General features: G+C 37.5%; 6 protein-coding genes across 22 annotated transcripts; 2 read left to right on the forward strand and 4 right to left on the reverse strand.

The window, feature by feature from the left end:
• Positions 1–14,866: 14,866 nt before the first annotated feature.
• Positions 14,867–26,796, forward strand: LOC129765165 (far upstream element-binding protein 3). 10 transcript variants are annotated; one of them, XM_055765067.1, is made up of 7 exons: positions 14,867–15,381; positions 16,193–17,236; positions 17,301–17,698; positions 18,015–18,163; positions 18,379–18,557; positions 18,654–19,049; positions 24,516–26,796. In XM_055765067.1, the coding sequence occupies exons 1-6, from the start codon at positions 15,301–15,303 to the stop codon at positions 18,951–18,953; spliced, it is 2,151 nt and encodes a 716-aa protein (XP_055621042.1). In that variant the 5' UTR covers positions 14,867–15,300; the 3' UTR covers positions 18,954–19,049; positions 24,516–26,796. The 10 variants fall into 10 exon arrangements, with proteins under 10 accessions (XP_055621042.1, XP_055621045.1, XP_055621046.1 ...); XM_055765070.1 differs by having other exon boundaries at positions 18,388–18,557; XM_055765071.1 differs by having other exon boundaries at positions 18,406–18,557.
• Positions 26,797–29,269: 2,473 nt separating this feature from the next.
• LOC129770245 (transmembrane protein 14 homolog) lies at positions 29,270–56,471 on the forward strand. 6 transcript variants are annotated; one of them, XR_008742076.1, is made up of 3 exons: positions 29,270–29,515; positions 54,205–54,453; positions 54,517–56,471. XR_008742076.1 is itself a non-coding variant. In XM_055772952.1 (3 exons), coding segments are annotated over exons 1-3 (417 nt in total). In that variant the 5' UTR covers positions 29,370–29,513; the 3' UTR covers positions 39,724–39,980. The 6 variants fall into 6 exon arrangements, 2 of the variants coding, with proteins under 2 accessions (XP_055628927.1, XP_055628926.1); XM_055772952.1 differs by lacking the exons at positions 54,205–54,453; positions 54,517–56,471 and adding exons at positions 39,248–39,354; positions 39,416–39,980 and having other exon boundaries at positions 29,370–29,515; XM_055772951.1 differs by lacking the exons at positions 29,270–29,515; positions 54,205–54,453; positions 54,517–56,471 and adding exons at positions 38,948–39,134; positions 39,248–39,354; positions 39,416–39,980.
• Positions 56,472–56,813: 342 nt separating this feature from the next.
• LOC129768702 (proteasome subunit beta type-4) lies at positions 56,814–58,086 on the reverse strand. 2 transcript variants are annotated; one of them, XM_055770505.1, is made up of 4 exons: positions 57,977–58,086; positions 57,744–57,917; positions 57,416–57,622; positions 56,814–57,352 (listed from the first exon to the last, which is right to left on the reverse strand). In XM_055770505.1, the coding sequence occupies exons 2-4, from the start codon at positions 57,902–57,904 to the stop codon at positions 56,899–56,901; spliced, it is 822 nt and encodes a 273-aa protein (XP_055626480.1). In that variant the 5' UTR covers positions 57,905–57,917; positions 57,977–58,086; the 3' UTR covers positions 56,814–56,898. The 2 variants fall into 2 exon arrangements, with proteins under 2 accessions (XP_055626480.1, XP_055626479.1); XM_055770504.1 differs by having other exon boundaries at positions 57,744–58,056.
• A 5,857-nt stretch (positions 58,087–63,943) lies between these two features.
• LOC129771677 (nuclear pore complex protein Nup98-Nup96-like) lies at positions 63,944–65,103 on the reverse strand. The gene is made up of 3 exons (XM_055775575.1): positions 64,601–65,103; positions 64,451–64,543; positions 63,944–64,380 (listed from the first exon to the last, which is right to left on the reverse strand). Exons 1-3 carry the CDS (start codon positions 64,685–64,687, stop codon positions 64,246–64,248), a joined length of 315 nt encoding a protein of 104 aa, XP_055631550.1. The 5' UTR covers positions 64,688–65,103; the 3' UTR covers positions 63,944–64,245.
• A 3,851-nt stretch (positions 65,104–68,954) lies between these two features.
• Positions 68,955–93,663, reverse strand: LOC129768448 (protein DEK). 2 transcript variants are annotated; one of them, XM_055770113.1, is made up of 9 exons: positions 93,535–93,663; positions 92,747–92,906; positions 77,549–78,376; positions 77,298–77,377; positions 77,069–77,221; positions 76,733–76,997; positions 70,430–70,623; positions 70,202–70,354; positions 68,955–70,133 (listed from the first exon to the last, which is right to left on the reverse strand). In XM_055770113.1, exons 1-9 carry the CDS (start codon positions 93,574–93,576, stop codon positions 70,119–70,121), a joined length of 1,890 nt encoding a protein of 629 aa, XP_055626088.1. In that variant the 5' UTR covers positions 93,577–93,663; the 3' UTR covers positions 68,955–70,118. The 2 variants fall into 2 exon arrangements, with proteins under 2 accessions (XP_055626088.1, XP_055626086.1); XM_055770111.1 differs by having other exon boundaries at positions 77,298–77,395.
• A 20,312-nt stretch (positions 93,664–113,975) lies between these two features.
• LOC129766015 (uncharacterized protein K02A2.6-like) lies at positions 113,976–116,613 on the reverse strand. The gene is made up of 2 exons (XM_055766476.1): positions 116,217–116,613; positions 113,976–116,152 (listed from the first exon to the last, which is right to left on the reverse strand). The coding sequence occupies exons 1-2, from the start codon at positions 116,611–116,613 to the stop codon at positions 113,976–113,978; spliced, it is 2,574 nt and encodes an 857-aa protein (XP_055622451.1).
• Between the last annotated feature and the right edge of the window lie 27,566 nt (positions 116,614–144,179).

The following is a 144,179-nucleotide window of genomic DNA, read 5'->3' on the forward strand; positions in this document are numbered from 1 at the left end:
TGAAGAAAATAATATATGTCATGAAACTAACTATCAAACAATTGAAAAATCTGAACCCCTATCGTAACGGAAATATCCACTTCTGATTGGTCGAAATCGACGAAACATGCGGCGGGTCCCTAACAGAGACATCAAAACCAAGCTGCCTGGGGGAAATCGGCATTGCAAATACATAAAAGTAGGAGGAGCTTTTGTTCCTACCGAAATGTGTTCCCTAACAGAGAAATCAAAACCAAGCTGCTTGGGGGAAATCATCATTGCAAATACATAAAAGTAGGGTAACTTTTGTTCCTACCGAAATGTATTCCCTAACAAAAACATGAAAACCAAGCTGCTTGGGGGAAATCGGCATTGCAAATATATGCAAATCGGGGGCATTTTTGTATTTCAAGTAAGGTACGTGATACGATCAATTCTAGCAAATAAAATTTAAATTTGGAACTTCAATTTTGGTTGCTTCGTGAAATTTCATATCAATGACCGATCGTGTATTGTGAAAAATTTAGCACAAGTGTAAGTGTAAAATTGTATATGGTAGCAGTTGTGTTAAAAATGACTTGATATATGAAACGATTTATTTCAATTTTAATAAATAAGAACCAAGATGTGTTCCCGCTCGAGAATGGGACGTTTGGTTTAAGCTGTCTGTTCTGTTGTGTTCATTTTCACCCAAGGAAAGTTTATACGGTGAGAATAAATGGAAAAGTGAAGAAATAGTGATTTTCCATATGCTCTACATATAGTATTAGGTGTTGTTAGTCCAATTAAAATTCGCATTGGGTTGAATAAACACTCAGAATGTAAAAAATATAAAAGAAAATTACCTTTTCCATTTCAAATATGTTTCCTCTATATGTTGTATTATGTTTTTACTGATGAGAAAAATTGGTAATTGTGCTTGGTATTGGTATTTATCTTATATTACATTGGTGAGTTTTTTTTTTTCTTCATTTCATCCATGCATATCACAGGAGGCATCTCGTCTAGGATCACAGAGGGCGGTTTTCATCATATTTCGTACCACTCAGGTGTCTTTTATCTGATACGCACCATTTAACGACTGTTTACCATCCTTCTGTCATCATCACTTGGTAAACACTGGTGGAGTGAACAAACAACACCCAACAACCAAATAAAACGGCCCTTTTCAGGGCCACCAAATCATTATCAATGAGTTTAACGATGTAATTCTTCAAACATATCCAAAATCAACAGATAGCCTATCGGAATCCTACGCCAAATATGCGGTCGTGCCTCGGACACAACCCTCCTGTGACTTTTTTTTAATTCTTCTCTTTACTGCATTTTTACAAGTCCATACAATGTGCGTTAGAGGTGTGTAACAATTAGACGGATTATGGCCCTTCATCTTCAATCCTCAAGATTGCTAGAACCCTCGCCATCATGGACTGGACCACCTTTTTTGATACATCTAATGATACGGGATTTGAATTGTGGAGCTGTGGTAGCTTCCGTATTGGATTGTATTCTTTACGTTCGAATGGTATGTTATGGGTGGTCAACCAGTCCAGAGTAGCCAGAACACAATATCTTTATCCTTATAGTACTTTTTTACAAAACAACCATTTTTAGCAATCAGTTCTTCGTGTAGACTACCGTATTGACTCTACTCGTCCGACCGTAAAAGTGAGACATGCCAGCGGTCGAAATAACTCCCCACACCTAATCTTGGGCTCAAACTTAGCTTTTCTGGCACATCTAACCATATCGGGTGTAGTGTCCAACTCGTCGGTATAAAACCCAGTGATCGAACTGTTCGAGACTGTACAGTACTCTCGGCAAAGCATTCGGCACTTCCCCGGGATTTCCTGCAGCTGCTCCTCCGTGTATTTCGTGCAACGTTTCACGCCCTCCGCTCTCAGGATTCTGACCACCGTGCTCTTAAAATAATGAATGAATATGTACTTTTTTAATTCGAATATGTATTCTGTTTCTTAGATCAATACTTTTTTTTGCAAGTTGTATGTGAATTTTGAATGAAAATTGTGCCTGATAAAGATTCTATATTAGAGATTATCAAGAAAACTATCTCAAAAAGAAAGCGTGCCCGCCAGCATGCAAAGCAAAATAACAACGATTTCGTTTAGAAACTATGAGGGTTTTACTGCACTGCAGTAACTGACTAGACCGACTCGTATGCATACTCGCACCGTCTGAACCCAGCTTAACTTTAGGTTTAGATTAGGTTATGGTAGGTTAAGTTAGGTTAAGTTTGGTAGGTTAAGTTAGGTTAAGTTTTCTCGTCTCTTATTAACTTACTTCGTTAATGCAAACGAAAATTGTTAACTTAGAGAACAAGAAAGGCTGAATTGTGAATAGTAAAAATGGAATAAAAATAAGGAAAAAAATCAACGAGAAAAGACTCTCCAGACAATCTTAGATGAGTTGTTAAAGATATGATTATTATATTACTAGCTGACACGGAAAACGTTGTTCTGCCATGAAATTTATTTCTAGTGAATATGTTGGTTGTATGTATTGTAGGTGTGTTTAAACGATCTACACTTACGTGAAACGTTCGTGACTCTTGTGTTCATATTTGTGTTTGACATACAGAGGAATAGAGCGCCAAGTCGATGGCCACCGACAAAATTTAAAAAAAAAACACAAACCATTCCTTGTATTCCATTTACGAATCTGACATGTTTGTTCACTTGAACGTTAAATGTAAAGTGGAAAAAGGAATATATTTTTGTCGTAAAGTAGACAAATTAAATAAAGAAACAAATTTCGTTGTTGCAAAAATGTTGTTTTTCATCGAACTACAGAAATTAACATTAATATGAGCATTGAATGTTAAGTTGTTGAAAACAAAGTTAAGTTGTTGAAATTTGAATGAAAATTTTTATATATCATTTAAATTTTCATTTCACGTGTTCGTGTTCATTTCACTCGAAAATTCATAACAATTTACGCTTCACAAAAATGAAATACGAAGCTCAATGACGTCTATATCGCATTGAGTTTCAAGGTCGGATGCCATTTGTACAACCCGTCGAAATCGAACGGATGACAGAATGCGATATTGCAATCGATTCGGGTTATTTTGACTCGATCGGATTTCAAAATACGGGTTTGTAGTTGATCAATAGACGCATCTGAAATTTTTGAAGAAATTACACTTTCGATTACCTCAGAGCGTATTTTGTGGACTATCCAAATCAAAAATGTGCATTTGAGGTTATTCTCACTTTTGCCATCCAGCCGAATACATCCAGCAAGGCGTGGAACCGAATACATGTAACGTTGCAATGAAGCTCATTCTACATTTCGTTCTTTTTGGAGTAGAACTACGTCTTTCAGGAAGGGTGCCAAATCAGAAAACAAGTCACGTTTTTTGAAATAAAGATAACGTTAATAACTATCTTCACTGTGAACGAATTCTCATGATTTGCATACCAATCGAATCGGAATTTTCTAAGATTTGTTTGATATGCTCTACATTACAATTCGCTAATCTCTAAACGGTTTAAACTAATGAAAACTGAACTTCCTTTTTTCACATACATACATTTGTTCTGTCGATTTGTGTGCTAACCCTACCCGCATTTCGAATGCTTATAACTCGAACATTTCTGAACAGATCGGAAAGATGTTTGAATCAATTGATAGAAAATATTTCCACGCGTCTATCATAATTGATAAAATATTATTTTTCATGAGATGAACAATTGAATAACTGTGAAATGTCAAGCGTTATTTAAACGCCCTAACTGTGAAGTTTTGATTAGCCCGATTCACGGTTTCCCCAACACGGACTTCAAAATCGATGTACCTGTGGAAATCCGCTCTGCAAATATACATGCAAATCGGGAGTATTTTTGTTCCCACCGAGCTGTGTTTCCCTAACACGGACTTCAAAATTAATGTGCCTGGAGGAATCTGCTTTGCAAATACATGCAAGTCGGGGGTATTTGTTGGTGTTAAGTACTTTTGTACTCGCCTGTCGTTGTGCAGGCCGGAATACGTTTTCCTAAAACGTACTTTTAAACTGAGAAGCATGGGAAAATTGTCATTTCAGATACTAGAGGCGAATGAACTTTCGCGGTTCGAGAACTACGTAAACATGAGATGTGCAATATTTTCAGAGGGAAATGTAAAATACAATGATCGTTTGACAATTCTTCCGTTCACATATTTTGGTAGTCCTAGGCATCATATCAAACGTAAAAGGACATTCATCAAATTTATTTGTAACGAAGAACATAATCTATTACAAAAATTTCGATAAATTCTAAAATAATATTCGAAGTGGTAAACAAATGGATTGCATAGTATAATTGCGTAGTTCTACGTCGAAAATATGCGGTCGTGTCATAGATACAACCCCTTACAATTTTTTTGTTTGAACACACGTGTTGTAATATCATGACAATGCATGCATTTAGGCCTGACAATAACAAAGGCTGTGTCAGCATTGTTCATAATAGCGTCTTGCTAGTGATTGTATTTTTCCTCACGCCGCTTCTGATAATCTAAAATCGCAGTCGTTCACTCTCTAGTTCTCTATCGTTCGCAACTCATTCTTCGTTGAGATGGTGAACGTTAGGAACATTAGTACCATTGAAGAAGATGGAGAGCGTCGTTTGAACGGTGGGTGTCAACGATGAACTCCAGATTAGTGTTTCTTCTTCGAATCACAATTTCTCGCGTCGCTGTGCAGTCGCCTATCATGACTCCAGCAATGTCTTCAACAACATACGCATTGAATGTATACGCGTGATCTCCAGTCAGTGTTTTATTAGGATTGATGACAATAATGTGTCACCTTGCAAACCGAGCTCATTTTTTCAATAATTATGTTTAATCAAAAGCTTCCAGCTCGTCGGCAAAACACATGGTTTTAGCCGAGTTGAGATTATTGGCGTATGTGTGGATGAAAGTTCGATGAAGCGAACTTAGCGCCATCTATCATTTAACAACGTTAATAAATTCGTTCCTTTTGATAAACGAACGACGAGTCGATTATTCAGATTTCATTTATACCAAAATACTAAAATCGCGATTAAAAATAGGAGATGGGGGGGTGAACCTTTGAGATTATATGTACTTTTATGTCAGATTTAAAAAAAAATCGAAATAAAAATGGCTTAAATTTTTTTTTTGCATAGGGCCACCCTAATAGGTATTAAACATGCGGTAATCGGTACCCTAGCGGTATCAGATATAGTTTACGTCCTATTATCATGTCTACCAAGTTTTGTTTGCATAATTTCATGAAAATCGGTAGAGCCGTTTCGAAGAAGTTCGACCACGAACATCGTGACACGACATTTTTATAGAGATATGGATATTTAAGACTTTTTTTTTTCCTTTTATAACATATTTTTGAGATTGTCTAATTGAAAATATGCAATCATCATTAAATTCGCACCAACCAAATGTTACGATTCATAAAAACAGAAATTTAAAAAATCCGAAATTTGACAATTTTGGCATCTTCATATCATGGCTTCGTTTTTGGACAACGAAGAAGAGTAAGAAGCCAGTTGTCTGATCTTATCTTAGTATGCGACAAGCAAACCAAACAACTCGAAAAATTCTGAAAGTTGCATCGATAGCGCTCACTCGCTCGATGCTATCGAATTGCTCGGTATCTATAATAGTAAAATAGGGCTAACAAGCAAAATTCTTATCGCCTCGATTTCTATATTAGGGCCCTATAATAGTAAAACAAAGACAACGAGCAAAATTCTTATCGACTTAATTTGTAAAATGGGTTGAATGGTACTGTTCACTGAAGAAAATATCACGTCAATCAATCATTGCTAGTATAATTTATTGCCACGGTGTACCTTAACCGAGAATAGCATATAGATTTTTTCAAATAAATACGACACGACAGCGACAGTTTTAGAAAACAGTTATTCTTTATTGAAACAATCATATCCATATTAAACATATTAATATTTTATTACCCCACTACTCAAATAAAAATGCGACATAAAAATAAGGCTCTCCGCAGTAATTCCTACAGATCTCACGAAAAAATTTAGATGAATTACTCTTTTAGGTGCGTTGATGAATCCAAACATTGTAGAACCATTTATGAACATTACCAAAATTTACTTAATTCAATTTTAAAAAAGGTGTAGTTGTTTTATCTAATAGGATTATCAGTTATTTCTAATAGCTTATCAGCATATTGTTGTGCGTTGCAAAACTGTCTTGCATATGTAAATCCAGTAATGTTAAACATTGTAATAAGTAATCGGTAAGTGAATTCCAAATAATGCACCGGTAAAACTAACCAGACACGATTTTCTTCAGCTGTGCTCCTATGAGATCCAACGAAGCTTTGTCAATTTCTTGAAGGCCAAGTGTTATCACAATTTCATCATTTCTGTCTATAAAGTTCATGAGATATCGAATGGCTGCTTCCGTCTCATCCGAAGCCACTCCAAAAGTGTGCTTTATTGAATAGATTCGGTTCTCGCTAACACTTGAATTAGCCGAGTCTGCACCGTTCACCTCATTGTATACCTGGTTGCGCACTGTGTATACATTGGTCACTTTTTGCCGCTGTGTGATCAATAAGAACGACTTGTTTGCAAACCGGTGGTAGACGATGTCAGTTGGATATTCACCAATTTGAATTGTTTCAATATAATCAAACGCCTTGTCATTGGAAGACATATTCGCCGTCGTACGAAATTTCTACGGAACTTTTTAAAAATTAACCGAAACCATTAAGGAAATGATACTGTCGGCGGTAAATTTGTTTATTATTGTCGCTGTCAAAGCACAGTTGCGCCCACTGAAAAGAGTAGAACAGAAGTGAAAATCTAGACACTAGAGATGTGCCATCCGCTCATGAGCTGCTCATCCGAATCGCTTCTTCATGGTGAGCGAATTCGGATCGGCTTGCACTCAAAAAAACAGCTCTTCAGCTCACATCGGAGCTGTTGAGCTGGTGAGCTGATGGGCTGTGGAGGCTGCAGAGAGGGTGAGTCACAACATGCGAAAGAATTATCTCTCTCCCTCTATTCGTGATATGACGCCATTTTGTCCTCTCCGTTCTAGAGCTGTAGCAGAGAGGCCGGATGGAAAAAGGTATTTAATTGAAAGATATCAAATCGTTCGTTTATTATTTATATTTTCCATACAACGGATTACAAAATAAAAATCATTATATCAATAACTGTTTGCAAATGAAATTAATATATTATATTTAATTTAAACATAACTGTTGAACATATAAATTTATTTCCGCCTGCTGTTATGTAATGTGGACTAGAGATGTGCCATCCACTCATGAGCTGTTCATTCGAATCGCTTCATCATAGTGAGCGGATTCGGATCGGCTCGCAATCAACAAAACGCAGCTCATCAGCTCATTACGGAGCTGGAGCTGATGAGCTGTTGAGCTGATGAGCTGCTGAGCTGATGAGCTGTTGAGCTGTTGAGCTGATGAGCTATTGAGCTGTTGAGCTGATGAGCTGCTGAGCTGATGAGCTGTTGAGCTAAAGAGCTGTTGAGCTGTTGAGCTGTTGAGCTGCATAGCTGTATAGCGCAAAAGCTGCAGAGAGTGTGAATTGCGAGACGCGAAAGGATTTTTCGTCTCCCACGCTTCATGGCATGACGTCAGTTTGTTTTCGTGTATCCCTCTTCGTACTTTAGCTTTAGCAGAGATGCCAGATAGGAAAAAAGGTTTTTGTTTTGAAGATATTCAATCGTTCGTTACTTCATTAAATTTTTCTTATATGGCCAAACAAAATAATACACATTATTATATGCTTGTAAATAAATTTAATATATTACATTGTTATTTAAACATTACTGTCGAAACACATACATTTATTTCCGCGTGCTGAATCAAAACAATTCAGAAAATCACTCGGCATAAATGTTGATGATTGATACTGGTCCTTTTGTTACCTTTGTGATCGCGAATAATTATTTCTCGTTGCACCTATTAGTAGATTTATTTTGATATCCTCGGATGCAAAAAAAAATCTCGATGGTTTTTTTTCAAAAAACGTTGTCTCGGCCAATATTCCTGGAGGCATTCTATTTGGCTACTGCTGGTTTTTCTGTTGTTTAAGTTCAGCATATCCTAAGCATCTTCTATGTTTCAGTTTTAGTTTTTGTACAATTACGAATTAAATTCGTTTATTTTTTGCTTTCCGTCTATTAAAAAATGCACACTATGCAATGTCCCATGGTGATTACGTTTCATTTGCAATTGTGTGGACAACTGCAAAATTCAACTGAGCTGATGAGCTGTTCCAAATGAGCAGCTCACTTGTATGAGCTGAACGGCTCTGAGCCGCTCACCATGATGAGCTGATTTGCCCATCTCTAATGTGGACGCCCCACCGGGTGCACGCAGCCGATGTCCCATCGGATGCACGAACACACGAAGCACAATGTCGTCAACGCTAATTTACTTCGTTTGGTTTTGGTTCGACTTTCTCGAACCGGACCCACTTGTTTCGAGTTGAGTTCGGTTTGATTCGAGTCGGTTTTCGGCACGACTAGTCCGGGCGGTACATCCACATTTAGTTGACTTTACCGGGCAGCCAAGGCCGATTGGCGTAATGTGGACGCGTCTTTAGTTTGTATATAATTACAAATACAATTGGTTCATTCTTTTTTCCTTTCTGTTTTCTATGAACATATACGCTTGCACCAGGGTAGTTACGTCCCATGTCCCATGGTAGTTACATTTCAGAAACAATTGTGTGAACAGCCGCAAATTCAACTGATCTGAAGAGCTGTTCCAAATGATCAGCTCACTTGTATGAGCTGAACGGCTCTGAGCCGCTCACCATAATGAGCTGAGTTGCCCATCTCTACCAGGACGGGTCTATGGTACTAGGTGAGGCCGTTTCGTCACTAAGTTGGTAAGGGGAGCGGTATATGAAAACAGTACGGAAGAAAGCAGAAGGGGAATTATTTGCTTGTAGCGTGAAAGAGACAGACTGATCACGAGCGAGCTTCGCCACTAGCGTATTGTGTATTGTTTACAAACAAAACACAGTAGACTTCCAAGATGGCTGAAGAGTCGTTTTAGCAAGTTGGCCCACCTTAGGATATACTTCTAGGCGCCTTGATCTCTACTAGACACTATAACACTCAAAGAAATTTTTAGTACAACCAACTCTGTGATTAATCCCAGCAAACATTAAATCGTATAATTTTGCACGTGCCAAGTCTTAGGCGGCGGTGACACTGGATGCAGAAAAGTGGTCGTACGAATTGTATGCAATAGTGAAGCTAAACAACCACATTGAGTTGTATTGGTGTGGTTACATTGCTTCCCCCTTGCTTCGTTCGTATTAGTCAACTTCTATCGAACAAAATTGTTTGTTTCTATTCGTACAATCAAATTTTCGTGCGTACTCCTATCTAAAGTAACCTTAGCCTTACAAGAAATCCGAATAAATCATAATCGCATATAATATCAATCAAAGTATGTATCGTGTATATTTGAAATCGCATAAAATGTAAAAACTCGATTTTATATACCATTATCAAAATAAGTCGCAATTTGGTATAATAAACATCAATTTTATGATATACATTGTCGTAAAATATATTTAATCCGCATCATATGCGTATATTACGCTGATGCAGTTTGTGTGTCGTATAAGCGTATAATTTAAAACGATTTAGTACTGTAGTAAATCGTGTTGCATGCTGAAGAAAATCATGAAACAGTAAATCATATTAGATCCTAATAAAGAACATATTACATCATATTGAAATGTCAATGAAATTCTGATGCACTCGGAAGTTTCAACCGCTGTTGAATTAAATTTCAGATAGCCGCGCGAGATAGCTGGTGGATGATAATCCAGACGACCGGAGTTCGAACCCACATTGGAACAGTTTTCACCAAACATCAATCTGTGCCATTTTAAACATTCATATTCCACTCCCAACACAAGTCAATCAAACAATTATTATTCCTACAAACATAAATACTCATGTATAAAAATGGCGATTCGTGAGGCTATAATAAACATTTCACGAAAATATTTTGCGCCATTTGTTTTTTTTCTATGTCTGTAATAAATCATATATGAGTATGGCAAAAGTCGTATTTGGTGCTTTGACAATTCATGAATATATTCATATTAGATCAAAGTTGCATATTCATCCATACAAATTCGGTAGGCATATGCCATGTATGTATATGGCCTCCACTTTTGCATGCATATGCCAGTTAGGCGCATTATATGCCAACCAAATTTTAGGGCATATGATGTTATATATACGCTTGTTATGCGATTTAATGTTTGCTGGGATATTACTAATTCTTTAACCCTTTAGGGTTTGTGTCGGCATATAACCGCCCAAACCTTTCTACCGTTGCGGATGCGTTTCGACAATTCTCACGCGTCTTCTGATGTTCATCTGTCATCCTAAACAATAAAATACGTATGGGAATATTAGCCTAAGAAGTTAAATTGCTTCTCATCAAAATTGGAGACTGCCTTTGTTGGATTTTAAGGAAAACACTATGGAAAAACATTCTTCAATTTATAGATTCATTTAAGAGTTTGGTCGGATCGGCCTACTGGTGCAAAAACCGACCCAACTGAATCGGTGTAATGTGCGCCTATGCATACCTCTCCGTACTAATTAACACTCCTATACTCGCGGATTGGTCTGTCAGACCGAGAAATCAATAATTCGTTCATTTCTCAGAAAATATCAACACTACGACTTTGCGTTTCTCTCTAGCTTCGTTATTCGTCGTTTGTCATCGTTTAGCGTATCGCATGTGTTGGTACAAAGGGGACGTGTGTCACTTTTTTAACACTTTCGGTCTGACACACCTATACTAGTAACTTTTTTGGACAAGTGCCTTTTTCCATATTCTAGAATATTGTTGAATGAAATGTATAAATTAATGTTAGTGGCGTGGAATATTTATTGAATATAATGCATAAGATCATTACCAGACTATTCTTTTTGGATTTCAGTCCCTTTTGTAACTGGATTGAACGGATCCATATATTAACTATTCGTCGATATATTCGTCGTTAGACTCATACGTTCAAAAGCAAAATATAAGTGTTTGACTTTCGTATAGTTATTCGCTAAATATAATGGTCATACATATACACACTTGTGAAAGAATTTCAGTTGTGGATGAATTGTAAACAGTAAACTATAAACTAATCTTTGGCTTATGTTAATTTTTAACAGTTACAGTTTCGGGGATATTTTTTTTATAATGAACAATATCAACAAGAAAACAAGAGAAAGAAAAGGAAGTTCCTAGAAATCCTTTTATATCATCTTTTTATACCCTATCTATAAAAAGGCATTAATTCTTAGTTTACAAAGAATACAGAGACAAAGAATATTAGAAATATGCAAACTTTCTATTCCAGAACCTTTATCATCTGGTGATTATCTGAAAGGTCGGTATACATTCTTCTCTTTGATAAAAGACCCGAAAAACACACAACAACTGCATGAAATGTAAAAAATATGCTTGTTTTGAGCATGCAGTTATGCTATGTTCTGATTCTTACTCCAATGAAACCACAATCAATTAATACGTTTTTATGTTATTTTATAGCCCTTTATACTTCCATGAATTATATTCAGTTGCTTACTTTTAATTAATAACAGTGAAAAATTCGAATTTCGTTATTTGTGTTGGAGTATCAAAAATTACTCTGTTTTGAGGAGGCTGAATTAGATGGCTATTAAAACATAATAACGACGAAGAAAACGTATTTTTTGGAGTTTTTTTCATTTAATCATACCCTCTTCTTAAAATAAATGCCAATAAAGCCTGAAAAATACACAATGGAAACATTACAGAGAAGTTCAATTTTCGGTCTGTGACACCGTGCGCGAGTATACCAGTTATGATTTTGCGCGCGAGTACAGAAGGGTTAAGAAGCCGACCGAAGTATCGGTCGACAAGGCAGTCTGCAGTCTGCGGGGGCTCTAATTCTTTTCCAGTGTTTGTATAATGGACGGTAGTCTTAATTTTCAACATTTTTTGTAGTACTAGATTATTTAATTTATAAACCTATCGGACACAAAATCCACATCTGCCTCAAGGCGCCTAGAAGTATATCGTAAGGTGAGGCCGTTTCGTCACTAAGATGGTTAGGGGAGCGGTATATGAAAACAGTACGGAAGAAAACAGAAGAGGAATTATTTGCTTAAAGCTTGAAAGAGACAGACTGATCACGAGCGAGCTTGGGCACGAGCGAGCTTGGGCACAAGCGTATTGTGTTTTGTTTACAAACAAAACACAGTTGACTTCCAAAATGGCTGAAGAGTGGTTTTAGCCAGTTGGCCCACCTTAGGATCTGCACCTTGATCTGCACAAGGCGCCTAGAAGTATATCCTAAGGTGGGCAAACTTGCTAAAATTACTCTTCAGCAAAAAGAAAATAAATGCCGCGATGTGCGCTTACTATAATTCATTTTACATGCACATACGGATAAGCAATTAAAAATAAAACAATAAACAAAAAACAGATTTCGTCACGAGAAGTTCCATGCATTTGAGCTTTTTTTTCCTTGTCGTTTGACGAGGATGTCCGTTTACCATGGCCCCAGGCCACAGGTGGGGAATCCGCGCCACTCGAAGATGCCGACTGTTCTTGTTCCCCTTATCGTGAAGAGAAAGGAACAAGGATCTTCGATTTGATCACAAGTTTTTTGTTTAAATTTTAAAAACAGATCGGCATCTTTAAAAAAACAGAGCAGTGCAGTAGTTCGTGAAGGGTCGTCGCCAAGCACATCACGAATGCTCCCGCTGATCCCGCGTAAGTTCCGGAGGTTCTCGTACTTTGGGCAAATACAGACGATGTGTTCGACTGAATTGCGAACCTCGCACAAATCGCAAAGGGGATGAAAGCGTCCTCTGTTGAAGTTATGAGACATGTTGCAGTAGTCCGTTCTTAACCTGGATAAGATTCGTTGCTCTCTCATCGTTTTGACGTCTTCGAATCTGGTGATGGATCCTTTGATTCTCCGGAGGAAAAGCGTCGCTTCAACGGACTAATTTTCCGCCCAAAAACTTTTGAAAGGTGTTGGCGATCCATAGTCTGATGTCGTCTTGCGGTACTTTGCGCGTTAAAAGTTGTCCAAGGTGACCGATTGCGGCAAAACGGTCGGCCGCTTCATTGCCGTCTATGCCACTATGTCCGGGGACCCACATGAGGACTGTATCCGGCAGTAGATATCTCCTGATAGCTTGTATCCATGGGTGCCTAGTGATAGCCGCGCCAACAGCATCGATGACGCTAGCCGAGTCGGTAACTATCAGGATCGCTTTGCTTGATGGCATAGTGGCAGCTTCAAAGATTCCGGCAGCTTCGGCCGAGAACACCTGGCAAATGTCGACGAGCTTCTTGCTGGAAATAAGAGAGTTATTATGACCGCTTACCCCAAAACCAATTCCTTGCATCCCTTTGGAACCGTCCGTGTAGCGATTTTCATAATTGTGGTATTTTCTTGAGACAAGTTCGACAAAGGTTTGCTTCAAACCCACAGAGCTCGCCCCAGCTCGGAAGTTGTTCCTGATTGTATCATCCACTCGGACCACTGGCAACCTCCAGTCGTTAGTCCCAAACCAAAACTGTTTAGCTATCGATGGAAGGTTTGAGTGTGTCACCTGCTGCAAGATTTCGTTCGTTAAAACGGTTAGGTGTGTCTCCTTACCTCCGCTGGTTACTGTTTTCATATACCGCTCCCTTAACCACTTTAGTGGCGAAACGGCCTCACCTTAGGATATACTTCTAGGCGCCTTGAGGCAGATGGCCTATATTATTGTAATGTATAGCATATCAAACAAAAAAAACTTAGAAAATTTCCATATTGATTGGTATGCAAATCGCCTCCACGTTTGCATGTATGGGCTGGCAGGCGCATCATATACATGCAATTTATGTTAATCACACTTGTATGTTTGTGAATATAATCCTCAAAATAAAATCATTACACTAAACCTTCGTTTCAAACAACTTATACAGTAACCAAATCACGCAATAAACATCAAGAATTGCTGGGAATCTCTTATCAATATTTGTTTAAATTTAAAAAGGTGCTTAACTCCAGTTTTGTTGACATCTTTTATGCATTCAATTAAATCGTACCATAAATCATATATAAAAATGAACATTCCCACCTTTCATCCTTCATTAAACACCTCGTAGTAGAAATCAAGGCGCTTATATCAATGTATAACAGGTGAAGCAACATCATCACTTCAATAAGGAGGGGATTACGGTTTGTGGAGCGGGGGTTGTTTGTTTTGTTATTGCTAGGATACGCTATTTTTGCCTTTTTACATGCGAGAGTGTGGAAATGAGAATGAAATACTACAAAATCATCCCTTCTATTTCACATAAATTCGCAAAAGCCGAACATAGTAGGCATCGTTCGAATAAGCGTCGTAGCGATTTGTAGAGAGCCGCCGGCAGCGTTCTGATGCCGTTTGTAAACAATACCGACAGCAATTCCAATATGGCTGAAAGTGCATTTCATATGATTGTTTCACCTGGTACATATAGAGGCGCCTTGGTAGAAATCTGTCAGTATGCATACACTCTCCTACGAAACATAGTGGAAAAAATATATTCGTCGATGTAAACAAGCGGTGAAAAAGGAGACACTTTTCGACGAGTGATTTGTATGAAGTTCCACTGCCGTGCTATTAGGTCACTCGCGGTGCAGAATAGGCATATTATATTTTACATCAAGCATCCTTGTTTGACAGTGTACTTTTTGACGTACCTGTCATCCGAGCTGCGCGGTGGATCAAAATTTCGCTCGATGTACTAAAAAAATGTCAAACTGCTGTCAAAACCCGACGATGTAGAAGCGAAACGGCTACTCGGTATCAAAAAGCGCACCGACGCATTCTAGTACGCGGCGAACCATTCGCCGTGTCATTCATCAGTTTTCTCTTGCCGTGAATGGATTGTTCTTCTTGTGTGATGTACGGAAAAATTGTATCTATTATACCCGTGCCTAGCAGCAGTAGCAGCATATTCTCTAATCAGCAGTGCTACATTTTTTCTTTAGTTTTTTGTTAAGTTCCGACCGACCAGTTTTCTTCTGTTTTTCGTTTGGACTGCTCCCGGTAGTCTTTCCGATGAGAGAAAAGTGCAAAAGTGATACCAATCCGGAATTGAGACAAAAGATTAAGGGGAAATAGGCTCGGCCGAAGAACGGACATTTTGCTGCGAGCGACGAGCGCGTTGTGTGTGTGTGTGGGAAGGCTAAAATAGTTCTGGGTGTGCAATTTCCGTACGAGGAAAATTTTTACTTTATTGGTTTATTTATTTTAATAATGAGTGATTATTCAAACCAGAACTCGCAAAATTTTAGTCAATCGTCAGCATTTGCAGCCGCTTTACAGAGAGCAAAACAAGTGAGTAATGATAAGTTAGTCTTTTTTTTCACACCACAATCAGGAGCGCCGAGGGTAGCGCATAGCACTGCAGAGCGTCATGATCGAGTCCGGAAAATGGCGGCTAATGTATGAAGGGAAGAGTAATGAAATCAACGCTGGCGAAAAATCGATACCTGCTTTCCAACATGGAGGTCGTCAATGGAAACGTGGACTTTTTTTTTTGCTTGGAAAAAAGTTGATTTCAAACGAATGGCTCGATTATTTGACGTTTTATTGAAATAAATATTTCGTAAAAATTTTGTAGCTTTTCTGCCGGTGAATTTATTACAATAATTAAAAAATGGCAATTACCTGATATTTAAATGGTGGGAGATCCACTTCCTTAGTAACGCAAACAATTACTCACCCTTTTTATTTGTCGATTTTTGTAGATATTTGGAAGTATTCATTTCAGCCACTCTAAACGTCTCTTTAAAATAATCATCGTATCGAGTACACGAAACAAAACTAGCTTCAATAAAGAATAATAGAGACGTTTCAAAATCGATCAATCGGTTTCATTTATTTCTAATTTATTTGAGTACATTTCAACTTGATGGTTGATCACGCCTTTTCCGTTTACATAATTGCGACGCAGTACTCTGAATCAGAAAAAATAAGTCTTGAAATCTCAAAATTTTCTCTATAATTATATACGATCGAAGCATTTTGAACTTACATTACCAGTTCGCTGTAATGGCTACTCATTACACATTTTTTCGTCGGAAACGATCAAGACATACTAAGTGCAGACTAATCAATCACGTGATATTAAAAATTGCTACTCTAGATTGCAGCTAAAATACACCCTGGTGGTGGCCAACCGGTGAAGAGAACGCTAGAGGACGACTCGGGACCAGAATCGAAAAAGTTTGGGGGACAGTCTGACTATAATAATGCAAACTCGCCGACTGGCATGAGCCCAGCTGCTATGCAAGCCGCTGCTCAAGCTGCAGCCGTAGCCGCACGTTTATCGCAAATCAACAACAATTCTAACTCGAACTCGTCCGCGGGAGCACAAGATCCGGTCCAGAGAGCACGCGATCTGATTAGCAAGATGGTAAATCAGCAGGGAGGCCACAACGGTCCAATGGACAATGGTAACAACCACGGTGGAGGTGGAGGTGGCGGCGGAGGCCGTGGAGGCTTCGGCTCATCCAATTTCAACAACCAACCCTTCCAGGAAATTATGATTCCAGGATCAAAAGTTGGTTTGATCATCGGTAAAGGAGGCGAAACAATCAAACAGTTGCAGGAGAAATCCGGCGCCAAGATGGTGATTATCCAGGATGGGCCTGGACAAGAAATGGAGAAACCGTTGCGAATTTCCGGAGACCCGCATAAGGTAGAAATGGCAAAGCAGCTGGTTTACGACCTTATACAAGAGAAAGACAATTATACCCAACGACAAACTATGAACGGAACTGAGCAGGCAGAAGTATTCGTCCCTAAGTCAGCCGTTGGTGTCGTTATTGGAAAAGGTGGAGACATGATCAAAAAGATTCAGGGTGAATCTGGTTGCAAGTTACAATTCATCCAGGGACGAGGTGATGGACCTGGTGATCGACGATGCATCGTGCAGGGTTCCAGAGCACAAGTTGAAGAAGGCAAGAGAATGATCGAAGAGCTGATCGAGAGCGTTCAGCGACGTGAACAGCAGGGTGGTGGACGAGGCAGAGGCGAACGCGATGATCGTGGCGACCGAGGTGACAGACCTCACCGTGGACGTGACAGTCACGACAACGGTAACGGTGGACAGTATGGAAACGAGTACAGCGGTCCCCAGGTTACTCGAGAAGAGTACACATTCACAGTACCTGTGAATAAGTGTGGCGTAAGTATCATTTCCGAACTGGCTTTATCACAGTTATCACATGTTTTTTTTCTTTGTATTTCAGATCATAATTGGCCGCGGTGGGGACACCATCAAGCAGATCAATCAACAATCGGGAGCTCACACTGAAATGGACCGTAAAGTGTCCGCCAATCAGACAACAGAGAAAACATTTACATGCAAGGGTGAACCACATCAAGTGGAGGAAGCCAAGAGATTGATCCAGGAAAAGATAAATATGGAAATCAATCTGGTATACGTCGGTACCTCGACGGCTCCTGCTCAGCAATATCAAAACAATGGTCAGAACGCGTATGGCCAGGGATGGGGCGGCTACCAGCAGCAGTCGTGGGATCAGACTCAGCAAGTACAAGCAAGCGCTGCCACGGCCGTAGCTGCTCAGCAACAGCAGCAAGCTGGTGGACAAGCCGATTATTCCCAGCAATGGATTGAGTACTATCGGTAAGTAGAGTATGTCCAAAGTATCCATGAAGGAATAGAAAGTTCACGTTTTTGTTACGGACCCAAGGTTACACTTTTTTTTGTTTCTAATTTACATACAAACTGATACAGACGTGTCACAATTTGAGTACAAGTTGGGAGATATAATGATTTGACGAAACTTTTTTCTAACGGGTATGTCTCATTTCATTTGACATGGTGACAAATTCTTAAATGAGGTGACAAATTCTTATATAGCTTACCGCAAATTGCATCATTTTTCTCACACATTTCCGTTTTGGGAACTTTCGTGTCCGCTACTCTCTTCTGCTTCTAGAGGAGGACCCACTAATCGGTCTCATCCATCCTCTTCCAGACAAATGGGCATGCACCGCGAAGCCGAAATGATCGAACAGCAAGTGAAAGCCCGGCAGGTAGCAGCTCAGCAAGGAGCAACGGCCCCTCCGGCGGTCCAGACAACACAAGGTAATTCGAACTGTCGCCAATCGCAGAATCACGTCATTGCAAAATTAAAACTAGAAACTCAAATTGTTTTTCTTTTGAAATTGTCTCTTTCCATTTTTTCTCTTCCAAACTAATTTTTTGTTTGGAATTTTTTTTTTCATTGTTTTTTATTATAATTTTGCGTATGATTCGCGGTCGGATTCGATTTGTTTTATTTTTTCGTATTTCGATTTGAGCACCGATAGCTAATCCAACTGTCCAAGGTCAATCAGTGGTGGCAACAAGCAATGCTGGAGCACAACAGTCTACTGGTGGTGGTCAAGCGGATTACAGTGCCGAGTGGGCTGAGTACTACCGAAGGCTCGGTAGAATAGATGAGGCCGAAGCAATCGAGAAACAGATCGCTACTAACAAGGTATAAATAGCCGTCAGAGCGCCGACTCACAATTCACTTGTTGATGTTGCGATACCACGGTGGCGTTCTTTTCCTATTCGCATTTGATTCATTCAGGCTCCACAGGTACAGACTACTACGGGAGGACAACCGGGCAATGCTGCTGGACAGCCGTTCAATGCTGCAAGTGGAGGCCCTGGCGCAGCCGGAGGGAATCCCCAGCAAATGGCAGCACAGCAAGCAGCTGCTGCTGGTGGTTACGGAGCGCAGCAGTACCAGCAGTACTATGCAGGCGCCGCTGCTGCCGGTGGACAACCAGGAGGATACCAAGGATATCCCTACGGAGGTGGATACCCTGGCCAGCAGGGAGGTCAACCAGGCCAGCAACCAGGTGGCCAAGGACAGGACAAGAACTAGGACGGTGATACATTTTGGCGCCGAATGCGCAATATTTGCGTGTCTGTCAAGTGTCAAGTCCTCCGATAAGCCCCTTCCACCCCGTAATGTGCTAAGGTAAGTAATATCTGGAGAATGCTGCTTGCTTTGAGTTTTTGTTGTTGCTTTTTTTATATATTGACATTTTTGTTGAAGTATTCATAATTTTATATTTATTTATTACATCACCAAATCTATACTTTCACGATAAACATTCAGTTCTTTCATTCACAACCTTAACTTTTATGTATATTGCTGTACCTGTGTAACTGTATCGTTTCATGAGAAAACATGACTGTTCAAATTTCAGTATTTTATGTTAGAATAACCTTTTTTTCTTGATTCCATGTTCATACAAAATATACTCCAACGAACAAATTTATTGAAACCAGGCAACACCTTGCTATGGTTGCTGCTCAGAACAAAAACTCCAGGAAAAGCTTCGGTTCAGTTACTGTAGAAAAAACAGCAATGTTCAAACATGTTTTAATTGCATTTTCGTGTTTTAATTTCAGTGCGTGCGACTGCTGTCAATTACCGATTGATTACATGATTTTGAATAAATCATATTTGCGCTAACCAATAAATTATAAAAAAAATATCAGTTAATCTGATAAGTGTGGCAAAATTAGTGGTTTTGGAAATGATGGAAATAAAAGAATGAATAAATAATAATTTATTATAGTTGAGAAGCAAATAATGCATATACTCAAAACTTACATAACAACAACACTGACGTTTTTGTATTATTTTATAAATCGAGATTTTATTTTGATCAATTTGGCCCTAACTACCAATGTCGATAATATTCGCGTTCACGACGTTCAAACATGGTGAATTTTAGTCTACCTTGTATTGATAACCTATTGCTCAAGTGAGAGTCGATAAATGTCATGTTATTTTACATTGCATCTTCATTTTCGTCATGTTATTCGAAACGTTGAAATTGAAGATCATTGCGTGTTAGTGAAAATCAAAGTAAGAGTGAATTCAATTAATGGAAGGGGACGGCCATTCATCACATAAAATTTTTGTTTTTCAATGCGTATTTCTATGCGATTTCAGTATTGAAATGTATAGTACAGGAAAACCTGTTTTTGTACGGTCCCTTTTTGCGTGATTCCTCATTTATGCAACTCTTTGTGCGATTTTATTATAACATCGGGTCTTGAATCACACAAATTATTCGCACAAATAATGAAATCGCACCTAAACAGTCACAAATGAGAAATCGCACAAAAACAGGTTTGCTTGTATAACTCTCTAACTATTCTTTGAATCTACTGGCTCCAATCGATCTGCATTGATAGAAAACCCCTACGAGTGGGGACTGTCGTCGATGAAGTCGAATATCGTATGTTATTTTCTTTTTCATTTATCTTTTTTTTCTGAAGGTAGGAATAAAACACGTTTCCAATAAAAATTCACTACAAGCGATGAAGATCAGCTTGACTTTCGTGATAATCACTTCAAATTATTGACAGTAACGAAGGTGCCTGAATGTAGGTTTTTTTGAAATTCATTCGTGCTGTTTGCATTAAATATACTGAACAAAATTGAAAATGGTTTGTAAATGATTATTTTAGTTCGAAAGTATTCTAGCATCAAAGATATGTGTATTTAAAATATGTAAAAGTTTAAAAAACGAGAGTGTTAAGGCGGCATTCCATCTATTCAACATGTTACATGCTACAAGTCAACAATAATGGATAATTGCACAATTTTTTATTTTGTTTCCACCTCAACCACTACAAAGTAGTATGCGAACGCTCACCGCTCCAACATATCTGTTCTGATGTTATTATTTTTATGATCAAATATTCTGTTGTTCCATTGTTGTGGTGAGTTATGATAATCGTAAATAAATGACGTAGTTGCTCTAACATTGTCTTACATGTCGTGCTACACACGCCTCACCGATCCGCTGGCCATTGGATAAGGCCAACATTGCTCGATGAGACCTATTATGTCGTAAAAAGAGACACTCTAATAATCAAGAACCATTGACTTGTAGCACCCGTGGCCGAGTGGTTAGCGTCTCACATTATCATGCCGGGTGTTCGGGTTCGATTCCTGTTCTCGCCGTGGGAATTTGTCGTCAGAGAAATTTCCTCCGACTTGCACTGTGGTCAGGCGTATTATAGAGCTTGCCCCTCGGTATATATTCAAGGCGTGTTATTTGGCTTAAGAAATCTCAACTAAGTATTAATAAATGACGCTAGTTAATGCATACGTTGAGATGGCAAAAGTTCCACAGGGAACGTTAACGCCATTCATAAAGACTTGTAGCATGTAGCATGTTGAAGAGATGGAATGCCGCCTTTACGATGAATGTGCAAGGTTCTGAGCGTTAATTTTTCTGCCGGCTAAACGAAGAGGTATAATAATCACTTCATTGGAAAGATACAGTTTCTATGGGTTATATGCTTGTGATTGATTGGTCCTTGTTTTGATAGCTTAAAAATTGCTTTGAAAACGAGTTATTGAATTCAGACAAATCTGAATGGAGCTACTAGCGGAAAACGAAGTATCGATGATAATTCGAGATGGGTTACGTAAAAATGGTACCATTGGTTATGGATTCGATTGCGGAGAATACAACTTTATGATTATGAAAGAAATCGCCTTGTTTGATGAAAGCAACAGTGCCAATATTGAACGTTCATGTTAGATTTGAGTAGATTGGGGCGGAAGCTCATATAGGTTTCGTGTATCGTACCATTCGGTGCAGAGAGTCGTATTCAATTTGGTCATGGGTGTCGTACTGGTCTGATTTTTTTTTCCTATAAAAAAGAGTTTGTCGCTTGAGACGCCTTTGCGATTATTCGAATAACATTAGGCATTTATGCAAACAGTAGTTCTGATACTTATGAACAATCACTGAAGTGTTATAATGGCTAAACTTTGCTGTTATGATTTTTGTCTCACATTCCATGCATTCAACGAAGAAGAAAATTTACTACTGGACATAAATCATGTGTATTTTCCTAACGAGAACAAGACATAACCCTTTGCGATCGTTTATCTGCTCTCAGCCCCCACAGATAGGAATTATACTGAAAACTTTATCGAAGCATATAACAGTTTACATTTTTTTCTAAACAAATGTTCATGTCTAGTGATCCTGTTCACGAACTAATACGTCGATTCTATATATAACGGATAATGGTACTCGGTATATATTTTTTTCTCTCTATTATAGTGACTTTCAACACATTTCGGCTGGTTCGTCACTTTTACCATTTTTGGAAGAATGTCGGTAGTGAGAATTGAACTCGTGATCTTTGCGTGAGAGGCCAATGCATGGATGTTACCACTATGCTAGATCGCCTCTACTACTCGTTATAAACAAAAGATTATTAGCTTGGAAAGATAAGACGATCTCTTTCAATGGAAATTTATTCCGACCTCAAAGGGTTAATCATGATTCAACCATCTTCTGGTCCTTCTACAAAACCACCCATCGATCCTTTTCAGAGTCGAATTTGATGTATTTCCCTGCATCAATCATAATTCAATACTGATACTCATCAACTTACACACTTACAAGATAAACGTTCAGTAAATTGTCAAAACAACCATTCATTAATTGAGAATTGATTCAAATAAACTCCAAACAAATAATTATAATAAGCCAACGGTAGTCATACGCCCACCCTGGTATTATATCACATATATAACCCACCCTTTTCATTCCGAAGAAATTGCCGTAGGGGAAGACGGGTAAGACGGGCCACTTCTTGTTTTATAAGAAATCCTCAGTTTTTTTTGGCAAATATGTTACGCAAGAAGCATGATTAACCTAATTTTGTCTTTTCTAAATACTTGGCAACAGTTCAGCGCACCAAATATGAAAATTGTAAACAAAACAAAGTTTTCGTCCATTGCGGTTGCAAGCGATCTAATTTTCAAGGCAACCAAAATAAGGATTTTTACAGCAAAAACTGTGTATTCAGTTAATTGTCAGTGTTACAATCCTTCAGTAGATTGTTCCGGTTCTTTCTGCGTTAAAAGAAATGAAAAATGTAATATAAAATGCGTGAAAAGTGCAAAATAATGCAAAAGGTGCTCTGGGTGAAAGTCGGCCCGGAGGCGATCTGGCGTAGTGGTAACATCCATGCCTCTCACGCTAAAGGTCACGAGTTCAATTCTCACTCCCGACATTCTTCCAAAAATGGAAGTAAAAGTGACGAACCAGCCTAATGAATTGAAAATCACTATAATACAGATAAAAAAAAAAAAAAAAAGAAAGTCGGTCCACTTTCGACGGGTTAAAAGTGCCATACGTCGTGATATTAAATGATTTTCATATCGAATGCACGTAGAATGTGGATGGCTTTTTCAGAAGTTTGTGTGTAGTTTATTAACAGCCCTAAACATGTAGTACCTTAGACAACACTGTTCTTGTTATTTTTACTAGACTAAACTGTTTGAAAGTAGCATCGCTCCGTCTTACCCCGTCATGGTCCGTTTTACCCCGCGAGTGGTCCTTCTTACCCCGTCAGCGAAATAAAAAGCAATTTTTTATCATTTCAAACATTATTGAAAAAAGGAAAAAAAGTTATACAATCAATAGTTACACATTTTTTAATAGTAGATTATTAGATATGTAGTACAACAAATAGGGGAAAACCTGAGGGACGTTTAAATGAAAATTGGTTTTCTTAGGGGGACGGTCTTACTCCGTCTTCCTCTACCCGTATACTGAAAATGACACCAACAATACCGATGGTGACGTGTCTTCTTCTAACGGACGACTAAACGGATCGAATTATCTTGCCGTTTAGTGTTGCTTCAGTGGAACAAAAATAAAACGGATAAAGAAGTTGCTAAAGTACACTACATTCAGAAAGGGAAGCTTTTCAAGAACGCTAGTGAAGTGTCTCCATAGCCAGAAAGTGGCGTGCGTCGTCTTCTTACTAAGCGGTCGATCCTGATTTTCCAGAACCCAGAATCTAGCATTGGCCTTTTCTCTAACCTAGAGATGCATGGAACTTTAAGGGTTAAATTTTCAAATAATTTTTTTTTCTGATGCCACATGATTTGAAAAAAGGTCCTGCTTTTGAATAACTTTATAACTTTTATTTATTTAAGTTTATCAAAATCGTCGAAAAATAATGAGTTTTGAATTATAAGAATGTGCAGATTTTTTTTTAATAGTCAAGTTGACAGTTGGTTTATCACGTATCATTGCTCGAGTATGCAATGCTTTTCCTGGAGTTTTTTTTTTGTGTATTAATACCATTCATACATATATGCCTCACCAATATTGCAACGAATCAATTACATTTCATTTAGGTGGTTTGGAATATCACTATTTAGTAGAACTGTATTTTACCATTAAATTCGTCACTTACCAGTGCTATTCCATGTAATATATATATTTTTACAGTTTTCGCTATTTGAAATTCATAATTGCTATAAAACATTTTCTGTTTCTTCTAGTTAATAAGTGTCTTTTTTTCGTTCATTTCTCTTACCATATATTATATACAACATGAAAACCTGTTTTCTTTTTCTTTTCCTAATGATGTTTTGTTACAGATATTGATTGCTATATAACCATATGTACCAACTATTGAACACATTTAAGAACATTAGCGTTGATGCTATGTAGGACAAATTAAATACCTAGGATCGAACACAGCTTGTTAGCAAAAACAAAGAAAAAAACAATAGTTATAATCAAGAAACTCAAGAAGTAAGAACATTAACTTAACGTAAACATAAAAACCCAAGCAAATCAAAACATCTATCGATTGCATTCAATTTGACAGTGTGTATGTGTTTCCGTTTAAAACTCTAGGTTTTAGATGGGTTTCATTTCGGGTATGACGTTATATGCATAATAATTGTTCCTCGGCACTGCGAATCTATACAAAATGCTGGCGAAAAGGTACATGATATTTCCTGCAAATTATTGTTGGCGGATTCCAATTTTCTCTTCTGTGCCAATAGCCCTTCGATTTATGCTGGTTTTGCGCTTCCATACAACCTACGAAACAATTTCTATTACTCCGCAATTATATATGCCTTTACAAAGTGGTGTAGATGAATTTATTCCCCATGAACAAATGCATATTTATGAATTAAATACCGCTGACCTAAAATAACTAAATGAATTTAAAACAAAATTAATTGTTGTATCACTATATGTATCATTTCATTTATTTCATCATCAATATCTATAATATAAGAAAAATGGCCATTTTTCTTTTCCCTTTAAATACTTATTACATCTATATCAAATATTTCGTTTATTATTTTCATATGCTTTTTCTATTTTTCGGAAGAACCATTCAGAAGTTTAAACTGACAAGTTTAGGAAATGTTACCGAAGGATATTGGCGTGGGGATGTACGAATAAGTCTCCAAGCGTCAATTCGGCCAGCGAAGGTTGCACAGGGTTTTGTCCGGGAAGGTAATTTTTATCAATCTAAATAGATTTCAATTGATAAAAATATTACGTCAGCAGTATATATTTTCTATCACTGTCGTATATTATCGTATTTCTATATAGTTCGTAATGACGCATTTCTTCTCAACATAACAATTTACTTGCAATCAAATAACTTTTTTGCTTTTCTCATATATGAATTGATTTTGTGGCTACAAAGTGTTGTTTCATCGTCAAATTGTTTCTTTTTTGATAAAATGATCAATTTTAATATCCACTAAATGAACTTTCTGATACGATTATATATTTAACGAATTCTTCTGTATGACAATTTTATAATTGGTATTTCGTCGCAAATGTTAGAACCCAAAGTGATAGATTCGATTTCCTCCGGATATGCAAAGTTTACTACTGTGGTGTTGAACGGCACGGAACCCGTACAAATGTGAAACAGTGAAATTTCAGACACATACTAACTACGTCTTAGCAATGTAATCGAGCTTTTGTGTGATTTGAGAGCCCTATATAAACTGGAAAACAAAATGAACAATAGTAAGGCAAATTTATAAGACACTTTCATTCAAAGTGACAATAACGAAAAATCAAGAAGCCAAAACAAAAACAGTTATACAGAATGCTAAAACAGTGAAACTATCAGAAGGCAGAAAAGTGAGTTGAGAGCAGAACTTTTTACGAACCCGGTGCCCAGAACGATGGCCAACGTTTAACGGGGAGAAAAAGTTGCCGGCGTGTGAACATAAGGTGAGATTGGATCGGAAATAAACTAAATGTTGATGGTTTATACTTTTCTGCTACAATCTGAATGATTGCTAGACCTGAATGCGTATCACAGTTGTATATGCAATCATATAATAAACATACTAATAAAACAAAGTGTGTAGCTAAGGTACATCTATTCCGTAAATATATAGACATGAAAGCGTTTGAACACAACTTTGAAAACAAGCCTGTCTAATAATATATTTTAGCAGTAAGAAAACCCGATTTTTATCTACCGATATGCACATTACATAAAGCATACTGACTCAATGGTACTCACCACCGTTCTTAAACATAGATAAATGTACATTCTTTTTTTTGTGTCACACTGCAATCTATTCCAAAATAATCACCTGAATAAATTTCGAACACTGATTAGATTCACTTATTCTAGATAGGAATAAAGTAAAAAGTTTATGTACAGTGAAAATTCTTTCCCCTCCGGGTATGGAACGTCGAGGCAGAGAGGACAAGACACTGGAAGCTCACCTCACGCCGTTACCCCGCGGATAATCAATCGTCTAGCGATACCCAGCGTGGATCCGAAATCTTCATGTAATCTTTTTTTTTACTCAATTCTTCCATCTAATAGAAAAAAAAGAAAAAAGTGAATACATTAAAGTAAAATTGTTCATTGCCAACAACAAATGTTTCAGCCTCTGTAAAATTTATTTTGACCGGGACATATCACAATTCCTAACGATTAAAAAAGTCGCAGGAGGAAGATTGAGAAAAATTCTTTAAAAACAAACACCGCGATGTGCCCTAATTACGTTCACTTAAGACAATCCCCTGCATTCCACGCGGCGAATGTCGTGAGATAGAAAAGTTTTTCGCTCTATTGTGGAAGCCACCTTACTTTTCAGCTCCTACTTGATACCTGAGTCGATAACATATGAGGACATGAATTCAAATCTCACCTAGTGACAAACTGAAGTCACGTCATCCCCCTCTGGGAACATCGTGACTTGAGCCATCTCACGGCATTGGTTGCGCGGAATATATAACGTTTGAATACTTTAAAATTACTTCTTGTACGTATAAGATGGTCTTAAATGTGATACTTGCTTGAAATATGTTCCACTCCTCGTACGGATGACAGCATTGCCGCATTCATACCACCTAGGGTACTTAGGAAAAACAGTAATACTCTTTTTTTGGTTCAAAGGTATACATAAGTATGCGTTTTCTGGCCTTTTCTCTGTTTATGAAGATTTTCACTAATATTTTAATGATCAATCGACTCAATTGTATGAAAAGCCTGTTTTAAATGTCTCCTCCGTGTATCAGTTATGGTAATAGTGTTCCTGGAGTTCTGTTATAAATGTACTAATTATAGTAGTAAACTGTGTTACATGGAAAACGTATCAATAACGTTGTTTTAACAAGAAGTTGTTTTTGAATAAAACAATCACTTTCAATCTCAATCTTAATTGAATTAAAAAAGCATTTTATTGCAAAACAAAATATCTGTTCCTAAAAATGTACCGTGATGTACCCATATGCCGCTCAGCTAAGACAATATAAAACGTTTGTATAGAGTAATTCCAAATGAAATCGACCAATGACAAAACATGAGTATTTTTGATTCGAATGAAAGTGTGTATTCCGTTTGGGTTAGAGGAAATATGAGTTTTCCACAGCAATTGGGAATTTTTTGACTCAAGTGTAACTTTTGAAAAGGGCGAATCGATTTGTGTAAGAGGAATCTTTGATAATTTATATCTCAAAAACTATGAGTCGTACCGAAATAGTGTCTTAGAAAGAGTTATAGAATATTGATGGTTGAATATGAAAAAAATGACAAACTGAGAAAAAAATTAGTACTCTTTTTTCTTTACAAAATAAAAATTCAATTTGCAATATCCAAAATACACATTTTTAATTTTTTCATACAAAATAGAAGTAGATATAGAAAATTTAAAAAATGGGCCCAAGATTTTTCAAAAGGGATTATTTACTATAAAAAAAACAATAAATTAGAAATATTTTTTTTAATATTTCGAGAATGGCTACAATTAGAAGGAGATTGATAATAACCTTTTTTGTTTTAAATCACATCAGGATTCATAATTTGTGACTAAAAATGATTGCTAACATACAAAAATTCGAAGTTTAGAAAATTCCTAAAAATTCGATGTTCCACAAAGTTCGTCAAAAATAGTTGTACCATCTTGGGTCCATTTTTTTAAAATTTTCCGCATGATTTCTATTTTGTATGAAAAAATAAAAAAAATTCAAAAATATGTATTTTGGATATTGCAAATTGAATTTTTATTTTGTAAATGAAAAAAGAGTACTAATTTTTTTTTCTCAGTGTACATTTTTTTCATATTCAACCATCAATACTTAGAAAGAGTTATAGATCTTTCTAAGACACTATTTCGGTACGACTCATAGTTTTTGAGATATAAATTATCAAAGATTTCTCTTACTAAAATCGATACGCCCTTTCCAAAAGTTACGCTTGAGTCAAAAAATTCCCAATTACTGTGAAAAGCTCATATTTCCTCCAATCCAAACGGAACACACACTTTCATTGGAATCAAAAATACAAGTTTTTAAAATCTGCATTTTTAGGACGATTTCATTTGGAATTGCTGTATACTCTAAAAATTACTACTTGCTCCTATATAATGGGTTCGAATGTGCTACTTGATCAGAATTTGTTCCATTACTGATAAACATGCGGATGAGAATGTTGCTGCATTCATACTACATATAATGATAGAATACATTTTGCACCTTTTGGTCCTATTTCCAACCGGCAAAAACATTATTTCCCCCAATTCCAACCATTAAAATGTTATAACAATGAATCGTTTTAAATAGAAGATTTGACAATGTTTTATGTTGTAAACAAGCTAAATGAGTTAAAATCAATAATCGAATGAACTACAGTAATATTAGATCGTTTAATTCTTTATCTGTTCCTTTTATCCTATAACCTTCAGTTTTTTTTCTGTGTCTTCCATCTCTTTTTTTCTCCATATATTTTCCATACCACTGCACAATAGTCCAGGAGATGTATTTAAGTGGAAATCAGCATTTAGAGCTCGACAGATATTCTCTAGACAAAAACTGTCTTCGACAAAGTTGTTACATATGTGTTGAGGGGGCAAATCACGCCACTGTTCACTTCATATCACCCTGCGCATTTCAGTACCATCAGCATCGCTCCATGACAGTTCGTCTGATAACCGTCGAAATACAGCTGTCATAACAATCCCATACGTCTTCCTCATACACATCTTTGCTAACCACAAAAAGGTAGAGTTCCATCCGAGTGTTATTAGAAATTAATATTGAAATCAATTTAAGTCATCCTGTAGTAAGCTTCGCTGTATACAAAACAAGGAGACCAAATGTAAGTCGAGATGAATTATTGTAAATCATATCTGAATTCATTATGTGAATATATTATATTATAGCTTTGAGCTCGCTCACCAACAATTCCCGCGTGCTGCAAAGAGTCGTCCGAAAAAACCCCAACAATATGATAGAGCGCTCATTTTCATGTTGCCAAAAATAGGGTGACCAACATTTTCGATGAAATAAAAAAATCTAACTTTCTTATCTCTATAGATAGAGGTCAATATAGTTCGATAATGTTGTAGTCCCAGTTATTTGAGAAATCTTTGTAGAACAAAGTTTTTTTTCTATCTCTTGAAATAACCGATATAGCGCCTTTTTTCTAAGTTGCGTTAGGGTCACCATGAAAAAAAACTGTTTTTTTGCTGTAACTTTTATGTTTCAAATTCTACATACAAACTGTCTTCGAAAGACTTTTAGAATATACTGATACAAACATTTTGCGATTCAGAACTTGTCAATATCTCAACTTCACTCAAAGTTATTGATATTTCTTCCCAAAAATACGCTCTCTTCAATTGCTTGACATGATTTTCAAAGCTATGTTATTTTTCGTGTTTGAGTAAATTAAAATTGAAATAATGAGTTTTTGAGTATAAAATTTGTAAATAAATTTAAATAGAATTAGGATATTGACAAGTTCTGTACCGCGAAATGTTGGTCTTGATAAGCTCCAAAAGTCGTACGAAGACAGCTTTGATGTAGAATTCGAAATATAAAAGTTAGAGCAAAAAAAACGCTTTTTCATGGTCACCCTCATGCAGCTTAGGAAAAAAGTGCTAAATCGATTATATTAAAAGACAGATAGATAGATAGAAAGATAGAAAAGATTCTATAAAGTTGATTAAAATAATTGGGGCTACAATATTGTCGAACTATGTTTATCTCTATTTATAAAGAGAATAAAGTTGGATTTTTTATTTCATCGACAACTTTGGTCACCCTATTTTTGATAACATAAAAATGAGCGCTCTATCATATGTAACAACTTTGTCGGAGACAGTTTTTGTCTAAAGAATAAATATCTCCCACTAAGTTGTTTTTTAACTAAGTTGCATTAGGGTAACCATGAAAAAAACGGTTATTTTACTCTAACTTTTATATTTAAAATTCTACATCAAAATTGTCTTCGTACGACTTTTAGAGCTTATCAATACCAACATTTTTCGATGCAGAAATTGTCAATATCTTATTCCTGCTTAATGTTTTTGATGGGCTTTCACCCAAAAACTCATGATTTCAATTTTAATTTACTCAAATACAAAAAATCAAATTTCGTCAACAAACATTTTTTATGTTTGCTCAGCTCAAATTGCTCAGAAACGTTCGCACGTTGGTTTGACCATATACTTGGAATGTATTGACCCATTCACAACCAGGTATCCTGTTTTTGTACTGATTTGAATGAGCTGTTTCTCGCACATAATGTACTTTGCTTGACACTAATCTCTTTGTGTCCACGGGGAAATTCAGCTTTTGCTTTGGCTGACAGTATATCAACTATTCATCCTTCTTCAGTGGCATCAAGAACGGTAGCTTTTCCATGACCTGGTCTGAAATATTTTGCTAAGACCTTCTTGCGCAGTGTTGAATATGGACTTTCATGTAATTTGACCGCCTACACATACAGCGTCACCGTCACCGTCTCGTCAACTATTACTCGCGGTCGACTCGAGTTTAGAAGGGTGACATAATTTCTTCAGGAAAAGGAGGGGATATAAGAATATTGTAACAATGTTCACACTCACACTCATCACTCTCAATTCTTAAACCTATTCTTATATCTATTATTTATTAACATTTCACCTTATTCTATTGTTAGTAAGAAGGGATCCGATTTCTCGCGAAGCAATAGGAAAAGGAGAGTACAAGGATATAAGGACAATCACACACGAAGATCGACAACTTTAGAAAGACATATATTTGGGACATATAATCAAGGTCTAGCCGAGCCAACACATCTCACCGGCACATTAGGCTGTCACCTCTGGCCCGAAGATTGGTTTCTATTCGATCTGACGACACATACACATCGCACGATCAAACAACATGTTCGATGTCGTGATAACCTTGAGCACAAACGCAGAGATTGTTGCTGACGAGATTTATACGAAACAAGCCGACCCGGCAAATTTCGTCCCGCCCAAAATTTGTTTTTTGACGTGGGACTACGTCTAACCGGAGTATATGGGGGGTAAGATGAAAACCAAAACACAAAACATGCAGGAAAAAATAAAAGATTCCAAATGCTTATTACTCGAACATTTCTTACTGGATCGGAAAGATGTTTGCATCAATTGATACGGAATATTTCTACGCTTCTACGCAATTAATGAAATGTTATTTTTCATTAGATAAACAATTGAATAACTGTGAAATGTCAAGCGTTATCTAAACGCCCTAACTGCCTAGTTTTGATTGGCCCGATTTACGGTTTCCCGAACACAGACTTCTAAATCAATGTACCTGTGGGAATCCGCTTAGCAAATATACATGCAAGTAGGGGGTATTTTTGTTCCAACCGAGCTGTGTTTCCCTTACACGGACTTCAAAATCAATGTGCCTGGGGGAATCCACTTTGCAAATACATGAAATTCGGGGGTATTTTTGTTCCGACTGAAAAGTGTTTCCCTAACACAGACTTCAAATGCATGGAGCGTGCGGAAATTGGCATTGCAAATACATGCAAGTCGGGGACACTTCTATTCCGACTGAAATGTGTTTCCCTAACACAGACTTCGAATCCATGGAGCGTGGATAGATTGGTATTGCAAATACTTGCAAGTCGGGGGCGTTTTTGTTCCGACTGAAATGTGTTTCCCCAACACAAACTTCAGAACCAAGGTGTCTGGGGAAATTGGCATTGCAAATTCATGCAGGTCGAGTGTATTTTTCTTCCGACTGAAATTTGTTTTTCTGACACAGACTTCAAATCCAAGGAGCGTGGGAAATTTTCATTACAAGTACATGCAATTCGAGGGCATTTTTATTCCGGCTGATATTTGTTTACCTATTACAGACTTCTAAACGAAGGTGTCTGGGGAACTCGGAATTGCAAATACATGCAAATCGGGGGCATTTTTGTTCCGACTGAAATGTGTTTGTCTAACACAGACTTCAAAACCAAGATGTCATCATACCAAACGTAAATGGACTGTCATTAAATTGACTTGTAACGAAGAACATAATCTATCCACTTGCATGAATTGACCTCACATGGCATCATACAATCTTTTTACTCACAAAGCAAATATATTGAATTCAATTGAATTCTGAAATTGTTTCATTCAATCAAAAATTAAATACAAACAAATGATTGCTAAGCTAAGGTAGTCCCACGTCAACCTTGCGGTTATATCATAGATATAACCCACCCATTTTTTTTGATATCAATACCTTCAAACATTCACGTTTTCTTACTAAGCGCAAGTTCATGAGTCCAATCACAGAGCTTTTCATTGATTGATGTTCTAATCGACCCCGTTGAATTTATCTTTTACTAAAAAATTCCTAGTACTCCTACCAAAACTCATCATAATATCAGATTATTTTCAGACACAATTCTCGTTCAAGATTTTTCAACCACTTGCAAATAACATGTTTTTCCGTTACATGGAATAAATGTTTGAAACAGAAAATATGATAGAATGAAGACAGACCCTCTTCTCCCCTTAGTGAGAGGAGAGGAGTGTTTATTCACCATAGCAACGTTTCGTGCCCCCTAAAATCTTCACATGCCGAATTTGGCTCCATTTGCTTGATTAGTTTTCGAGTTATGCAGAAATTTGTTTTTCATTTGTATGACAGCCCACCCTAAGAGGGGGGGAGGAGTGTCGAACCACCAAAGAAACATTTATTGCATCCTAACACCTCCACATGCCAAATTTGGTTTCGTTTGGTTGATTAGTTCTCGAGTTATGCAGAAATTTGTGTTCCATTTGTATGGGTGACCCCCCTAACTGAGAGGGTAGGTGTATCTAACCATCATAGAATCATTTGTAGCACCCTAAAACCTCCACATGCCAAATTTGGTTTTGTTTGCTTGATTAGTTCTCGAGGAATGCAGAAAATTGGGTTTCATTTATATGGTACGGCGAGTGCTTTTTCGGCCTCATTGAACGAATAGCATCGACAGAGCTAATGGCGGGAGATCTATAGCTATAGATGGATTTATTCACGCGAAAATAGATGTAAACGGGTGAGAATATATGATACACTTCTTCGAGGTATATATAACCACTATGAATAGAATAAAATTGAATTTCTCAATGGTGATAAATTACTAAAATTGGATGCAATTCTACTTCAGTTGAATAAATTCACAGAAAATATGAATATATTCATTATATAAGTTCGCGCTAGTGTTAACGGTTGATGCGAATTCTATAAATCTCATCATATTTATTCACTTGAATATATCACTATATCAGTCTAAACCCACCTATAACACTATTACATTGTAAGACTATCCGTTACAATGTAATAGTGTTCAACAGGTCGTGAGGCGACGCTGTCCAGTTCACAATGTATCGCTGCCAATTCAACAGTATACACTGAACAATGAAACTGAAGACTGTGGTAGGTGCTAAAGATTTTGTTGAACAAAAACAACTCGAACGGAACACAGAATGGAATTTTATCAAATCGTTCGGAATATTTCGGATCAATCGAAATACAGAACAGGGGTGATTATCACAATTGATACGCCCATACTTTGCATCGAAGATCGTTGGAACGATTTCCGATCGATGATAATCTGGAATTCGAAATGTACAGAGGAATTGATGTAGTCAAGAAAACAAACATGGTTTGTAATACTCGAATTCATGATATGAACTCATGAATTCAGAGTGAAAATTCAACTCGATCAGCTATTCAAAATTTCTGAACACTAATGGGTTCATAACCTTACATCGGATGAGGGACCGAAGAGATAATCACCCTTATTCTATATTTTTGACGTGGGAATACGTCTAACCGCAGTATATGCTGGTGAAATGAAAACCTGAACACAGAACATGCAGGAAAAAATGAATGATTCCGAATGCTTATAACTCGAACATTTCTTAATAGATCGGAAAGACGTTTGCATCAATTGATATGGAATGTTTCTACGCGTCTACTACAATTAATAAAATGTTATTTTCCATGATATAAGCAATTGAATAATTGTTAAATGTCAAGCGTTATCTAAACGCCTTTACTGCCAAGTTTTGATTGGCCCGATGTACGATTTCCCCAATACAGACTTCCAAATCAATGTTCCTGTAAATCGTCATTTCAGATACTAGTGGTGAATTAACTTTCGGGTTCGGGAACATCATTCGTATGCATGAGAGATGCAATAATTTCAGAGGGAAATGTAAAATACAATGATCGGTTGTAAATTCTTCTGTTCACATATTTTGGTAGTCCTACCCAGCAAACATTAAATCGTATAATTTTGCACGTGCCAAGTCTTACAAGAAATCCGAATAAATCATAATCGCATAAAATATCAATCAAAGTATGTATCGTGTATATTTGAAATCGTATAAAATGTAAAAACTCGATTTTATATACCACTATCAAATTAAGTCGCAATTCGGTATAATAAACATCAATTTTATGATGTACATTGTCGTAAAATATATGTAATCCGCATCATATGCATATAATACGCTGATGCAGTTTGTGTGTCGTATAAGCGTATAATTTGAATCGATTCAGTACTGTAGTAAATCGTGTTGCATGCTGAAGAAAATCATGAAACAGTAAATCATATTAGATCCTAATAAAGAACATATTACATCATACTGAAACGTCAATGAAAGGCTGATGCACTCGAAAGTTTTAATCGCTGTTGAATTAAATTTCAGATAGCTGGTGGATGATAATCCAGACGACCGGAGTTCTAAACCACATCGGAGCAGTATTCACCAAACATCAATATGTGCCATTTTAAACATTCATATTCCACTCCCAACAGAAGTCAATCAAACAATTATTATTTCTACAAACATAAATTCTCATATATAAAAATGGCGATTCGTGAGGCTATAATAATCATTTCACGAAAATATTTTGCGCCATTTGTTTTTTTTTCTGTCTGTAATAAATTGTATATGAGTATGGCAAAAGTCGTATTTGGTGATTTGACAATTCATGAATATATTCATATTAGATCGCAATTCAATTTCAATATAATCGCTATTATAGCCGGTCAAAGTTGCATATTCATCCAAACAAATTCGATAAGCATTTGCCATGTATGTATATGGCCTCCACTTTTGCATGCATATGCCAGTTAGGCGCATTATACGTCAACCAAATTTTAGGGCATATGATGTTATATATACGCTTGTTATGCGATTTAATGTTTGCTGGGTAGGCATCATATCGAACGTAAAAGGATGGTCATCAAATTTATTTGTAACGAAGAACATAATCTATTACAATACATGAATTGATCTTACATGGGAACTGTTCAAACTTTTTACTTACAAAGCAAATATGTTTAATTCAATTGAAATCGAAAATTGTTTCATTCAATCGATATTTGAATCAATCCAGTACAAATAATTACTGAGACAACGATAGTCCCACCTCAACCTTGCTGTTATATCATAGATATAACTCACCCATTTTTTTTTCATTTATTCTACATTTTTTTCGTTCGAGTTATAATTTCGCTTTCCATATTTCGAACGTTTTGCCTTTTTGCGATCCACATACAACATCCACGTCACGTTCATGTCCCGTAACGTCACGTTACGTCAATTATTCTACCATGCAATTTTTATGAAAACTTTCACATACACCGGCAACGTAACAACCCGTCAGCATACGTTCAACGAAAACGACCGGTAGGATTTGTAGAAAAGAATAAAGGCTGGTTTAGACGATGCCAGTCAGCGCTCTAGTTGAAGCATCCAGTGAATAGAGAACAGAAACTCTGTTCAAGTTAGAGGCCAATTACTTGTTCGATACTGGTACAAGTAACTTGGACAGAGTGTCTGTTCTCTGTTCACTGGATACCTCAACTAGAGCGCTGACTGGCATCGTCTAAATTAGCCTTAATTCGCGACTACGAAGCTGAATTTGACAGCATGTGTGCGTGAAGCGAATGTCAACAAAGAATTGCAAAAAGAATGTGATTTTTAAACGCACCGTTTTTAACGTTTTTTGCAGAAATTTTCGTAATGGTGAGTATGTATCGAAAGAACTATCCTCTAGGATGCTAATTTAGTTAAATCATATAAATTTACTGCAGGGGAAAACGTTTTCTTACCGCATCCGAAGGACACTGTCTTTACTTGTGAAAAAGTAAACAAACTTTCAGGATACTAAATTTTAATAAAAATTAATAATTGTGTGCAAAATTTATCTTCTAAACGGTTGGAAAATGAGTTTTCCTTATGCAGTGAAAAAAAAACTTTGCCGTAGCTTAAGCTGAATTTAACTTATAAGTGTTTTTCTGTGACCTTGTTTCATGCATTATCAGGAGCCATCAGTCGGAGAAAATGAAACCTGCTACGTGGCTGTGGAGTTTGCGGATGTGTTCGATTACGCTGCGGGTGGAAGCCGTTTAGTCGTCGAAGGCGAAAGAGTATTCAAAGCTGGACATCTTTTAATAGTTGGTGTTGAAGAAGTTCACGATGAAGGCTTCAGTATTTTCTCGTCCTGCCTCCAGTCATCATCTCCAAGCTCGGAACCCCATACAATAAAAATTCGTACGAAAATCTCCTTCTCCAAATGGTTGTTTTCGTGTTCCTGTGAAGCTGGCAAAGGAAAGTGCAAACACGTCATGGCTGTTTTGTATCATTTGCTTAAGTATGTTTTATTTTATTTCTTTATTATTGCACATTTTGCACCAAGTTGGACTGTTTCACACTTTTTCAAAAGTGCGAAAATGTGAATGTGAATACTTGGAGAGTAGAAGTTCGACACGGTGAAATGGAGGCTACAAATACGGGAGGTTTTTGTAGGTTCTATCTTTAGCCGTAGTCGTTGGATCCAGTCTAGATACCGCGATTTGTCCGTTTTAGGAGGGAAGGCATGAAAAGAAATTCCGGGGCGATATCTCTTCTTACATCCGGGGACGACAAAAACAATACGGCTTTTGAATTTTGCAGATTGTTCGGAGTCAGCTTCAAGCAAATTTCGTCCGACTTGCATGTTCTCCGGGCAATTTGCGCAGCTTTTGACGTCCATATTTCACACGTTCTAAGGAAAATATTTTGAAAAATATTAGAGCACTGATTGAATAGAAGCCAGATCTTTGTATTTTAGGTATTTTATGAACACTAAGCGGATATTTTTATATCAAATTTCATAATTTCGGTTTACCTCTCTCGCAGGTAGATTGACAGAGGGTGTACTTCAACGGCTTTTTTTCACTACTAAATGACAATAAATTTTGGTTCGGAGCATCGAAACAGCTAAGAAAAACTATTTTTCAACAATTTCCACTAATTGTAAGATACGGTACGGTAAAAGTTCTCGAGAAATCAGTATATTAATTACAGAGAAAATATGCAACGGTTTGTTTACATATTTTTCACTCACACGCGAAACTTTCATAGGTGGCGACACCGTACCTTCGATGACGCGAATTGACAAAGACACGGACGGTTCGCTGGGTTTTTGTCTGGGCTTTGTGTCTCGGCTTCTGTTTTGATTTTGGTTATATTTTTTATGCCAACATATCTCTTAGTTCCAAATTACGGAGTCAAAACCATTCGCGACGAGTTGTGAAAAATAGTTTATATGTTATTTGTGTTGGACTACGAGGTGCAAGCATTTAAATTATATAATTAAATGATTTTCATTGAAAATTGCTGAATATGGAACTGGTTCTAGGTATGCTTATTTGGAAGAGGTCATTGCAATTTAAAACTGCTGTAGGTGGTGACACCATGAATAACATTAAATAAATCATTCGTCTGACATTTGACGTGACGGTGCTGCTTCAAGCATAGACTGCATGTGTGAATTGGTGGAGACGGTGACGGAACGTGGACGCTCTTTTCCGTAATGTTCTATGTGAATCGCGCATTAATGTTCGAAGAGAAACAGATCGAACGAATTGTAAAAATAGCTCGAAGGGAATACAGAATGGAATTTTATCAAGTCGTTCGAAATATTTCGAATCGATCGAAATATAGAATAGGGGTGAATAAGTTGAAGCGATCTTTTAGTGGAAGTACGCCTGCCAAAACCTCGAGATCCGTCCCGTCACCGTGAAGTCAACGTAAAGGAATGAAATGACAAATATTCTCCCATGGAAATCGTATGGTAGCATTTGCATACACAATCACCGGCAACTTTGACGTCGGCAAAATAAGTCCAAGAGAATAGTTGACGGGACGGTGACGGTGACGCTGTATGTGTAGCGCACTTCACGGTGACGGGACGGTGTATGTGTATCGCACTTTATGTTGCCACCAACATTTTACGTTAGACGGGCAGTGGTAACTATATTGCCACCAATTTTTTCGATGTTTTTATTTGTTTTGCGCATTAAAAAAAAATGTTTTGTGTATTTTAGCATGTAAGCATGTCATATTGTAGTTTGTTCTCACGACCCGTTAAAGGGTTAATACTGAGTGGCGCTTCGGTATGTCAAATAAGAGGTAACTTACTGTACTACGAAGTGTTTGACAACATAACTTCGATGGTTAAGCTTTGTTTATCTATGCATCGCTCGTATTTAACGAGTTTTATTGTCTTAATTCGATTCATTTAGGATTTGCTTAGCTATCGAAGTAGTATCACCAGTCATGTTCGATGTGGTAGGCATAATTTTCGCTATTCTGGTTGCTGCCGGTGGAGCTTATGGCTATTTCAAAGCAGGTTTGTTCCATTTCGATTTACATCAACTTGATCAAAAACGCAACAGTTATCACACTTGTAGGATCGGTGCCCTCGTTAATAGCCGGACTCGCTTTCGGAATTCTACTCGGTATAGGCGCATACTTCAATTCGACCGACAGCCCGATACCATTGATACAAATTATTGTGCTGGTTGTTCTGGGAGCCATGATGGGTTTCCGATGGGCTCGTTCGGGGAAGTTCATGCCTTCAGGATTGCTCACAATCCTCAGTGTGACCGTGCTTGTGTGGACCTGTGTCGCATATCGAGATTATTTGCCTTCCGTAAGCCGAACAGTTGCTGTTGATGGAAACACTAACAGGTCTGAGAATAATACGATGCTAACGTAGGTGTTATGAGATCCAAAACAAGATACATCGAAACTCCATAAGTGGCCAATTTCGGTAAAATGGGGTGGAATTCATAAGATCCATGTTAATCGTTTTAGTGTGATTGATTACACTGTACTGTGGACCTTTTTCGTAAATTTCAATCATTTTATCAAACATAGGCAAGAAAAATGTGTCGCAAGCACAAGTCATGAATTCTGTACAAAACATTGGTGATTTCCCAATAAGAAATATATAAGATTTATATTTGCTATTAATGTTTTTTTGTCATTAATTTTTTTCTTTCCAAAATAAATCTTAACCCTCCTGTCTCGCGCGCGAAATCATAACTCGTATTCTCCTGCACGGTGTCATAGACTGTTCGTGTCTCTGTAATATTGCTATTGTGTAGTTCTAGGCGGTATTGGCAGTTATTCAAAAAAAAAAAAGATATAATTGAATGAAAAAACAGAAAATATTTTTTCGTCAGGTTCATTCAGTTTTAATAGTCATTTAATTCTGCCTCCTCAAAACAAAATCATTGACTTTCGGTCTGTGGAAGCGTATGTGTGAGAATTGGAGGGTTAAATGACCATTTCAACGACATGTATCGACAATCATTGTCATCGTGATTCATGAGTTCACGACAATGCTTGCGGAAAAAAATCGTTGAATTTTTCGGACTTGCTCACATTTGAGCACAGTAATCATACGACAACTGGGCGAGAAGAGAGAGGACCAGTTATCGACATTCACTTTTTAACCGGACCGGCATGTGAAACGTCAAATAAAACCGAGGGGAACTTCAATGAATTGTTTGATGCGCGTTGATCGTGAAATCAGATAAACAAAAGGCTTCCAAGAGAATAGTTGACGGAACAGTGACGGGACGTTGTATGTGTAGCGAACTTAAGATTGTGTCAACTTTGATACAATTTTCTTTTCGTCACGTAGCATCAAGATAAAATGAATTGCGTTAGATGTTCGATACCATTCATAAAGCTGATTATTTTCAGATGGAATAAGCTATAGGGTTAGTGGGGGCAAAGTGGTTACCTGCTTGTTTGGTAGTATAACTATTGACTATGGATGCCGCCCAGCAAACATTAAATCGTATAATTTTGCACGTGCCAAGTCTTACAAGAAATCTGAATAAATCATAATCGCATATAATATCAATCAAAGTACGTATCGTGTATATATGAAATCGCATAAAATGTAAACACCCGATTTTATATACCATTATCAAATTAAGTCGCAATTTGGTATAATAAACATCAATTTTATGATGTACATTGTCGTAAAATATATTTAATCCGCATCATATGCGTATATTACGCTGATGCAGTTTGTGTGTCGTATATGCGTATAATTTAAATCGATTCAGTACTGTAGTAAATCGTGTTGCATGCTGAAGAAAATCATGAAACAGTAAATCATATTAGATCCTAATAAAGAACATATTACATCATATTGAAATGTCAATGAAATGCTGATGCACTCGAAAGTTTTAACCGCTGTTGAATTAAATTTCAGATAGCCGCGCGAGATAGCTGATGGATGATAATCCAGACGACCGGAGTTCGAACCCACATCGGAGCAGTTTTCACCAAACATCAATCTGTGCCATTTTAAATATTCATATTCCACTCCCAACACAAGACAATCAAACAATTATTCGTGAGGCTATAATAAACATTTCACGGAAATATTTTGCGCCATTTGTTTTTTTTCCATGTCTGTAAAAAATCGTATATAAGTATGGTAAAAGCGTATTTGGCGCTTTGAAAATTTATGAATATATTCATATTAGATCGCAATTCAATTTCAACATAATCGCTATTATAGCCGGTCAAAGTTGCATATTCATCCAAACAAATTCGGTAAGCATTTGCCATGTATGGATATGGCCTCCACTTTTGCATGCATATGCCAGTTAAGTGCATTATATGCCAACCAAATTTTAGGGCATATGATGTTATATATACGCTTGTTATGCGATTTAATGTTTGCTGGGCGTATTGATAGTGACCTTATATTTGAGGATTTTCATGACTTTTGAGTCACCTTGTACTTCAGTAGAGCTGTCGTATGTCAAAATATAATTAAAAACAGAAATTTCTCTCTCGATTGTCATTCGGCCGTAGTTCTGTGCGCATGGTATCTCAGGAATTTCTCGAGAAATTTAGTTTATTCAATATGATATGTTGGACAAATCATCAGTTTGAACGACTGTTCACATATTTCAGGGGAGATGAACTGATATTTTGTTTAATCTCAACGATTAATCAGCATAGAAATTACTTAGATGTTTGGGGGCAAAGTGGTCATAGGTGAATAACAACTTACAATGTTCTGTTTACTAAAGCTGATATACTTCATCACATTCTGCTCTTGAAGAGGTTTCTTTTGTGGCTTTGACCCTGGAAAAATATGCCACTCCAACTTAACCAAGCCCCATTATGCGGAACGTTATGTGTTTCTTACTACGTTTTTGTATGCATGTGAAAATTCAAATTGACACTTTAGATGAATATGCCAAACTGATTTTATACATGTACCTACTATATCAAATATGATTTGAACAAATTTGGACGGAAGAACGCATAAATCTATCCCATTTAGCTTGATATGTGCAAGTGATCACTTTGCCCCCACTAGGTGACCATTTTACCTCCAAGCAAAAAAAAACTTCGATTTTTCACCATTTTTTTTAATCATAAAAAATGTACTATTTTGAATTTTTATAGTGAAAGTCGTTTGCTATCTTGAACAACAATGAGTTGAACTAAGATATTCTACGAAAAACGGGAATTGAAGCGGTATGTGGACGCTGGAAATGGGCACCCAGCAAACATTAAATCGCATAACAAGCGTATATATAACATGCCCTAAAATTTGGTTGGCATATAATGCGCCTAACTGGCATATGCATGCAAAAGTGGAGGCCATATACATACATGATAAATGCTTACCAAATTTGTTTGGATGAATATGCAATTTTGACCGGCTATAATAGCGATTATGTTGAAATTGAATTGCGATCTAATATGAATATATTCATGAATTGTCAAAGCACCAAATACGACTTTTGCCATACTCATACAATTTATTACAGACATAGAAAAAAAAAACAAATGGCGCAAAATATTTTCGTGAAATGTTTATTATAGCCTCACGAATCGCCATTTTTATATATGAGTATTTATGTTTGTAGAAATAATAATTGTTTGATTGACTTCTGTTGGAAGTGGAATATGAATGTTTAAAATGGCACAGATTGATCTTTGGTGAATCCTGCTCCGATGTGGTTTAGAACTCCAGTCGTCTGGATTATCATCCACCAGCTATCTCGCGTGGATATCTGAAATTTAATTCAACAGCGATTTAAACTTTCAAGTGCATCAGCATTTCATTGACATTTCAATATGTCGTAATATGTTCTTTAATAGGATCTAATATGATTTACTGTTTCATGATTTTCTTCAGCATGCAACACGATTTACTACAGTACTGAATCGATTCAAATTATACGCTTATACGACACACAAACTGCATCAGCGTATTATATGCATATGATGCGGATTAAATATATTTTACGACAATGTACATCAAATGTTTATTATACCGAATTGCGACTTAATTTGATAATGGTATATAAAATCGAGTTTTTACATTTTATGCGATTTCAAATATACACGATACATACTCTGATTAATATTATATGCGATTATGATTTATTCGGATATCTTGTAAGACTTGGCACTTGCAAAATTATACGATTTAATGTTTGCTGGGCATATTCTTTAGGGTGATCACTATGCCGCCACTTCTCCTACACTATACTACGATATGATATTAAACATCTATGGCATCAACAATGGCATTATTGTGTTACTTATGATTTTTTATACGCGTTAACACGTCTTCCATCATGAATGTTTTCGATCTTATCGAGCGAATCGAGAGATGATAATAAAAGAAAATGACATTATAAAAAAATCCAAGTCGAGCCGTACTCTTTGAGATAAAGGGGTGGTCCAAATCACCCCGTATGTCCAATTTACCCCGTGTTACCCTACGATCTGTTTAGGATCTGCTGAGTCTGATAATTAATTTTATTTGTGGTTTTTTTGAAACTAATTTTCAAATATGAAAAAATCATTTTTATCGTCGAGTGTTTACCGCTAGACTGGCAGTGGCAACTATATTGCCACGATTTTTTTTCAATGTTTTCAATTGTTTTGCGTAAAGATGTTTTGTTTTGTGTATATTAGCATGTAAACATGTCGTATTGTAGTTTGCATTGATAACATGCCTAGTTCTCGCGGCCCGTTCAACCACAAATATAAATACAACGACATGTTTGTATGCTAATATACACGAAACTATTTTTTTCACCATTTCAATAATTTCATCAAATATATGCAAGAAGAATGTGCAAGTACAAGTCATGAAATCCTTTAACGGATATCATAACTAGTTACCACATAGGGAAGATGGGGGAAAGACGGACATGTTAAGGAAAACTTCAATTGTATCTTTGGAAACTCATGTTTTCAAAAAATTAAAAGCAGTTTCTTACAGTTCAATATACTGGTTTTCGAAATAACTGGCCAAATGTTTTATAAAAATGTTTTCCATGTTTTTTAATGAAAATAAAACAAGCCGAAAAGTAGACCATTTTTATTGGTGCGGGTATAATGGACATAATGGGTAGGGAGGGGGGGGGGATTTGGGTGGTTATATGGACAGGTTCATAATATACGAAGCGTAGAGGTTTATCGCTCGCGAGAGGAATAATTTCACTCGCTCTCAGTGTTTGTGCGTACAGTAACTGAAATAGAACAAAAAAAGAAAGCAATATAAAAAAAGAGTTCAATATTCTTCCCTTCACTTTCCATCATGCACATTGGATGTGACTGTCCATTTCTCACTCTGATCTGTGCAAATCATTTGTGAATACTTGAGATCACGGAGTTGATAGTAAGGGAAGGCGGCCACCCGGGATAAGATGGCCATTCTCTAGATTATTGGCACAATCAATTATTGGGCAGTTATAATACATTCTTTCATTTACATTAAATTTTTTTTTTTGCACAATCAACTATTGGGCAGTTATAATACATTATTTTAGTGTATTGCATTACTCTCAATTATGTATACTCATTTTGGCGTGTGTACTGGTGAAACGTTATGATAAAACAACAAAAATAAACTTTTCAGATGGCGACGATGCTAACACACTATTTCGGTACAACTCATATTTTTGAAGATATAAATTATTAAAGATTTCTCTTACTCAAATCGATACGCCCTTTTCAAAAGTTACGCTTGAGTCAAAAAATGAACCATGATGATGTATTTGGAAAATTTGTTGGACATTATAAGCAAATTCATAAAATTTCATGAACATGACGGTATAACACGACAAACATATTAAAAGGGATTATTTACTATAAAAAAGACAATAAATTAGAAACATTTTTTTAAATATTTCGAGAATGGCTGCATTTAGAAGGAGATTGATAATAACCTTTTTTGTTCTAAATCACATCAGGATTCATAATTTGTGGCTAAAAATGATTGTTAACATACAAAAATTCTAAGTTTCCAAAATTCCTAAAAATTCGATGTTCCACAAAGTTTGTCAAAAATAGTTTTACCACCTTGGGCCAATTTTTTTAATTTTCTGCATTACTTCTATTTTGTATGAAAAAATAAAAAAAAAATTAAAAAATATGTATTCTGGATATCGCCAAATTGAATTTTTATTTTGTAAATAAAAAAAAGAGTACTATTTTTTTTTCTCAGTGTACATTTCTTTTCATATTCAACCATCAATACTCTATTACTCTTTCTAAGACACTATTTCGGTACGACTCATAGTTTTTGAGATATAAATTATCAAAGACTTCTCTTACACAAATAGATACGCCCTTTTCAAAAGTTACTCTTGAGTCAAAAAATTCCCAATTGCTGTGGAAAACTCATTTTTCCTCTAACCCAAACGGAATACACACTTTCATTCGAATCAAAAATACTCATGTTTTGTCATTTGTCGATTTCATTTGGAATTACTCCTCCCACTCTTGCCACACTTGATCTATAGTACAATGGCTTTGATCTGTACTACAATTCTGCCGGAAACAATAGTCCTCTATACGGCTAGAATCATGTGGCCTTCATACCCTTAGTGGTGGCCAACGTTACCCCGCATGATTTTAGTATCTCCATTTTTATACCTTTTTTTATTTATCATATAACATTATGAAATAAAAAGTAAACTTTCTGAAAATCAACATGATTGTGGAAAACATCCTGAAGATCGATGCTGACACAATGAAATGCTTCAATTTTGTATACATTGTGTTTGATTGTATCCTATGCTTAGGGTGGCCGTCATACCCGTCCTCCTCTAGCAAAGTTTCTCCATCTCCAACCTGGTCAATTCGGTAGCTTTATTTTGATCAAAATCTGCGTATGCCTCTGGACTTCCTTTATATACAGTCTATCGCAAAATTGAGTGTACAAATGCTACTTGACGATACTTTCCATTTTTTTGGTATAAAATATTATGAATATATTGATTCTTTTGATGCATATTATTACTCACACATTTAACTAGCTGTACGTGCAATAAAATTCCGAGAAAAGTTTTCTGCAAATTGTTTATTCCTAAAAATTTTAAACAATCTCTATTCTAAGCATCGCAAAATTGAGTGTACATCTTAAGTTTCTTCGAACAAATCAGTCTTTTTTGTTTTTTATTGATGTTTGATTTTTTATATCAAAATGGCAAGTTAGAGGAAAGAAATAGATATTGTTACACGTGCAATGATAATAAGTATGAATTGTCGTGGAAAGACATTGCAGGAAATTGCAGCTGCTGTCGGAAGAACCCACTCTACAGTAAAGAAAATCATAAACAAGTAGAAATTCGAAGAAACCATGAAAAATCTCCCGGTAGAGAACGCAAAAGGATCCTATCTTCTGATGATGAAGAGGTAATTGTTCGAACATTGCGAAAAAACCCTTAAACAAACATTCCTAAATTGACAACCAAAGTAGCCGGCATCATTGGAAGACCTGTCTGCGCAGACACTGTCCGGAGAGCAGCATACAGGAACAATCTGAGAGGTTGTGTTGGCCGTGAAAAGTATTGCATCTCAAGGGTGAATATGAAAAAAAACGACTACAGTTTTCTAAGACACATGTAAACAGATCTAAGGAATTCTGGAACAAGGTCTTTTATACGGATGAGCCGAAAACCAATATCTTTGAATCGAATGGAAGACAGATGGCGTGGAGGAAACCAGGATCGGTGCTCGAGATTCAGCATTTGGTTACCACAGTAAAACACGGCAGCGGTTGTCAGATGATGCATGGTACATTCGCGGCTTTTGGAACTGGAATCGTGGTGTTTATCGATTCGGTGATGGACAAAATGGCTTAATTGTGTAATGTCGGGGACATAACCGGAGTGACGTAGTACTATACAAAGGGGACAGCTTTTGTTAAAGATATATTTTAAATATGTTGTTTTATTTTCTTCTCCTACGTGAACCTGAAAATCTACCTGAAAAATGGATCAGTTTACTGTTTACTCTTTATGAATATGTTGATGGTTCTGAAAAAAACCTTTGGTGTTGTGTTTTTGTTATCACTCGATATTTCCATCTTGTTCGGTTAAACCTCCCTGTTTTGCTATTGCGTTTGCCACTCGCCACAGCTTTCACAGTTGGAAAATTTCTTCCCATCCAGCTTGTGACATGTTGTTCAGTAAATTACATTTAATGCGACGTGCCGGAGAAACACTTTTGCCACTCACTGAAACTAATTGTTGCCTTGATGAGCGCCGAACCAAAGCTGCTCTGTTCTTGATGCGGGTTTTCTGATTGTCGTGAGCAGCTTTGCAAGCCAACTCGAGCACTCCGACGGCCGAAACTCTATAATCGCTGTTAGGTATATTGGTGCTCCGGCACCAATCCGTTCGGCCTAGTTACCCTTGCGGAGCAATCAGTGAATGCGACCAACAGGGAACTGGAGACCTGCACGGTTCGGGTGAGACTTTGCCTTTCCCTTAACTTGTCCTCCTTTGTTACGTCCACGATGCCGATGCCGTACAACCACACGGGTTTACGGTTTGAAAGAAAATAAGATATTTTTTTGGGGTCCGCGTGTTTTATACTCTAGCGGTACACACTCACAGGATAAAGACAAATCGGCAGACTCAGCCAGAGGGGCGAGTCCAACGAGACGAACGAATGAGCGTTAAAAGGGAGCGATGGCAAAAAAATACATTCATTACGATTTGTTCGCTCGTTGGATTCACATGCAGGCTAAAAAGGGTCCTTTTCAGGATCACAAAATTATCTTCAATCTAAAAAGTTTATTGTTTTGTTATCACTCAATATCCCCATCTTGTTCGGCTAAACCTTTCTGTTTAGCGATTGCATTTGCCACTCGCTACAGCTTTCACAGTTGGAAAATTTCTTCCCATCCAGCTTGTGACATATTTTACAGTAAATTACATTCAATGGCACGTCGCATTACCACCACTCAGTATCGGATTGGAGGTAATTTTAACCTGTAATTAAACATTTGCGATGACAGTGGTACAATGTCGACTTTCAATGTGGGGTCATAATTTGGACCCCGAACTCTATGTTTACAAAAATGTCCAACTAAATATGTCGCATTACAGGTCCGTCCAATTAGCTAAATGTCGAGATAATTGTAAATTAATGTACTTTCAATCTAGAAGCAATTTAAGAATTGGTGAAAATCAATAAGCTCAGAACAACTGCCAAATTCACATACTCATCATATCCTGGCAAACAAATTATGAAAAAATCAATTTGTGTTTTATTATTATTTTGCATATTGTTTTAGAAAGCATTGAACTGTATTTCCTAAACTCTTTTTTGGAAGGTTTAATGGCCCTGAAAAGCGCCTTGTTTTATGGAATGATTCCAATTTAGAAAACATAGTACTCGTGGTTTTGAAAAAAACCATTTCGAACGCCCTCGATGCCGCCTTGTTCTGGATTTGCCACCAAAGCAGTTTGTATGAAGAACAAACTTTTTTCTTCTGCTACCTGATGCCGTTTTGCGATTGCGTTTGCCACTCGCCACTCGCTGCAACTGCCTGTTGTCTTGATGTCCACCGAACCGAATGTGTTCTGTTCCTAATGCGGGTTTTCTTATCGTCACGAGCAGCTTTGCTAACTCGATCACATCGGCGGCCGAAACTATATATCGCCGGCTAGGTGGACTGGTGCACTGGTACTAACGCGCTCGGCCTAGCTACCCTTGTTGTTGATGTGTTGTGATGCGAACCGATGTGGTGTACGGTTTGAACGAGAATGATCCTTACGGCAGCGGAGCGGGGATTTTTAAGCTGACTGGCTGGCTCGAGAATTACGCATGTGTGAGACTGCGACCAATGTTTCCCTCATTTTTTTTTCTTTCCAATCGTGCTGCATTCTATTTCGCTGCTGCTCTGGTTGCCCGTTTTGGTCGGTACGATTTGAGGAGCACAAAATGGACCAATCAAAAATGGGCACATAGTGCATTTTGACAATGCTTGATATTTCACAATTATTCAATTATTTATCTCAAGAAAAATGAAATGTTATTCGTTATGATAGATGCGTAGATATTTTTTCTATCAATTGATGCAAAAACCTTCGCGATCTATTGAGAAATGCTCGAGTTATAAGCGTTCCAAATCTTGCATTTTTTCCTACTTGTTCAGTGCCTAGATTTCCATTTCACCCCCTATATCTTCCGGTTAGACGTAGTCCTACGTCAAAACCAAAATGTCAACTCCAATTGAACGAAAAAGTTGCCGACAAACATTGCGCGCGACTCGACATGCTAGGTTGAATCGAAAAAGTTGGTCCGACCTAAGTTGCCAGTTTGCTTAGCGTGTATGCTCCCATTTGATGCCCATTTTTGATTGGTCCATTTTGTGCTCCTCAAATCGTACCGACCAAAACGGGCAACCAGAGCAGCAGCGAAATAGAATGCAGCACGATTGGAAAGAAAAAAAAATGAGGGAAACATTGGTCGCAGTCTCACACATGCGTAATTCTCGAGCCAGCCAGTCAGCTTAAAAATCCCCGCTCCGCTGCCGTAACGATCATGCTCATCCAAACCGTACACCACATCGGTTCGCATCACAACACATCAACAAACCAACCCAAGCAGCCATGTCTGGACATGGTAAAGGAGGAAAAGTGAAGGGAAAGGCAAAATCCCGCTCGAACCGTGTTGATCTGGAGTTCCCCGCAAAGGTAGCTAGGCCGAGCGCGTTAGTACCAGTGCACCAGTCCACCTAGCCGGCGTTATATAGTTTCGGCCGCCGAAGTGATCGAGTTAGCAAGCAAAGCTGCTCGCGACGATAAGAAAACCTGCATTCGGAACAGAATACATTCGGTTCGGTGGACATCAAGACAACAGGCAGGTGCAGCGAGTGGCGAGTGGCAAACGCAATCGCAAAACGGCATCAGGTAGCAGAAGAAAAAAGTTTGTTCTTTATACAAACTGCTTTGGTGGCAAATCCAGAACAAGGCGGCATCGAGGGCGTTCGAAATGGTTTTTTTCAAAACCACGAGTACTAAGTTTTCTAAATTAGAACCATTCCATAAAACAAGGCGCTTTTCAGGGCCATTAAACCTTCCAAAAAAGAGTTTAGGAAATAAAGTTCAATGCTTTCTAAAACATTATCCAAAATAATAATAAAACACAAATTGATGTTTTCAAAATTTGTTTGCCAGGATCTGATGAGTATGTGAATTTGGCAGTTGTTCTAAGCTTATTGATAGTTGGGGACTTTCCTGATTATTCAATTTTCACCAATTCTTAAATTGTTTCCAGATTGAAAGTACAGTAATCTACAATTAGTTCGACATTTAGCTAATTGGACGGACATGTAATGCGACTTATTTAGTTGGACATTTTTGTAAACATAGAGATCCAAATTATGACCCCGCATTGAAAGTCGACACTGTACCACTGTCATCGCAAATGTTCAATTACAGGTTAAAATTACCTCCAATCCGATACTGAGTCGTGGTAAGGCGACGTGCCATTGAATGTAATTTACTGTAAAATATTTCACAAGCTGGATGGGAAGAAATTTTCCAACTGTGAAAGCTGTGGCGAGTGGCAAATGCAATCGCTAAACAGAAAGGTTTAGCCGAACAAGATGGGGATATTGAGTGATAACAAAACAATAAACTTTTTAGATTGAAGATAATTTTGTGATCCTGAAAAGGACCCTTTTTAGCCTGCATGTGAATCCAACGAGCGAACAAATCGTAATGAATGTATTTTTTTGCCATCGCTCCCTTTTAACGCTCATTCGTTCGTCTCGTTGGACTCGCCCCTCTGGCTGAGTCTGCCGATTTGTCTTTATCCTGTGAGTGTGTACCGCTAGAGTATAAAACACGCGGACCCCAAAAAAATATCTTATTTTCTTTCAAACCGTAAACCCCTGTGGTTGTACGGCATCGGCATCGTGGACGTAACAAAGGAGGACAAGTTAAGGGAAAGGCAAAGTCTCACTCGAACCGTGCAGGTCTCCAGTTCCCTGTTGGTCAGATTCACTGATTGCTCCGCAAGGGTAACTAGGTCGAACAGATTGGTTCCGGAGCACCAGTATACCTAACAGCGATTATAGAGTTTCGGCCGTCGGAGTGCTCGAGTTGGCTTGCAAAGCTGCTCACGACAATCAGAAAACCCGCATCAAGAACAGAGCAGCTTCGGTTCGGCGCTCATTAAGGCAACAATTAGTTTCAGTGAGTGGCAAAGTGTTTCTCCGGCACGTCGCATTAAATGTAATTTACTGAACAACATGTCACAAGCTGGATGGGAAGAAATTTTCCAACTGTGAAAGCTGTGGCGAGTGGCAAACGCAATAGCAAAACAGGAAGGTTTAACCGAGCAAGATGGGAATATCGAGTGATAACGAAAACACAACACCAAAGGTTCTTTTCAGAACCATCAACATGTTCATAAAGAGTAAACAGTAAACTAATCCATTTTTCAGGTAGATAGGTAGGTATTCACGTAGGAGAAGAAAATAAAACAATATATTTAAAATATATATTTAACAAAAGCTGTCCCCTTTGTATAGTCCTACGTCACTCCGGTTATGTCCCCGACATTACCCACCCATCTTTTTTTTACGTTCGTTGAGTTTGAATATCTGTCAGTGGTAATATCAAAGGTTTGTTAAAAGGTATTAAAAATAATATGGAATTCCACCAAAATACAATTGTTGAGTCCACCAATGTTGAATGGAAGTGGAATTGTTTGCGCATTTTGACTGAAAAGTCCTCCGGTTGCGGCAAAAAATTCAGGTAAATTGTATTTGTGCTATTTTGAACTGCTGTAAACATACCCAAAATACTTTCTCATTATATCATGGACAGACATACAGCTGTAAAAACATTGTACGTGTACAGCGTTGTACAGGTACCATCGTAGCATGGCAGACATACTTCGGTTGTACATTGTATCGCAAACTGACAATCAGAAATATGACCAATTTTCATCACATATTTCAATGAAAAAGGTTTTTATTTAGCGTCTAAACTATCAAACACAACAAACAAGTTTCCAATCTGAGTTATTAACTCAAGAGAAAGTCAATGAAAAGAATGTTTACCAAGTGTTATGATTAGGCTTGTTCATGCAACAGTACAACTGTAACCATGTACAGCGGTAAAACAGATCGGTACAGTACAGCGATTGTACCGAGTTGCTTGCATGGTTCTAGCGCTGTACATGGTGACAGACATACAATTTTCGATGTACAACGCTAGTACAGTTGTATGTCTGTCATAAGTATTAGGCGGCTCGCACACCGGAGCAATAAGCAACTGGCAACTGTTAACATGTAATAAGCAATATTATCGCCAATGGATTTTTCCCTTTATTTTTTGTTGATCTCGCATACCGACGCAATACGATATCGCTGTCACCTTTACAGAGCAACACATGTCGCTAGCAACACGGCGTGTCGGTTGAAGAGCAACTTATCGCCCATATTTTGACAAGTTTCGTACATTAAGCCGAATGTTTGCATAATGTCAGGGGTTTTTATTGCACTGGTATGCGAAGAACAACGAAATATGTTGCCTGTTGTATATTGCGTATTGCAGTTTGCTAGTTGCTTATTGCTGCGGTGTGCGAGCCGCCTTAGGCGGCTCGCACACCGCATCAATAAGCACCTAGCAAACTGCAATACGCAATATACAACAGGCAACATATTTTGTTGTTCTTCGCATACCAGAGCGATAAAAACCCCTGACATTATGCAAACAATTGGCTTAACGACGAAACTTGTCAAAATATGGGCGATAAGTTGCTCTTCAACCGACACGCCGTGTTGCTAGCGACATGTGTTGCTCTGTAAAAGCGACAGCGATATCGCATTGCGTCGGTGTGCGAGATCAACAAAAATTAAATGGAAAAATCCATTGGCGACAATAGGCCGTATGAATAAAAACAAAATTCACCTTTACTTTACTTCATTCGAGCAGTCGAGCAGTGAGATTAAGTTTTTACTACGTTTGGTATGAATAAAAGAAACAACAAAGTATTTACTTCTCGAAAATGAATGTTTAGCTGATTTCGTATGAATAAAACAGCATTCATCAAGTATTTACTTCGATATTATCAAGTTTGCTCATGAGCATACTTTGGATCTGAAAACACTATCATTCGTTTTGATGTCATATCCGATTTATGTTTAATGCTGCTATCTTGCGCTTGAAGTTAAACAAGTTAACGATCCGCATTGATGGCATTGAGCTTCGTTTACTAATTTAGGGGAGCGTAAAAAAATTGATTGATTTTCAGGCGGAATGAACACGTTTTTAAAATTTAAATTATGAATGAAAAATAACCTTTCCGTACCAAATTGGCATTCTGTTTAAATGAAAAACACTTTTGTTTGCAGGTGGTTAAAAAATCTTATACGAATATTGTTTTTGAAGACAACTTTATATTATAATGAAAAGTTTCAGTAATGATGTTAGAAATGTATAGACAAAGGGTTAAATAAAAGTCGGAAAAAAGTGTTTTAAGTGATTAAATAACATGATGTGAACATTTTCATTCAAATTTTTACATTTGAAAACTGGCTTCGTGTCTTCTAATATGATAGGTATTACACTAACGAGATAGGGACCCAAACTATGGTCCCAAATTGAAAGTCGCCACCAGACGTCGACACTATTCCTTTTTCATCGCTAATTCACGCTTTGTCCAAAAAAACGTTTTGAAACGAAACCTAAACAATCAGTTGATAGATGTTTGACAAAGTAAAAACTATGTTCGAATTCGAAAATCAAATTAGTAAAGTAAACTTTTATTCATACGGATTCAAGTAAATACTAGGAAAGTTTACTTTACTTGGAAACGGGCAGAATAAATAAATACTTTTTTTTATTCATACGACCTAATATTGCTTATTGCATGTTAACAGTTGCTTGTTGCTTATTGCTTCGGTGTGCGAGCCGCCTTAGAGTAACAAAGATGATGGTGAAGAATACGAGAGTTACTTTGAATTGGTGTCGGTCAATGTGGAAGCTGAGGATGCTGGTGAATCGCAAGTAGGCAAAAGACCGGAGGCAGAAAACACCTGTGCCAAGTGAAGCCGTTCCTAGCCGGATGAGAAACAACTTATGTTCCAGATTGATATTGATAAGAGGACAACCTTTACCGGGAATGCTTGGTGCGCAGGTTCGCTATTGGAATGTAAGGGCAGACAATTAATCTTGGAATGTTTTTTTTACAGATTGGCCCGGTTCCGATGATGCGTTTGTTTAGGACTACAAAGATGAAATCTCGGCTTGCGCTGATTAGCCGATATTGTGTAACAATGGAGAGAAAACATTTATCTGTAATAAGGATACGGTAACATTGTAGCGGTTTATGTTTATCTCCAGCCGATCCATCTCCTCCTGTGATCTCTTGGCACAATGAGCAGCTGCCAGGTTCGGCCTAAGGACCACATCACCGTTGCCTCTTTATGAAGGCGGCAACTTCCGGCAGGTATTTCGTACTGTTTATCTTCCCGTTCACCGCAAGACTCGGAAGAAAAGCGGCTTGGACATTCCCTTCTCGCCGATCGTCAGCCAGAGAAGGACCTTCTTCGAGAACTTGATGTGAAATATATATTTGACGTCAATACTTACCTTCGTGGTGGGGAACGTAAAGTGCCCGGTCCCCTGCCATTCGTTGAATTCTAGCGTCAGGTAGGTTTCGTCATTCATTATGAGCACGACATAGCGCTTCGCCGGAAATAAGTTTTCCATCAGCACTTCCAGCTTCTTCATCTGACTTCGTCTGGCGCTTCCGCATAAAAATGTTCATTCTGGCTAGATTCTTCTCCACCGTTTGGCCGGTTGTTTCGATCTCCCGGCTTAAGGAGTGGCAGGAGAGGATGTTGTAAATACCAAATTAACTATATCCGGTTGACACAAAGTGTCTCAAGATGTCTATCTTCTATGCTCCGGGTGGAACTGGCAGTATGAAAAAATCATCAAGTTGCTTGACTGTTTTCGCCATGGCTGCTGCGAATCAACTACGTTGAATCATTTTTGTTGAAGGCATAATAAACATAAGATTAAAAAAAAAATGTTCCATTGAATTATCTTTTCTAGTTTTTTTTTACCATCGCCATCCGAAATTAGTCCATTTTTTTAATGCATACGTTAACACTAAAATCGTTGAAAAATGGTTTCCAATTTTCAAATATTCCATTCGGTAATTTGTAGAGTCCGAATCGTGCTTGCCAGGCTTAAAAGCTTTGATTGAGCGATTTTTTTCAAGCGTAAACAAAATCTGTACCACCGAAAAATTATAACTATGTGCTGATATGTTGAAAGAAATAATACTGATCAGGTTTAATTGCAAGGACACGTTCGGAATTTCATGAATAACTGAGACTAGTTAAACTATGGTTTATGTTCACATTGCGTGAATACATAAAGTTTTTTTTGGACGTCCCGCGTTAGACCTCGGACCATCTGGTCACTTTACCGTAAACGAAAGTGCCTCCCAGACACCAAAATCGTCGTTTTGAGTTCAGCTTTGCTCCCTAGATTTTTATTCTTCAGATAGTTCTTGGTCGTTTTTTTCATATTCGCCTTCGAGATGGAAGACTTTTCACGGCCAACACAATCTCTCAGATTGTTATTGTATGCTGCTCTCCGGACAGTGTCTGCGTTGATAGGTCTTGCAATGATGCCGACTACTTCGGTATAGTGATCCCCGATTTTTAAATAAATCGTTCATCAGCTAATCGAATACTTTTCAGCAGTTTATTATTCGATACGATTAATCGACCCAAATAATCATATAATAAAATTTTAGTTTGGTAACGAAAACGGTGTCGGCTCAATTCATTCTTTCTACTATAGTTGTTTTGTTCGATGTATCGTAGCTACTCAGCATCGCGACTATCCTCTTATCTTTCCACGCTATTTTTTTTTATTCATACTGAGTACCGTCTATAATTTATAGAAGCTTCATATTATCCAATGCACAAGTTCACTATACATTAAGATTCGTTTAGAAAAAGTGTACAATGATACATCGTTGTATAAAGTATAAGATTAGCGTGATTCCTTGCTGTGGTGGCTGAGAGCAGACAAGCAACCGCAAAGAGTTAATATGCATCAAAAGAAGGAATGTATTCAAAATATGTTGTGCCAAATAAACCCACGATTTTAGTGTGCTTACAGAAAATTCTGTTTAAATTCGTTAAAAATCCAACAAGTTAGTGAGTTTTTCACTAGAAACGTTCTATTTGGGACTTACTGTCTAAGATCATGCAGTTTCCTTGATAAAATAAATGGTATATTAGATGAACTATTTCAAATTTCACTTTGGAAGGCAGCTGCAAACATATTGCTACCAATGTTTTTGGGGTTAACGAGCAATGGCAACTATGTTGCCATCGAACTGATTCAATTGATTTTTTCAAAGATAAAAATGTGCACTTCCTCATGTAAAAATTATGTTTTACTGAAGTTTGATTTATCGTCTTATTTCTACGACCTTCTAAAAGGTTAGATAAAGAAGTGAAAGTATTATTTATTACATAGAATGATGTTTTATTTGACAAAAAATATTGAAACAATTATAATAGATATTAGAATGCTTACTGAAGCCTCTAGTAACCCTTAATCATAGTTGCCAGGTTCCAATTTTGTTTGACGAAGCAGTTTACATCGAGTTGAACTCCCTGAGCGGTGCAAATCACTTGCGAATACTTGGGATCACTACGGCAATCACGATACCAAAGTACCTCCATCACGCTCTTGGTCAGTTCGGTAGTTTTATTTTGATCCAAATTGGCGTAAGCCTCTGGATTTTCCGAATATTCACGCAGCAGTGGCAAAGCCAGATGGGTGCCATACCCAGTGGCGACGACATTGCTAGTGTACGCACGACCACGGAGATTTACGTGTCCCAGGAAAGGTTCTTCATCCTGCATTCCACCGACGACAATGTCCAGATACAGTGGCTTAAAATCACACCGACGATTGTACATCACACGAGTGAGCCAATTGTATAGCGATTTTGGTTTCAATTCATTTTTATCCGATAAACACATATCCTCTACACTGAAAAAAAAGAAACAGGGAATCGACAATAGCTTACCACATCTGAACAATCAAAATACTTACACCTTCTGGTCAATATAACGTTTGATGAATTGGAAATCGGCAAAATCCCCTCCGACTCCAATAATCGTTTTGTCATTTACTTTATGTACACGGTCCACATCGTGAAATCGTGCTAGAGATCCGTACGACACCAACTTGTCAGCTGCAATAATAACTCCATTGGCGAATTTCAGTCCAATCACAGACGTTCCTGTTGTTACTGGAGTGCTACAAAGGAAAAAACCAAGTGACTTGCGAATCATTGAGATTAAACCGCTTTGAGGTTATATTTATTTTGCGAAACTTATTCCGTAATTGTTCGTTTAATTACGTAAAAACATATACTCACTATGATCGCTGAGTTCCAAATTCACCAGGAGTTAAAATTTGATTGCTAATGGATCCGGGATTAACCGTAGAACCAGGGAAATTATAGAAGGCTCCGGGGCTTGGTCCGTTACTCCAGAACGGGCCGGCATTTATCGCAGACGATGGATACATTATTGGCATATACGCACGATATCTGAACAATACGATAATGCTTTAGTTAAAAGTGATTTGTTTTGTTGAGAAAAAAGGCACCGAATTAGTGAACCTCACTACTATTGAATTCAGAACTGAGACGTTTAGATGAGTTTACAATTTTTGTTGATTTGATGCACTTGTCAAAAGTATCAAGGTAAATTGAATGAAAGGTGGACCCTACGATTTTCCAAGACGGGTCTATGGTACTAGGTGAGGCCGTTTCGTCATTAAGTTGGTTAGGGGAGCGGTATATGAAAACAGTACGGAAGAAAGCAGAAGGGGAATTATTTCCTTTGAAGCGTGAAAGAGACAGACTGATCACAAGCGAGCTTGGGCACAAGCGTATTGTGTTTTGTTTACAAACAAAACACAGTAGACTTCCAAGATGGCTGAAGAGTGGTTTTAGCAAGTTGGCCCACCTTAGGATATACTTCTACGCGCCTTGCGATTTTCTGTTGTTAAAAAGACCAACATAAAGGTATGTATACACCAAGGCGCTTACACTGAGAGAAAAGATTAGTAAATATAACGAATTTTTTGGTACATGTTACCAATTCACTAGTCATTTTCGACCCTACTAATTATTAGTATATTTTACGAAAAAAAAATTGGTAGGTGCAAAACTCCTATTTGTAAGCCCAGAGTTGGATCAACATCGACTCAATAAAAGCGATTTGTCGGTTCACAAATGGCAGATTTGTTGGTAAAATATCAGTGAATGTTTTATTCTTTATTTGTAAGGGATTGTATTTTTTTTAATCATCAATTATTAATTCAAATACTCTATTGAATTACATACTATTCTACATACTAAGAACACAACACTCATAACTTATTCTCTATTCAATTGAAATAATTCTACAAAACATTGGTTGCAAAGGCCTTCTGTAATCGAAAGGAGTATGAGCCACACAACAAAAACTAACAAAAAAAAATTAGTAATCCTAGCGAACTAGCGACAAAAACAAAAATGAATAAATACAGTTTAAAGCAGCTTAATGCTTTGGTTGCAGTAATGCCTTTTAGTAATTCATCAATGGGATAATGGCCATAGAAACTAGTTGGTGCGACGATCATTCCTTTTAAATTCCATCTGCAAGGAGAAAAGTTCGTCACAAACACTCCTCACTCCAAATTCTACCAACAAATTCTTCTTGCCGCTCGTTTTATCTCGTTGAATATGTGGTTAAACGGCATCTCACATAACACCCTCTTCAAGAGCCTGCAAGTACTTGGCGGCCTGTGGAAATTCTTGTGCACACCTTGGAGTCTTTTGACAATCTGCGCACACTAGAAGATCGGTAATGCTAAATAACAAGACTCAATACCGAGCCTCGTCTTTGGGCGGCGTTTAAGCACCTTTTGTTGCTTGCTTCTGGTGTGGACTGCACGTCACTCTGTGATTGGTCAGTTTCCAGTCACACATTCCTGCGATATGAAACTCGAAGCTGGAGTTGAAAATAACTAAGAAAAATTGGAACGATGCAAAATTTCTATGCCAGTTTATTTGATAATACTATCAAAACTTCTATTTGAAGTTTATGTTGACTTCAGAGCGATATACACGGTCTACAACGGTTTCAACTATATCACCCAACGAAACAAAACGTACACTCACCTTTAGCTGGGTACCAGGACGAATGCAGCAGGAACAATCATCTATCCGGCTGTTCTAAGCTGATATTTGGCCGGTGCACCAGGCTGACCGGTACTAGAACTACAATCTTCTCTGCGGCTACTCCGACCTTTTGTTTGGTTCTAGCACCTGATGATCGCATATAACATTTAAAAACCAACTGAAAAAGAAGACGAGGTTAATTATGTTGAAATGTTATCGATTAAAGTTTCTTCCCGGTGGAAACATGAAGATAGTTTCTAGACCGAGGAGACGGATGCATGTTTCGAATCTCCAAAAATTAAATACTTACTCCGAATTGCGATTTGCTTTTGTGCAATTATGTTGCTCTGAATATTTTTCTACGATTAGCTGAAAAAGAAAAATATTTATATATAATGAAACATATCCAAATGTTTACCTCCGAATTGCTTTGTTTCCACTAGAGAAATGGCGATTGCACACACACACATTTGCCAAGAACAGAAACACTTAAGGTTACTTATGGTATGGAGTAAATTGTACGAATCTTTGGTAGCGATGTGCGTTGCATCTGACATCAGTTTTACAAAATTTGGTAATATGTACAAAAAATGTGTACATTTTACCAATGCTTCGACTACTAAAGATTTGGTAGCTGCGTTTACTAATTTTTTCTCTCCAGTGTATATCAATGTATAACATACATAGAGGCGCCTTGGTATACACCAAGGCGCTTGTATAAATGCATAACAGGTGAAGCAATATCATCACTTCAATGAGAAGGGGATTACGGTTTGTGGAGCGGGGGTTGTTTGTTTAGTTATTGCTAGGATACGCCATTTTTTGCATTTTCACATGCGAGAGTAGTGGATGAACTGGATGAGAATGAAATTCTACAAAATCATCCCGTCTTTTTCACATAAATTCGCGAAAGCCGAACAAAGTAGGCATCGTTCGAATAAGCGTCGCAGCAGTTTGTAGAGAGCCGCCGGCAGCGTTCTGATGCTGCTTGTAAACAATATAGAGGCGCCTTGGTATACACCTTACCGCTATTAGGGTGCTTATACACTGTTTGACCGAAGTCAAATATTTTACTCTTTTTGACAGATAAAATTTGATCAACGTGTACTGATCAAATATATTCGACAGAAAACACGACCAGCAAATATTCAGTTATTCAATGAATTATTTTTTCGGTCTGTTGTTCAAACCTGTCGATCCATCGTTAGGTTACCTTGAATATTTCAGTCAATTTGTTCTATGTTCGATGTTTTACATTGTTTGCCACTGTCGATAATTGAAGAGTGGCAAACAAAATAGTGTTTGTACAAATATCAAAACAAACTTTATCTGTCAAAAAGTGTGAAATATTTGATCTCTGAACAAACAGTGTACGCCCACCTTTAGGGTGCTCTTACACTGTTTGGCAGAAGACAAACTTATTATTTTTAATTATAATTATTTTTTCGGTCTGTTGTTCAAACCTGTCGATCCATCGTTATGTTACCTTACATACTTCAGTCGAATTTTCCCATGTTCGATGTTTGACATTGTTTGCCACTGTTGATAAATGAAGAGTGACAAACGAAATAGTGTTTGTACAAATTTCAAACTAAACATTATCTGTCAAAAAGTGCCAAATATTTGACGATGAGTTCAAACGAGGATGTTTGTTTTTGTTGTTATGATTGTTCGTTCCGAGTTTTGAGAAATTCAAAAGAAAAGCAAAAATCACTATTTTATAGAACAACTTAATCACAACCAACGCAGAACGGAGAGAAACAAAACAAAATTTCGGTGTTGGCTGCTAATAGTAACCTTGCGATGAAGTTAGAAGTATATCCTAAGGTGAGCCAACTTGCTAAAAGCACTCTTCAGCCATCTTGGAAATAAAAAAAAACACAATACGCTAGTGCCGAAGCTCGCTCCTGATCAGTCTGTCTCTTTCACGCTTCAAGCAAATAATTCTTCTGCTTTCCTTCGTACTGTTTTCATATACCGCTCCCCTAACCAACTTAGTGACGAAACGGCCTCATTTTAGGATATACTTTTAGGCGCCTCGGTTACTACTTGGGGTGCGTTCAATGAGATACATATAGAGGTGGAGCAGTAGGCGAAGTATATTTGTATTGGCAAGCAAAATATGGTGTCGTAGTTATTTGCATTCAATTTGGAATGTACAAAACAAAAAAACAAAACAATGTTGAAAATACTCACGGTTGCATGGTAATTTGAGCTAAAATTCCATGAAATCATTCAACTGTTTGTTGACGTAGAACTACGTCTTTCAGGAAGGGTGCCAAATCAGAAAAAAAGGTCACGTTTTTATGAAATAAAGTTAACGTTAATAACTATTTTCACTGTGAACGAATTCTCATGATTTGCATACCAATCGAATCGGAAATTCTCTAAGATTTGTTCGATATGCTATACATTACAATTCGCTAATCTCTAAACGGTTTAAATTCATGAAAACTGGAAGAACTTCCTTTTTTCTATACATTTGTTCTACCGATTTGTGTGCTAACTCTACCCGTGTTTCGAATACTTATAACTCGAACATTTCTCAACAGATCGGGAAGATGTTTGCATCAATTGATAGGAAATATTTCTACGCGTCTATCACAATTAATAAAATGTAATTTTTCATGAGATGAACAATTGAACAACTGTAAAATTTCTAGTGTTATCTAAACGCTCTAACTGCTAACCGATTTACGGTTTCCCCAACAGGGACTTCTAAATCGATGTACCTGTGGAAATCCGCTCTGCAAATATACATGCAAGTCGGGGTTTTTTTTGGTGTTGAATACTTTTGTACTCGCTTGTCGTTGTGCCGACCGTAATATGTTTCCCTAAAACGTACTTTTAAATTGAGAAGCCTGGGAAAATCGTCATTTCAGATACTAGACGCGAATGAACATTTGCGGTTCGAGAACTATGCAATAATTTCAGAGGGAAATGTAAAATACAATGATCGACAATTTCTCCGTTCACATATTTTGGTAGTCCTAGGCATCATATAAAACGTAAAAGGACGTTAATCAAATTTATTTGTAACGAAGAACATAATCTATTACAAAAATTTCTATCCATTCTAAAAAAATATTCTTAGTGGTAAACAAGTGAATTGCATAATATAATTGCGTAGTTCTACGTCGAAAATATGCGGTCGTGTCTTAGATACAACTCCTTACAATTTTTTTAACAGATGACAATTTTATCCTGGCTTATTTGGATCATTTATGTGGTAAAAAGATCTAGAGAGCTATCGTATGCTTTATCCTCGAAAGCAGTAACATTTTCGGTGAAATTTTGATCAATTGGCGATTATTCTCTCACAACATACACACCGATACTGAAAGCCTTCGAAACATCAACTTCATAACGTTAAAATAATGAAACTTCGTTTGTTTCTATGAACGTGGGGGAGTGAAAAAGGCACATGGAAATATCATTTTTATCTGTCTTTTTCGACGTGATTTCACAAATATTCACTGAATTATATCACATTAGCCTCATATTCAGCGGGAACTCAAAAAAAAGCATTTTTAATTGATAAATTACTTCCTGAAAATAGCATTTTCACATGGATGCGGTGGGCAATCAAAGATAAACACAACGACTGACGTCATTATTTGAGAAATAGTTATGACAGCGCATGCTATGTCGCTCGAAACTCTACCATCTTCATTACTTTTTTCCAGGACATTGGGGTGTGTTATAATTTTACTAACCAGAATGGCAATGGCATGGTTGCCAGGTTATGGTGGAGGGTTGCCTTAGGGCGATTACACATTATCCGGTTTCTGCCGGACCGGTTTCAAAAAGCACCGCTGGGTTTGGACGGATAACCGGATAACAATGTGAAAGAGTCTTCGCACTACACAAAACCGTACATCATTCACATACACTACATGCATTTATTTATATAGTGGAATGACAGGTAAACATTGCAAATATTTCAGCTACATGCAGCTGATTGCATATGGAAAATCCTGAAACCACAACTGCTGCGGCAACCACGAGCCTTCCCAAATGTGTGTTCATTGGAGAGTACATTCGGCCGGGGTATGGTACGCCAGGCCTCGCGTACACTACTCGCACATCAGAGCGGTGTTCTTATGATAAATAAACATGAAAAACCTACTGGATAAAAAACATGGCTGTAATAAACAGTATTACAAAAAACTAACTTTAGTCCAGTTGTGGTGTACTTATCCACACGCTAAGTTCTTTTATTTCCAAACATACACAACTAGCATGATTTATTTCACACGCTCTGTTGCCACATATTTTTTCAACAGTCTCAGAAACACGGTTAGAGAAAAGAGTACAATTTGATGAACCAATAATTATATCATTTCGAAACAAGCTGGGGGGGGGGGGGGGTTGTCTACTTAATTATATGTGATATGTGTTCAGTTCCTGTGATTATCCTTAGAATTTACCTACGAGAGAATATATGCTTATTCATCCATTCTAGACTGTCTATTTTATTCCCCCATTGCAGTAATTAATTCTTAAAATTACATAGTAATTTTCCTTCAAACACTATCTCTTCGTCCAGAAACGCGCTCAGCATACATATGTCGCAATTCCTGGTGCACGTACTCCTGGAGCAAGAGCAGCTTCTCGAACGCATTTCGCTTCAACGCACAGCTGTTAATAAGCGGATCCTGGGCGATGAATGACGAATCAGAAATGCCAACAACTGGGTGATTTCACTCTATCTGAACCGATACTTTTGTGTCGGACAGGGGAACATCTTGATCGCCGAGCACAGATCGGACAGTTTTGGTTTGAGTACCTCGAGCCGAGTTGCGGACACCTCATCGTCGATCGTGTTCCGGGTCAGGTCGAACTGTGTGGAATACCGTATAAGAATTAGAAGAGAGAACTATTTTGGTGTGTTTAATTGAACAAAAACTGACCTTCACATTCAGCTCGATGAAGTCGCTCAAAATTTTGCCCTTGATGAACCAGTTGGAAATTTGTTTCACATCCCATCGAATAAGGGAAGTTGTCTGTGAACATAGAGGTTAATTAAGAACTCGATCAATTTGTCGAAAGACTCTACCCACCGTTAATAACACAATACATGGCAATATACTCCAATGATGCCCTCGTGCGCCTGTGGCCATTGCTTCGCTTTGATCAGAAAGGTTCATCACTTAACTTGTTCCATAGCAGCGAAATAAAAAAATTCGGAATCCATATCACTTGCGACTTCTGAATTGACTCCAAAACAAACAAACGTCAATACCACACATACTAATGCATGGGAGGAAAAATTGCCTGAATAGTACTAATACTAACAGATAAATTTTCATTAAAAATTTTAACAACTCAAAACTATCTTAAGGTCTAATAATCTTATAGAGAATGATTTGCTTTCCCTAACTGATGTCTCCACCAGACATCGACACTATACTAGTTTCATCGCGTATAATACTTGTCCGGTCGCCGGACATTGTAGTCGCAGTAGACGGCTGCATCACGGTGCCGTAAAGAGGTTGGTACGGTCGAAATTTGCCATTTGGGTTTCAGACCGGTCCGGCAAAAACCGGATAATGTGTAATCGCCCGTATTGTGTTGAGCAATCGAAATTTACCAACTGGTGTGGATGCTCCATGACAGAGGTTTTGAAAAAGAGTTCTGTGGCAAATTAATGCTCCGTGAATTTATGGAGCACTTGCACTTGAAACCCCACCTTGAATCAAGCGCAATCGAAATCCGCGATGACAAATGTACATAAGTTCTTACGAGGCGAACTACTCTCTATCAAATTAGCCAGACCGAAGCCAGTGTTAAATTGTTAATGAAATGAAAATTTTGACTTGGCGTTATTTAATTACTCGAAGCACATTGTCCTGACCCTAACTTAACACATATTCCATATTTTTTGACGTAGAACTACGTCTTTCATTAAGGGTGCCAACTCAGAAAACAGGTCACGTTTTTATGAAATAAAGTTAACGTAAATAACTATTTTTGCCGCGAACGGATTTTAGCGATTTACATACTAAACGAATCGGAAATTTTCTAAGATTTGTTTAATATGCTATACATTAGAATCCCCTGGTTTGTAAATCGTTAAAATTCATGAAAACTTTAGGCGTTTCCATTTTTCCATACATTTGTGTGCTTTCCCGAACAGAGCCTTCAATAACGAGCAACTTATCGACGACCAATGAAAGGGAAATCGTAGGATTTGAAGTCGCCGTGAACAAAGGAAAAGAAGAAGACTGAAGGGGAATACTTGTCTAGAGAATAAACAGTGGATCTCGCAGAGGCAAACTCTCATTCGGCATCGGACTGTTGAGCAATCCAGTTCACTTTGCTTTCGCTGCGCTTCGATCCAAGATTGGACCCCACCAGTGGTAATTCAACTTAGATATCGTCGTGTGGTTTTTCCAGTTCGTTTTTCGCGTTATTCGTATCGTGTGTTTTTCTTTCCGCGTTATAAATTGGACGCTTTGCGTAGTGTGTGATGAGCAAGAAGAAGAGGAACGCTGGCTCGAGCCCTGCAAAAACGCAGCGTCATCCAATGATGCACGCGATGTTGGTACAGTGAAAAGCGCTCGCACTGAACCGAGCCTTCGCGAGTGTGACACCGCATCGAACAACAACGAAGTAGGCGACTTCGGCGCGTCGGTCGAACATGTAAACGCCATTACCCAGGCAGCAATCAGATTCAAGCTCCCCCCGCTGGGGGTGAAGGCGGTCGCTCTTGACAAACTCATCAGCGAATTCGCATCGATGGGTGTTATAGCAGAGTACAAGCTGTGCGGCATAATTCAGTCTTTTTCCAAGCAATTAACATTGTTTGTTTTTCGTCATCATAAGAGCTTCGTTGGTGCCTTTGACATTGCATGAATGGCGAAGCAGGCATTAAGTTTATTTCGCTTGTTTAGTCACCAAGAAAATGGAATTTTGTATGTGATTAGGTTTCGCTTGCCAGTAACAAAACTTCCTCCACAGCTGCGTGACAGCTGCGCTTATCTCGAGCATGAGAAAGCAACTTTTTTCGAGGCCAGTAATATAAACAGAAGCGTTTCTTTTGAGAATAGCGCAAAATGATGAGAAGTGCTAATATCCCTAGTAGTTTCAAGCCACCAATGTATGGCTATGTATGCATGCTATGGCGAACAGTTGTTTGGCGCTTGGTTTACGTTATATGAACGATGCCTATAGGTGCGACTCCACTGAGGCAATACTAAATAACTTGTAGCATGATATTTGATACTTGCAAGTGTTGTCATTGTTGTTGTTTCCTCGCGATATATCGATGTAGTTATGAGATGTGGAATAATGGTGCTGATGCAACATGTATTCAATCGACTGTAGCCGAGTCTATGTCAATTGCGATAAAGGCCATCGAAATAGCGTTCGATGTAAATTTTCAATGCATTGACATGAAATAAATTGCGACATATGATCAGCTAGTGTATTGTTCTGCGAAGGCAAGAATGAATCATCAATCAATTATCGTCAACTGATTGTACAACAAAAAACATATCAGAGAGTATTCTACCAAGCAGTTGTTTCTAAAATTTCACAGTATTATAGAATAATATCCGAAGATATAAACAAGCGACTTTTATAAAATAATAACGAAGTTCTACGTCAACAAGGCGGTCCTATCTTGGACACAACCTCCTATAATTTTTCTATATTTCAACTAAAACTCTCCATTATAATATAAAATTGTCTAAAGACACAATTTTCACGAGATTTTTCACGAGATTCACTCTAAATGGACAAAACGTTCGTAATAGGGAATGCTAAATTATAACTCGAACCAAAAAACGGTTTCGAACGAAATGGGAATCCGTCGGTATACACAATAGGGCTGTTTGTCACCACCTGCAGAAAAAAAAGTTTTCCATTTGCATAGAATATTAATTTGATACGGAGAAGTTGATTTCCTTTCAAAATTTTAATTTCAAAAATGTTCATTCCGCCTAAAATCAATTACAGTAAGTTAGATCTAATTCGACATACCGAGGTATCACTCAGTGTCGCATTAGAGGCGATTTTGACCTGTATTGGACATTCGTGATGACAGTGGTACAGTGTCGACGTCTGGTGGCGACTTTCAATGTGGGGCCATATTTTGGGTTCCATACTCGATGTTTACAAAAATGTCCAATTAGAGGCGAAAATGTCCCATTATTCGTGTCGCATTAACAGGTCTGTCCTCTGGCAACCCTATACTAACCAGCACAAATTGAGCGTAGGCAGCATAAAATGCGCTACACCTATAACGTCCCATCACCGTGAAGTCAACGACGGGAAGGGGACGGTGACGATGACGCTGTATGTGTAGCGCACTTAAAGTAGGGTTCGCACTCAGGGGCTCACGCATTGTTTACTGTTTGGAGTCATATATGGTTAGCATTTGGTGACGTCGGACTTTGACAAGCGATGTTTGGAAACCCACCAGGAAGTTTTCTTGGTGACTTGCAATTAAAATCACTGCTGCAGGATCGCGCACTGCGCCTAGTGATCCCCGATAATCGTTCGATTAATCGATTAATCGAATACTTCCTACAGAAATCGATTATTAATCGAACGAATACTGCACAACCAATAATCGAAGCGAACGAATAATTTACATCGATTAATCGATTCAAACCCAGAGCAAAAAAACCGTACAGCCGCTGCAGTTTTATCCTGAAAATCAATAATTATCTTTGACGCTCTCCTAAACTACTAAAAGAAGTTCAATGCCGTCGATGCGAGATGAGCTTCGTTTACGAGTTTAGGGGAGCGTAAAAGATAATAATTGATTTTCAGGCGTAATGAACACTTTTTTAATTCCAGATGGCTTTCTAACAAATGAGAAATATTAGTCTAACTAATTATTTCTCTCAGTGTGACGATTAATCGATTAATCGATTATTTGGATCGATTAATCGTATCGAATAAGAAACTGCTTAAAAGTATTCGATTAGTGGATGAACGATTAATTTCAAAAATCGGGGATCACTAACTGCGCCTGAACGATTTCTGCCAAAATCGTAATTCTTGAGAGCGTTGTTGAAAAGCGCACCCCATGTCATATTCGATATTCACTCTGTTATGGTGTTTTGTTTCTATCAGCAGCATTGTAGGGAATCAAGATTTCATCATCATTCACTGAAGAAAGTCTCTCAAACATTATGAAGTTGTCAATTGAACATTACATGTCAGATTTGGAATTTTTTGGCGAGGATCTCAAATTTTAGCATATTTAAGAAGGGTTTGTGGCAAATTTTACGACAGCTTTGCTTTGAAGATAACAATGATTTGTCATCTTCAAAGCAAAGGAAAAATGCAATATTCTCTTGCACAATTTCCCCACTAGGGGGAATTCATCACCGGCTGAAAATCACTGATGTACATTCAAGGGCTGTGATGTTGCTGGAATAAATATTGCAAACTCAGCTAGAGTAAGGGTCCACCTAGTTCATTATAGTTTATTTGTATTTGAATAATATTTCTGGATTCTTTTTTTCCTTATCTTTCTGTCTGCATTCATAATAAACACTGCAATTTATAGCGCTTGCTTCCATTACATCTCGATATAAAAAGAACTATTCTCTGCCATATTAACACGACTAAGCTTGGGTTTCCTCCTTCTTCGCTACGTTCATTCATTATGTTAATCTTTTTTGTATAATTTCGTGTTTGTCTCAATGCTGTTTTGTTTGTGTCTCACTTTTAAGTCCTAAACTCACGATTTTGCTTTTTTTGTTTTTGACTTTGCCTAGATTAATACGCTTCGAGGCCAAGATTCGGTAATTTTGAGTCCAAATTCACTACAGATTTGTGTTTAGCGTTCACAGTGTCAGGAGAATCAATACTCTGTGGCTTGTTTTTTTCTTTTCTTTATACAACATTCGGTGCTTCCTAAATATAGTTCAAAGAGTAGTTTAAATTAAGGAGACTTCAATATATTATTAAACATGAAAGATGTTCATCAACAAAACAATTCGTAAACGAATGAAAGAAAAAAAAAAATGTTACGCACATAAAAACATTTTCATGGTTTGTGACAATTTCCGAATGAAAGAAAAATAATAATTATAATAGAAATCAATCGCAACCAACTGCCAGATGTAGAAAAAAAACTTCTTTTTTGTAATCTGAAATTTTGTACTTCTGGACAGAGAAACACTTTCGAGTGCACACTTCGTGTATCGCGTCTAAGTTTCTTTTGGTTTGATACTTTTGTCGATAAACAATACATAGCTTGTTTTTTTTTTATTTTTGTGTCCTGTTATCCAAATACACTGCATTTGACACTTAAATTCTAGCTCTTACTGACATTTTCATGCTTGATCAATGTTTTCTCTGTTCATTAGATATCGATAGATTTAAACTCTGCGTAAATGTGATTTGATTTGACTACCATAACCCACTTACTTGCAGCTTGAATTGCATCGTGTTGTGGATTTCGATCATTTTCATACGTGTTCCATTATCACGTAATCGGGGTTTATCATTTATTGTTTCCAATTTAAATTCTGTTAGTAATTTTGTCGGTTGCTTGCTCTTAGTTGTTGTGAAACGTGCATAAAACGCAAACATAGATGCTCATACGGATCCGATACCTTACGTCGATATTAGCTGTGGACGAAATTCGATGGTTTTAAGAAAAGCTGGTTTTTTTATTAAACTTGACTATTTTATCTTACAGATTTGACTGTTGCCTTGATGAAATCTTTTTTATGCGACAGGTCGTGGTCGGGATACTTGGCGTACACTTTTTTGCACACCGTTTTCATTGTGATTTCTTCTAGGTTGGCCTCCTCGAGGATTTCCTTCAGGAACTCCTTAATGTCGTCCTCCTGAAAAGATGAAAAAACAATGTTTTTGTAAGTCATAAACAAAAGGGAAAATGGTTCGCGAAGAAAGAAACATACACTTGGTGGCGCTGCTGCATCGGTTTCCTTCTTTTCCTGGCTTTCCTTGTCCTCCTTAGCATCTTTGCCCTTCTTCAGTGGCTTCTCGTCCTCGGACTCATTATCGTTCTGTTCAGGATCTTCATCCTCGTCTCCCGTACTTTCGTCGCGTTTGGATTTCTTAACAGGCATCGCTCGCTTCGGTCTTCCCTTAGCTTTATAGATCAAATAAATACTAAATTATATATTTGAGCTGTTCCATCGCACCTAACGATTATTCTCATAAATTTATTTTTTGTGTATTTTTGATTTGGTTCAAATTTTGCAGACGCTTTCTCTATGACCAAAAAGAACAATTTGCATCATCGTAGTCAAAATAACACTCTAGCCTTATTCGAAGGACCTAAGCTAAGATTGGTTGAAAATTTAAAAAAATAAACGAGGAACGGTTGGTTCAATTGACTTGGTTCCGCAATGTTTTAGACATATGTGGAGGAAGTATATACTGCTCAAAAATGTTTTATTTTTTATATTATTTCGAGACCAACACCTAAAACTTTCTCAAAAAAGGTGCTTCCGTTTTTTTTATATTTTAGATATGTTGCAGCGGACAACTAATGAAGCCCATTGCATCGACATGGAAAAAGAATGGACAACAAAGTTATATTTTATCTAAAAAAAGTTTGTTGATATGTTTCTTCATTTTATATTTATTTTGGCTTAAAGTCTTTACAACATGACCTGATTCACAATTATTCTTTAATTGACTCGGTTAGTGACTATCTCCCCGCAATTCCACGGACACCCTTGCTCACCATGTCCAGTTCCACTTGGTCTAACCACTTTGCTCGTTGCGCTCCTAGTCGCCTCGTATCAGCCGGATTCCCCATTCTCCAACACAATTTTTGCAGGATAGTTGTCCGACAATCTTGCAACATGTCTAGCTCAACGTATACTTCTAGCTTTGATCACTTTCTGGATATTGGGTTCGTGAACTGCGGGACTCGAATGGATCAAATAGTCCATTCGATATTCGCACACAGCACTGTATTCTAACCATCGTAGCCTTAATTGGTTTGGGTCTTGTCAGCTCCCCGAGTGAGCCGCTTTCATCCATCATACTCGATAGCTCTTTTCGTGTTATTGAATCATATTCAATGTCTTGACTTCAGCGGCTCTTTTCTTGGTTGGCTGCAATGATATCTGACAGACCGAAGAATGTCAGTGAAAATTGGTGACACTATCTCCTCCTTTCGGGTTACTTCAGCAGTCCCTCAAGGAAGTCATCTCGGTTCATATATTTTCATACGTTACCTCAACGGAAATAATCTCTCTCTTGAGTGCCAGAAATTATCGTATGCGGATGACTTTAAACTGTACCATCAGATTGAATGTGAAGCTGATGCTGAGTTTCTTCAGACACAAATAAATACCTTTGCTGCGTGGTGTGACGTGAGCAGGATGATTTATAACCCAAACAAATGCTCGATAATATCCTTCTCTCGTAAACGTTCAACAGCTTATTATGTTTATAAACTTAAAGGCTTAACGCTACAACGTGTTGACTGTGTTGAAGACTTAGGAATCATACTAGACCCAAGGCTTTCGTTTCGCGAGCATAGCGCATATACACTCGACCAAAACATTAGAGGAGCAGAGTGCAAAGTTGGAAATTTCAAGTGATTTTTGACATGTTGTAATTTCGTGAAAAATTAATGCATATTGATGGGATGTACATCATTTTGAAGCTACAATTTTCAGCACTATAAATGTGCACACTTTTTGAAATCGATGCAAAAAAATTAAATAATGTTTTTTCGTCAAAGTAATAATTTATCTTTGTGCAGAATTTATTGGAGCTCTGCATAAAGGACTTGGCTTAATATCTCGCTCGACCAAACATTTTAGGGACATTTATAGCATGAAAGCTTTAAACTGTGTTCGCTCATTATTGGAGACGCCTCTATTGTTTGGGCACCTTACTACCAAAACGATATTCTACGTGTGGAAGTTGTCCAGCGGAAGTCGGACTTATCGGACTAGAAACATTGCATGATCGGACTAGACAAAACCTCTGAGGGAGGGGGAGGGCTCGGTCTGGCATACAAATGATGCAAACATTTCTGCATTATTGAAGAACTAATCAAGCAAACGGAACCAAATGTGACATGTGGAGGTTTTAGGGGGCAAGAAACATTTTTAAGATGGTTCAACACTCCTCCCACCTTTCTTTTTCACAAATTTCTGCTCGAGAACTAATCAAGCAATGAAACCAATAGGAGCAATAAAAGTTTTTATGGTGGTTTGACACTAATAGCCCTTCTCTAAAGAGGGGGAGGGTGCTGAACAACTCCAGAACTAATCAAACAAATGGAATCAAACTTAGCATGTAGAAATTTTAGGGATCGATAAACGTTTCTATGGTAGTTCGACACTTGTTCCCCCCTCCCCCCCTCTCTAAAGGGGGGCTTCCATACAAATGAATCACAAATTTCTGCATTGCATAACTCGAGAACTAATCAAGCGAATGGAGCCAAATTTGGGATGTGAGGGTTTTTGGGTACGAGAAATGTTATATGATATGACACCCTTTCCTCCTCTGGAAAGGAGAGAAGGCCCCACAAAAATAATGCACAATATAAAATTTTCGGAAACCTATGAAGGAAAATGGGAAAATTCGAAAAATTCAATTAAATAAGCGTTGTTAGTCCATTTGATGTTTGCTGTAACGAATTTGTTCTTCGTTCTTCGTTTGAAATGGATTTCAATGTTATAAAACGCACTCCTATAACGTCTTCTATCTATAAAAATAAAAATGGATCGCCGAATGTGTTGATAAGAGCAAAACTGGAGAAAGGAGTTGTCCGATTTAAGCCTAAGGCTGTCTTCATTCTATCATATTTTCTGTATCAAACATTTATCCCATGTAACGGAGACATATGGTATTTGCAAGTGGATGAAAAATCTTGCACGAGAATGTCGAGTTTTGGTAGAAGTACTGAAATTTTATAGTAAAAAATAATTTTGGAGGGTAGATTGATGAACAGTTCTCCGATTGGACCCATGAACGTGCGCTTAGTAGGAAAACGTGGATGTGATAACAAAAATAGATTTTGGGCGGGACGAAGTTTGCCGGGTCAGCTAGTCAAGTCTATGTTTTCGTTCTCTCATGAAAAGTCGATCGATTTATCGATCCAAGAAACTCATATTTAACCCTTTCACTACGGCCGTGTGCTCCGTCGGAGTGCTACCGCTGAACGGAGCACTGCGCCGAAAAGTATGCATATCGCGCTGGTGTGATCGATGCGCAGTATCACCCTGATGTCGACTATAGACGACGCTCGTAGCGAAAGGGTTGAGGATATAATAATAAAAGGTGAAACATTGAAACATAAAAGGGTTGAGGATATAATAATAAAAGGTGAAACATTGAAACATAAAAGGTGAAACAGGCACTGGGTGGTCTTACGGAAGTTGGCCGGAACCTGAACCATGGCCGATGAAAAGATGTATATCGGCGTGTTATTTTACCTTTTCGTGGCTTTGGTGGTCGTCTGTCTCTCTATTTTGGCCATTCTTCCAAATGTTTCCATCGGGCACAGCTGGGAAATGTTGGGAAGGTTGGTGGTCTTCGAGACAATGTTTATCTCCAGTCGATCCATCCTCCAGTGATCTTTTGGCATAATGGGCTGATCCCAGGTTCGGCATAAAGACCACATCAACTTCCCGACTCCGGCAAGCACTTCGTATCTATGTATCTCCCCATTCGTTGAATATTAGCATCAAGTACGTCTCGTGTATCATTATGAGTACGAAAAGAAGTTTTTCACTTCTTTCGCCGGAAAGAAGTTTTTTTTTTTTTTTTTTTATATCTGTATTATAGTGACTTTCAACTCATTTGGCTGGTTCGTAACTTTTACTTCCATTTTTGGAAGAATGTCGGGAGTGAGAATTGAACTCGTGACCTTTAGCGTGAGAGGCATGGATGTTACCACTACGCCAGATCCCCTCCACTTGCGGAAAGAAGTTTGTCTCCAGCACCTCATGCTACTCCTTATGGATTGCCTGCTCTCAGATACGGCCGGTCTCGTCTGACGCTTCCGCATAAAAATGTCCATTTTGGCCAGATTCTTCTCTCCCGTTTGGCCGGTTGCTTCGATCTCCCGGCTTAAGGAGCGAAAAAGAGATGATATTGTAAATACCAGATCGGCTATATCTGGCGGACACAAAGTGCCTCAGGATTTCCAACTCCTTCGCTGTGGGGTGGAGCTTGCAGTATGGAAAAATCATCAAGTTGATTGACAGTGCTGCTGCTGCAAATCAACATCATTGAATAATTGTTGTTGTGGACTTAATAAACATAAGATTTAAAGAAATTTATAGGAACAAATAAATTATCTTTCATCGCCAATTAGTCCATTTTTTTGAATGCAGACGTTAACACTAAAATCGATGAAAAATGAATTGGAATTTTCGAGCATTCCATTCGGTAATTTGGAAAAAAATGTAGAATTTGAATCGTGCTTGCCAGGCGTAAATGCTCTGATTGAGCGAGTGATTTTCGGGCGTAAACAAAATCTAAACCACCGAAAAATCACAACTGAGTGCGATACTCAGAAAGAAATAATACTGATCAGTTTAGGCTCGCTAAAATATGCTCTATATTCACATAACGTATATACATAAGGTTTTGTTTTCTGTGTCCCGCGTTAGACCTCTGACCATCTGGTCACTTTATACTTGCGTCATTTTTATTAGTACTTAGTTGAGATTTCTATGCCAAATAACACGCCTTAAATGGATTCTGAGTGGTAAGCTCTAAAATAAGCGTGACCACAGTGCAAGTCAGCGGAAATTTCTTTGATTCCCCCAACCAGAACGGGAATCGAACCCGAACCCTCGATATGTTAGGTTTTTACGCTAACCACTCGGCCACGGGAGCTACAATGCTAATGAGCCTAAATAATGAAACAAATGGTATAAAAAAATTAAAAATCTGAAGTCTTCCATTTGAACTCGCCATGGTTAAAGCGTTGTTGAAAATTGAGAAAGGCACCTCTTGAAAGCTGAGCCATCACTCTCCATTTGATAACAAATGTCCTTTTTCGCATCCAAAACGAAAAAAAAACTTATAATGATTATTTTACATGAACATTTTCATGGCGAAATTTTTCACTGAATAATACCACTGAGTAAATGCGAATGTACTTCCAAGTGCAAAGCCTCTATGAAATTAACAAAAAATTACTAACGGATGACGTTCATTATAAATATCGAAAGATTTTTCTAGAAACAATATAATTGTAATTATCATTTCTCTCACTCTAAAAACCAGAAATCTGTTTGTAAATGACGATAGACGACGGAAGATGATTTGGAAAAGCACTTTGTAGCCGGCATTCAGGAAGGTGATTGCACGAAAATTTTCACAGTTTAGTTTGTTGTTCTTAAGCTGTTTGATGACATTCTTAACTTCACCTATAGCTGGGATTGGCACATCTTTATTATTTACTGCAACAACGTAATCGCTTCCATGTTTCATGTGTTCATCAAAGTGCTACCTCCATGTTTCGGTCACTTCACGTTCGTTTGTCAGGATACTCCCATCCTTATTCCGACACATTTCCGCTCGTGGCACGAAGCCTTTTCATGATACTTTGAAATTCCGGTAGAACTTTCGCGTCTCATGAGTTCTTTTATTTAATTGTTTTTAGACCCGATTTTATGAAAATACGCATAATTTGCAGACAAAAACATGTACGTCTAAATTTTGCTAAATGCCACCGTTTCGGAGATACAGTGATTTCGAAATAAAAAATCGTTTCAATTCAAAATCGTTTTTGAATGAATTTCGAGTACTTTTAACCTAGAACTTTTCCTAAAAGGGCAAGTAATTTCCGACTGCAAAAAAATTCCATTGTTCTCTAATACTCTGTTTTAGATCCCCTGTGAGCGTTAACGTGAACAAAAACTTTTTTGTTAATAATTCATCAGTCCATATATAAAACGCGAGAACATTTTGAAACGATAGGAAGAAACATTTTCAAGTCGAAAAACATGTTTAAACACAATTCATATTGATAAAAGTGGATTAATTCAATATTTCTGAATTTCCACCGTGGAATCGAGACGTTGGTGAACTCATTATAGTTCACCGACTTCGGTGAACGTGAACGTGAAAACAGTGGTGAATATAGACATTAAAATATTTCCCGAATGCGTTTGCAAAATTTGAGCTAAATCAAAACATACGAAAAAACACCTTTGAATTCAAATGGAATCGCTCATTTGCAATGAACAGAAAAAAATGATTTTAAAATGTACCTTTTGGGGGAGTAATATTTTTCGCCTTGCTGTTTTCCGCCGCCCGACCCTTAGCAGGAGTTTTTTCTTTAACCTTTTCACTCTCCTCGCTTTCAGGTTCGGATTCTTCCTCATCTTCGCTCTCTGTTTCGGGCTTCCGTTTGCGACCTCGACCTTTGGAAGCAGCGGTGGCGGCAGCGGCAGCTCCAGCTGGAGTACGTCCTGATGCTGGCGGACGTCCTCGTCCTCTTCCGGTTGGTTTGACTTTCTTAGCCTTGGGTTCATCCTGTTGAAAAATCGGAAATCGTATAACCTTCACACATTTCATCAACGAAAGTAATAGTCAAAATATTTTACATCGCTAAATTCATCGTCGCTTGGACTGTCCGATTCCTCTTCCTCGCTGGACTGCCGGCGACGATTTCGCGCCGAAACTCGACTGCCACGTGCTGGCGCCCGAACCGATCGCCGTTTGCCTGCGTCCGAATCAGAACCACCCGATGGGTTGTACTATTTTGTGAACGGAACAATTAATTTCAAAGCACATGAACAATTTCCCAAAGCTTATCGATCAAACACTACTCACGTCGGATCCGCTGTCGGAATCATTTCGGCGTCGACCACGCGGCTTGACCACGCGTTCTTCCTCCTCCGAACTGGTGTAATCTACATATAAGGAATTATCTATAATAATTAGTGAACAGAACTAGTTTTAGCTATTCTGGTAAAGTTAAAAGAGACGGAAGCAATTAGAATGGAGAGTAACAGTGGTGGAATGGTGAAAATGAAACCTATTGAACATAAAGCTAACAAACCCCACAACAATTGGATTCATACCTTGATATCCTCTGCCGGCGGTAGATCTCTTTGGCCTACCTCCAGATGATTTTGACGCTTCGCGGCCTCTTGCTGCCGAAGGTGCTGGCCGCTTCGCCGACTTCTTCGGTTCCTCCTCGCTTACATCTTCCTCCTCAGCAGCGTCTTCATTTTCCTCGTCTTCAGCTTCCTCTTCTGGTAGCTCTTCCTCACCGGTCGGCTTCAAAAGAAATTTGAAGATTCGCTCAGCGAGCTCTTCCTTGTTTCCTTTATTGTCCAGCTCGAGTATTTCAGCTGTTTGAGCAAGTTTCTTCACATCCACCTTCTCTGCCGCCTGCAGACGCTTCTTGTACTCGTCCGAATCGGCGTCGAAAAGGAAACCATCGAATTTTCTCAAATTCTTCTTCATGAAGGGAGCCTTGCCCTCCTTCTCATAGATAATATTATGCAGCACCTGGAGTGCATCCATCTTGGTCTTGGCAATGTTAGCGTCAATGAGTGCAATGGCACCCAACGGTTTAGCGGTCACGGTTGATTTTTTCTCGCCATTTTTGGCGACATTCGGCTCTGGCTTAGGCTTTTCCTTGGAGGCGGGAGCTGTTTCCTTACTCACTTTAGCTGGTTTTGACTTAGGTTTGCCACCAGATTCCTTTTTCTTATCCTTATCCTGCTCCTGCTCGTGCTCCTCCTCCTCCTCCTCATCTTCCTCGTCACCGTCTCCCTCCTCTTCCTCCTCTTCAGCAGGTTCTTCATCATTTTCCTCCTCGTCCTCTTCCGGTTCGGCTTTGTCCTTCTTGGCGTCAGTGACCTTCTCATCGGAGGTATTTTTAGCATTCACTTTATCGTCAACTGTAAAAAGAGAAATGAAATTGTATTCAAAAATTTAAATGCCACAACTGCGTCAAAGTTTATCATTCGAGTGTTCGTTCTGCTTGTATTTCATCTAAAGAGTTTGTAAGATTGTATACATCGGTTGGTGAGGAAAATATCCGGCCTTATCAAAGATGAATGACGCCAATACTGCCGTTCTATGCGTAGTTGTCCCATGTTACTTTTTAAAAATTTTTATATTTCTTCATAAAACGATGTTTTTATCCATAATCTTCCGGAAAAACACAAAAAACTTACTGTTTGTTCCTAGTGAACAAACAATATCAAGCTCAATCGTTCCATGTTGATATTCTAGGCATAACTGTCCCACAATGTACTTTTTGTAGATCCGTAATGAATGAATCGGTTCAAGTAGAAGAATTTGATGTCACACTTTTAGCCGGGCTAATGCACTCACTTCTGGTTTGGAAGAACGAACTATTTTTCAAACAAATAAAAAAAAAAGTTTACCAGAACACGTGTACACGTGTAGCGAATGCTATTGATGTTTCACGCATAGTTCTCATATGTTATTTTTTGGCAAATTACTTTTGTTTTTGTAAAACTATGTTTTTATGCATAATCTCATGCGATAGCATCTTTACAGATTCAGAATCTGTTCGATTTTTTTGTTTCAGATAACCAGAAGCGCTGTAATCGTGTACACCATGGCACAACTTTTTTTTTAACCCCCTCACTTCATCAGCTTGCAACTATTCTAATTATGAATATTTTATCCGTTCAATTTTTGTTATATTGTTATAAGATAGATGAACAAATAATGATACAATGGATAGTGAAAGTATTCTTTGTTTGATTTATTCGCAGCTCGAAAAAACGTTCGAAATTCGTGTCTCTACACTAGAATACTCCCTTAAGGAAAGTAATATAAAAAATAAAATCTGCATGCTTTTCTACATGAAAACGAGATATGATCAGTTCTATATAATGAATATCATGTTTGTGAAATAATAGAGATTGCTTACTGCTTGCTGCTGGACATTACGACTAAGGTTCCGACACTGTATAGAAATTTCATAACATTATTTTTGTTATATGAAATTGGTCATATCTCGAGACCGATTAATTCTAGAATAAAACGAACTAGAGCTAGAATAAAAGTTTTTAATAGTTTTTCACGTATAATTGCATGTAGATTTCATTTTTTATATTACTATTTTTAAATATTTGGATTTCGCAAAGCACTAAAAATTCAGAAATTTTAAAAAATTCATATTTCCATTTTAAAAAGTACAACATCGTACCACTGTGTGTCAAATTTTTTTGAATTGGAACAGTTTTTTATATAAAATAAATATAAAAGTATAGAAGGGTGGGTCTTTTAAGATACAAAGGTTTTTAACATTAAAATCAATTTTTGAGTAATATTTTTAACAATGTATTTAAAATGTTTTTTAAGCTGAATAGTTCAATGATTTTCCAACAACTTTCCCGTGTATAATATTTTAATCAGACACCTTGATTTTGAGTTACGATTTTATGAAGGTCAATTTTTCTGCATACGCCCTTATGGAAAATCGTTCGTAAATAAAATTGATCACATGCTACTGCCACCATATGTACAAAGTTCAAAGAAAAAAAAAAATCGGAGAAGACAGAGTCAACGATTGGCGGATTTTGCGTGGAATTGCTCGTTCGTAGCTCAAAAACTAAAACCAATAAACATATTTTTACAGTAGTGGGGTTTTTCGAGTCATGCAAGCTACGATTTAAAGATAAAATTAACTATTTTTATTTTTGGAGAAGAAATCAACCATGTTTCGATTTTTCAAAGTTAATTTGTTTTCAGTCTTCGTTCAATATATCTTTACGACTAGAATCCATTTTTTTTCGCGAGTATAATTTTTTTCAAAGATTAGCTTATTGGCTTCAAGTTAATATGTCGATTATCTAAATCGGTCCAGTAGCTCAAAAGCTATGCATTTTTGAAAAGTCATTTTTAGAAAAAGCAACATTTTAAATGACTTCAAAAATCTTGACGAAGAAGATGAAAAATTCTTCGTCAAGATTTTTCAAATATCAGGGTATCGGCTCAAAACCCGAAAAAAAATCCCAGATATGATTTTCCAGTAATTTTCAAAAAATCTCAGATTCCAGACTAGTAATAAAATTCTTTACTAGTATTTCAACTGTAGTTTCTAAAACATTTAGTCAGCTTAAACAATGAAATTTAAAAACGTCTGTCTTTAAATAAATGAATTGTTCATGATTCTTAATTGAGTTAACCGACGACTGAGAAGTGTCGTTAAAGATAAAAAAATGGATTCACTTATACATTTCAAAGTTATCTTGTAGGTTGCCTTAAACACTAGTAGAGAATGAGTTATTTTCTTTTTGATTCGGATCTTTGGACGAAACTGTTGCGATTTTAACGAAATGCTTTTTCTTGCAATCTTCCGGCTACTTTCCGAGTTTTCCAAAATTTTCTTCGTTCCACCTCCAGAGATTTCGGCGCTGAATGAGAAACTACTGTATATCATTCTCAGATCTTCTCTAAAAGCTACAAGTTAATCTCTGACGCTTTAGAATGTCCCAAGAACATTGACGTCATACAACGATTTATCAGCTCCATCTTTTCTTCATCCCAAAATCTAACAAAGACTCGCCGAAACAAACGACAAAGTATAGCCTACAAAGTTTCATCGAGCTCAGATTTGAAATTCGGGGCAAACCCAAACATCATCATAAAGCTCATTTTATAACGCCCTAGCTAGACTTTCTCAGCTTTTGGTGTCAACATTTTTTGATTACTGCAATAATCAAAATTCTAATTGACGAAATTTCATTTTTTCCAGATTGGTGACGAAATTCCCTAATTTTCACTGAATTTCAATGATTTTCAAGGTAGTCGACACCCTGAATATACTCATATTCAGCGAAAACTCCAATGAAATATCTGTTTTTAATTGATAACTTACTGAAAATAGCGTTTTTACATGGATGTGGAAGGTAATTGAATGTAACCACAAATATTATGACGTCACGATCCTAGGAGTAGCTATGGCCAACGTACAGTGACCAGGTATGCTGTAAGGGTCCTCCCATTAATGTTAGTAAATAGCGTGCAGAAATGTCTGAATTTGTATGGATTTTTTCAAATTTTTGTAAATTAATGAAAAATGGATATATATTTATTCCTGAAAAGCTTCGTATTTGATGTAGAAATATGTATTTTACGCGATTCCATATAATTTTTTCTATATATTCACAATGGAAAATATGATTTATCAACGTTTCTCTACTGCAGTCTGATACGGCTGACTTAGAACCCAGCATCGTATGCCTTGTTGACAGCGTCTATAAACAACAGCTTTGTCGTTGAAACATTAAAGAATACGTGATACCGTTGCCACCAAAAAAGACTCGAGTTGTCCTCACCCGAAAAACAAAAAAAGTATCAACATTCTTGAAAGGGCAGCATAGACAAATCTTAACGAAAAAGTGAATTACCTGAACATTACCATGAGGACCCAACGCATTATTGAGCTATCGATCGTATACGAATACTCCACAACTCTCTAGTGTTCTAATTTACTCGCTTTTTCACACTTCACAGCATGCAATCCGATACGTTTTTGTTCAAATTTGAGGAAAACTTCTTGCAAGTTTTAACAATAAACGGTTCATTGTTCCGTACATATTCCTCTATATTCTCAATTCACACTTCCATGTCATAGAAGAAATCATCAGTAGCGATTGATAAACTTGATTCGCTTATGTAACCTTATGTTAATTGATTTTCAGGAGGAGGATCTATTCGTTCGACCTTTTTGATGAGCAAAATTCACGCGCCTTTTTTTCTGTATTATAGTGACTCTCTTTTGGCTGGTTCGTCACTTTTACCTTCCATTTTGGAAGAATGTCGGGAGTGAGAATTGAACTCGTGATCTTCAGCGTGAGAGGTATGGATGTTACCACTACGCCAGATCGTCTCCAAAATTCACGCGCTTTCTGAATAAAAACACGGCAAAAGTTATGACTTTTTAGTTAGTTTTTTCACCAAGTTCAATTTCGTTACTAACAAAATGCCGTGATTCTGCACGCTATTTTATCTGTGTGAGTAATTTTCGTGTACGATACGAAAAAGCTGGCTCACCTGTAGCATATGTAAAACCACGTTGAGCTATGCAGCGCATGCTATCCGAGATGAAAAATAGAAGGTGGGAAGATTCACGGGTTTTGCTTGTGTTAAACTTCGATTGTATTAGTAGCCAGGAAGATAAGAAGTTCACATATCAGGCATAACAGTCAGTTACTCAAATGGTACAAAATTGAATGTGTCAACGAATAACGTTGAAAGAGGATATACAGAAAACAATTACATATTTCCAAAAAATATTTTTCGCGTTACATTCATCATTTGAAAAATAAACAGAACATGTCACGAACCAAAATGTTTCATTTTTGTTATTTCTTCTTATATCAGAATTAGTATTCTAATTTTTACTATGTTTGGATTTTAGAGCATCTTCATGGCAGTTTATCTCTTGTTAGCAATTGTAATTCATTTTCCCACAATTAGGGTGCTGAACACTTCATTCGTCTAAAACTAGGACGGAAGCAGAAAACTTTTCGTCTCAATTTAGGTCATATGAAGTCTATTCAATTTATTTTTCAAGTGCATTTTACGCGGAAAAAAAACTTGCTACTTTTTTCTCATGCGCTGTAAAATGTTTTCCGCCAAAGGAAAAAACGATTTTGTAACTCTGACTTTGTTCATTTACGTTTTTGGTCGATGTAACGAGAAGTAAAATAAGATTTAAATAAAGTTTAGAACACCTCAACAATACTGAAATTTCAGTTTCTGCTAAAATTTCAGTTGGGCCCCTATGATTTTGAACGCTTGCATTGATTTAAGAAAAAATACTAATTTGTTCATTTCATCTGCTTATTTTTACTTTTAATAACAACACTTTTCCTATGTAGTGGACTATTATAAGAAAAGTAACATACATAAGCAAAATCTGTGACGTCACAGATTTAAAAATCTTCGCACCTTTCATTTTCCATCTCGCATGCTATCATACACACTACGGTTGCGAAAACTGTCAAACTCCACCTATAATTCCTGCCCATGGATGTATGATGGAGCCCTCATTTCAATATTGTTAAAAATAGGCTGACCAACATTTAAGATGAAATCAGAATTTTAACCTTTTTAACTCATTCGCAATTAATTCAGAGTTCGTAATGTTGTAGCTCCAGGTATTTTAATCAACTTTGTATTGCAATATGAACGCTACAAAAATAGACCGATAGGGACAGCAAACGACGCCATATTTTTTCCCGCTCTCTTGACATTTCTCTTCAGTAAGGTTTGCCATTTCATAATGGAAAGACAAACGATCCAACGAGTCGAGATTATTAAGATTTACTACCGAAATTCGGAGTCAATGGTCTCAACTTTAAGAGCGCTTCGTCCAATTTATGGTCGTCATAATGGTCCTGTCAGATCAACAATTGAGCGTCTAGTGGAAAAATTTGAATCCACAGGCACAGTACAAGATGATCCCGTGTCAGTGAGACAAAGAAATGCTCGTATTGTCGAGAATATTGCTGTCGCTAGCGAATCAATTGAGGTAGACCCAAATCAGCCTCTCACAAGCCGTTCTCAAGCGTTGACCATCTCTCTGAAGTCGTTGTGGCGAATTTTGCGAAAAGATCTTGGCCTACATCCTTACACGATTAAATTGACGCAAAACTGAAGCCGCTTGACCACCAGAAGCGTCGTATGTTCGTGAATTGGGCTGAGCAACAACTTAAAATGATCCGGATTTTCATCGAAAAATCATCTTCAGCGATGAAGCTTATTCTAGCTGAATGGCTTCGTCAATAAGCAAAATATACGTTATTGGTCAGGCAGCAATCCACACGTACTCCATGAGTCACCATTGCATCTCCAAAAAATTACGGTTTGATGCGGTTTATGGTCCGCCGGCGTCATTGGGACGTACTTCTTCTTCGTGATGATCAGGCACGTTACAGTGAATGGGAATCGCTATCGTTTTTGGCCCGAATTGGATGACATGGACTTGGACAATACAGTGAAACCCTGATTATCCGCGGTGCGGATTCCGTCCATTGTTTAATTAACCATTGCATCTCTGAAAGAGCATCACAGCCTTTCACTGAGCAACGCATTTTTAATGACCCCTTTCTTTGACATAATGTTTTTCCGAACGACATGAAAACAAACGAAATCAGAGTCACGTAAATGTTTACTCCTGCGATTTGAAAATATTCGATAAAAAGTGGAACGAAAAGATGCCAGATGATTTTTAAAAAGTCTGTAAAAACATGTGAATGTCTGTTAAAAATGTGGAAAAGTCTGTTAAAGTGTGCAGATCTATAGCTATGTTTTTTGACGTTAATTTTCACATATTCATTAATACTTTGTACATCGCGATGCACGTAAGATTGTATTTTGTATATAATATACAGCCATTCCATGCCAAACCGATATAGTGGTTCTGAGACTTTCGTCAAAAGTGGTAGTTTTGTTCTTTATCGCAAAACATTAGACCCGTATTTTTTTTATTTTTTCGTTAGGGTGCCCATTTCCATTTTAGTGAAATCCAAAAAATATTTTTTTTTCCACTTTTTCCCAAAAATGACTTTTTCCAAAAATTCATAACTTTCGAACCACTTAACCGATTTAGATGATCGACATATCAAATTGAAGCCAATGAGCTCTAATTGAGAAATATTGGACTTGCAGAGAATAGGATCCTATCTTCGCAATGATTGATTGTAGTCGTTTTTCAATGTTTTCATAGCTTTGGACTAGGGGCGCTATATTTTTTCTTGAAAGCTGACAATTTTTTACATAAAATATATCAATATCATAGATGCTGTTTTTTTTCGTTTTTGAGATATGATTTTTCAAAACTAATCGATGGTTCGAAAAAAAATGTTTCCCCATTTTTCCCACTACAAAAAGTCGTAATTTTTGAACAATTGGACCGATTCATATCATCGACAAATCAAATTGAGTCATACTTTTCTCGGTTAAAGATAAAGGGCGCTATATATATTTTTTATGGAAAGCTGAGGATTATTTACCTAACATATCTCGATATCAGAGATGCTATAATTATCGTTTTAAAGTTACAATTTTGTAAATTTAACTTGTTTTAAGTCTTCGATCCTATGTGACTAAACTAGACCTATGCGACTAGAATCCAATCTTCCCGCAAGTGTGATATTTTTTCAGATTTGCTTATTGGCTTCAATTTAATATATCGATCATCTAAATCGGTTCAGTAGTTCAAATGTTATGATTTTTTGAAGAAAATCATTTTTGGACAAAGGGGGAAAAATGATTTTTCGATCCACCGGTTAACTTTGAAAAATCATATCTAAAAAACGAAAAAATCCAGATATGTTATGTAAAAAATCCTCAGTTTTCAAGAAAAATATATAAATATATAGCGCCCTCTAGTCCAAAATCATAAGAAAAAATAAAAAACGACTACCATCAATCATTATTAAAATAACATTAATTTTTTGCAAGTTAAATGTTTTTTAATAAAAGGCTAGGTCATTAGTTTCAATTTGATATGTCGATCATCTAAATCGGTTCAGTGATTCAAAAGTTATTAATTTTCATTTGTCATTTTGGGAAAAAGTGGAAAAAATGATTTTTCGGACACCCTAAAATGGAAATGGGCACCCTCATGAAAAAATGAAAAATACGTGTCTAATCTTTTGCGATAAAGAAAAAATATATTACCAAAATATTACTTTTGCCGAAAATCTGAGAACCACTATAACGGTTTTGCATGGAATGGCTGTATATATACCCGGTAGACGTTGTTCTGCCATAAAAAAATATTTCTAGTGAATATGTTAGTTGTAAAATAAAAAATAACTTATGTGTTGTTAGTGTGTTTAAATGTTTCAAGGATCTACACATACATACATACATACACATACATACGCGTTGTTAATTTTTATTAAAAAGTCAGTATCTCTTCGTTGATATATTGGACATCCACCAAGGCTTGCGGTCTTGTCGTTGGTGAAATTTATAAGAAAATGCAGTGTATATTTTCCATCCGCCATGCAAGGCTATACAAGTTTTAGATCACCACACGGACATGAACCATGTATGTGGTAACAATATCGAACAGTAACCCATATTTTGTCATAAGCAGACCCGAAAGCAAATGTAAGTTGTTAAAAATAGAATGAAACTTTTTATTCGATGTTGTTTAAATACTTAGAAGACATAGTCCCGACCCTAACTTATCTATTTTTCTATAAATCTCCTTGCCTTTCAGCAAAACAATCTTATCCAGAACAAAAAATAATTATCAGAGACAATTTTCGTTCAAGATTTTTCCCTATCTGCAGGGAATGCATTTTTTCATTAATTGAGTTCCAAACTTCATACACACCAGATGGGCCAACCAGAAAGTCTGCAGGGCCGCAGGTTGAGTATCGTTGGTCTAACGTCATGTTTATTGATATAAACTAAATATAATAACTTTTCTGTATTGAAACTATAGAAAAATGTCATACGGTGAGTCAAATATCTTTGATGTGATGAATAGAGCCTCTTATTTTTCAAAAACCTGTGAAAAAGTCTGCAACAAAAATAATTTTTTTTCAGATATGTCTGTAAATTTACAAACATATTTGTAAATCTGGTATCTCTGGTGGTCTGAGAATTTATTGCAAGAAATCGCTTGAAAACATGAATAAATTTGCTTGAAAATGAAGTGGATTGCACCACTTAGGTGTACACGACCTTGTAGATGAATAGTTTAAGAGGCCTGTATTGACCATAGTTTTCATGCCTTTTTTCGTATTTCTCACTCATTTTTAGTCTTTCATTGCGTTATCCGCAATTTTCCTTATTCGCGATGAGTTAGCCAGACTATTCCGTATTATTTCAACAGGACGGTGCCACAAGCCACACTGCGAATTTAACAATTGATTTATTGAAAACCAAGTATGGTGAGCGTGTTATCTCACGAAATGGTCCAGTAAATTGGTCGCCTCGGTCGTGCGATTTAACGCCGTTAGACTATTTCCTGTGGGGCTACGTCATGGTCTATGCCAACAAGCCAGCGACGATTGATGAACTTCGATTGGGTTTCTGCGTCTGGACTTCTTACTTATGTAGCGCTCTTATTGAAAAACCCGATATGTTCTATTGCGGTTAGCATAAAAACCTTGAGCCTGATTCTCCTGCGCGAATGGAATGTGACAGCGATGAACTCCTCAAAGTCACATGACTCAGGTCACCGTATCGCCGAAGGCGATTGCCCTGACGTGAGAGGTTCATTTTGGAGTAAGATACCCAATGAATTACAAATGGTGCAGTGTTCATTGAAATATATGTCAAAGCTTGTGATTTTTGCAAAGGCTCTATGTATTTAATGTGTTTTATCTATCTATCTATCTATCTATCTATCTATATATAGTACACCGGGGCAAGTTGAAATTCGGGGTAAGTTAAAACGGAAGCAATAACTGTTACTAGGAATAATAAATTTACGTGATTTTTTTTCAGTAAACAGGACCTCTTAACCCACCTCATGGCATCCATAACCAGAATATTGGAACGCCTTAACGCAATCCGTGCCATTGTTTACTTTTCGTCTTTCAAGAAATCAAAACGAGCCATTCCGTTGGACATAGAATCAAACATGGCAACGAACATCAAGACAATGGCAAAATGGGGTTACGGTTTATGCAAGAAGGAAATAATCATCGCTATGAAGCAGTATTTGGAGAAAAACTCTATCAAGACACCGTTTAAGAATGGTATTCCAGGAGATGATTATTTCTTGAATTTTAAACGACGGCACAATTTGTCACAAAAAAAACCACAATCTGTCGAAGTAGCCAGAAAACGAGCCGCTGATCCTTTTGTGATTTCGCAATATTTTGAGTTGGTTCAAGAAGTTACCCACAACATGCCTCCCGACAGAATTTACAATATTGACGAAATCAGCTTCTGTTTGGATCCAAGTCGCGTCAAAGTGGTTGGCCAAAAGGGAAGAGCAGCGCACAGAGTAACTGCCGGATCGGGAAAGGAAAATTTCACGGTACTTATGGGTGGAAATGCAGTCGGACAAAAGCTTCCTCCTCTCATCATCTTTAAAGGCAAAAGTATCTGGAGCAGCTGGATGGCTAAGAGCGACGAAGAGTTTGTTGGTATGACGTACGCTGCCACTGCAAACGGTTGGATGGAGAGTGGAACTTTTTCGAACTATTTCCAACGAAGCTTTCTGCCTGCTATCGGCAATGGTCGTCCCGCGGCTTTGATATACGATGGACACGTTTCGCATATTTCTTTGAACATAATCGAAATGGCCTTAATAGAAAACATCGTTATTCTGAAGCTCCCCGCTCACACCAGCCACCTGCTCCAACCTATGGATCTTGCTGTTTTCAAGCCTCTTAAACTTAAGTACGACAACGCTATCATCAAATGGCAACGCAAAAACTATGGAGTTAAAATATCGAAACAACAATTTTCGACCATAATTTCTCGGATTTGGCACGAACTTGATCCACAGATGATCAGAAGTGGTTTTAAAAAGGCTGGTATTTTTCCTTTCGATAACAAGGTGATTCCGGAGACAACATTTGAGCCTGCTGCTTTGGAAAGGTTCAAAAAATCCAAGCAATGCCCAATGGTGCCACTACCAACAGATGCAATTTATGCTCAGAGTGCTTTCCATACCGATAGAAAATGCCATTGTTGAACAGAGTACACAAATCGAGAAGGTTATTAAATTACTGAACATTCGTTTGAAGCGGTTCTGTTGGAACACGTAAAGCAAGAATCTAACCGCAGTAAGATTAAACGGAAGCGAGTCTGTCCAGGAGCAGAGGTCATCACATCACCAGAAGCTGTCACTAAACTGCAGAAGATAGAGTACGATAAAAGAACAAAGACTAAGAAGGGTCGCAAATGAATTGGTTATTTGGAACAGCAAGCTTTTATAATTTAAGTTTCTTTGTGATGAATGAAATGTTGAGTTATCTTTTGTTCAATCGATTGATTTCTGCAGGTTTTGATGTATGGACTGATGATTATTAAACTTATTAAAATGTTCCCTTATGTTTGAATGAAAAATTATAAATTCAATGAATAAGACACATTTTTATTTCGTTCCACAACGTAATGTTACGTAATCACATTCATGTAATTTACGTGAATCACACCTCATCGTATCAAAACCTCTTTCTCCTATATAATTAAAGTAATTCCTTGAGTTTAGTATTTCATCGGTTGGGCTGCCATACAAATGAAACACAAATTTCTGCATTACTCGAGAATTAATCAAGCAAATGAAACCAAATTTGGCATGTGGAGGTTTTAGGATGCAATAAATGTTTCTATGGTGATAAGATACTCCTTCCCCCTCTTTTAGAGGGGGCTGCCATACAAATGAAACACAATTTTTTGCATTACTCGGAAATTAATCAATCAAACGAAACCAAAGTTGGCATGTGAAAGTTTTAGGGTGCAATAAATGTTTCTATGATGGTTAGACAGTCCTTCCCCCACTCAAAGGGGGGGCTGCCATACAAATGAAACACAAATTTCTGCATTACTCGAGAATTAATCAAGCAAATGAAACCAAATTTGGCATGTGGAGGTTTTAGGATGCAATAAATGTTTCTATGGTGTTAAGATACTCCTTCCCCCTCTCTTAGAGGGGGCTGCCGTACAAATGAAACACAAATTTTTGCATTACCCGAGAATTAATCAAGCAAATTAAACCAAATTAGGCATATGGAAACTTTAGGGTGCAATGAATGTTTCTATGGTGGTTAGATACCCCTCCCCCCTCTCTTAGGGGTGGCTGCCATACAAATTTCTGCATTACTCGAGAATTAATCAAGTAAATGGGCGGGACGAAGTTTGCCGGGTTAGCTAGTGAATATATATATTTTTTTATTTTAAAACTTTTCATTTCTTGTTACAAATATGTACAGGAAATAATTTTGTTCACCTTTATAAATGTTTTCCTCTTATTATAATCGATGAAAAATAATATCACTGGGATAAGAAGATAAAAAAAATATTTTCAAATCTGTTTTTGCATAGTCCCTTTGCATTAATATGAGTGTATGTTATTTCAATTGTTTTGATTTCGTATCCGTGTTTTGATTCCGCATTCGTGTTTTGACTTAGTGTCCGATGATTCCGTAATTACGCTAAAAGTTTGGTGGAATGTTGATTATTCTTCATAACATTGCAGTTAACATTAATTTTATAATCGCCTCACATAAAAGCCATCAAGGTGAAATATATTTATAATCGCATTTGAATAAATTTAAAAGCTAATTTTTTTCCATAGACAAGGAGCCGATTAAAATGATAGAGCTGCCGAGGATCTTGTAATTCTACTGTCCGAAACTGCGCTGTTATCGTCTGGATTCTTACTGGATGAGCCCGGTGTGCACGCATCTCGCATCTACCTTATGGGTCTTGGAATCGATAAGGACGAAGCTATGCGCACAGATGATAATCCAGCCCCAACTACTGATGAAGATGCTCCTCCACTAGTGGATGACACCGATGATGCCTCACACATGGAAGAAGTTGATTAAACACATACGGTTTTTAACTACTTAAGTAGCTTTTCGTAATTTTTGATGTTTTTGGAGAAAGGAAACGGTGTGCTGAATTGAGTTTCTCGTGTCAGTTAGGGTCAACTATTGTAAACTTACGTTTTAATTTTGTACCGCGTTATAGCGGCTGCAGAAGATGTATATTCTTGTCATTAGTAATAGCATACCAAATACTTGAACTGACTACATGTTAATAATAAATATAATTTGGAGTAGCAATTGCCCGTTTGGAACGGCGAATTATTAGAGATCGTTCAAATCCTTTGGAAATGCCAAATACTATTTTTGGCTACCATTGCTGGTACTAGTCGATAACAAATGAGGATAAGACTTCAAAAGTCACAAAGTGGCATGTTTTTCCACTGCAATCGCCCACGAGAATTGAGTGAGTGTTCATGAGAGTTCATTCAAGGTAAAAATCTCACCACAGTCGCCTTCGGGAATTGAGTGAGACAATTTTTCCGAGCTGTCACTTCTCATTCGTGCATCAGAATCAGCCCCATATACTCGCGCACGGTATCACAGACCGTCTTATACCCATGATTTTTTCCCTCGCCACAATATTTCTAGCCTACTACAACTATTTTGAGCGCTTGTTTTCATGGGCGATTTGTTGCGATCGAGGATGACTATATATTAGTTCCTGCTGCTAAAAATAAAAAGAATGAAGACGTATTTGAATTATTTGTTTCTTTAAATCAAAAATTGAAAAGTGTTATCCTAGACCAGTGGTGTTCAAACTTTTTTACAGAGGAGCCACAAACACATGTCAGGCATGGTGTCACAAAAATAAATGTACTACGAAATTATAACCAGCAAGAAACATACATTATAAAAATTTAAAAATGAACCTCTAGTTCAAACATTTGGCACTGACAAGGAACAATGAATAAATGCTATATCTGAGTGAGGGACGCGAACTTTCACCGATATTTATAGATTATTGTGTATGAGTTCCGAACATAATATAACCGGATGGGCCAACTGGGTTGGGTTGAGTATCGCTGTCCTAGACAATAGGAGGAGAGGTATAGCCATTGTCAATTCTTGTCCACGGAGGGTGAGGGGACGGGGAGATGTCTGAAATAGTGATTTTTCGGTCCACATAGTATGTGAAATTACCTTCATAAATGACAATGGCCAGACTATTTTTTCTGAATTAGTTTTTCACCTACAATATCGAGTTTCACTTGTGGGGCAATTGGAAATCACAGGACCATAGGACGTTCGGTAGAATAGTGACATTACTCGAAGCGTGATCGCGGAAAGTAAATCGGGAATAAGGCCCATATTTAAAATGCACAAATTTGTGTACATGAGACATGCTTGCCTGGAAGATCACTGTGTGATCCGATAGTGCTACAAGAGAAGTGATAGTATTCGAAAGAACGATTTACTTCAATTTTGTTTGTATGCTGCTATCATCGCCACATTTATTTAAACAAATTCTTTCGAGAAAATGTGTGAACAAGATTCATCAATTGATGATACAACCTGGATAGACCAATTTGACAACAAAAATAACTTGTCATGGTACCTAGGGCAAAGCTTATATTTCCTATTTACTTTCTCAATTCGATCCTTTGTACAGCGGCGCAATCCCCAAATACGGCATACATAATTTCCTAACCCATTACAAATCGAGCCGCAGCAAAAACAATATGGATCAAACAAGCAGCAGACGAAACAGCAGCGCAAAACGGCACCTCATCGTTGCCACCTACTTACCTTTCTCATCTTCGGCAGATACCGTCTCTTTACCGCTCGCTTCACCGTTACCTTCCTCCTTCACATCGGGGGTCTTGTTATCAGCGGCGGCGGTGGCCTCCACCTTGGAATCCTCCTTGGCATCGGGACTGGTAGCTTTCTCTTCTTCGCGATCTTCGGCCTATCAACAAATAAACAAACGTGTATAGATTACAGGTTTCAACTGGTGAGCGTGGAAACGGAACAGCAGCAGCAGATTCAGTGTGAAACAGGTTAGTCGATGTATGTGCCGCGGTCGCAACATATGCATTGCGTTGGTGTGTGCATCTTGGCGCTACACTATGAACACTGTAAACTTGCCCGAAAAGAAAAACCATCCACGACAGAGTCTCGCACACCAATAGAATAGAATGTAAAAAAAACGCGTTTTCCAGTTCCGTTTTTTTCATTAACAAGCGGAATGGTCTCCCGCGAAGAAAAATTGGCCGGAATTCAAATCGTTATATTTCATTTGATCACCTTTGCTGAATATATTTTCCGTGAAAACAACAAACGAACGACTGCAAACGCATTGAACGAAAACCGATGGAAAGTGAACACACATCCACAGGATGGTGCGGGAGAAGCGAGCACCAAAAAACAAACACAACGCCATTAAAATATAGATGCGTATGAATCGAATATTTTAGAATGGCCAAAAAATCCTACAATCGCACTCTGACACGCGGAAAACTACTCCAAATTATGCACAAGAACCGATTCTATCGAGTGGCATCGATTCAGAGATCGAATACATCACAATAACGTACCATTTTGGTTGAATTTTTCTCTTTATCGGCGTTTGCCGACATGTTAGCAAAATATCAAACTTGAAGAATTCGAATTGGACTTGCCCGATGCTACAAACATTGGAACACAAGAGAAACTGACGGGATTTGTTGGAGGCGGGCACCAGCCGCATCGACCAAACGAAGGTATGTTGAACAATCCCGCCAGTGGAGGGGTTACCGCATGCTATATGGCTTAGTTGAAATCTGAAACGTAGAATTCTCGCGTAACTTTCGAAAAGGTCCTAAGTAACAAATGTAAACAAATCGGGTTAATGGATGCACACTATTAGTTCTCAATTATTGAATGCATTGCGAAAACAATCGTCCAAGTATCTATCTATTTCACCTTTTTATCACCGATACAAAAAATGTCCAATGCACAGATGCAAATTTTGAGCACTCGACTGTTACTTCGGACGCCATTTTCCTCTGACGCTCGATACGTCCGAAATAACAAAGCAATCAAAACAACACGAAGTCGTACTTTGGTCATTTTGAGTTTTTGTTATTTTCGGGTGTTGATATCGTTTTTAGTGCAATTCAACGAGTGATAACAATAATGATCTGCCTTTAGCACGAAGTGCAAATATTTGGATCGTTGTTCAGTAGCTGTTTTCAAATTCTCATCGTGCAACGTAATTTGTCCAATGTACAAAGCGGTCAGTCAAAACGTCCAATGTAACATTTTTCGCTCGGAGGCTTCAATTTCAAACTAAAATCACATAACAACAGTTACGATAGCTTTTTCAGAGTTATTATTTACTGTTAGTGATAAAAGTAGTGATAAAGATCGATTCCTTTTGAAACAATTCGCGGACCAATGTTTCGGTCTTCAACCTAATTTTTCTCGAGTTGATGTGAATGTTACATAGGACCTTTTCAAAAGTTACGCGAGAATTGTTAATTTTTGACAGTTAATTTCGAAGATATGTCTTTTTTCATATAGGCGCCATTTTCACAATGGGCGTCTATTGCTTCAGTTCGGCAGATGATGCTCTTAATTTCCAAGAGTGAAAATCGAAATGCACCACATAAATTCGAATTACAGATTTTTTCGCTACTCGTGCATAATAGTAACCATTGTGGTACATTCTACGGGTGAACATTTAAAGTTTATCCATTTTTTTCTATAAAATGAAGTAAAAATTAATCGAATATTGCAGTTATAGAATACGCTGAAGCTGTTCATATGCATGGTTTGAATATGACAACGACCGATTCGTCGGTAAACTATTAGAAACAATCTCAAACCATAACATCTTGGAAGTAGTTTCTTATTGAACCATTCGAACCTCGATTTATCGGTTTTGAGTGTGATATCCTGTAAATAATCGTTCAGTTGTCCGTCCCAGCACCATACGCAATCCTCCCATGACGTTTGCTCCACTATCAGCTTCACTCTCGTTTGAACACTCCATGTATCTTTCGCAATGTTGTGTAAACACTCTTATCAGGATGCCACACTGAGATTGCGGATTTTTTTTCGAAATTTAAGGTGAACACAGTTTGTTCACTTGCATTGTCATCGCAGAATAGGGATATATTATGTTTGCAAGTTAAATACTATTCTATTGTTGTGAATAAATGTAAAAAAACATGGAAAAGTGAATTAAACGGAAGGAAGTAGGATGATTGATTCAATCCTTTTCTTGAGGTTCTTGTTCACCTTGAATTTCTGTGACATCTTGCCAGTGGAGACGCATCCTTTGAAGCAGGAAAAACTCTTCACTCGAGCACAACATGTCATCTTTAGTATGTTAGTGAGTGCATCAATTCAATCGGCTCTTTTTTTTTGACTGAATATTTTTATGCTATACAAATATCACAGTGTATTTTACAACACATGTCGCTGACCCGAAATCTTTCAGGAGATGATATCATTACATTTTTATATAGTTGTGAAACGTAGTGAAATGAAATGAGACAAACAGATATTTCAGCATGATAGCTATTATTTATCAATACAGGAATCATTAAACTATCCATCTGTAAGATCGTGTACACCAGTGGTCAAATAATGTGAAAACCTTGACCAAAACAAAAAAGACGGGTGGGTAATGTCGGGGACATAACCGAAGTGACGTAGGACTATACAAAGGGGACAGCTTTTGTTAAATATATATTTTAAATATATTGTTTTATTTTGTTCTTCTACGTGAATACCTACCTATCCACCTGAAAAATGAATTAGTTTACTGTTTACTCTTTATGAACATGTTGGTGGTTCTGAAATGAACCTTTGGTGTTGTGTTTTGTTTTTATGATGTGATGCGATGCGATGTTAAACGATGCCACACAACCACACTGGTTTACGGCTTGAAAGGAAATGAGAATTTTTCTTTTTCCTTTCCAATCGTGCTTCATTGTATTTCGCTGCTGCTCTGGTTGCCCGTCTTGGTCGGTACGATTTGAGGAGCACAAAATGGACCAATCAAAAATGGGCACATAGTGTATTTGGACAATGCTTGATATTTCACAATTATTCAATTGTTTATCTCAAGAAAAATGAAATGTTATTCGTTATGATAGATGCGTAGATATATTTCCTATCAATTGATGCAAACACCTTTGCGATCTATTGAGAAATGCTCGAGTTATAAGCGTTCCAAATCTTGCATTTTTTCCTACTTGTTCAGTGCCTAGATTTTCATTTCACCCCCTATATCTTCCGGTTAGACGTAGTCCTACGTCAAAAAAAACACAACACCAAAGGTTCTTTTCAGAACCATCAACATATTCATGAAGAGTGAACAGTAAACTAATCCATTTTTAAGGTAGATAGGTAGGTATTCACGTAGGAGAAGAAAATAAAACAATATATTTAAAATATATATTTAACAAAAGCTGTCCCCTTTGTATAGTCCTACGTCACTCCGGTTATGTCACCGACATTACCCACCCGTCTTTTTCTTTTTCCTTTCCAATCGTGGTTCATTCTATTTCGCTGCTGCTCTGGTTGCCCGTTTTGGTCGGTTCGATTTGAGGAGCACAAAATGGACCAATCAAAAATGGGCACATAGTGCATTTTGACAATGCTTGATATTTCACAATTATTCAATTATTCATCTCAAGAAAAATGGAATGTTATTCGTTATGATAGATGCGTAGATATATTTCCTATCAATTGATGCAAAAACCTTTGCGATCTATTGAGAAATGCTCGAGTTATAAGCGTTCCAAATCTTGCATTTTTTCCTACTTGTTCAGTGCCTAGATTTCCATTTCACCCCCTATATCTTCCGGTTAGACGTAGTCCTACGTCAAAAAAGCAAAGACTTACCACTCACTGATAAATTTCGGGAAAGTCCATTGAATTACTATACAACTCGCTTACGCAGATAAACCGCATCGCGGATTATCCACTCGCGGGTCATCCACTCGCGGATAATCGGGGTTCCACCGTATATCTAGTGCCATTTTTTTTTCTTACCCCAAATGAAAGCAACAGAATTGCTTAGAATAGTTCTGTTCTTTATGAAATAGAGTTTACGGTAAGCTGATCCACATCATCAACATCATGTTATTTAGTTACTTGAGATACGTATTTTTTTACTTTTATTTAACCACTAGCTGACCCTGCAAACTTCGTCTCGCCCAACATGATTTTTTGTTATAAATACTTCCAAACATTCACGTTTTCTTACAAAGCGAACGTCCATGGGTTCAATCGCAGAACTATTCATTGATTAACTTTGGCCCTTTACAAATACTTTTTACTATGAATTTCCTAGTACTTCTACTAGAACTCGTCATTATAATATCAATTTATTTTCAGACCCAATTCTCGTTCAAGATTTTTCAATCACTTGCAAATAACATTTCTTGTCCCGTAAAACCTCCACATTTAGTTCCGTATGCTTCATTAGTTCTCGAGTTATGCCCCCTTAGAGGGGGGGGAGGAGTGTTGTACCACAATAAAAACATTTCTTCTCCCTTAGAACCTCTACATGCCAAACTTGGTTCCGTTTGCTTGATCAGTTCTCGAGCTATGCAGAAATTAGTGTTTCATTTGTCTCTTCCCCATATGAATAATTTCGCATTCTCCACTATCGAGGCCAATGACACAATGGCACAAACTCTCCTGTACTCGCGTGCAAAATAATAACACATATACTCGCGCACGGTGTCAAAGACCGAAAATTGAATTTCTCTGTAATGTTGCCATTGTGTATTTTTCAGGCTTGATGGCATTTATTTCAAGAAGAGGGTATGATTGAATGAAAAACTTCAAAAAATATGTTTTCTTCGTCTCTTTTATGTTTTAATAGTCATCTAATTCAGCCTCCTAAAAATGGAGTAATTTTTGATACTACAAAACAAATAACTAATTTCGAATTTCTCATTCATTAATTAAAAGTAAGCAACTGAATATAATTCATGGAAGTATAAAGAGCTATGAAATAACATAAAAACGTATCAATCGATTGTGGTTTCATTGGAGTAAGAATCAGAACACAGCATAACTGAATGGTCGAAACAAACATATTTTTTCACATTTTATGCAGTTGCTGCGTGTTTTTCGGGCCTTTATCGTAGAGAAGAATGTATAACGACCTTCTAGATAATTACCAGATGATAGAGGTTTTGAAATATAAAGTTTGCATATTTCTAATATTCTTTGTCTCTGTTTTCTTGGTAAACTAAGAATTAATGTCTTTTTTAAATGAGGCATAAAAATATGATATAAAAGGATTTCTAGGAACTTGCATTTATTTTTATTGTTTTCTTGTCGATATTGTCCATGATTAAAAAAATATCCCCGAAACTGTTACTGTTAAAAATTACCATAAGCTACCAATCAGTTTGTAGTTTACTGTTTACAATTCTTCCACAAGTGAAATTCTTTCACAGGTGTGGACATGTATGACCATCATATTTTGCGAATAACTATACGAAAGTCAAACATTTATATTTTGCTTTTGAACGTATGACTCTAACGCGGATATATCGACGAATAGTTAATATATGGATCCGTTCAATCCGGTGACAAAAAGGACTGAAATCAATAAAGGTTAGTCCTGTAATGATTTTATGCATTATATTCAAAAATATTCCACGCCATTAACATTAATTTATACATTTCATTGAACAATATTCTAAAATATAAAAAAAACCACTTGTCCAAAAAAGTTACTCCTATACTCGCGTCGGTGTCTCAGACCGAAAGTGTTCAAAAAGTGACACACGCTCCCTTTGTACCAACATATGCGATACGCTAAACGATGACAAACGACGAATAACGAAGCTAGAGAGAATCGCAAAGTAGTAGTGTTGATATTTTCTGAGAAATTGACGAATTATTGAATTCTCGGTCTGACAGACCAATGCACGAGTATTGGAGTTTTAAGGCAATCCGTATCAAATTATCATCCATATTTTGTGTTTCGTTTGAGGCTCACTTCGGTGCTGTGCTGGAAATTCATTATTCATTCATCATTATTTACCACTGGTTAAACTACTCCTATAAAGTTAATACAGTTGTGTGTTGAAAATAGTTGATATTTAGTATATAATAAAATTATAGCAAATTAATTACATAATAACATTTATGACACGTCAGCAATCAAAATCAGTGTTCCCACATTTAAATCTGTACCAGAGGGGTCAAAAATCTTTCCCATCTGTACTTTTTTCCAAAAATCTGTACCAATAATCTGTACCATCGAAAATATTCGTTGCAGAGAAAAATATAATATATTAGCATTAAAAAAATACTGATTTATTTACTACAAATAATACATTTAAATTTGTAAGTCATTCGTGTGTCTGATGATGCTTATACGTAGTTTTTTTTTAATCTAGATTGCATACTACCATTTTTAAAATTTTTCTAGCTGCCTCCACGATGTTTGACCAAATCCTTTAATCTCAAAATAGCGTACATCGTATCGTTGCTGAGCCGATTGAGCGTCGAATCATCAAAATCGAACCTTTTTCCCATTTGTTTGATCAGCTCCACGAAAAAAAACGCGACAAATATCCTTTGAGATGATCTGTCTTTCGCTGTCCATTGTTCTGATAATTTCTTCTGCTGCTATTCCATCCTGAAATTCTTGTCGCTTTTTAGATGATCTTCATATTTAATAACGTAACGTAACGTAAGATTTCTCGCAGAAATTAGTGAGAATGATCTAACAAAAATCTTTCAGCTCTTCATGTAGCATCGTGAATTCAGGTTTTTCAGACTGGAACAAACGATTCAATCTGTTGATCTGGGACAAAACATACGTCGCACCGTCCGCATCGTCACGCGTGTGACGTCCCGTGTCAGACGATCCTTGTAAGGAATTTTGACCTTATGAAACAGATCAATCATTGCATTGTAAATGCTTTTATGATCCGCAGCACAAGGCGATACTGCGGCGTAAAAATCTTCATGTACCTCAATGTTGCTTTGTTCAATTGTAAGAAATTTCACAAATGGAAAAAATCTGTACCAATCTGTACTTTTTGACGAAAATCTGTACTCTGTACCCAAGGTACAGAGGTGTGACAAGGTGTGACCGTGTCGTCAATAAGTGCGCGAGGGGAAACGGTATAGATATACAGTGGACTCTGGAAAGGGATTTGACTGCAAATAGAGATGTCTAAATTTTTCGTTTATTCGATTGTCGATTAATCGTGGGATCATTTTTAGATATACGATTCATTCGAATAATTGTCTTTCAGTATTCGATTAATCGAGCAAATATTTATTTCTTGTAATGAAAAAGAACAGACATTTATAATAAAAAAAATATTATGTCATAATTTTAAAAGTTACATTAAATATATTTTAGAAATAAACATGGTGCAGAATAATGGTTTTTGAATGAAATGATATTTCAGTATATTGATAAATTTACCATTTCATGATTTTTTGAGGACGATTGAAAAAAGAGCACACCATGAAAATGATGCACAATATTTTTATTGTACCAACATACAATTTTTTCTGTCCAAAATTACCTGTTTTTCGAATGTTGTTGAAAAAGCTGATTTGTTTGAATATTTCTGCTTGGTCCCTTTAGTTACTAGTTCAAAAGAAGTATATTTATAGAATCATTGACCACTTGTATGGTATATTTTCTTTGGCAATCTGAAATTGAATACTACTATTTTAGAACGGGAGCTGAGACCACCTTCTTCAAGCCCGCATTTTACTCCTGCAGACCCTGAATTCATCCTATTCTCCTCCACCACCAGGGAATCATTTTTATACTTCAACCGTAAATGGTTTAGCATATTCGATGAATTTCGACGAAACACCATGACGGTTAAACAAATTTTGCAATGTATTTTTTGAAAAAATGGTTCCCTTCTTCATTAATCGCGATTACTTTGATAATTATTCGTATTTATATGTATTCATATTTTGATTTTTCATTATTTGATACAAAATTACTCGATTAAAATTGCAGATATTCGATTATATAATTAATCGAACGGTTAACCGACGTCTCTAACTGCAGAACGCGGGAAAAATATTTCCTTCACCAACCGACACCGAGAGTCGATTTGTTCTCTTGAGCTGAAACATAAAATAAGATAGAGTATATCACAAACTTAGCTTTAACCGTAAAAGACTTACCTTTATACTTTTCAATGCTCTTATTGCCACCAAAAAAACAATTCCACACACAAAAAGCAAAAAAAAAAATATTGCAAAATATTGCAGATTGTTTACATACAAAATCCAAGATGGCTGAAAGGCCTATCTCATAAGTCGCGGTACCGTATTGTATTTATCGTGCTCTGTACCGTACAGTACCAAAAATAACGAAAAAAATCTGTACCATTCCAGGAAAGATACGTGTGGCAACACTGATCACAACTTATCAAGGTGTGAATGATGTTTATATGCTTATTGTGTTATGATTTATCTTCAGTTAATAAGAAATATTTTCTTTTCTAATATCCGGTATCCGGCCGAAAAGTGAGCCACTATCCGGTATCCAACCGGATAGCAAATAATGGCCGGATAGGCCAGATACCGGATAGTTACCGGATATTCGTTTCATCTCTAGTTCAAACCATTAGCAGAATAAAAACAGGACAGGGAGAGAGAGAGCATGGAATAATAATAACATGGATCTCCGAGCGGGCACACGTGCTTAGCGAGCGAGCAAGAACATTCTCTAGCCACTTCACAATAATAACTAAGTCCGAAAGGGCACCCTATTTTGAAATTCTTGAAACAAATTTTGAAGTCAATAAGTAACAAGCATATAAATCTTAGACTTTTTATCCTTCTTATGAATGATTATTGTGTGGCATGCCCAGTTCTAGCAACACGGGCGTCGTCAGTTTAGTGATCAAGTGGGCAGTCATCGTTGGGCTTCGGGCGGTCCCCGATTATCCCGCGGACGCTTAGGGACACACAATTATCATACTATTTTTTCAATCGTCAAAGAGGTATTAACGCCCAAAATCTTGTTCTTGCAATATAACGTTCTCGGGTTCGAAATTCTGAAATTACACCCCAGTATAGGAAAAAAAGACTTAGTTCTTCTTAAAAATATTGAAATCTTAAATCTGTATTACATAATTAACACTTTGACGGCCATGGTGTTTTGGCCAAAAAGTTCGTAGAAACCTGGAGGGGCCAATGGTTGATTCTTATACTAGATGGTTCCAGGAACCCATCTAGAATAAAATTCCATCCCCATCTGCCATATAAGGGTATAAACTACCCGTGTGTAGTACTGCACACGCGGCCTCAATTCGAGGTAAACGAGTAAAATATCGATAAAAATCATTCAAACAATCAAACAATTTATTTTTTCGAAACTACATTTTTTATAATGTTATTACAAACTCATAATATGTCTTCTATTGAAACAATACAGACATAAAAACTTTACGGACCATTTCGGGCAGTGATGGATTGTAATTGGTAGAATAATACAAGCAGTTATACCAAACTATGAGATTCTAAGTGTTCTAAGTGTTCTAAGTGTTCTACTATGTATTGAGGCCGCGGGAAAAAGAAAAACACATTAGTTTTAAACTAAGTGGTGCGGACTCAATCCACTTCATTTTCAAGCAAATTCATGCATGTTTTCAAGCGATTTCTTGCAATAATTTATCAGACCACCAGAGATGCCAGATTTACAAATATGTTTGTAGATCTACAGACATCTGTAAAACACTTTTTATTTTTGTTGCAGACTTTTTGGATATAATAATATTTCACAGGTTTTTGAAAAATGATAGGCTCTATTCATCACATCAAAGATATTTGACTCACCGTATGACATTTTTCCATAGTTTTAATACAGAAAAGTTATTATATTTAGTTTATATCAATACACATGACGTTAGACCAGCGATACCCAACCTGCGGCCCGGCAGACTTTCTGGTTGGCCCATCTGGTGTGAATGAAGTTTGGAACTCATATACATAAGTACTTTTGTCCTGACATCATTGCAGACGAAATTATTCACAATTAATGAAAAATTGCATTCTCTGCAGGTAGGGAAAAATCTTGAATGAAAATTGTCTCTGATAATTATTTTCTGTTCTGGATAAGATTTTTTTTTCGCTGAAATTCAAGGAGATTTATAGAAAAATAGTTAAGTTTGGGTCAGGACTAGGTCTTCTAAGTATTTAAACAACATCGTATAAAAATTGTCATTCTATTTTCAACAACTTACATTTGCTTCCGGGTCTACTTATGACGAAATATGGGTTACTGTTCGATAAACTTCTAAAACTTGTATAGCCTTGCATGGCGGATGGAAAATATACACTGCACTTTCTTATAAATTTCACGAACGACAAGACCGCAAGCCTTGGTGGATGTTCAATATATCAACGGAGAAATACTGATTTTTATAAAACTTACCTACGTAGACAAAAAAATATTTTAACACACTTACAACACATAAGTTATATTTTATTTTACAACTAACATATTCACTAGAAATAATTTTTATGGCAGAACAACGTTTGCCGGGTATATATACAGCCATTCCATGAAAAACCGATGTAGTGGTTCTCAGATTTTCGTCAAAAGTGGTAATTTTTGTTCTTTATCGCAAAACATTAGACCCGTATTTTTAATTTTTTCATGAGGGTGCCCATTTCCATTTTAGGGTGTCCTAAAAATCAATATTTTCCACTTTTTCCCAAAAATGACAAATGAAAATTGATAGCTTTTGAATCACTGAACCGATTTAGATTATCGACATATCAAATTGAAACTAATGACCTAGCTTTTTATTAAAAAATGTTTAATTTGCGAAAAAAATAATTTTATTTTAGTAATTATTGATTGTAGTCGTTTTTTATTTTTTATGACTTTGGACTAGAGGGCGCTATATATTTTTTATATTTTTTCTTGAAAGCTGAGGATTTTTTACATAACATATCTCGATATCAGAGCTGCTATTTTTTCGTTTCCTAAATATGATTTTTCAAAGTTAACCGGTGGTTCGAAAAATCATTTTTCCCCCTTTGTCCAAAAATGACTTTCTGCAAAAAATCATAACATTTTAAATACTGAACCGATTTAGATGATCGATATATTGAAGCCAATAAGCAAACTTTGAATGGAAAAATATCACACTTGCGGGAAGATTGGATTCTAGTCGCATAGGTCTAGTTTAGTCACATAGGAATATTGATCGAAGACTTTAAACATGTTAGATTTACAAAATTATAACTTAAAAACGATCATTCTAGCATCTCTGATATCGAGATATGTTATGTAAATAATCCTCCATAAAAATATTTAAAACTATAGCGCCCTCTATCTTTAACCGAGAAAACTATGAAAAACTAACTCAATCAATAATTACAAAAAAAAAATTCTAATTTTTCGCAAAAAAATTTTCAAAGAAAAATAACTCGTAAGCTTCAATTTGATATGTCGATGATATGAATCAGTCCAATAGATCAAAAGTTATAAATTTTTGTAGTGGGAAACATGGGAAAAAATGTTTTTTGATCAATCGATTAATTTTTAAAAATAATATCTCAAAAACTCAATATCTCAGCCTTCAAGAAAAAATATAAAAAATATAGCGCCCCCTAGTCTAAATCCATGAAAACATTAAAAAACGACTGAAATCAATAATTACGAAAATGGGATCCATATTATCTGCAAAAGCAATGTTTTACAATTAAAGTTCATTAGCTTCAATTTGATATATCGATCATCTAAATCGGTAAAGTGGTTCGAAAGTTATGATTTTTTGAAAAAATTCATTTTTGGGAAAAAGTGGAAAAAAATTATTTTTTGGACCACCATAAAATGGAAATGGGCACCCTAATGAAAAAAAAAATACGGGTCTAATGTTTTGCGATAAGGAACAAAATTACCACTTTTGACGAAAATCTGAGAACCACTATATCGGTTTGGCATGGAATGGCTGTATATATATATATATATATATATATATATATATATATATATATATATATATATATATATATACAAGCTGACCAGGCAAACGTTGTTCTGCCAAATAAATTATTGCTAGTGAATATTTTGGGTGTTGCATAAAACACACTAATGTATTGTAAGTGTGTTTGAATATTTTAACGATCTTTGAAATAAATCGAATGTGACCGATAAAAAAACGAATTAAATGATTTGAACGAAAGGTTATATTATTGTTCTTGGCGTATTTCATTAACCTAACTGACATGTTTGATCTCTTAAAAGTTAAACGTCAACTGAAAAAAGTAATATAAGTTTGTCGTAAAGTCGAAAAAATGAAATATAAAAAATCAATATTTATTGCTGTCTCCTTGTTAGAAAATACGTGCATGTGATTTTCAACATGGCTTAGTTTATAACAGCTTGGTCTCGTTCATAAATTGGAAAACGTTCAAATTAATCGGCCTGTTCGGAATCGCGTTATTTTATCGTTGTCATTCAATCGAGGAGTATTCACATCGGTAATCTAAGTTTGAAACACAGCCATATTGCTTCCTTTATTCATGGATGTTTTTATTACTCTTCACCGATTTGTAGAACTCAATATTCATATATGCTTATGAGTGATCGGATTTTACAATTAGATCGAAATCGTCTTTTACACTCTTAAATTCGTTCGCCTTGTCGCGAAAAAATGGTCAAAATAAGTTGTATTCAACAGAATACAACCAACAATATGTGGGGACGAATACGATCGAACTTCATTTTGTGTTTGAACACACGCGCAATGTCATGACAATGCATTGCGCTTTGGCCTGGCTATAACTAAAGCTGTGTCGGCGTTGCTCATGATAGTGTCTCGCAAGTGAATGTATTATTCCTCGCACCGCATATATATATATATATATATTTTTTTTTTATCCCATTCGTTTATTTCAGGCTCATTAGCATTTCAGCTGTAACAGAGCCGAATTTTAATAGTGTACATGTCACATGTTTATCATATCTATAAATAGCACATTACACAGTTGCCATTTTTTGGCGTTATAGTATTCCTTCTATACCATTGCATATGGTACATTACATTTCACGGTAGCCATTTAGGCGTAAGAGTATTCGTTCTGTTCTTCCATTGTCTAGTTAGACCGGACAGCGGAGACAGTTGATATGATCATTGTTGAGTTATTAATAGAATAGCAGCCCGATGTTTCTTGCAGAGCAGAGCAGTTGTATGGATGAATCGATCTTATTTCGACCGTGGATCGATCTCCATCGCTGATGATTGTTGCGTGGACGTAGATATTCTGTAACAACACAAAGATAGTCAATGAGGGCCCTGAGTTTTGAACTCACGATCGATCGCTTACTAAGCGAACGCGCAACCAACCTTCGCGTATATGTCGACCATAAATTGTTGGCACAGCTTACGATATCTTGAATTGGCGTTTCTTGACCATGTCAAATCACCATATGATAAACATAAAAATCCTTCGAGCGCGCCCTCTGTTTGTTTCCTCGTATGTTCATAAATATTAAATCAAAATGATAAATGATGTTCATAATGAATTGAGTATCTGTGACGGATTCTCGTTGATCTAATGTTTATGCAAGAAATTTTTCGTTAAAGAAACCCTTCTGACTTGCACTGTAGTCACGCGTATTCTTGAGCTAGCCACTTCAGAATACATTCAAGGCATTGTTCGTCATAGAAATCTCAACTATTTACTAATAAAAATGACGCAAGTAGTACTACGTTGAGAAGGCAAACCTTGGGAACGTTAGTGCCATTGAAGAAGAACATAGCGAGGGTCGTATGAGCGGTGTATGTCAACGATGAATTCCAGATTATTGTTTTTTCTTCGCATTAAATTTCTCGTGTCACCGTGCTATCATGATTCCAGCAGCGCTTGTGCTTTGGATCTACACACGTGCTCTTCAGCTGATGTTTTATCAGGGTTGATGGCAATAGCGTGATTGTCATTTTGTAATCCGAGCAAATGTGATTTGAAGAATTTCGATAACTTATTGTGCTCATTCAAAAAGGCTTCAAGCTCGTCGGAGATGCTCCCTGCTTTAGATGAATTGATGTTACTTGTGTATTTGTAGATGGATGTTCAATGAAGCGGGCGTTACGCCATCAGTCATTGAACAACTTAAATAAATTCGTTCTGTTAAAAAAACGAACAACGGTTAAATTATTAGAATATTTTTGACACAAACATAATAAAATCGCAATTAAAAATAGGGAATTGGGGTCAAAATTTAAGGTTATATGTATGGTATGAAGTCAAATTTTTGAAAAAAATTTACAGATCTTTTTTTCTGCATAGAGTCACCATATTCGGTATTAAATGTATGGTTATCGGTATCCTACCGGTATCATATATAGTTTACAGCCTATTCTCATTCCTACCAAGTATTCTGAGTATAATTCTGTAACAAACACCGTGACACGAGATTTTTATATATATATAGAAGAAGATATATATACAAAATGCAATTTTATACTTATGACAGACATACAACTGTACTAGCGTTGTACTTCGAAAACTGTATGTCTGTCATAATGTACAGCGCTAGAACCCTGCAAGCAACTCGGTACAATCGCTGTACCTGTACCGACCTATTTTACCGCTGTACATGGCTACAGTTGTACTGTGCGCAGCGCCATAGACGGTTAGTGGTGGGTAGCATGAACAAAACGAATCAAAACACTTGCAAACATTCTTTTCACTGACTTTCTCTTGAGTTAATAACTCAGATTGGAAACATATTTGTTGTGTTTGAAAGTTTAGACGCTAAATAAAAACCTTTTTCTTTGAAATATGTGGTGAAAATTGGAAAAATTCTGATTGTCAGTTTAACATACGGTACATTGTACAACCAAAGTATGTCTGCCATGGTACGATAGTACCTATACAACGCTGTACTCTTACAGCGCAAGTACAGCTGTATGTCTGTCCCTGGTATTACGTGCATCGCGATGTACGAAGTATTAATGAATATGTGAAAATTAACGTTAAAAGACATTTCTATAGATCTGCAGACTTTTCCACACTTTTAACAGACATTCACATGTTTTTACAGACATTTTTTAAAAATCATCTGGCATCTCTTCGTTCCACTTTTTATCGAATATTTTCAAATCGCAGGAGTAAACATTTACGTGACTCTGACTTCGTTTGATTTATTTCGTTCGGAAAAACATTATGTCAAAGAAAGCGGACATTGGAAATGCGTTGCTCAGTGAGAGGCTGAGATGCTCTTTCAGAGATACAATGGTTAATTAAACAATTGACGGAAAATGTATTTCGTTTATTTTATAACTTTAATTATTTTTGCCCTTGATAACAATACCCTTTTCATAGTGTTGATTATCATAAGAAAAATAACACTCCTGATCGTTGGATTTCTTTTGACATTTCAATTGGATCTTTTTTGACAGCCGTTTTGATTCAGTCCGCTCTACCTAGGTTTTAAAGTAAAAAGTGTGCTGTAGCACACACGTTTGAGAGTTTGGAAAATTTCGCGTGTGCAGTGCTGCACTCATGGCCCCAGCGGAATAATTTTTGAGTGGAGTACGGCACTCATGGCCGTCAATGTGTTGAGAACTGTGCTCGTTCTCAAGACATCTGCTTCCGAAAAGTATCATCCTAATTGATGAGCATGCAAGGTGCGAAATTAATTTATTTTTTTTATTTTTAATTATGGCTCTTCGAGTAAACAGTGAACATCGGGTTACCAATCCCGGTGATATTTTGGTATGCTGACAAGGAAGGAGGCATATTTGAGCGTCTGTTCACCATGGAGGTGCGGTTCAAAACAGCGTTCTCCATGTCAGGGGCTGATCATTGTCCTCGTGCCAGCGTGAGACTCTAAACAGAGCTCTGCACGATGGTATCTCCGGCGGAATAGAGGGTTGACCACGCACAGGAAAATTAACGAAGAAATTCGAGACAGGACAATCGGACTAGACCCACGCAAAGAACACGGACTGGAGATTGGAAACTCGCGACGTGGAATTGCAAGTCTCACAGCTTCTTGCGAGTACTCGAGTTCTTGTGGAAATATTCACCGCAATTTCAGCGATACAATTAACGACGTAGGAGATGTGCTGGAAAGGTTCGAAGGTGCGATCGTTTCAAGGTGGTTATACGATCTACCAAAGGTGCGGCAACACATCATGCTGGGTGCAGTTTTCACAGTGATGGGGGATTTGCTGGTGGCCAATCAGCAAAAGAATATGCAGATTGAGGATGCGAGGCTACTTCTCCAACATCAGCATCATCCAAAGCCCTCATCTGGGTAGCACCGATGACGATACAATAGAATTCTACACGCAGCTAGAGCGTGAATACGATCGCTGCCCAAAAACGACATCAACATTGTCATCTGTGATTTGACGAAACTTTTGAACAATTGACGCCAATTGAAGCTGTATTAACGGGGGTAGACGATCTGCTACTCTCGATCAATGCTGGAAAATCTTGAAGGAAGCAATTAGCAGCACAGCAGAGATCATCATCGGGTATGAACAACGTGGACAACGGAACGAATGGTTTGATGACGAGTGTCGAGCGTTTCTGAGCGAGAAGGATGCAGCCCGCGCAGCCATACTGCAACGAGCAACTCGACAAAACGTGAAACTATACCGACTGAAGCAATGGCAGCAAACACATCTCTTTCGGGCACCGCACCACCTGGAATAGAAAGAGTGTGATTAGATGGATCTGCTGAATCGTACTCGAGAATCGCTGAAGTTCTTCGAAAAGTTCGAAAAGTGGAGCCAGCACTACGATGAACACCTAAACGTGGCGCAGATACGCCCAAACTAGCGTTGGCTGAAAACATTTCATCTTTGGCAGAAATAATGCCATTTCGTGTGCTGGAGGATCAAATGCGCAAGTAATGAGCTGTTTTAAAAGCTTAAAAAGGTTTTTATGTATGGGAGCAGACATCTCTTTCTTTTTTCTTTTTTCATTTCATTTGGGATTGTGGCAAAAAAAAGTCCATGCGACGTAAATGGGGGGGGGGGGGGGGGGGTATCAAAAACCAAGGCCAGCTGGAATGCAAAGCTGTTTCATACCACCACGCTATCCATATACAGCTATTCCATGTCAAACCGATATAGTGTTTCTCAGATTTTCGTGGGAAGTGGAAATTTTGTTCTTTGTCGCAAACCATTAGACCCGTATTTTCTTATTTTTTTGTTGGGGTGACCATTTTCATTTTAGGGTGGTCCGAAAAATCAAAATTTTCCACTTCTTTAAAAAAAAAACTTTTTTCAAAAATTCAAAAATATTTTTCTAAATTTTTTCCTGAAAGCTGAGGTTTTTTCGCATAATACAACCGAATACCAGCGAGGTGTTATTTTTTGTTTTTAAGTTATGATTTTTCAAAGTTAACATGTTTTCAGTTTTCGTTCAATATTTCTATGCGACTAGATTGAATGTTTGTGACTATAATCCAATTAATTGGTAAGTGTGTTTTTTTAGAAAAGCTAGCTAATAGCCTTTAATTTGATATGTCGATCATCTGAATCGGTCCAGTAGTTCAAAAGTAATATTTTTTTGAAAAAAGTCATTTTTGGGAAAAAGTTCGCAAGCGTAGCATTTCCAAGAATGACTAGCTTATAAGCTTTAATTTGATATATCGACCGTCTAAATCGGTTCAGTAGTTCACAAGTTACGAATTTTTGAAATGAAATGTCATTTTTGGAAAAAAAAAAAAAGGGAAAAAGTCGATATTTCGGATCACCCTAAAATAAAAATGTGCACCCTAACAAAAAAATATAAAAAACGAGTCTAATAGTTTACGATACAGAACGAAACTACCACTTTTGACGGAAATCTGAGAACCACTTTATCGGTTTGGCATGGAATGGCTGTATAGCTACTAGTGCTGTTATATAAAAGGGTGATAAAATTACACCTCATCATAAAATGAAGTTGGAAAATGTTTTCTAAGAGGAAAAAGAAAGCATGAACGAGAATAGATTGTTTTCTCTGTCTGGGCCGTGTATTTGGCAAACTATGTTTCGCCTGTTTCGCTCGCTCATATTAGCTGATATTGGCTCTAGCATATAAGTTATCGCCAAGCCCATATAACAAAACCAGCAATCATACCCACGGCATAAGACGTGCCGCAACTATAAACAACCCGGAACCGGATCGCAGCAGACGACCAACCACGGAGGCATCAAATTGTGCCGATTCAATATCTTTCCAGTAGTAATGACAATGATATCCAACTTGTAGTAAACCTAAAGAGATTTAATAAAGACAGAATTAGTTAGTTAGCGGAAATGAAGTTTTCAAAAAAAATATAACTAAACTAAAGCTAAAGCTAAAAGAGTCACGACTGTCCTATCGTGACTCTTTTAGCTTTAGCTTTAGTTTAGTTATCTTTTTTTTGAAAAACTTCACTTCCCCATATGGGAAGATAAGTTATATATTAGGCTGTCAAAAAAGTCCGGCGGTATTTCCGCGAGGTGTCGTTGTAAGCGCGTAGTTCTAGTTGTATTCATTGTATCGAGTCATACTATAGCTTGTTGGAAAGGTATTTTTGCGCGCTATAATATAGTCCTTGACAGTTTTGTTTGGTTAAGTCGTTCGTGAGTTATAGTGTCGCAAATATGGAGCAAAATAAAGAGAAAATTCGACATTTTTTACAGTACTACTATGACAAAGGCAAAAATTAATCTCAAGCTGCCAATAAAATTTGTGCAGTTTATGGACCCGATACAGTTTCCATTTCCACCGCACAACGATGGTTTCAACGTTTTCGTTCTGGTGTAGAGGTCGTCGAAGATGCGCCATGCTCCGGAAGGCCTGTCGTCGAAAATAGCGACAAAATCGCTGAATTAGCCGAGAAAGACCGGCATAGTAGCAGCCGTAGCATCGGCCAAGAGCTGGGGATAAGTCATCAAACCGTTATTAACCATTTGAAGAAGCTTGGATTCATAAAGAAGCTCGATGTATGGGTGCCACACACGTTGACGCAAAAAAACACCTTTGACCGTATCGACGCATGTGAATCGCTGCTGAATCGCAACAAAATCGACCCGTTTCTGAAGCGGATGGTGACTGGCGATGAAAAGTGGGTCACTTACGACAACGTGAAGCGCAAACGGACGTGATCGAAGCCCGCTGAAGCGGCTCAGACGGTGGCCAAGCCCTCATTAACGGCCAGGAAGGTTCTGCTGTGTGTTTGGTGGAATTGTCAAGGAATAATCTATTATGAGCTGTTTCCCTATGGCCAAACGCTCAATTCGGACCTGTACTGCCAACAACTGGACCGCTTGAAGGTAGCACTCATGAAGAAGAGGCCATCTTTGATAAACAGAGGCCGCATTGTCTTCCATCAGGACAACGCCAGGCCACACACTTCTTTGGTGACGCGCCAGAAGCTTCTGGAGCTCGGATGGGAGGTTCTTTTGCATACGCCGTATAGTCCGGACCTTGCACCAAGTGACTACCACCTGTTTTTGTCCATGGCGAACGAGCTAGGTCAGAAGTTAGCCACAAAAGAGGCCTGTGAAAATTGGCTATCCGAGTTTTTTGCCAATAAGGAAGCGAGCTTCTATAACAGGGGTATTATGAAGTTGGCATCTCGTTGGGAACAAGTCATCGAACAAAACGGCGCATATTTGACTTAAAACAGATGATTGTAACTAATTTTATGAACAAATGAAAATTAAAAAAAAATACCGCAGGACTTTTTTGACAGCCTAATATTATACAAATGATATACACGTATTGGGGAGTAGAGCATTTTCTGTTATTTTTCGGCTCATTTAATGTAATAAATCGGGATGTCATAACATGTGCTAAAAATTAACTTTGGGTGTAGGAGACCAAGGCGGCATTGAATAGGACACACCGGTGCATTGAACAACGACGACCTAGGGTGAGGATAAGTGAAGTTAAGGAGCCCATTAATTAGTTAAAGAACCACTAAGCAGTTCGCAAAGAGGGCCTTGCAGCGGAGTTCTTCAAGGGAGGTTCGGGGGAACTTATACAGTGTATGTACCGGCTGGTTGTCAGGATCTGGGACGCAGAACAGCTATCGGAGGAGTGGAAGGGGTAATCTGCCTCATCTATAAAAAAGTGACAAACAGGGAACCGGGGAACCACCGTGCAATCACGATCCTGAATGGTGCCTACAAAATTCCGCCAATAGCAAGTAGATTTGTGGGAAGTTATCAGGCCGATTTCATGACCGGTAGCTCGACGATGGACCAGATATATACATCCTGCGTATCAAGTCCCTACTTAAAACATCTTCTTCGACTTCGAAGTCGCACATGATACCTGTAACAGCTACGTTCTGTCGCCGTATTGAACTAATAAAGACCCGGTTTACTTCTCCAAATACTTTTATTTATTCCGCTCCTTTACTCCACTACCATACGCCACCGATTCACCCTTTCTTTTTTTCCTCTCCTCTCTCCCCGTCCCAAGGTCCTATCCAACAGGTACGCATCTTCGTGCTTCCTCATAGTAGTAGATCTCTACATCCCACCTTAATTCTAAATTTTCAAAAAGGAACATAATCTTGGAATTTCTTGGAAGCAAAACGCCTTCGCTCTTCAGGTGCAGAGACACTTGCGTCAAGACCTAATTCCCGTCCGCTGATCTCACTTGTTTGGTGACCTTCTGATACAGATTCCAAATAATCTTCCTTGTCACCTGTTTCTTGTCCTCCTGACGGTTCTGCTTGATTTTCTTCATTTTCCCTTCTTTGTGTATTTTGGACCTGAGCTTCTGCTTTTTTAAGATGTGATACATAGCGTTTATATTCGTTTCCTGACCTCAATGACTTGACCGTTACTTCTGACCCCTGTCGCCTGATAACCTTAAACAACTCCGATGAATAATCTGTTGCCAACTTGTTTTCTTTCCTCTGTCGTTTAACATATACCAAATCCCCATTTCCAATCTCATTACTACGAGCCTTTCGTTTGTTATCTGCATATTCTTTCCCTTTCTCTTTAATGATTTTATCCCGATCCCTCACCTCTTCATCTGCTTTTCGTTCCGGTATTGCTGGCAGCTAATTCCTGATCCTACGTCCAAACAGCAATTCCGACGGGGACCTACCAGTGGTCGGGTGAGATGTAGAATGGTATGCCAGCAGATATCTCCGCAACTCAAGGCGCCAATCTTTGCCCAGCTCCTGCGATATTCGCAACCGTTTTAAGATGCTCCGATTCTGCCGTTCCACCTCACCGTTTGCCTGCGGCCAGTACGGTATGGTATTAACCAACTCGATGTTGAATTCCTTACAGAATGCTTTAAGCTCCTTACACTCGATACCCAATTGGGGTCCATTATCGGGTCTCATTGTGATCGGAACTCCGAAACGACCGAACATCGTCGATAGTTCTCGGATTGTATCAGAAGCTGTAATGTCCCACATTTCTACTACTTCTACGAAACGGCTGTAATAGTCAACTACTACAAAAAGCCATTGACCTTCCGGCAGTGGTCCCAAAACATCGATAGCTATTTCCTTCCAGGGTCCATCCGGCAGCTGTTTCCTTGTCATAGGTTCCGGTACGTCTGGTGCAGATACCAATATGCATCCTCGGCAATTCCTCACAAAGTTCTCTACCTCTCTGTCCATCTTGGGCCACCATACTGATAAACGCAACGTTGATTTCATCATTGAGGAACCCAGGTGACCCTCATGCGCAATTTGAAGAACCCGTGATCGTAATGCTCGTGGAACAACTATACGATCTCCGCGTAATAAAAGATCTCCTACTTGGCAAAGTTCATTAGCGAACATCCGGAATTCGATTGGCAGTTCGTCACGTTTATCTTGTCCCATAAGATCCAAAACCTGCTGGATTTCCTCATCCACTTTGGAAACTTCTACCATTCGTCCCCATGGAACAGCCACCGCGTTTACAGCGTAATCCGTTATCTCTGTGATCATAATTTCCTCTCGCTGGTCGAAAGCTACTGGTCGCAGTGTTGACAGCCTCGACAACACGTCTGCTTGGTTCTGATCGCCTGGAATGTGCGTTACTACGTAATCGAATCCTTGCAGCTGTAGCACCCATCTTTCGATTCGGGCACAAGGTCGTGATCGCGGTGTAAACAGATAGATGAGAGCTTTGCAATCGGTCAGAATTTCAAACTCAATCCCATACAAATAAATGTAGAACTTCTCAACACCCCAAACTAAAGCGAGAGCTTCTTTTTCCGTGTGACAATACCGTTTCTCCGTACTGGTCAGGGATTTAGATGCATAACTGATCACTCGATGTTTGCCGTGCTTGTCTACCTGAATCAGCAATGCCCCGAGTCCAATAGGACTAGCATCAGCCATCACCAGCGTCCTATCTCCCTTTTGGTAGAAACCCAACGTGGACGGATCTGATAGTATTGTCTTGATTTCGTTGAAAGCCTTCTCATGCTTGTCCAGCCAGTTGAACGGATTTCCTTTCCTTGTTAGTTCTCTTAGCGGTGAGTCTACTGTCGCCAAGTTTGGTATGAACCGATTTAAGTAGTTGGCCAACCCTAGAAAGCTCCGAACTTCATTAGCGCTCTCAAGTCTTCGGAACGTAACCAAAGCTTCCACCTTAACATCCGATGGTATAATTCCCGTTCCCGTTATTTTATGACCGAGGAACTCGAGCTCGGTGACCCCAAAAATGCACTTATCCCAATTTAGTTGCACATTCCTTGCTTTCAGTTTTGCCAGCACCTTAGCAACACGTTCGTCATGCTGCTGCTTGTCCTTGCCTTCGATGTACACGTCGTCGATGTACCACCAGGTACCATCTGAACCAGCTAATATCGCATCCATAGTTTTTTGAAAAACCTCCGGAGCCGATACTAAGCCGAAAGGCATACGTTTGAAGCGGTACATACCTCGCGACGTCAAAAACACCATCGCATCTTTTGATGCTTCGTCGAGCTCGAGCTGTAAGAAGGAATCTTTGACATCCAATTTGCTACGGACCATGTTTGGTCCGACTCTAGCCAGGAAGTCGTCAATCATTGGCATTGGGTGTCTTTCCCTCAACACAGCCTCATTCACTCTTCTTAGATCCAGACAAATCCTGGGTTCCCCGTTCGCCTTACCAACCACTACCAACGGAGAAACCCAGGTTACCGGGCCTTTTTTCTCCTCTATAATATCCCTCGCAATTAGCTCCTCCAGCTTACAGTTGACAGCTTCCTCCATTGCCACGGGAACTCTCCTCATAGGTTGGAAAACTGGTTTGGTCCAAATGAACATGAACGCAAACACCAGTGATTTTTGAAAGTGGTTGCGGGTTGCCTGTGACGCGATCAATCTCTAAACCAACTTTCAATATTCCCAACTGCTTGGATGTAGTGTCTCCCAAAAGCGAACGTTGACCACCGTGGATCACAAAAAACTCGGCTTCTACAGACCGGGATCCGGCCCGGACAACTGCTTTGAACGTACCTAACACCGTTAGAGGCACATTGTTGGCGTAGCTCTTTAGCACACGGTCACTACCTTTGTTGCTGCTGATTACTTGGATTCCGGCTAATTTGAACTTCTCCCAAGCGTCACTGGTAATCAGGTTTGCCTCTGCTCCAGAGTCAACCAGCATCGGGTGTGTTACTCCTCCAATAATGCAGGTCACCGCATTCGACTCGTTTCCCGCATAGAAAGCGTAGTATGTTTTCGGTGGCGTGTTTTCAATCATCTCAATCGCGTTCGACTCTCGGATTTCCTAGTCTTGTACATCAGAGCCTCCAATAGCTTGGATCTTCCTGGCTCCTTCTGACTGTTTCTCCCAGCGGAAAGGGGGTCGGGTGGACCTTTGTCGGGCTGGCTCTCGGCATCGAGACTCGAAGTGTCCTGGTTTATTGCATCTTTTGCACGTTTTTCCTCTGGCCGGACATCGTGTGTCGGTTGAGATTTGTCCGAAAAGTCCGCACTTGTAACAGTTCACCTCCGAAGTTTTGCTTGAAATTCTCGCTTGGGTGTGCTTTGGTGACTGCAGCTGATACCGTCGTTTATTCTGCACCCTGTACACACGATCCGCATCTGCACGGTTTGGTGCAAAATCCTTCAGTTGCCTCTGCACTCCTTCCAATGATCTTCCAATTTCTTCGATCTCCTCTACCGAACGATCTTTCTGCAGAATCTGTTTCCTCAGCTCATCCGAGGTACAGCCCTCTACTATTGTGTCCGTTAGCATGATGTCCGTGAGTGTCATACGAACGTTTGCCTCGTACTTGTCGACGCCACACTCGGTTATTTGTTGCCTGATTCTAATCACGAATTCCGCAAATCTTTCATTTTCTCGCTGTTTCATCCTCCTCAAATTATGACGCTCAAGTACGTCCTGCCGTCCCGGTTGAAAGAAATCGTCAAGCGCTTGAATCGCTGCATCATAGTAGGGTTTTTCCACGGATACCACTGAGAATTTCTCTCGATTCGGTAGCGACTCAAAAACAGCTTGTAATTGTGGCCCTCCGAAGTGCAGAAGTTTGGCTCGTTTCCGTTTTTGGTCGGTTACTTCCTCGGCATCGAAGTAGTAATCCAAAGAGCGTTTCCAGCTTTGCCATTCCTTATGCAACTTGGACTTCTCTATTTCGTTGCAACGAAAAGGTGCAATTGTCCGTGAAGAATCCATTTATTTCACGTATCCTACTACTTTTCCTCGTCGCCAAATGTAACAGCTACGTTCTGTCGCCGTATTGAACTAATAAAGACCCGGTTTACTTCTCCAAATACTTTTATTTATTCCGCTCCTTTACTCCACTACCATACGCCACCGATTCACCCTTTCTTTTTTTCCTCTCCTCTCTCCCCGTCCCAAGGTCCTATCCAACAGGTACGCATCTTCGTGCTTCCTCATAGTAGTAGATCTCTACAATACCATCAACCGACGACGGCTATGGAGAATCATAGACGAGAACGGCTTTTATCGAAAGATGACAAGACTGATTTAGGCAACGATGAACAGTGTGCGTGTCTCAGGCGATCTGTCGGAATCGTTTAAGACTCACAGGGAACTTCAACAAGGCGGTGAATTCTTCTGTCTGCTCTTCAACCCTGGAAAGCGTTATGCGGGCTTCATCATACGGGGTACGATTTTCAACAAGTCCAATCCATTGGTTTCACCGATGACGTGTACATAATCGAAACAACAACTGCGACGGTAGCTAATATGTATACTCAACTCAAACATTAAGTAGTGCTGATTGAGTTACGGATCAATGCGTCTAAGACTAAATACATGCTAGCAGAAGGGGCTGATCGTAACAGAACCCTTCTTGGTAGTAGTAATTCGACAACACATTCATTAAACCATGTCATAACTGGAGGTCAGATGTGGGCTTATGAGTACGACACGTTATTCAGATGTTAGCCAGTTTTCTAATAAACTCAGTTGAAAAACAGATCAATTGGAAAATAAATGATGCTCACAGGTTTCACACGAATCATGACAGTTTTGAGCATCAATAATCGTTAAAAAATATGGGCTGAATATTTATCCATTTATCATTGCTTTTTCTTTCTTTGTTTCTCTCTCGGTGATTTATTTATTTATGTTTATTCACCAACAGGCTCGAAGCCCCAATGGTAATCTATATATATATATATATATATATATATATATATATATATATATATATATATATATATATATATATATATATATATATATATATATATATATATATATATATATATAAGTTACCGTCAATTCCAAACGGCAACACCAGCCATGCACCAGCTCGAACAACCTAAACAGCGGCATCATCACTTTTGGCCAAACGTCCCATCTTCACTGAAATAACATATTCAACGTAGACACCACAACACGAATCAGCATAACAGGCAACGGTACGCAACTCGAGAATGTAGGTATCAAATTCCCTTCGGCTCATTGAGTAGGCATAAATCATAAGTCATGTAAACTGGAAGCGATAATAAAGTTAGTCTTAATCTTACAGTGAACAAGTGTAGTTCTTTTTTAAAAACGCTCTCCTTTAATTTAAAAACGTAAGTGGCGCAGTCGTGCGGATTGCGGTTTTAGTTAGAAGTTCGCGTGTGTGACCGAATCGACGGCTTATCGATTGTAGTGGCACCCCAAGGACAACTAACAAAACCAAGCGATCAGAACCAGCGAAGGAATATCGCAAAAATTAAGGTAAGCAAAAAGAGACTAGGTATAGTGATTTAATATTTAGTGATTTAATAACGAATAAAAAGGTGATTTTTTTTATAACCGGTACCAAGTGAAAAACTTTATAAAAAGATATTTTAATTTCCTAGAGACTAGGTGTAGTGATTTAATATTTAGTGATTTAATAACGAATAAAAAGGTGAATTTTTATAACCGGTACCAAGTAAAATACTTTTTTAAACAAGGAAATTTTAATTTCCAAAATTAAGCGATTTAGGAATTTCAATCGAGGCCGAGACATGGCAGAGAACCAGCTCGAACTTCTCCAAGCGAGTTTGGAACAACTGGCCAGCCGTCTGGCCGAGAAGGATGAGCAGATCGCTCAATTACAAATCCAAGCAGCGCAAGGTGAGCGAAATGCTCAATCACTTGCCGCCCAACTGGCTGCCAACAGGCAAGCGAACCCCGTGCAGGTGATTCAAGTGCCGGAGCAAAGAACGGAATCGATACTAAAATCGTTACAGACGCCCCAAATTATTCGGGATCTTCCGTGTTTCGACGGAAACCCGTTAAAATTAAACTCATTTTTAAAGGGGATTGATAATATAATCCCTCTGCTGAATGAGGCACAGAATACTAACGTCTATAGAGTGTGGATTCAAGCGATCCGCACAAAAGTAATTGGGGACGCTGACAACGTACTCGAACTATACGGCACCAACCTAACGTGGGCCGAGATAAAACAAACCCTAATCACACATTACAGCGACAGGCGTGACGAGGTCTCCCTCACCAGAGACCTCTTCAAATTGAACCAAATCGGAAACGTGGAAGAATTTTACTCCAAGGTATCGCACATCGTTTCACTGCTCACAAATAATCTGAGCATAACAGAACAAAATGCAGCCGTGAAACAAGCAAAGAAAGAATTTTTCCAGGACATAGGGCTAAAAGTTTTCCTCGCTGGCTTAAGAGAGCCGCTAGGACCAATCATTAGAGCCCAATGCCCCACTACAATGAAAGACGCTCTCCGACTTTGTATGGAGGAGCAAAACTATAATTATGTAAAATCATATAAACCAATGCTACCACCGAAACCATTTAATCATCCAAGAGCTCCTATTCCTCCAAACATACCTACCCGGCCAGTGAATCCTTTTAAATTTTCAGCACCATACAATGGTCCTGTGAACGTACCCCGTTTTCCACCGAACCCCAAACCAATCAATTGGCAACCTAATTTCTCTCCAAACCCAACTCAGAGACCCCCAATTTTCAGAAATAATTTCACCCAGCAACCAAATCCTAATTTTCCCCGCAATCAGTTTGGACAAAACCATCAAAATAATTTTCCCAAACCAGTCCCTATGGAGGTGGATCACTCGATCCGAAGTAGGAACGTAAATTACATGAATAGAAACAATAATAACCATTTTAAACCACGCCAGAATTTAAATCCTTTTCACCCAAGTCCCAACTATCATTTCGAACATTGTGAAGAAACATATTTGCCCGATTATGGACATGCTGAAAATGACAATTATGCCTTAGCGAAGGTTGAGGGAAATTACCCAGACTATGACCCCCATAACAACATCTATTCAGAAAATGATCCAAACATTTTCGGAGGAAACATCGAAACCAATGAGACATCTGAGAACACAGAAGGAAATGTAGATGATTTAAATTTTCAACCGGATTCAGACAGTTCAAACGGGAGATAACAAATTTTATCCCATATGTAAAATTAAACACGAAAATAGGAGAGATGAAATTTTTGATAGACAGTGGCGCTAACAAAAATTACATCAATCCTGCGAAAATTGCAAATCTAAAAATTTCCAAACTAAATCATTCTTTCGTCAGAAATATCAACGGCACCCATTCCATTAGCGAATCCGTTGAATTTTCTCCCTTCGATGGAAAACCTCCCATCACATTCTTTTTGTTCAAATTTCATCCCTACTTTGACGGACTTATTGGCTATCAAACATTGACTGAACTTGAAGCCGACATAATCACTTCTTCTAACACACTTAAATTTCCAGACTATACCATCCAGATGAGTAGGAAATATCCTAATTCCTACGACATCAACTTGAATACAAATGAAGAGGTTCCTATAAAACTTCCAATAGACATACAGAACGGTGACTTCTATATTCCAGAACTTTACTCCTTAACAAACGACGTGAATATCCTTCCAGGACTCTATCGATCAACCGATAATAAAGCTACTGTCATGATTAGAAATACTAGCCATTGTCCGGTGAAAGTTAATTCAAACAGACCTATTTTTTCCGAATTAAACAATTTTGACGAAGTCTCACCTCCTGATTCAATGAATAATAACCCTCAAGAACTGCTGAAACAAATCCGCTCAGACCACCTAAACTCAGAAGAACGCCAAAATCTGTTCAAAATAATAAAGAAATACAGCGATATATTTCATCAAGAAGGACTAAACTTGACCTTCACAAGTGCTATTAAACACGAAATTAACACCAAAGATGAAATACCGGTACACTCGAAATCCTATAGATACCCTTATTGCCATAAAGCTGAAGTGCAACAGCAAATAAGCAAAATGCTCGATCAGGGTATTATTCGTCACTCGAGCAGCCCTTGGTCTTCCCCGGTGTGGATTGTCCCCAAGAAAGAGGACGCATCAGGGAAGCGAAAATGGCGTCTAGTGATAGACTATAGAAAATTGAACCAAAAGACTATCGAAGACAAGTACCCTATACCCAATATAAATGAAATATTGGACAAACTGGGACGTTGTCACTATTTCTCTACATTGGACTTAGCTAGTGGGTTTCACCAAATTGAAATTCAAGATCGGGACATACCAAAAACCGCCTTCAGCGTGGAGCATGGGCACTATGAATTCCTTAGGATGCCATTTGGTCTTCGGAATGCTCCATCCACGTTTCAACGCGTGATGGATAATGTCCTTAGAGATTATATTGGCACCATATGCCTTGTGTATATGGATGACATTATAATTTTCTCCACCAGTCTTCAAGAACACATTGAAAGCCTTTGTAAAATTTTCGATAGACTTAAAAGATTTAACATGAAACTTCAGTTGGACAAAAGCGAATTCTTGAAAAAAGAAGTTGCTTTCCTGGGTCATATTGTGACTCCAGAGGGCGTTAAGCCTAATCCCAATAAAATACAAACAATAAAAGAGTGGCCTTTACCTAAGAATGAGAAACAACTCCGTGGGTTCCTCGGCGTGTTAGGATATTATAGGAAGTTCATTAGAGACTTTGCGAAAATCGCAAAGCCCCTAACAAACTGTTTGAGGAAAGGTGAGGAAGTCCATCATTCAGAGGAATTTATTGAAGCTTTTCACAAATGTAAAAATATATTAACAAGTAGCGACATACTGCAATACCCCGACTTTACACGAGACTTCATCTTAACCACAGACGCCTCTAACCACGCGATTGGAGCCGTATTATCCCAAGGCATAATAGGTCGAGACAAACCAGTAGCGTTCGCCTCGAGAACTCTAACCAAATCCGAAGAAAATCTCTCAACGATCGAAAAGGAATTACTAGCCATTTGGTGGGGCTGTAAATACTTTCGACCATATTTATTTGGCCGCAAATTCACACTATACACTGACCACCAGCCCTCGACTTACGGTTTAAATTTGAAAACCCCCAACAGTAAATTGATCCGCTGGAGATTAGATCTTGAAGAATACGACTATGACATTAAATACCGACCAGGCAAACAAAACACTGTTGCCGACTCCCTATCTCGGATTCCCCTAGAGATCAATCTCAACGAAGACACAGATAATAACGAAGACGAAAACGATACCGACGACGCAACCGTTCATTCGGCAGACACGGATGACTCGGAATTCATACCTATGACACTAAAACCACTGAATGCATTTTCAAATCAAATAGTTTTAAAAATTGGACAGACAGACAGTGAAGAAGTCGAAGAGATTTTTCCACGCGTGTTCAGAAAAACGATAACAAAATTACATTTCGGAGTTCCGACCCTTCTAAGAATACTACGTGATTACACAAATCCAAAAAAATTAAATTGCATCAATTGTCCAGAGACCGTCATACCTTCTCTTCAAATAGTCTACAAAAACTATTTTAGCCGAAATAAAACTTTTAGAATGAGAATATCCCAAATCACCTTAGAAGACGTCACTACCGAAGAACGCCAGAACGAAATCATACGAGGACAACACGATTTCGCCCACAGAGGTATTCAGGAAAATCTTCAGCAAATCTCTCGAACATACTATTTCCCTAGCATGAAAAGAAAAATCAGAACGTACATAAGATTATGCGATCAATGCAATAAAGCCAAATATGATAGAGCACCTTACAAAATCAAACTAGGACAGACCCCCATCCCAAAACGGCCACTAGAGATTATCCATGTGGACATATTCATATCTCAACCGGATATGTTCTTATCCATTGTAGATAAATTCTCTAGGTTCGGAGTTTTAGTAAGTATCAAGTCCAGAACAATACAAGATATAAGAAGAGCCCTTCTGAAGTTCTTTAGCACTCATGGGAAACCTCAACTTATTGTATGCGATAACGAGCCATCCATGAGATCTATTGAGGTTCGAGGACTCCTCGATGACCTAGGCATACAAATATATTTTACACCGACAAATCATAGCGAGACCAACGGAATAGTGGAAAGATTCCACAGTACACTCGCCGAGATTTATCGTTGTAATAGGCATAAGTATGAATCACTATCCAACAAAGAATTATACAGAATTTCTTGCACTTTATATAATGAAACCATACATTCTGCAACTAACATGAAACCCCGAGAAATCTTTTTAGGTATCAAGGACCAAGATGAAAGACCTCTGGACGCCGAAGAAATATTGGCAAAAAGAGATAAATTATATGACGAAGTCGTATTAACACTGACCAAAACACAAAGGAACACACATAAACAACACAACCGGCATCTGGAAGACGAACCAAAATTGGTCCCAGATCAGCAAGTGTTACATAAAGTGCAGGGAATTCGGAATAAAACGAGAAAACGATATTCAACGGTTCAAGTTGTCGAAGACAGATTGAAAAGCTTTATTGACGACTCGAATCGTAGATTACACAAAAATAATATAAAAAGAATAAATAATAACTAATAATATTTTTTCTTTCAGATGGCACTTTGTCTGTTGATCCTTCTTGTTCTGCAAATGCAACTTTATTTTGGACAAATCATTCAAATTCAAGACATTTCAACAAACCCCGGACTATTGACCATACGAATGGAATCAACATTCATCAAAAACGGACATATTCACGTTTATCACGAAGTAGACCTCGACCTATACCAACCTATACTTAACCAACTCAACACCATAATCACCGGATTAGAAACCTTTCCTAACATCAGAGAAATCACAAGAATGTTGCGTAGTAAAATGCATGAAATTACAAACTTATACAGAATCCTTTCCCCTAAGGAGAGACACAGAAGAGGAGCCTTCAATTTTTTAGGGTCTACAATAAAATTAATTACAGGAAACCTAGACCAAGAAGATTTAGACAGAATTAACACGGAGATTGAACATCTCAAGGCAGGAAATCGACAGTTAATTAATGAAAACAATTTACAAGCAACAATCAATGAAAAACTACAAAATAGAATAAATAAAATAATCCAATCCATTAATGACCAACAAAGTAAGTTGGTAAAACAAATTATTTCAAATAGACAAGCTATATTAGATCCCAACAATGTAAACCAAAATTTCACGGCCCTCAGCAAAGTAATCAGAGTTTCATTTCACCTAGACCAAATACGAAACCACCTAGACACCGTATTCGAAACCATTCAATTAGCTCGCGTAAATGTGATTTCGAGGAACTTCCTAGAACCGGAGGAATTAAAAGTCATAGTGCATCAGTTAGAAAAACAGAACATTACATTGCTTAATTCAGAACAGGCTTATGAATTTATAAGTATAAAAATAGTCTTTAAGAACAGCAAATTATATTTTGTTATCTCAGTGCCATTTGTTAAAACGGAAATATTTAACGAGTTGCTGCTGGAACCATTACCAATCAACGGAACATCTCTAAAACTACCATCAAGGACAGCAATAGTAGGAAGCCAATCAACTTATCTTCTCAACGGGCGATGCCAACCTGTGGGACAAAATACCATGTGCGATCAGAACAATCTGATAGACGTTTCCAACGACGCATGATTTCCATATCGTGCTGAAGGACGTTCAAAAAGTATTCATACAAACGGATTGCAAACTGACAAACAGAACACTATCAGGTAGTTTTCTAATATACTTCTCAAACTGTGCAGTAATCATCAATGGCACAAAGTTTGACAATCGAGAAAGACACAACAAACAAACACCACTGGCAATATCGCTAGATGGTCTACAAATAGAAAAAGGCGCTCTCGAGGAGAATATAACTATAGAAAAACTACAAGAATTAAACATCCGCAACCGTGAACGAATGGATTCAATAGAAGAATCATTTGCAATCCATATCTCAACAAATATCGGAATATTTTCGATAATTATAATTTCTGGAATAGTAATAGCCATAACGAAAATCAACAAACGCACTAGTAACGTATTTAAAATTGGCCAGCATCCATTCCCAGAACCCCGCAGAACATTACCAGAGAAGAAGGAAAATTCAGAGAAACCAACATCCGCTAAAATCGAACCGGGACGGTTCGAACTTCATGAGGGAGCAGTTACCGTCAATTCCAAACGGCAACACCAGCCATGCACCAGCTCGAACAACCTAAACAGCGGCATCATCACTTTTGGCCAAACGTCCCATCTTCACTGAAATAACATATTCAACGTAGACACCACAACACGAATCAGCATAACAGGCAACGGTACGCAACTCGAGAATGTAGGTATCAAATTCCCTTCGGCTCATTGAGTAGGCATAAATCATAAGTCATGTAAACTGGAAGCGATAATAAAGTTAGTCTTAATCTTACAGTGAACAAGTGTAGTTCTTTTTTAAAAACGCTCTCCTTTAATTTAAAAACGTAAGTTATATATATATATATATATATATATATATATATATATATATATATATATATATATATATACACATGCTCCAGTAACATCAGTTCGGCTAAAACCAGGTGCATCGTCGGCGAACTGGAAGCCTTTTTGAATGAGCACAATCAATTATTTGAATTCTTCATATCATACATGCTCAGATTCCAAGGTGACAACCAATCATCAATTCTGATAAAACAACTGGAGAACATGTGTGTAGATGCGCATGATGTTGAAGACTTTGCTAGAAGACAGCACAGCGACTCGAGTAATCGTGATTTGAAGGAGAAACAATAATCTGGAATTCGTCGTTGGCACACATCTTCTTCTTCAATGATACTAACTTTCCTAAAGTTCGCCGTCTGATCGTAGAATTACTTGCGAACGGTAGAGAGGTAGAGAGCGAACGACTGCGATTCCTACGACACAATAAACAGAATACATTCACTTGCGAGACGCTATCATGAGCAACGCCGACCCAGCCTTTGCTATTACCATCACCATCTGAGCAAAACATTCAAACATTTAATGCTCATACTAATGTTGAGTTCTGCAAATCGATGAAGAGCAATAAGCACAATTGCAAGTCCGTGAACAAATGAAGCAATATGGTTGTGTTTCAAATTCAGAATACCGATGTGAATTCTCCTCGATGAAATGTCAACGACGGAATAATGCGCTATCAAATTCGTCGGTGCATCACCTCCAATGAAGTTGTCTGGCGTATCTTTGGTTTTCCAATTCATAAACGGGTTCTAGCAGTTCATAAACGGGCAAAGAAGCGCAGCATTCCGAAGTTGCCTTGGGCGAGCCAGAAGAATTGCAGGACAATCGATTCTTGAAGTTAGAACGTCAGCTATCACTATGGCTCGTGCAGTGTTCCTACGCACTTCCAGAGTGTCTAAGTTGATAAGCTGACAGCGGCTTTCATAGCTGGGTAGACTATGCGGATTTCGCCACGGTAGTAAACGTAGAGCGAAGCGAATAAACCGTCGTTGCACGTTTTCGATGCGGTACACGCTGTTCTGGTAGTACGGGTTCCAGACGGCAGAGCAATACTCCAATATGGAACGAACGAGGCCACTATAAATAGCCTTCAGACAGTGAATGTCTGTGAATGCTTTCGTCGTTCGAAGAATAAAGCCTAATTGCCTCGATGCCTTGTTAACGATATATGCAATGTGATCCTTGTATGTGAGCCTTGTATCCAGAAGCACATCCAGGTCGTTAACGCACTCCACGCGAGGTAGAACAGCGTTTGAAAGTCGGTAATCGAATAAGAATCGATTTCGTTTCCTTGTAAACGACACGACCGAGCATGATGGTAGCGTCAAGAACTAACACCAGCAATGGCCGAACTGAACGCAAGCGAAAACTTCTTAACATGGTCATTAAATTCTCCAGATCAGGGTTTCTCAAAGTGGTCGATATCTACCCCTTGGGGTCGATCTCGGTTTCCCAGGGGTCGACACAAACGAAAACTGATTTTGGGAGTCGACGAGGCCTAAAAATCGACCCCTATTAATCAACACAAGTTCTCATTTGAAACTTTCGATCTGAGACGAACTAGCCCAGGAAGCTGAAAGTCTCAAAAATAAAGAATAAAAAAAAAAATGAAACTTTCAAGATACTGTCTATGTTGTATTACGTGAATCAACATGTTAAAAGAATGATTAATATTTTAGTAGAATATATTAGGTTGGGGTAAAAGTAATCCATTATTATTGCGTAAAATTCAAAACTTTATTTGTGATATATAGGTTTGTCCGATTTAGGTCAAATATGCACCGTTTTTTGCATATTTTGTTGCCATTTTAAAGGTAACGAACCTGGCATCAAGTGATAACCATCTTTTTCTGGTATTGCAAAACTTCCTGAGTGATAAGAAATTGGGATGAGTCGACCGCGAGTAATCGGTTTCCTATTTTATCTACCGTAGATTTAAGGGAACATGAGAATATATGCTAGTAGAAATATAGTTAAGAGTTTGGCTCCCTTAAACTTATGTAACTGGGCCTGTAAAAATAAACGGAATCATAAAAAAAAGAAATTGGGATCAAGAGATTTTGTGAAAATCAATCACTATAAGTTTTTCAATGCGAGAAAAAGGTGCTAATCACTAGGTGCCTGGTTCGGACTGGGTGCATCATTAATCCCAACCAAACTCCCGGAGTTTCTGGCGAGTTGCTATAGACATGTGTGGCCTTGCCTTGTCCTGATGGTACACAACACCTCTTCTGTTGGCCAATTCAAGTTTCTGGCCAATCGCTAGTTAGTACTGGTTTGAGCGACTTCACCATGCTTTGACCACGATCGTTTTGCACAATATGGTCGTATGTGATCCATTTTTTATCCTCAGTCACTATCCGTTTAAGAAATGGGTCGATTTCATTCCGTTTTGCCAAGGCTTCGCAGATGGAAATTCGATCCTTCCTTCAGGCACTTTTGACTTGTGTTATTATTGACACATATACTCGATTTAACAGAAGACAGTCATGATCAAATTCAAATCCAAACATGATCCTAATATTTTACTGTATAACAAGCTTGCACTTAGGTTCTCGTAGACATTTTATCTTCCGAATGAAGTGATTATCATACCACTTCGTTCAGCCGGCAAACAGTTATTAACGTTCAAAACCTTGCACCTCCGACGTAACCTCTTGTTTTTGAAGTTTTTAACTTACACACCGGTACAGAAATGAAAGACGTAATCCTAAGTCGAAATTCATGCGAAAGCAAGCTTACTACTGTATAGTTTTCTTTGTGCATATTGTGAGAAGGCTTTGTGAAGCTTCATTGGAGCTTGAATAATAATGAACTCATCTGTTAATTTAGTTCAAGCGATTAGAAAGTGATTACATAGCTAATTAAAGTGAACTAAAGTAAAGTGACCAGACAACTAGTGTTGCGGCTCAGTTTTCTCGGAAACAGCTGACACCGAATTGGACGCGATAAGTGTCATTTGGAAGAACCCTTTAAAGTTTTCTCGGAATCGGTCCAAGGGTTCCGGAGATATGGCCGGAACAAGTTCAGGGACCATAGATTTCAGAACCCAAAACAACACAAAACCCGCTACCATTTGGGGTATCAAACGATTTTTCCACACTAGCTTATTTGTGATGAATTCAAGCCGATATGACCTCATTGACGTAACCCGGATTTGTTCCGGATCAGGTTTCCGAGGGAAGTGATCACTTTATGAACAGAACCAAATCCCATTATGTAACATAACGAACTTCATGGTTTGTCAAAACTAGCTCATTGGTGACCATTTCAAGAGTTTATGGCCACGATAGAATAATCCGGATGGTCTCCGCGATCTAAAAATTAGATATATTCGATATATGAGCGGAACTATACCTTTAGGAGAATTGAATCAGATCTTGAAACGTGAAACCCTTGAATTATAATTTAACTGATGATATGTAACGGAATCAGTACATTTTCCAAACTAACGTTTAAGTTAATTTTTCAACCAAATATTTTATAACGTTTTGTGACCTAAGCACCAGTACAGGTTTTAAAAATAATTGGGTATAAATTAAATAGAAAAAAAATATTCAGAAATTACATTTACATTTTTCTGCAAATCGTGATCAGTTTGCTCCCGGTTTACGGTATTTGATGAAAAACTAAAATTTTAAAAATGATGGAAAAGTCTATATAAAAACATGTTTTTTCGCTGTACTAGATTCTTTAAATTTTTGCATAAATAAGGGAGCAATAAAGTGAGCTGTGAGCAGTGACAAACAGTGTTTTTGGGGTTAACGAGCAGTGGCAACTATATTGCCACCCTTTCTTTTCCAACTGTTTCAATAGTTTATTTTTTATCAAAGGTTTATGTCCTCTGAAGTTTGAGTCGATTCTGTGTCTAGTTTCCACGGCCTTCTGAAGGGTTAATCAAAAGCAAAGTTTTTCAATTGTAAAGTATTTCGTATGATTGAAGTATGATTGGCTATGGGGGTCTGAGGTATCACTTCATTCTGGAAAAGGGGTCTTTTGCCCGGAATAGTTTGAGAATCCCTGCTCTAGATCGACAAAAAGTTGAGAGTTCGTTTGTTAAGAGTCTGATCAACCGGAGCAATAGAAGGGCTCGTGGAAGTTTGTTTATGTCTAAATTAAAGGAGGCTCGTGTCTTACAGAAAACAGATGATTGTATTCAGTGCTAAAATATTGATACAATGTTTCACTACGCATCATAGAAGATCATGTCTATAACACCGTAAATGCTGTATGAAGTTCCGTTAGAACAATCGATATACCTCGAACATACACCATTTTACCGAACATGTTGTTCAGATTACAATGTTCAAAGAATTGATTCTGCTTTCAACAGTATAATCATCATTACACGGATGATTTACTCATCAAATCAACAATGTGTTCGTTCGTTACGGGGATGTTGGACAACGCTCTCATTCATCTGGGGTAATCGACGACCGTCAGTGGATGTGATATTGATATGCTATAATTGTAATAGTCCCTTCTGTTTAAGGATATATCGCGGTATTTCATTTTAATTAAGTGATCTCCGATTTTGTAAGATGTGTTGAAATTGTTAGTTTACGGATTTGTGTCCTCCTATTGTAGGTAATTAAGCTTTCTCAATATCAATCAGCAGAGTGCTCAGATAGAAACATTGAATGAATTCTACACTTCGAGTAGAACAAGATGCTAAATCAGAGAAACGCATCGTGTCAAATTTTTCTATTATATCGCACTTCGACAGAGTATCTTCCATTTCCTATGCAACAGTAGATAATTTGCATAAAATCAATTTTCATCGTCGTTGAGGCAAACTCAATTAATTAGTTGAGGGCAGTTAGAGATAAAAGCGGTTCAGTCTACTATCATGTTTTTATAGAGAAGGGAATGCAGAAAATTATAATATTTCATATGTACACACTATCATTATTTTTCAATAAAGTGGTTTATCACGTGCTTGCATCATGCTTAAGCATAATGACGATAATTAGCTAAATAATTGGTTACTAAAATCGATTTTACAGGATGTTTTTATTGCGATAAACACAGATCATAGATAACACACTATCAGTAATGGCTCTATGATGTTCTACCGCAATGTGGGAGAGAATGCTGTTCTGGTGGCGATTATTTTATTTTTAAACGCATCATTTACCAGCTAACTGGTTTCGATGGACCGTCGGCGTATATTTTACTTAATTAACGAACGAACAAATCAGCCGAACGACATGAATTCCCAGAACAAGCTAGTTAACTGTCGTACCCAATAATTCATTTGATTAATGGGCTACAAATTGATTGAGTTATTCGCTTGGTAGCAAGTGCTGCTCGGAAGCAATTGTTGCCAGGAGAGCCGTGATGTCTTCAATAATATGCTGTAAAGAGATACAATTTCCTTTTCATTTCAGAACATTGAACCACTTTCCACAATAACGTCAGATGGTTAGGTTTCTTAAGTCACTGCAAAGTATTCTGGCATCAGAGCTTTCATGGCCGTGGCTGTCTACTCCGGAACATGTGATATCCCCTACAATGATTTCATGTTATGGCCTGATATGGCAAGTTGTCGTTGTTCTAACAAGAAGAATGATATCATGCAAACCAGATTTAAGACTCGGAGAGTTGAATGCACCCCACAGTCCGTAGCTTCAGCTGATTGAACTATTCTGGTTTGGGTTTGGATGCTGCCTCAATGTGCATTCCCTTTGTACACATGACTTGGGATAAAAGTTCCCCTCTACAGTTTACTGATTTTTTACAACAATTTACCCACCGTATGCTTTGGGAATCACATCGACACTTTAATTATGAAATAACTCTATTTGCCAAAACCTGAAATTACGAATTACAGGTCGGACTCGATTATATATAGTCGACCATTTTTTTTCAACAATTATTTTCAAATTGTAAACACAATTGAATCTCAAGAAAACAATTTTTTCAATAATGTATGAATGTCAAACATTAATAGAAAAATCGCTTTTTTGTGATTCGATTATGTATTGGATTCGAAAATTAACGTTGAAAGTGAAACTGCGATTATATATAATCGAGTCCGACCTGTACTAGGTTTGTATACTTGACAATTCTGATTTTTTCTTATATCAATTTGAATTACTCACGGTGTTCAGAAGCGGTACCTAGGAATGATGCAAGTTGTTCTACGTGACATTTCGGTACGGCACTGATGAGTGAGCGGCTGTTTTGTCCCTCGGTCGCTTATCAGCCGACATTCTGGCCGAGGTTCGATTAATCCCAAGTGCCGGAGTGGAAAGTTTAAGTGCAGTTGCGAAAGGACGAAGCTTGATTAAAACCATCGCACTTACAGAATGCTTTGTTTCGTCCGACAGAATGAGCGAGATGTGGTCGGATGGTTGGGATTCTTAATCCGGCACGACATGAAATTGATACAATTTGTTGGGGCAATTTTGCAGCAGCACCAGCGTAATACTCATACGAAGGCCGTTCATTCTTCATCGGCGCACTCGACGGTCCTGTTGCGGCTGCAAGTTCAAGGCTAGGCACAACTGGCACAACGAGGTTAAGATAGGCACACACCGAACTGGTTCTCCGTAGTCGGGATTGGACAGACGGAACAGTCAACAACGGATGAGTGCAACGGTTGACCATAGCTGGAAAGTTTACAAACATGGAATGTGGGAACTTTTTTTTTTTATTTGCTCACTTTACTGGGAGGACTGATGCCAAACAGATTTCTGGACTCTAATCTCGCAGGATTGCAACAATGCTGGAATAGTGCCGCTCTGTTTCAAAGATAGCACTGTTGGGTGGGCTTCTTCCGATGGTGAATATACACTATGTTTCATGATTAAAGAACGACTCAATTTTATCTGAGTTTTCAGAGATATACAATCTGTCCTACTACTATGAGGTCATCCACAATAACACCCACAGTAACGACAGTAATAAGAGTTTGCAGTCAATGTTTTGATAGATTATTTGATAATTCAAGTAGCATTTATTAAACACCAATTCAGTTAAAAAATTGTGTAATGTATTTTTATACTGGTTTTTTTCTCTATTATAGTGACTTTCAAAACATTTCGGCTGGTTCGTCACTTTTACTTCCATTTTTGATGAATATCGGGAGTGAGAATTGAACTCGTGACCTCTGCGTGACGCCAGATCGCCGCCACAAACTGGAAACAATGAGTTAAAACTTAAACTCTAAAATTATTTTAAAAAAATAATTTCTATCATTCACTGCACCACTGTGCATTGATTCACTTCTATCTTAATACTAATCCTACAATTCATTTGCCCTGATATTTATAACTGATTTTGTATGACGCAATATTCGCGTCTAATCCTGATCGCGGGATAGTTTAGTCTTTCGCGATGACCGTGAGATTATTTATCATTTCGCTGAGCTGGCTAATTGATTCCTGGCGTTGTTTATCCATCGGCTGGCTAAGCGGTTTCATGTTTATATTATGGAACAGAGTGATGATGTTGGGCTCGGAAACTACTGAACCGATCTACATGAAAATTGGGGTGGCTCTCTGAGGGGGGGCTCTCTGAGGGGGGCTTCCATACAAATGAAACACAAATTTCTACATTACTTGAGAATTAATGAGGCAAATAAAACGAAATTTGGCATATGGTGCAATAAATATTTCTGTAGTGGTTAGTGGTCCTTCCCCTCTCTAAGGGGGGGGGGGGGGCTGCCATATTAATGAAACAAAAATTTCTGCATTACTCGAGAATCAATTAAGCAAACGAAACCAAATTTGGCGTGTAGAGGGGGGGGGGATGTTAGCCAAACAAATAAAACACAAATTTCATTTCTGCGTTACTCGAGAATTAATATTGGAAGACAAATTTTTGCATAATTCGAAAACTAATCAAGGAAATCAAGCCGAATTTGGCATGTGAAGATAATAATGATTTCAATGACACGAATTGTGTCTGTGGTGAATAGACACTCCTTATCATATTTTCTGTATCAAACATTTATTCCATGTAACGGAGAAACATGTTATTTGCAAGTGGTTGAAATATCTTGAACGAGATTTGTATCTGAATATAATTTGATATTATAATGATGAGTTTTCGTAGAAGTACTAGGAATGTTATAGTAAAAGGTTAATTCAACGGGGTCGATTAGAAGATCAATCAATAAACAATTCTGCGATTGGACTCATGAACTTGCGCTTAGTAAGAAAACGTTTATGTCTGACGGTATTGATAACAAAAAAACAAATTTTGGGCGGGACGAAGTTTGCCGGGTCAGCTAGTGATCCAAATAAGTTGAGCTTCCATGTAAGTGAATTATTTTGAAGATTTATTGTTGTTCTCTGTTTTCCAATGTTAAGTTTTGTAGATACTCGGCAGGTGGCGTATTGAGCGTGTCAATTTCGGTAACTAGTACACCTGTTGTAGGATGATATGGTCGTCCAGGTATGGCTTCGAAGTTAGAGAAGAATTCTCCATTGATTTGTAGATTGCATGCTTCAAATTGGATGAGGAATGAACCATTGAGTTGTTGATTCGAATTGCTGCAATTTGATGAGACTGCTACTATTGTGTTATTGATGAGAATAGAAGCGTCGTTTATTCGTTTGATTAATCCTTTTGAGTATACTTTTTCGAAAATGCAATTAGAATGCTGTCCTCGGATAAGTCAGTTAATGCAATCATTACTTGGGGTTAGTGTTGTAGTTTCGCATAGAAAATAGTTTCCTTGGTCTTCACATGGTTGATTTGATTCGTATATATGTGTAATATTTCGCATAAGGTAATTGCGTTGTAATGCGATTCGTTTGTTGTTTTTTATGATAGAGTCAATAAATTCATATTCATAGATATTCTTTGGAATTTGAGGTACTTTTAGAATATATGCAATATGAGTGGTGTTTAATGTTACTTGGGCGGTTGATTGTGATAGGAGTTCTTCGAATGATGTAACGGATATATCGTGGTTTTCCAAAAAGGTTGCTATTGTATTGAAGTCGCGCATGGATAGTAACTTCCTGCTTGGAATGTCATGTTTTGCCGTTAAGATTGCTTCTTCTAGTGTTTCTATTTGATCTTGAAGAGAATCTAGATTTGATAGTATCATGAGGTGATTGATTTCAATGGAATGGTTTTTTGATTTTTGCCTTTCATTGCTAATATTTGATTGGCTAAATCAGTTACTTCTTGGATTCGGTTACTTATAGCTTGATTGATCATACCTTGTTTGTTATTTTGTGTAATGAGGGAGTTAAGCGTTGCGTTCGTAGATCTTCTGCATCTGGATTGCCTGCTACCCATTTCCACACGGTGCCTAATGTATCCCATCGTTTCTGTCTTGTTACAAATGGTTTCAACTTAAGGAATGTTTCGTACAATTTATAATTCTTAATTTGCATAAGTTCATATAATGGATTGCTTGATGGATTCAATTGTATTTCTTCATTAACATTTGCTATTGTGTTGCCTATCTGAATTAGATCTATCGGATGTACAATTCTTACGTACCCTGTCTTGACCTTGGCTTTCCCTAACGGTATAATAGCTAACGGGTTATTCGTGAGGTCGTGTATATGAATGCCTGAATGTATATTCGCAGAAGGCGAATCTGAAAAAGGAAGAGAATTGTATAATTTTTTTAATTGCTTGTGTCTTTTCTAAGATGTTTTGTGTATCTTTCTGTTATTGGAATCAATTATATATGTATCGTGGTTTTCTTTAATTTTTACAATATTGTATCTGCTTTTTCTTTTATTATTGGTAAAAGTTTTTTCGTATGCATAGCTATCTGGTATGTATGTTTTATAATTTTTGGGTACAATTTTATTTTCTTTGTCCTTAAACAATTGTAATATTTTTTCATTGATTTGTTCTTTTCTTTGGGCAAATTCTGAGAAACTGTTCTATGTGTTTGCTTAGTAAATGAATGTACGGTATTATTGTATCTATGTGCAGCTTCTTGAATTAGATTGTTTACAGTTATATCTGGGTTAAGTGCTTTAGTACATCTTGCTATTTCTCTGTCTGTCCATTAGTTTCTGACCTATGCACTGGTGTTTTAAAAATTTGGATTCCTAGACTTCTGATCTGCCGCTCTATTACGTTTGAAACGAATGCACTTTCATTGTCTATTACTATTTGTGCTGGCACATTCCAGTCATAAAGAAGTTGCATGAATGAATCTCTAATGTCTACTATTGATTTGGATTTTATTGGTCTGATTTTAAGAAATTTTGAAAATTTATCCAAAGTCTAGCTGACCCGGCAAACTTCGTCTCGCCCAAAATATGTTTTTTGTTATTAATACCTTCAAACATTCACGTTTTCTTACTAAGCGCAAGTTCATGAGTGCAATCGCAGAACTGTTCATTGATTGATCTTCTAATCGACCCCGTTGAATTTACCTTTTACTAAAAAATTCCTAGTACTTCTACCAAAACTCATCATTATAATATCAGATTATTTTCAGACACAATTCTCGTTCAAGATTTTTCAACCTCTTGCAAATAACATGTTTCTCCGTTACATGGAATAAATGTTTGATATAGAAAATATGATAGAATAAAGATAGACCCTCCCCTTTTCTCCCCTTAGAGAGGGGGAGGAGTGTCTATTCACCATAGAAACGTTTCGTGCTCCCTAAAATCTTTTTTGTTATCCCATTTATTTATTTGAGGCTCATTAGCATTTTTGCTGTAACAGAGCAGAATTTTAATCGTGTACATGTCACATGGTTATCATATCTATAATTAGCACATTACACACAGTTGCCATTCGCCAGTATTCCTTCTATACCATTACATATGGTACATTCACACAGTAGCCATTTAGGCGTAAGAGTATTCTTTCTGTTCTTCCATTATCCAGCTAGACCACCGGACAGCGGAGACAGTTGATTGTTGTTGACTTAGTTATAGAACAGCAGCCCGATGTGTCTTGCAGAGCAGAGCAGTTGTATGGATGAATCGATCTTATTTCGACCGTGGATCGATCTCCATCGCTGATGATTGTTGCGTGGACGTAGCTATTCTGTAACAACACAAAGATGGTCAATGAGGGCCCTGGGTTTTGAACTCACGATCGATCGCTTACTAAGCGAACGCGCAACCATTGTGGCTGCGGAGACCCCCAGCCCTAAAATCTTCACATGCCAAATTTGGCTTCATTTGCTTGATTAAATATATCAACATGAACAATATCTCCTGGGTATTGTGGTATAGGTATAGGTATTTGCAAAACCGAAAAATATGATCGTAAACCTCAAGAATACATACCTATAAAATGTATTCTTGAGGTTTACGATCATATTTTTCGGTTTTGCAAATTTCACAGACATTAACATATGATCGGATCATTTTATGTATTCCGGGAAAGTAATATTTTTTAAAAAGTTGTATTGAATTTTCTTTAGCGTTAGCGTTTAGCGTTTAGCGAAATTGTGGATATTTTTGATTTCTTCGAGTTGTTGTTCTACCTCTTCTATGTCTTCTACTCTTATTTGAGAAAATCTAGCTTTGACCATTTTGGGATTATAATTTTCTTTGTATATTTCTTGTATTTGTCCCATAGTATTTTCGTCTGTCATAATTCCGTTAATAATTCCTGGTACTAAGTATTCTTTCATTTTCTGTTTTAACCGCTCAACCGTTCTTCTGCCCAAAACCACCACAATTCAATAGAAATCCATTCCAAAAACCTGTACCAATGGAAGTTGATCCTTCCATTAGAACAAAAATGATTTTTTTTTCCTTTCTTTATTAAAGAGATTTTCTGCCAAAGGCTGGTTCATCTCTAAAAAATGATTAATTACAGTAATAGACCCCAACAATCTCATCAAAATCATCCCTCAAAAAGACCTCGACTAATTAACGCCGAAGCTAATAAAAAGCAACCACCAGACCTAGAATGCGGCTTCGAAGAAAGATATGGATACACACCTTCAGACGACGAAGAATATTACCCTGAAGAATCTTCTACATTTGAAAGGTACATGAGAAATATTGAAGCTCAAGAACCAGATGATCCCGAAGAAATTGCTGAAACCGCAGAGTGAAATATAGGAGAATAAACTCCGCGTTACCATATTTTCTTTCCAATGGTAACACTGAAACATTACATTCGAGCGTATATTTGAGCGTATTTGGGATTATAACATTCATCCCAAATACACTCAAATTTCACATACCACTAAAACTCCATTTTTTATATCATCCGTCGGAGGTGACATTAAAATCAAGAAAATTTTCGAAAGCAAAACTTTTTAAAACATATTCAGATCTCATGGTAAAATTTTATCATTTGGAAAAATTAAAAACATTCGATGCAATAATAGGGCATGACACATTGAACGAACTTAAAGCTATAATAGATACATCCAACGAAAAATTAATCATTGCAGATAATCACGTAATTCCACTTCTCCAACACCAGCTACAAGAGGTTAATAAAATACATATTCGAGATGAACACTTAACCGAACCTGAAAAGGAAACACTTAACAATTTTTAAAATAACTTTCAAGATCTATTTCAGCCACCAGATGACAAGTTACCATTCACCACAAAGGTAAACGCAGATATACGAACCACGGACGAAAACCCTGTGTATAGTAAAACCTATCCATATCCACAAGCCTTAAAATCAGAAGTCAATAGGCAAATTGAAAAACTTTTAAATGATGGTATTATTAGACCATCTGGATCTCCATATAATTCTCCAGTTTGGATCGTTCCGAAAAAGCTAGACGCATAAAAAAAATATCGCAAGGTCATAGATTATCGAAAAATAAATTCTAAAACCATTAACGATAAATACCCTATTCCAGATACTTCAGTAGTTTTAGCCAATTTTGGCAACAATAAATTTTTCACAACTCTTGACTTAGCTTCTGGATTCCACCAGATACCAATGGCACAAAAGTACATAGAAAAAACAGCATTTTCGGTAAACAATGAAAATATGAATTTGTACGATTACCATTTGGATTGAAAAATGCCCTTTCAATTTTTCAAAGAATTATGGACGATGTTCTGCGAGAACATATTGGAAAAACTTGCCACGTTTACATCGATGATATAATTTTTTTTTGGAAAAACCTTCGAAGAACACTTGAAAAATTTAGAAACCATCTTTAAAACTCTACGAAGTACGAACTTTAAAATCCAACCAGATAAATCAGAATTTTTGAAAACAGAAGTCGAATTTCTAGGTTTTATAATTTCAGAAAACGGATTGAAACCCAACATGAAAAAAGTAGAATGTATTCAAAAATACCAAGAGCCAAAAAATTTCAAAGATTTAAGAGCCTTTCTAGGACTTTCCGGATACTACCGACGTTTTGTAAAGGATTATGCTAACATTGCGAAACTCTTGACAAAACTTTTAAGAGAGGAAGATGGCCATCGCCAGATTCCTAAAAACCAAACGAAGAATTTTCCCATCAAATTCGATATCGATGCAAAACAATCCTTTGAAACGTTAAAAAAAATATTATCTTCAAACGACGTACTAGCAAATCCAGATTTCAAAGAAATTTTCATTCTGACTACTGATGCCTCAGATACAGCACTAGGAACTGTACTATCACAAAAATTTCACGATGGAGAACGACCAATAACTTTCGTTTCAAGAACACTCTCTAGAGCAGAGGAAAATTATGCTACAAATGAGAAAGAAATGCTCGCAGTAGTATGGGCTTTACGCACTCTTCGAAACTTCATTTACGGAGCTAAATTAAAAATATACACCGATCACCTTCCCTTAACATTCACATTATCCCCTAAAAACAACAATGCTAAACTAAAACGATGGAAATCCTTTTTGGAAGAACATGATTACGAAATGTTTTATAAACCAGGAAAATCCAACGTTGTAGCCGATGTATTATGCCGCATACAAATCAACTCTTTAACTCCTACACAGCATTCAGCAGAAGATGATGACAACTCCTTCATACCCTCAACTGAAGCCCCGATAAATGTCTTCCGCAATCAATTAATTTTTACAATTGGACGAAACTCTAGCTTTGAACAAAATAGGTCGTTTGAAAGTTACCACACATATATCTTTACAGAACCAAACTTTTCAACTGACTTCTTAAAACAGAAAATGAAAGAATACTTAGTACCAGGAATTATTAACGGAATTATGACAGACGAAAATACAAGACAAATACAAGAAATATACAAAGAAAATTATAATCCCAAAATGGTCAAAGCTAGATTTTCTCAAATAAGAGTAGAAGACATAGAAGAGGTAGAACAACAACTCGAAGAAATCAAAATTATCCACAATTTCGCTAAACGCTAAACGCTAACGCTAAAGAAAATTCAATACAACTTTTTAAAAAATATTACTTTCCCGGAATACATAAAATGATCCGATCATATGTTAATGTCTGTGAAATTTGCAAAACCGAAAAATATGATCGTAAACCTCAAGAATACATTTTATAGGTATGTATTCTTGAGGTTTACGATCATATTTTAAAGGCTCTTAAATCTTTGAGATTTTTTGGCTCTTGGTATTTTTGAATACATTCTACTTTTTTCATGTTGGGTTTCAATCCGTTTTCTGAAATTATAAAACCTAGAAATTCGACTTCTGTTTTCAAAAATTCTGATTTATCTGGTTGGATTTTAAAGTTCGTACTTCGTAGAGTTTTAAAGATGGTTTCTAAATTTTTCAAGTGTTCTTCGAAGGTTTTTCCAAAAAAAATTTATATCATCGATGTAAACGTGGCAAGTTTTTCCAATATGTTCTCGCAGAACATCGTCCATAATTCTTTGAAAAATTGAAAGGGCATTTTTCAATCCAAATGGTAATCGTACAAATTCATATTTTCATTGTTTACCGAAAATGCTGTTTTTTCTATGTACTTTTGTGCCATTGGTATCTGGTGGAATCCAGAAGCTAAGTCAAGAGTTGTGAAAAATTTATTGTTGCCAAAATTGGCTAAAACTACTGAAGTATCTGGAATAGGGTATTTATCGCTAATGGTTTTAGAATTTATTTTTCGATAATCTATGACCTTGCGATACTTTTTTTTATGCGTCTAGCTTTTTCGGAACGATCCAAACTGGAGAATTATATGGAGATCCAGATGGTCTAATAATACCATCATTTAAAAGTTTTTCAATTTGCCTATTGACTTCTGATTTTAAGGCTTGTGGATATGGATAGGTTTTACTATACACAGGGTTTTCGTCCGTGGTTCGTATATCTGCGTTTACCTTTGTGGTGAATGGTAACTTGTCATCTGGTGTCTGCAATAGATCTTGAAAGTTATTTTAAAAATTGTTAAGTGTTTCCTTTTCAGGTTCGGTTAAGTGTTCATCTCGAATATGTATTTTACTAACCTCTTGTAGCTGGTGTTGGAGAAGTGGAATTACGTGATTATCTGCAATGATTAATTTTTCGTTGGATGTATCTATTATAGCTTTAAGTTCGTTCAATGTGTCATGCCCTATTATTGCATCGAATGTTTTTAATTTTTCCAAATGATAAAATTTTACCATGAGATCTGAATATGTTTTAAAAAGTTTTGCTTTCGAAAATTTTCTTGATTTTAATGTCACCTCCGACGGATGATATAAAAAATGGAGTTTTAGTGGTATGTGAAATTTGAGTGTATTTGGGATGAATGTTATAATCCCAAATACGCTCAAATATACGCTCGAATGTAATGTTTCAGTGTTACCATTGGAAAGAAAATATGGTAACGCGGAGTTTATTCTCCTATATTTAACTCTGCGGTTTCAGCAATTTCTTCGGGATCATCTGGTTCTTGAGCTTCAATATTTCTCATGTACCTTTCAAATGTAGAAGATTCTTCAGGGTAATATTCTTCGTCGTCTGAAGGTGTGTATCCATATCTTTCTTCGAAGCCGCATTCTTGGTCTGGTGGTTGCTTTTTATTAGCTTCGGCGTTAATTAGTCGAGGTCTTTTTGAGGGATGATTTTGATGAGATTGTTGGGGTCTATTACTGTAATTAATCATTTTTTAGAGATGAACCAGCCTTTGGCAGAAAATCTCTTTAATAAAGAAAGGAAAAAAAAAATCATTTTTGTTCTAATGGAAGGATCAACTTCCATTGGTACAGGTTTTTGGAATGGATTTCTATTGAATTGTGGTGGTTTTGGGCAGAAGAACGGTTGAGCGTTCTGTGGTTTATTGAAAAATGGTTGTCTTATGAAGGGTTGTGGATTATTGACTGGAATATAGGGATGGTATCTATTTAGATTTATCTTTCCGTTCTGCATAGTATTTCTAGGAGGAATTCTCGGGGGTAGATTAGGTATATTATTTCTTTGAGGAATTAGTGGTATTAAATTTCGTGGGCCTTGAGGTATTTCTGGAGGCTTTTGTCTAGCGAGACTTTTTCTAAACTCAACATTTTGAAAAGAAATGCAATAATTCTGGTCTGTAATTTTTAAGGAATTTTCCTATTGCTCCATCTAGTCCTCTTACGAACGCATCGATTGCTTTTTCATTGTACGTGTCGATCATTGCTCTACACGCTTTGGGATGTTGGAATCTTACATCCGTCTTTACCTGATTAGCAATCAAAGAAAGGATGTGTTTTACTTCATCGTAATAGTCTTCTAATGATCTACGATTTTGTTGGCAATTCATCAACTGATGATCCAATGTTGTAATGTCTCTTTTCTCTCCATAGTATGTTAAGAGAGTACGTTTGATGAGATTCCAATTGGTGTTCACATTTGATGCCACTAGTGCATCATTTGCTTCACCTCGGATTTTCCTACGCAATTGCCTTACATGCGCAATTGCCTTACATGCGCAATTGCCTTACATACTACATGAAATTTATTTCTGGCGTCTATGCTGCTTGTTGCTGAAGGTTGGTACAACTGTACTAAACCTCCTGCATCACTCAACCAACCACAAACCTCATTCGGATTTCCAGTAAAAATAGGGAGATCTTTCACGAGATCAGGGATCTTTTCAATTTTCTCTGGGTCCACAGGTGTACCATCTGATGACGTCAGATATAATGGTGGATCTGAAGTATCGATGTCACTTGGCTCGGCTCTGGTAGTTTCCAGTTTATTTTTCGTTATCGCATCCACGTTTTCTTTCCACTCTCGAACGAAGATCAATTTCAGTAGCGTAAACATCAAATGGACTAATAACGCTTGTCAACATGTAATTGTAGAACATATGGGAATTGAATTTTTCGGACTTTTTCATTTTTTTCAGAGTTTTCCGAAAATTTTCAATTGTCATGTTTGGTTGAAATATGCGTATTATTTTTATGGGAGCCCCTCTCCATTCCAGAGGAGGGAGGGATGTCATACCATCATAGAAACATTTCTCGTACCCAAAAACCCTCACATGCCAAATTTGGCTCAACTTGCTTGAATATTTCTCAAGTCATGCAGAAGTTTGAGTTTTATTTGTATGGCAGCCACCCCTTAGAGAGAGGGGAGGAGTGTCTATTGACTATAGAAACATTTCGTGCCCATAAAACCTTCAAATGCCAAATTTGGCTCCATTTACTTGATTAGTTTTCGAGTTATACAGAAATTTGTGTTTTATTTGTATGGCAGCCCCCCTTAGAGAGGGGGAAGAGTGTCTATCCACCATAGAAACATTTTATGCACCCTAAAACCTCCACATGCTAACTTTGGTGATTTTTGCTTGATTAGTTCTGGAGTTATGCAGATATTTATGGTTCATTAGTTTGGCAGACACCCCCCCCCCCCCTTTGAGAGAGGGAAGGAGTGTCGAACCACCATAGAAAAGTTTTATGCATCCTAAAACATTCACACGCCAACTTTGGTTTCGTTTGCTTGATTAAATCCCGAGTAATGCAGAAATTTGTGTTTCATTTGTATGGCAGCCCCTCCTTAGAGAGGGGGAGGAGTGTATAACTACCATAGAAACATTTATTGCCCCCAAAACCTCCACAAGCGAAATCCGGTTTCGTTTGTTTGATTTATTGCCGAGTAATGCAGAAATTTGTGTTCAATTTGTATGGCAGTCCCCCCTTAGAAAGTCCTGCGGTATTTTTTTTGAATTTTCATTTGTTCATAAAATTAGTTACAACCATCTGTTTTAAGTCAAATA

Source organism: Toxorhynchites rutilus, chromosome 2 (assembly GCF_029784135.1).
Source record: "Toxorhynchites rutilus septentrionalis strain SRP chromosome 2, ASM2978413v1, whole genome shotgun sequence".
In the NCBI taxonomy this organism is placed as follows: domain Eukaryota; kingdom Metazoa; phylum Arthropoda; class Insecta; order Diptera; family Culicidae; genus Toxorhynchites; species Toxorhynchites rutilus.

What these genes read in the sequence shown, in the direction of transcription:
- LOC129770245 (XM_055772951.1), top strand. An exon ending in TTATGGCTATTTCAAAGCAG is followed by an intron (nt 39,355 to 39,415) that starts GTTTGTTCCATT and finishes TCACACTTGTAG; the next exon opens with GATCGGTGCCCTCGTTAATA.
- LOC129768448 (XM_055770111.1), bottom strand. Translation starts at nt 93,576, where the DNA reads ATGTCGGCAAACGCCGATAAAGAGAAAAATTCAACCAAAATG. An exon ending in CGCCGGCAGAGGATATCAAG is followed by an intron (nt 77,396 to 77,548) that starts GTATGAATCCAA and finishes TAATTATTATAG; the next exon opens with ATAATTCCTTATATGTAGAT. An exon ending in GCGACGATGAATTTAGCGAT is followed by an intron (nt 76,998 to 77,068) that starts GTAAAATATTTT and finishes ATTTTTCAACAG; the next exon opens with GATGAACCCAAGGCTAAGAA.
- LOC129768702 (XM_055770505.1), bottom strand. Translation starts at nt 57,904, where the DNA reads ATGCCAATAATGTATCCATCGTCTGCGATAAATGCCGGCCCGTTCTGG. An exon ending in TTTGGAACTCAGCGATCATA is followed by an intron (nt 57,623 to 57,743) that starts GTGAGTATATGT and finishes TTTCCTTTGTAG; the next exon opens with CACTCCAGTAACAACAGGAA. An exon ending in CGTTATATTGACCAGAAGGT is followed by an intron (nt 57,353 to 57,415) that starts GTAAGTATTTTG and finishes CTTTTTTTTCAG; the next exon opens with TGTAGAGGATATGTGTTTAT.
- LOC129771677 (XM_055775575.1), bottom strand. Translation starts at nt 64,687, where the DNA reads ATGAACCTTTCTGATCAAAGCGAAGCAATGGCCACAGGCGCACGAGGG. An exon ending in CATGTATTGTGTTATTAACG is followed by an intron (nt 64,544 to 64,600) that starts GTGGGTAGAGTC and finishes CTATGTTCACAG; the next exon opens with ACAACTTCCCTTATTCGATG. An exon ending in TCATCGAGCTGAATGTGAAG is followed by an intron (nt 64,381 to 64,450) that starts GTCAGTTTTTGT and finishes TATTCCACACAG; the next exon opens with TTCGACCTGACCCGGAACAC.
- LOC129766015 (XM_055766476.1), bottom strand. Translation starts at nt 116,613, where the DNA reads ATGATTGAAAACACGCCACCGAAAACATACTACGCTTTCTATGCGGGA. An exon ending in AGAGATTGATCGCGTCACAG is followed by an intron (nt 116,153 to 116,216) that starts GCAACCCGCAAC and finishes GGACCAAACCAG; the next exon opens with TTTTCCAACCTATGAGGAGA.
- LOC129765165 (XM_055765067.1), top strand. Translation starts at nt 15,301, where the DNA reads ATGAGTGATTATTCAAACCAGAACTCGCAAAATTTTAGTCAATCGTCA. An exon ending in TACCTGTGAATAAGTGTGGC is followed by an intron (nt 17,237 to 17,300) that starts GTAAGTATCATT and finishes TTTGTATTTCAG; the next exon opens with ATCATAATTGGCCGCGGTGG. An exon ending in GGCGGTCCAGACAACACAAG is followed by an intron (nt 18,164 to 18,378) that starts GTAATTCGAACT and finishes TTTCGATTTGAG; the next exon opens with CACCGATAGCTAATCCAACT.